This window comes from Ictalurus furcatus, chromosome 1 (assembly GCF_023375685.1).
Source record: "Ictalurus furcatus strain D&B chromosome 1, Billie_1.0, whole genome shotgun sequence".
NCBI classification, from domain to species: Eukaryota; Metazoa; Chordata; class Actinopteri; order Siluriformes; family Ictaluridae; genus Ictalurus; species Ictalurus furcatus.
In genome coordinates, this window is record NC_071255.1 from 26,926,906 (window position 1) to 27,071,084 (window position 144,179).

Here is a 144,179-nt window from a genome sequence, read left to right on the forward strand (position 1 = left end):
GCACTGGGTTCCACTCCTGTCAGCCCAGAACAGGAATCTGAGGCTACAGTGGGCACAGGCTCACCCAAACTGTACAGTAGAAAAAATGGAAAAAGGGCAATGTATATATCCATCCATCCATCCATCTTCTATACCGCTTATCCTTTCTTCAAGGTCACGGGGAAAAATGGAGCCTATCCCAGGAAGCATCGGGCACAAGGCATGGTACACCCTCGACAGGGTGCCAATCCATACACACACTTTGGACACGCCAATCAGCCTACCATGCATGTCTTTGGACTGGGGGAGGAAACTGGAGTACCCGGAGGAAACCCCCGCAGCACGGGGAGAACATGCAAACTCCACACACAGGGCCACGGTGGGAATCGAACCCCCGACCCTCGAGGTGTGAGGCGAACGTGCTAAACGCTAAGCCTCACAATGTATATATATGATATATAAACATTTTCCCTATACTATATATGCAGGTTGTCTGAATATAATACGTTATCAATACAGGTATAGTTAAACATGCTGCTGTGATACCTAATCAAATCAACTCCAGTTTCACTTTTAAAAAAAGTTCTTCTTGTTTTGCCTTTTTAGGTCTTCAGTCATGTGTGAGTACTCTAGAATGCATTGTTTATATTTGCTAATTCTTTGTCTTTATGATAATTTTGATGGACATTTTACTGATTCAATTAATTATATGATGTTCTCTGTATACAACCCCTGGCAAAAGGTATGTTTCACAAAGCCAGAATGTTCAGATATTAAACAAAAATTGTTTTGTGTCATCTCTGTGATTTGTTTATTTGCTACAAAGTAAAAAAAAAAAAATGCCAGGTGAACATCCTCCAAGTGTGGTGATTCCATAATTTTTTGCCAGGGGTTGTAATGTCATGTCAACATTTCAAACTGAAAGATTTCAAACAAAATTTAAAAATACCACTGCACCAGTGAATTTTGAATGTCACATCCCCTGTTGTGCCACTCCACCCATGCTAGAGCATACACATTCATTTCTTCTGACTATGAAAATAGCATCTGGGTACAAGTGGGAAAGAGCCGGCTTATACCCATACAAATGAGCAATTAACTCATTTTAGCAGCAAATAACGTTTGCACCAGCATGAAAATAGACCTGGTAAAATGAAAACAAGGCCACCAATACACAAAAAACAACCAAATAGGCAGTGTTACAACAGCTTATAGGAATGATTACATGCTTAAAAGAGAATGCATTTCAGATTGATCAAACAAGAAGCTGACAAAAGTCTGCAAACATGGAATCTTGGCCTTTCTAAGAGGAACCATGTAGAGGAATAGAGCTTTGTACTGGCTCTCTAGGAACTTCTTACTACAGATTGTTCCGTAAGCCAAGTAATGGCACATCAGGGACATCCAACCTGCCTCTGCTCATTTATCACCGCTAGCCTGAAGTCAACAAGTCAAACTCTGAGGATCTACATCAGTAATCTGTGACTGACCAAGCACAGAGATGTAGATGTCTAAATTACTCAAAATAACACCACACACAGCCCTTTAATATGTGCATAATAACCCAGTGGGAAAAGATGCTATTTTATTAATGTGGACTTTGTTGATTAATGAGTAATGAACATAGTTAATATGAAAAGGCAAAAAGGGGTCTGTATTTTAAGCACATTAAATATAAAATACATTAAGAGGATTAGCTTGGTATAGTGGACATTACAATGTACAAATCTATTGCTAGGTGAACTTTATTTTAGCGCCCATACAGCATTAACAACAGGTTTAGCAGCTGTTAGTTATTTTAAAAAATGCTATATTGATTTTGCTAATTAGATCTGTTGCTTTTGCTAAAATGACTCGTCCTCTAGCATGCGTTTTCCATGTCTGCATAAGGAAATATATACAGGATAAAATATGCCTTAGCATTAATTCCAAGACAGATACCTCATGAGTGTGCAGGGTTTGTGTCATTTACATTTATAGCAGTTGGCAAGCGTCCTCACCCAAAGACGATTGGCAGACGTGCTTTATAATTTCCTTCATAAACATGTCCTCATGCTAGTACAAGTAGGTCAGGGTTTAAGGAATACAATTAATCTGTACTATATTTTATTGCACACCTATATTTAACAAAGTTGTGTTTATTTTTTATTTTTTATAAACCTATGTTGTGTTTTCAATTGTTTGATATCCATGAGAGCAGAGTATTTTTGTGAATTTTTTTAACAAAAGATCACAAGCTTAAACAATAAAGACAATTTTTCACAGTGTTTGCTCATATTTAATAAGGGTGCCAATATTAGTGGAGGGCACTGTGTATACAGTATAAGATTGGGGTACTGAGGTCTTACGGTGATTTCATTCCATGTTGTTGTGGTGGCATAGTAGTGCTGTCATTAACTCTAACATGAATGCTCCCTATTCCATGTTCTTGCTGTGGCCATGGATCACAACTGAGTTTAATGACAGAAAATGCTTTATCTTTTAGCTAAGTGTTCTTATTATTTCCTTGGGATTTTAGAAATTGAGTATTTCTGTGCAAAGAATCTGTCGACAGAGACAAAACAACAACAACAAAACAAATCCCTAATTAAAAATAATAAATATAACGAATCCCTAATTTCTAATTTTGGTAGAGTGGTTATATCAGTTTTATTATAATATAATTGGAAATATTCAAAAATTCTAATGTGAAATATACAAATATATCACACTGAGTTTAAATTCTCATCTGAAACACACAGAGGCTAGATAAATGAGCTTTTCTATACAACATCTGGTCGACAAACAGATGGCTGAAAAGATACCTGGAGATCCAGCTAATGATAACAGACAGCTTGGATCACACAATGGCTCAGTGGAGCAATTTCTTCTCTCTCTGATTTCCTAAACTATCAGAGTAAACACAACAAGACTGGGAAGTGAGACACTGATTAGATATGTTTTGGAATATTCTCAGTTTAGTAGAGACCTATTTTCACATAGATATATAAAGTTACGTATAAATATTTGCATACCTCTCGGAGAAAATGAAGACGAAGACATTTTAAACAAGCTCTCAAGCCAATTGAAAACCTATAGGAGATTCTGGTGCTCTCTACCACCATCATCAAAATCCTTTAGAAGAATGGTGCTCATCCCTTCAGGCACACTGAAGCTGTTCTGGTGACTAATAATGCCCCAAAACCTTCCTAAGGCCCTTCATGATGGTTATTCCTTTATTTTGTCACCCAACTGTAATTGTTATACTGCACACTTTTCTATTCAAATCAGCACTGTTTTTTTTTGTTGAATTTGCCTTGTATGTTTTCTATGGTTTTCTTTTTATAGACAAGATATACCTGGATTTCATTTTAACTTCAGTGTATTCATGAAGGTAAAAAAAAAATTATTCCTGCAGGGTTAGATTGGAAAAATTTGCAATCAGTATACACAAAACTAGATTTTCTTTCAACGTGTATTGATAAATATTGAGAAATATAGACTGCAAAATGATCTGCTATTTCTGTATGCACCAGCAAGTGTAGTTGTGTTTTGATGGTAGAGTGTTCTACAGAAGACCAATATACTGACTTCGCTTTCCACAAGCGTGGTCCATCATTCCTGAGGCAGCAGGGCGACATGCAGAGACACTAGTACAATTGCTCCCTTCTGGGAATATAGTGGCCATTTTTCTTAATTTGTGGTGATGAATCTAATGCCACAGTGCAGTGGTCATTGAGATCCTTTCCCAACAGTGGTGGAAAACTTCAAATACAAAGGCCAACATTACATAAATTTGTCTTCTGTTAGATCCAAATATGGTCATTTGAAGAACATAGTGTACCATGTCTTTTGGGTACTCCCCAGCATTTTTCCATTACAGCTCAGATTTGGAGAGGAAGACAGAGAGAGAGAGAGAGAGAGAGAGAGAGAGAGAGAGAGAGAGAGATAGAGAGAGATAGAGAGAGACTAGGCAAGAGAATATCCCTCAAAACCACCTGGGGTTGATCTCCTGGGCAGGGCTGATAGATTGCTTTTGTACTGGAGGAATTATAGCATAGTTTTATTCCTCACAATGTATCACTTCTATGATTCACAATCCAGCAAAGAGCAGATGTGGAAAGTGGTGCTTAAAGGCATGCATGACATCAGATATATCTTTTTATAGTCTTGACAGAAAACTGTTAGTGGCTTTAAAGATAAAATCAAGCAACGGCAACAGTTAGTAATGTTCCAACACTCAGGTTTTGCGAAAAAAAAAAACATATACACTGAATAGACCGTCATGTCTTTCTGAATGGATAAAGCAACACGTGGAATTACTCAGGTCAAAGTGAGCTATTAATGTACTGTATTTCTTTAAATACCAAGTGTCAGGTAAATCACATAATGGAGGTTAGGCCGGATGCAATTGCAGTTAAGAGCTTTAATGAAGATTATAATATCTAGAGGGCAAGGCAAAAGACATAAACAAAGACAGGGAGTGGTCAAGCGATAAGGCAGAAATCAAGGTCAAAGTAAACAAAGTCCAAAACCAGGCTAACAAATACTAGATTAAGGCTTAATAGATCAACTGAGCATAATACTTTGCAAAGACATTGTCTATGAGAGTCTCTTTTATGTGTGCTGTGATTGAGAGTGTAATTGGGAACAGGTGTCTCTGATTAGTCCTCAGGAGAAGGTGACGTGTCTGTGTGTAGTTTTGGGAGGTGTACTCAATGGCCATGTTTTTAGTTTGCGGTGCATTCTGGGAAATGGAGTCATGAGTTTGCCATGACATGGCACCAAGCAGTCATGATTATATCAGGTTCTTTCCTGTTTCTTTCAAACTTTCCAGATTTTCTATATTCAGTTTTCTGTTGTTTTTTTTAAAAGTCACTAACACTATCATGAAAAGGAAAACCATGAAATGTGCCATCAGAGATGCTAGAGAAGATGCATTACTGCACAAAACAAACAAACAAACAAACAAACGTCTAAAAGAATATGGACAGAACCTTGGAGTCTTGACTCTTTTATATTATGTTCATAAAAGAATAACCATACTCTTTCCAGAATGCTTTTTGTAATTTTAAATGTAATACTTTTCCAGACCTCAGCATAAGCTGTGTTGTACGGTACCAGTGTCACAACATTATAACAACTCATACGAGACATTTAATTTGAGTAACAGTAACAGCTGAAACCTGTCCCTCTCTCACTGACTAACCAAACAGTGTAGTATCAGGGAATAGATTCGCTGCTGCTAACACACCTGCGTCTTCAGCCCCTGAAGTTGCATACGTATTTACCCGCATGCAGTGAAACCCCTTATGTAACTGTTGTTGTTGTTTTGTTTTGTTTTTTAATATAAAATACATGGTTACAGTGTAAAAAAAATTAGATTGCTAATGAAAATTTGCATATCTGGAAAACATTATTTTGGTCCAGAAAATTACATTATTATATTATGCCCCCTTGTAGAGCAATAGAGACTGGCTCTTTTTCAAAACTTTAAATTTTAAGTGATTTTAATTTAAAGCACAGATTCAAAATTCTGTGGGTCATATTATAACCTTTATTAGGCAAGTAGTGCTGTGCCATATCGTATTGTCCATGATATACCAGTACAATTCCTCCCAGTGATCAGAATTTGTCATTCCACGATATTGATGATATAGTTGATGACGTGTTTACGAGCTGCAATGTGGGCATCTCACACGTACAACGAGAACAAGCATGTTGAAAGCCAGAGTTCCAACCCTAGATGAGGAATAACAATTAATCCCCCAAAAAGGAGCTTACGATGCAATGCACGGCTCTCAAGACATGGCTCTCAAGACTTTTTGCCTGTATGCAAAAAAGATAGTCTTGAATGTTACTATTTTCATATCGAAATTTATATCATTACTGCAAAAAATGCCATGAAATATTGTGATATAATTTTAAATCTATATCGCCCATCCTTATAGGCCAGTCCTGGCCCATGGGCCATATGTTTCTCATCCCTGGTCTATATCCTCCTCACCTCAAAGCAAACAGCAGAGAATAAGTGTAAATAAGGTGATGAAAAGTGTCTGAGAGGGTGAAACATGAATTCCCAGTGGTCCCTGACGTCAGTGGAAGAGATTTATAGGTCAGAGGATGGGCCATGCACAGCATGAATCTGAAGTATATACATCTGATGTTAAAGATGAGCAGGCAGCAGAGCGGTGAGAGAAATCTAATGAAGTGTTTACCTAAATGCATGAGAAAAGATAAAAATGATAGAGCAGGAGCAGCTAAAGTTATGCTGTTAATAACCCTGAAATGGCTATAGCAATTACAGTCCACCAAAACTATTAAGGCAGAGTGAAAACATTCCCAAGTGGCACATTATAGATAATAATAATGTAGGAAAACATGAGTGAGGTTGAGATACAGCACAAAACAAAGAGGACGTGATATCAGCCCTAACTTTCAGCACTGATTTAAATTAGGATAAGTGTATGAGTAACATGTCATCTAGAAAAGGGAAATATACACCTCTAAAGCACACCAGTGAGCAGCCGTGACCACTCTGTATGTCCAGACATTTTTTTTTTTAATCAAAATTTTTGGATTGGCAGAAACAAATAAAAAACAACCTTAATATTCCACTCCCTCCACTTATGTATATTCTAATAACAAGGCAGCTCCATATGGTCCAGTGATAAGCTTATATAGAGTTTAATGAGCAGTGAAATATGCCCCAGTGAAGAACACAATCATTAAACTAACAATTACCCTGATTGTACCTGTTCTAAACACAGAATCTCCACACTCAGCTCCCACAAGGACGATGCAGCATCTAGCTAACTTTCCCCACCAACTCAGACGGTGAATGTTATAGTCTTATGATGCATTTTATTACAGTGAGTCATTAGCCATGAACAAGTGTGTGTCCTTGAGTTGTCAAAGTGTGAACGTTTACTTTGATATGCAGTCAGCATGGATGAATAAATCAGGAAATTAAACTATCGTCTACTGAAATGGTAAAGTACAAATTTTCGCTCAACACCCTGAATAAACCACAAGGAGCTACATTACTTCATGTGACATGGAATAAAGGATATAGCATCATTCTAGTTGTAAGAGACACAATAGAGGCGATGGCAGATTCGTTTACTGGTTTATTCATCCAAGCTGACAGCTATATAAGTAAATCTTCACACCCCTTATGGCCCCTATTATAATAAATGAAGTGATATACATTCGGAGAACAAATTTGATTCTATTCTATATTATTTGTAAAGCAATTTTAACAGCATATTGTTACAAAGAAGCTAGAGTCTAGAAGCCTAATGAGCAAGCCAAAAGGACACTGCCAAGGAGATGGCATGAGATAGAAACCTATAGAGAACTTGGACTCGAAACAGAAATCTATCCTCCTTATGGAAGACACCGATTAATGAGATTTTGATATTGAGCTCCTGCTGAATTGTCATAGTGAGGAATGTCACACAGTACAGATTGTGATAAATATATATATATATATATATATCAGATACCACTGGCACTGTACATGTTTAATAATAAATGTTAAAAGGTCCCTTTTGGGGGAACTTCGAAAGGTTCTATGTACAGACAAGCAACTAATAAAAGACAAACTTGTGGCTCTGCTATGCTGTGGCATTTTGCTGGCATGATTTAGGTCCACCTGTCCCCTTAGAGAAAAGCGTGACTGAAAATCAATATAAAGTTCTTATGAGTGATTTTGGAGTGGCATTTTAGAAATGTTTTGGAAGAATGGCCTTCATTGCTCCAATACAATTCCAGAGACTTAAAGAAAATATGCCAAGGTGCATCTATGCTCTTCTGGTGGTGTTCCAGCAGCAGTTTTTATTTTAATTAGTCATTGTCTATAACAACATGTTTCCCATTAGAAAGGAGTGTCAAGAAGAAGCCCTGTAGGAAGCTAAGAACCTGTTACTATCCAAAGAAATCTTGAAGAACCAATGTTTCTTAAATAGTGCAAAAATTTATGAGTACAAGTCTCAGTATAAGCATAAGCCAGGTTTAGGATCAAATTTCACTCTTTACAACTGTACTGAGCAGAAAAGCATCTCAGAACGCAAAACACATCAGACCTTGAGGTGGATGAGCTACAAAGGCAGAAGACCACATCAGGTTCTAATCCTGTCAGCCAAGAACAAGAACTGAGGCTATCATAGGCTCAGATTCACATAAATTTGACAGATGAAGACCGGAAAAGACCAGGATTTTTTTTTCTCTTCTAATCTTCAGCTATACAGTTTGAGTGAAAATCCCAGGAAATCAGCAGTTTCTGAAATACTCAAACCAACAACCATGGTTAAAGTCACAGAGATCACACTGTTTCTTCATTCTGATGTTTGATGTGAGCATTAACTGAAGCTCTTAAACTGTATCTGCATGATTGTATGCATTGTGCTGCTGCCACACGATTGGCATGATATTGGATAACTGTATAAAAGAGCAGGTTTATTAAAGTGGATGGTGAATGTGTGTGTAGTGTGTGTATATACAGTACATATGTGTGTGTATATATGTGTGTATATACAGTATGTATGTGTATATATATATATATATATATATATATATATTTTATTGCTGTGGAAAAGTATTTGATTTTGTCTGTTTTTGTGTATATCTGATATTAAATAGTTTTAGATCTTCAAACATAATACAATATAAAACAAAGGCAACCTGATTTAACACACAATACAGTTTTTATTATTATTTTTTTTATTGAAGCAAACAATACCTATCACCCCCATGAAAAACGAATTTAGCCTCCTTTAGCAGCAATAATTGCAACCAAATGTTTCCGATAACTGGAGATCAGTCTTTCACTTACTTCTAGGAGTAGGACTTACTCCTATGCTTTGGATCATTGTCTTGCTGCATAATCCAGTTGCAATTGAGTTTCAGCTTACATACTGAAGACCGGATATTCTCCTTTAGGAATTTCTGGTAGAGAGCAGAATTCATGTTTCCCTAAATTATTGCAAGCTGCCCAGGCCCTGAAGCAGCAAAGCATCCCCACACCATCACACTACCACCACCATGCTTGACCGTAGGTATGATGTGCTTTTTATAGAATTCTGTGGATTGATGAGTCAAAAGGGGAACTGTTTGGAAGACAGCGGACCCATTACATCTGATGTAAACCAAACACAGAATTCCACAAAAAGAACATCATACCTACAGTCAAGCATGTATTTCAATCACGTTCTTCCTCATCATTTCTGGAATTTCTTTCAACTTTGGCATAGTGTGTTACAGTGAAAGACCTTTTAACCAACTACATGCTGTTGAAAAAGTTCTATTTAAGTGTTGATTTGATTGAACAGGGTTTGCAGTAATCAGGCCTGGTTGCGTCTAGTCCAGCTGAACCCCATTATGAATGCAGTTTCATAGATTTATAGGGAATTAGTAACTACGGGGGCAAATACATTTCTCACAGGACCAGTTGGTACTGGATAACTTTTTTGCTTCAATAAATAACATTACCATTTATAAACTGTTTTTCAGGCAACTCAGGTTGCCTTTGCTTTATTTTAGATTTTGTTTTAATTTCTGAAACTATTTAGTATGATATATATATATATATATATATATATATAAAAGCTTTAGTTTTAGCTAGTTGATTGATAAACTATTCTGCTTTTCTGTCAAGACTACACTCATGATAATCAAACGTCTGGCAGAGAAATGGTTAATGGATAGTGAAACATGGGGGTGATACAGTGAAGCATAAAAGCGTGCTATAATTCTTCCAGCACAAAACAATCCATCAGCTCTGCTCAAAAGATCAACCTCAGGTGGTTACAGGGATCAGCTACGGCTGCCAAAAATGATCTCTCTCACTGTTCATTTTTTTCCCCTTGAATTTTTCACCTTAAAAATGTCTAAGGCATGCATTTTACAGAATGACAGATAGAAAGAAATGTACCACTTCTATTTTCAGTAAGATATAGTTATCAGATCTCGGTTTCTGATATATATTCAATACTGACATCCTCTTAATAACTGAGCTGAATATCTGTAAGCGTCTCTTGCCAGCTCATATGAAACATCACAGATGCAGTGATTCTTGCTTTAAGACAGAATGCATCCTGTCTTCATGTGCATGACCTGTGCTGTGTCAGTCAACACAGTAAGTATTCACAGGATACAACACGTCAGCGGAATAAATCGGAAAAACATCAGCTCTAATCATGTATCGATTCAATGTTTCAGGTTAGCATCAGCTCTGATACAGATATATAGATACATGTTCACTAGGTTCTCTGCTGTAATTGTTTGATACTTTTATCAGGAAAGGGTAAAGAGATTCTGTTCCAAGATAGTTTTCATAACACTCCTGATGGAACGGCACACATCCCTCCTTTGTGGCTCACATTTCTTTAAAAAAAAAATCTATGTACAGTAATAGATGATCAGATCAGATGATCATTGTTTACAATGTTCTGATAGACTCTGATCTGACTGATAAAAAAATAAATAAATAAAAGTCCTGTGAGGTCCTTGCTTCTCTCCACCATTTAGTGAACTGTATCTGTGGCTCCTTGAGCCTTGACAAAGCCCACGAGTGCACAACACAATTACAGCAGTGCATGTTCTCATGCACTGAAGATGACCATGATCCGGCTGCTGTGGACTGAAGCGACTGGATCGCACATGAATATACAGAAATGATGGATGATAATAAAATTCCATGACCCATGCACATGGGGAAAAAAAAACACCCAGATAATTAGCTATGTCTATAAAGTCAATGAGAATGTGCTTTGCTGCTTCAGATGAAGCTACTTACGTACACCGTCCCTCTGCATTTAGTCTGCACTGGTGGAACTACAGTACACCAATACTGTGTGCAGAAGGAGAAATGATGATGTATTTATTGATAATTCAGACTCTTCTACACATTGGTTATTGTGCTTTATCTTTTATAGATCAGCCTGATATTTTCACAGCCAGCCCATGAAAGCAGTTTGTAATTCAAATCAATGGTTTTGAAAGGAAATGTGGAGGCAGTGGTCAGAGCATGGTCTCAACAACTGTAGGAATTGTGTGTGTGTGTGTGTGTGTGTGTGTGTGTGTGTGTGTGTGTGTAAGCGTATGATCGATCAGAGCTCACTATTCTGGTGTTTACGTGCACATTTACAGTGATGTATGGAACCCTAGCTTAAATCGGAGTGGCTCATTGTGGTCCTAAAAAACAGCACCACTAAGGATGGAGAATAGTGGAAATGTTAAAAATACAGATAATTGTGCTCCTGCGTCGTGACTGTGTCCATAAAAAAAGGCAACACGGGTGGAAGGGAGGACAATAAGATGAGTGTGTGAGAAATAAATGCAGTATAGGCATTTATACGGCAACGTTACTTACCGAGTGAGAAATGTGCATCGGTGTCATAGCCGAATTCAGGCGATGATCAACAAAAGTTTCTGTCCACCGAGAGAATCATTTTGCGCAGTGAGGAAAAACCGGGGAACCCGCGCGTAATTCCGCATGAACAGGGAAACTGCTCGGCTCCATGCTCTTATTACCTGCAGCAGCAAATCCATTCATTCTTCTCCTCTCCCTCTTTCCCTGTGCTTGCCTCTATCTGTCTATCCGTCCATCAGTCCGTCAGCACGGCGCTGCGCCCAGTCCGGAATGGAGAGTTCACAGCCAGGCGGGGTTGCCAGATTGGAGTCAGTGTTTCTCAGTGATTCTCACTCCAGTTACGGTCTAAAACCCGGACAGTCCTTCACTCGGCTATACACCAGCCCCAACTGCAACTTACAACTCCCATCAAGCAGCCAAAGGCTAATTTTCCCAGCGCAATGAGATTCTACACAGGGCAGTTCATAAGGAAACAGCAACACTGCTCTCATGATGGCGGGATGCTGATGTTGCGCGGATTCGCGGCTGTTGTTGCTATGATACCGCCGTATCAGGAGAGCGAGAGAGAGAGCGAGAGAGAGAGAGACTGATTAATATAGTCAGCTTTTAGAAAAGGCCAGCAGGTATTTTACACATAAAAGCACCAGGGAAGTACTTTGGGTAATGGAAGAACAAAGCCAGGGCTGGACTTAGTGAGATGGGGCCCCTGGGTTTGAGTCAATTTCGGGCTCTATCTACTCTATAAATGATTTTAAATGAAAAAGAACAACATGGATCATACATAAGCCCAGTCAAAAAACGGAATCATTTTATTTATATGACAACTGATCGAAGCTTAAATCATTTTCCAACAAACAAACAAATAAATAAATAAATGAAAGTTCAGAGTGATCATGACTTTTGTGCATTGCAATCAACGACAAAAAAAATATTATTGACATGAAAAATAGGCCTATTGAAAAACATGCAAAGACCATTAGGTAAAGTTGCAGTCATCACATAATTTCTATAACATATAAATGGCAAAGTCTATACTGAGTGTATGAATCTTTACAAAAATCTGTTGTTGATATGTGCTGACATATTTTATAGATTGGATACACAGGCAGTGTTAGGCTGACTCACACCATATATTTGACTACATCCCATTACTTGCAGTTTCTGAGTATAATTTATAACAGAAACGTAAAGAGCATTTCCTCTTGCATTATCATGACATTTAGTGTTAGCAAGAATGACTGAGTAACTGGGTGAGTTTGTGTGTGTGTGTGTGTGTGTGCACCACTTTGATACAACTTGTTCACCATTATAACAGTGACTAATACAGACAGGTTTCAACAGCAACACATTGTCATAACCACCAATAACCAGTCAGCACACATCGAGGTGACTGACGTATAATTTAGCTTACACGGGGCAGGGCCAATCAACAAACTTTAAATGAAAAATAAAATCACTGGCATATAACTGAACAAATCAAACAAAGGTAAATTGGCGGGGCCCTATACTAGGCGAGGCCCCCTAGTGGGCAGGGCCCCCTACTGAGTGAGGCCCCCTACTGGGCGGGGCCCATAGGCTGGAGCTCAGTCAAGCCCAATTGTCAGTCCAGCTCTAAACAAAGCGGGTCTATATAAATTAGTCCACATAGGTTTAATAATTAGGTTTCAGGTTTAATACTTTTAAGAAAATCCCGGTTTCCTGCTCTGTATATTTCCTACCTGACTGTTAAGACATACCAGAATGGAGGTAAGCATTACAGTTAGGTTATGTTGAGTAAGATTTAAAAATTGTAACATAGTCATGGGGCATTGTCATGCTGGAACAAGTTCAGGCACGTTTATAATGCTACAGCATACAAAGACATTCTAGATAATTCTGTACTCCCAACTTTGTGGCAAAAAGTTGGAGGAAGGCCCACGTATGGGTGCGAAGGTCAGGTGTCCACATACTTTTGGCCATATAGTGTACCTGGCATACCAATGCAACCAAATCTTCATATAATTACTGAAAACTAATTGTTTGTTCAAGTCCAGTGGGTTGAGAAAGAAAGGAGGTGTTCTGATTGTTCCAATACTGCTGCAGGTTGCATCATTTCTATCAATATGGTTATTAAAACGTTCTATAAGAGCAGGTCTGGGAAAAGCCACGCATAATTACCGTGACACGGAGCATTTCAATAGAATTACATTGCATCTCTAATCCATTTTACATGTTATTTAAACGAATTCATCAAATGCTTCATTTAAATCCTGATTGAGTGCAGTTCATGTTGATAGAGTATAATTTGCACATAATTAAATTGCAATTTGTAAAGTGGCTTACTGTGAAAAGGGTGAAATTATTCCTTTTTGTGTTATACCATCATATACTTGTTAAAAAAACCCCCACTATATTACTGTTGTATCATTACATGTTGCAGTTGTGATAAACAAGTACCTTTTAAAAATGGTTAAAGAAAATATTCGTTCATTTTCAGTGAACTCTTTATCCTGGTGAGGGTCACAATGGATCCGGATCATGTCCCAGAATACCGGGCATGATGCCAGTCCACTGCAGGGCACCATGCGCCCACACACACACCTAGGAACAATTTAGCACAGCCACTCGTCCTACCTGCATACTTTTGGGGGCAAATGGGAGGAAACTGGAGAACTTGGAGGAAACTCACACAGACACAGGAAAACTGTGAAATTTCACACAGGCAGTAACCCAAGCCCAGAACTGGGGGACTCTGCAGCACCTTGCCACCCAAAGCATAGTTTTGGCGGAAATGATTACATTGATTGGATAGTGTACTGTATTCTGTGAATCATCATACACAACATTTGATTATGTATCTTTTCATATTAAAGCTTTCTGTGAAGGGCAATTTTGGTCAAATGATTACCAAATGATATTGACCAGCCCTATTCAAACACACAGTGAAGCTCTCTGTATGCAGGATTCTTTAAATGCATCATAGATTCAATCCTGAGCTCAGTGGACTGTCAGTGTAGAGGTTTCCTCCCACCTCCCATAAACATGCCAGTAGGTGGTTTGGCTAAGATAAATTGCCCCTAGGTTTAATTGAGTATGTGATTGAGTGTGCATGGTGTCCTGACACCACTTTAATAGGAACACCTGTACACATGCCAGTTCATGCAATTATCCAGTCAGCCAATCATGTGGCAGCAGCACAATGCATCAAATGATGCAGATATAAATCAAGAGCTTCACTTAATGTTCACATCAAACATCAGAATGGGGAAAAAATGTGAGATTCTCAGGATCTGCTCATACGATAAAGTTACAAATTTCCATGCTGTGACTTTGTGCTACTCTGCAAAACGAATACATCTTAGGGACTTTAGCTTGGAGGTTTGGCAAACAGAAACGTTTTTATTTTAATTACATTTAAAAAAAAAAAAATTGTCAAATACCGAAATAAACTAGTTTATACACTTGTTTCAAACTTAGTCAGTAATGTGCAGAATCTGAAAGTAAGTTGTTGGTTTTTTTTTTTAAAAAAAACAAAACCCTTTCAGCCTGAGTTTTTATACATTTTTATGAAATTTTTATACAAGATTTATACAGTGCATCCGGAAAGTATTCACAGCGCTTCACTTTTCCCACATTTTGTTATGTTACAGCCTTATTCCAAAATGGATTAAATTCATTATTTTCCTCAAAATTCTACAAACAATACCCCATAATGACAACGTGAAAGAAGTTTGTTTGAAATCTTTGCAAATTTATTAAAAATAAAAAAACAAAAAAGCACATGTACATATGTATTCACAGCCTTTGCTTAATACTTTGTTGAAGCACCTTTGGCACCAATTACAGCCTCAAGACTTTTTGAGTATGATGCTACAAGCTTGGCACACCTATTTTTGGGCAGTTTCTCCCATTCTTCTTCGCAGGACCTCTCAAGGTCCATCAGGTTGGATGGGGAGTGTCAGTGCACAGCCATTTTCAGATCTCTCCAGAGATGTTCAATCAGGTTCAAGTCTGGGCTCTGGCTGGGCCACTCAAGGACATTCACAGAGTTGTCCTGTAGCCACTCCTTTGTTATCTTGGCTGTGTGCTTAGGGTCGTTGTCCTGTTGGAAGATGAACCTTCGCCCCACTCTGAGGTCCAGAGCGCTCTGGAGCAGGTTTTCATCAAGGATGTCTCTGTACATTGCTGCATTCATCTTTCCCTCGATCCTGACTAGTCTCCCAGTTCCTGCCGCCGAAAAACATCCCCACAGCATGATGCTGCCACCACCATGCTTCACTGTAGGGATGGTATTGGCCAGGTGATGACTGGTGCCTGGTTTCCTCCAGACATGACGCTTGCCATTCAGACCAAAGAGCTCAATCTTTGTCTTGGTCTTTGGTCTGAGAGTCCTTCAGGTGCCTTTTGGCAAACTCTAGGTGGGCTGTCATGTGCCTTTTACTGAGGAGTGGCTTCCATCTGGCCACTCTACCATTCAGGCCTGATTGATGGAGTGCTGCAGAGATGGTTATTCTTCTGGAAGTTTCTCCTCTCTCTACAGAGACACCCTGGAGCTCTGTCAGAGTGACCATCGGGTTTTTGGTCACCTCCCTGACTAAGGCCCTTCTCCCCAATCGTTCAGTTTGGCCGGGCGGCCAGCTCTAGGAAGAGTCCTGGTGGTATCAAACTTCTTCCATTTACAGATGATGGAGGCCACTGTGCTCATTGGGACCTTCAATGCTGCAGAAGTGTTTCTGTACCCTTTCCCAGATCTGTGCCTCGATATAATCCTGTCTCTGAGGTCTACAGACAATTCCTTGGACTTCATGGCTTGGTTTGTGCTCTGACATACATTGTTAACTGTGGGATCTTATATAGACAGGTGTGTCCCTTTCCAAATTATGTCCAATCAACTGAATTTACCACAGGTGGACTCCAATCAAGTTGTAGAAACATCTCAAGGATGATCAGAGGAAACAGGATGCACCTGAGCTCAATTTTGAGTGTCATGGCAAAGGCTGTGAATATTATCTACATGTGCTTTTTTTGTTTTTTATTTTTAAGAAATTTGCAAAGATTTCAAACAAACTTCTTTCACGTTGTCATTGTGGGGTATTGTTTGTAGAATTTTGAGGAAAATAATGAATTTAATCCATTTTGGAATAAGGCTGCAACATAACAAAATGTGGGAAAAGTGAAGCGCTGTGAATACTTTCCGGATGCATTGTACATGTGGAAAGTCTGAGGAAATTATTACAATTATTACAAAACTGTTGTTGTACAACTAGTCAGGCGCTTGGATTTGTATCTATTTTGAGTTGATTAGTACACTCACCCATGCTCAGTATGAGTTTAATTTGCAGAGACTGGAGGATCATTAATCAAGAGCCATGCCAATCTAAGCTCTATTTGTGCGGTAGTGACTGGACCACGATGACCACTGCTTGAGGAGATATTTACATCATTAAATTGTATAGTACTCATATATCCCTAACATTTTGTATAAAAAAGATATTCCAATGATTTTATACCATTGATTCAAATATAACAGCTATTCTGTTTGAGTTTTAATTACCATTTAAGGAAGCATAAATATCTCATAACTTTAGGGATTTATCTTTTGCTCTAAGAGCATATTTCACATCAATATTTTCATGTAATCCTCCTTTCTTTAATGCACTCTTTGACATTGCTTTAGTCATATCTGAAGTTGCATCTGATTAAAACAAAAGCATAAGGCTGGCTTTTATGAGTTGAATATGTGTGCGCTTTTATTAAATAAATGCTTCCTGGCTTTTGACGTGCAGTTTTGCTGCTGCTGCCCAGTTTGCTGGAAGATACAGCACACTGCTGGAGCAGATACACTACTCATCGCTCTCATCCTTCCTGCTCTGCCTCCCCAATAGTCAGCATTCAAATGAATCTCATCAGCTTGAGTGTAGTCTCTGTGGGGCAATGGCTGATGAATGCATCCACTCTCTCACTGCAGCAAAGGGATTTATTAAACCTAAACGACCACTTGTGTGTTCCCTGACACCTACATGCAATCACATAGTGTACACAACAGACACAGTGCATAAGCTCTGATTAAAACATCAAGGGGATGCTTAGAGCCCCTGGGACAAACAGGCTCAGATTAGTGGTCCAGGTTTAATCAACATGCAACACGAAAGAAGTGCTGCTATTTTATTGGTTGCTGCATTTTCTGGGGAAATTGGTATTCTTGAATTTTTCACTGGAAAACTTATGAAATTCATCTCACTTTATCTGGGTTGAGGTTGTGCTGGATGCAGAGCCTAAAACTGGGCGTCGGGTGGGAATACAAACCGTCTATTGCAGCACGCCATGCATACACACATTCACACACTCATTCACACCTAGGGGGCAGTTTAGCTGAGCCAATCCACCTACCGGCATGCTTTCCCCCCCTTCATGCTCAAGTGTTAATGTTTCTATGAAACCAAAGCTAGAAATAACCAAGCTAGAAATAATAAGTATAACATTAAGGTCTGAGTATAAGCTGTTAAGCATTTTTAGATTGAATATAAATGAAATTGCAACCTAGAGATGTTAATATGACAATGACCTCTTCTTTTTCTACTAGCTTATACTGTAGTTCTCTCTTTCTGATTGGCCAATGAAACTGATTACACAAAAGACCCTGTCCATATAAAGCCTGTGCAGTTCTACAGTAACTCCAGGTGGTGTTATCACATGCAGGGAGGCTCTTATACATTTATGCATCTGTTGTACATTTGAAGAACCTGAGAGAATAAAGGAAAGAAAGAACTGAAAAAGAAACAAACTCTGACACTTGCAGTATTTAAAAATAAAATAAAATAAATTGTTGCTGTGAGAGGCAGGAAGATATTTTAATCATGTGCTATTAGCCAACATTGTGCCATATCTGTTTCAGCTTTAATGCATTGTTGTGTTCTGAGAAAAGGCTTCACTGTATTCAGAAATCTAATTACACACTTGCAGAGCTGCTTTCCCGTAACATGAAATATCTCACTTTGACTTTTTTACTATTGTTGGAGGGGTCAAATGTCTCCTATGGGAATCAGGAACCATTGAAAGTAATTTTTTGGCACAGCACTGAATCCTGTTCAGCATTGAATTTAAATTTCCATCATTTCCTCCACATCCCAAATGTCCTCGATCAACTGATACATTGTGGTGTAAAAAAGTATGCTCTCCTATGCTGCCCATGATAGCTATCACCTGAAATAATTGGTGGAATTCTGGTGGTTGATTGAATCTAGGCAGTTTTAGACAGTACAATCTCTCGCAAAGCATAAGGAAAGAGCATACTCAGACTCCATAATTCATGAGATTTGACAGCGGTTCGGATCTCATCATTATACAGTGTTTTAACGAGCGCACACTTATGGAGTAACCCTAATCAAACTGAATGTTATATATTTGCCCAGACATTATAAAAGCAGTCCTTATGGCCTACTATGATTTATAAGTGTTTGTTTATATTTATATTATATATATATATATTATATATATATTATATATATATATATATATAATATTATATAATTTATATATATATTTATATATATATATATTTATATATATATATATATATATATATATATATATATATATATATATATATATATATATATATATATATATATATATATATATATATATATATTATATATATAATATATATATATATAATATATATATATAATATATATATATAATATATATAATATATATTATATATATATATTATATATATATTTATTTATAAATATATATATATATATATATAAATATATATATATTTATATTTTAAAGAGTATATAAGAGTATATTTAAAGAGTGTTGAGTTACAGTTGGATGGAGATTATATATTTTTATATATATATATATAAAAATATATATAAATGTATAAATAAATGTATATATAAATGTATATATATATATATATATATATAAATGTATATATATATATATATATATATATATATATATATATAAATATATAAATAATCTCCATCCAACTGTAACTCAACACTCTTTAAACACTGCCAAAAAATAAACTCCCACCACCCTGGAATTCACAACCTTCCCTTCTCTTAGTGTTTGTGAAATACTCCGAGCTTGCTCTCTGCTTGGCTTTTAAAGAGAATCAGCACTGCTGGGTGCCTGAAATGACTCACAGTCAAGAGATACAAGATGGCAACCGTATAGAGGATATGGCAAAAACCACTCACCACTTACTGATGTTCCCCTTCCCCCTGAGAACATCATGACTTTCAGTAATTACTACTCAACTGAAAAAAAAAAAAAAAAAAAGCTTGCTTAAGGAGTAAAAGTTCTATCCAAGCTCAGAGATCACAGCAGAAACCATCTGCTTGCCTAAAGCTTGTAATCTGTAAACAAATGTAAGATTCTGCAGTGGCGAACATGTACATAGAGATAAAGTACTGGAGCGAGACAACAGGACATTTGTAATTTATTTGGGTTGTGCGCTTGTGAATGTATTGTGTTGTAGAAAGAGGAAATTCATTGTAAGAAATGGGATTAAGAAATATGTACAGTACATTTCAAAGTTTAATCAGATGCAATTAGTTAATGGAGGCTGGAGGTTGAACCAGCTTACTGTAGCATTGCACCAGTAGTCTTGGGAAAATATCGTATAGGAACAAAATACCTGGTGTTCTGCAGCTGAGCTGGCCCAAAGTAAATAGAAGAAGACATGAAAAACATGACAAAGACAGAAAATTGAATTACACTGCTTAACACTTGAACTGAACTCGGCGAGATGCAATTTATTACCTTAAATTTCCACTTACTTCAGAAATGGATAGTGAATGTGAAGATTTGTTTTTGTTTTTCTACAAGTGTGCATTAGAATAGGCTTTTAGTTATCAGAAAATCTCCCTGATTTGATCTTTCATACAAGTTTATAAAAGGCTTGAAGAAGTCATCTGATAAGTGGTATGACCTAAAATTAAAGCTGATAAGCTTAGCAAGCTTACTTTTTTTTTTTTTTTTTTTTAAATGAGAGCATGAATGTACTTATTACAAAAATGACACTCAAAGTATTGTAGCTATTTTAAATTAAAACTCAATAGCAATTTAGATTTGAACACTCATCCAAAAGGTTTGGGATAACCACTCAAAGGCATCTGGGATAATGCACAATACATCACAAAAATAAACATTTTCAAATCTTAAAAAAAAAAACCCTTTTGGCATTTTTTTTAAATTCATAATATACAATATATTAACTTTCCTTCAACGTTGCACAATTGTCCTTGCACAATAAATAAAGATCATGAAATCAGCAGGAAGAGAGAAAATTAGATCATCTATACAAAATAGATACTAAAATAAGCACAAAGGGCATGTCCCAGGTTTTAAATCACTAGACATGATCACTGAAACCTACATATCAATGGCTGTTAGTGGGTTGTATTAAATAGCACCTTCACCAAGAAAACCCCTGTTGCCAAAATTGGCTATGTTGTTTCTTATTTGTGTGGTTGATTGTCAGTTCGTTTTACGTCAGGGGAAAGCTACTGGAGGAGCGAGAGAGCGAGAGAGAGAGCGAGAGAGAGAGCGAGAGAGAGAGCGAGAGAGAGAGCGAGAGAGAGAGAGAGCGAGAGAGAGAGAGAGAGCGAGAGAGAGAGAGAGAGAGAGAGAGAGAGAGCGAGAGAGAGAGAGAGAGAGCGAGAGAGAGAGAGAGAGAGAGCGAGAGAGATGGGTAAGGCCTAAGAGGAAAAGTGTACTGGAACATGGCTTATTTTAACATTACTTTTTGCCACGGGGAAAACATTTAAAGGCAGGTTTGAAAGTCAGCAAACAGAGGACAGACACTAGAACCTGAAAGTCAGAGGTTTGAGGAAATCAAACCTGAAGAGACAGTCTTTATAGATACCTCTAAGTCTAAGAAAAGGACAGGAAGTTGGGAGGTTGGAATGCATCGATACAGTACACATTTAGATTCACAAAAGCTTGTAAGAGGATGGAGTGGGTCAGATTTGCTGGGCTTCATGTATTGGTATCGCTGCTTGCCGATTGGTTGTCTTCAGCGTGCTTGAACATTAGGATGGAATTGTAGATTTTCAGAGCAGGGCCAAGCTTAACACTCATGATCTTCACGATGTCCCGCTGGGTGAGGAGGAGGAACGCCTTGCCGTCGATTTGCTAGAAAAGGGACAAGCAGCAGAATAGGTTATTTTGTCTGTTAAAATACCAAAACTTTTAGAGACAGAGCAAGTATCTCCTTTGTCTTTCATTATACCAAGTGTTCTCCTTACAAAAACATAACACTGCTTCCTTGTTTATTTTACAACAAAATGCACATTGCCTCAGTGCACTGCATGAATAATCAGCATCTCTTGATTATATAATATAAATACGTTTGATCACCGTAGACGAAAAGTCTGTATTGCAAAGGAGATCGTTATAGTTACTTTTAATTTGCACATCCGCCCCTGCATACTAAGTTCCAGCTCTGATCCAAATTATGTACATCTCTCTAATTGAACACAGCCTGGACTATTAGTAGCCATAAAAAGAACCTATTCCCTGCTCCGTCCCCAAGAGATTTACACTCAGTGTGCAGTGGCAAAAAGCTAGCTTCTGTTTATTCCACTCACGCAAGATTTCCTGACTTCCTGAACATAGAGTTCCCTAGCAGATGATATTATACTATATTGTATAATATCATCTGCTAGGGAACTCTATGTTCAGGAACTATACAAGTCTATACTCTATACAAGAAAAAAACCGAAACCCCCCCCCCCCCCTGCAATACTAACAAATTCATAAGATTAATTTGGAAGTGGAAGTAGTGAATCAAACACTTGTGATGTGGAATGCGGGCTACCTTGAGAGAGAGAGTCAAAGCCTAAGTCACGTCACTTTCACTTACCTCCTCTCTAAACTGCTTGGCTTGTTCCTCACAGCCTGGGAGAGAGTGGATGAAGTCAGCAACCTAGACACAAATCCACCCAGACACATTGTGCAGTCAGATTTTCAGTACCACAGCATATTGTGCATTAAGTATCAGAAGCATTTCACAAGCACAACTTGAAGAAAAGAAGTACACAACTGAGTGGCGGTGCTTGAAACTTTTCCTACTTTTCTTTCCCAGAGTATAGCTTTAGACAAAACACGCAGTTGAGCAACTTTCCTCAGCAAAGCGGAATATATAGTCAGCAATGTTCGAACATCCGGATGTTGGGGGGGGGGGGGGGGGGGGGTTTAGAAGCAACGGAGGAATAAGCAATTAGTGCGACAGAAAGCCAGTGGCAAGAGAGAGAAAAATAGAGAGACGTGCACGGAGGGTGAAAGACGGGATTAAAACGGAAAAAGCTGAAGCGCAGTATTGACAAAATTTCACACCTTGAAATATGTACACTGAACAGAGTACTAACAAATTTGATATCTAAAAAGTTTAGAAAATTCAAAATACATAATTCAAAAATGTCCAGGAGGTTGTTTTAAAGCCAGATCAATGCGATTCTCATCTTGCCCCAGTTCCCCCTCAGGCTCCATCTGTACACCTTAACATCTCAAACTGTATTATTCCAGCAGGGCCAACAACCTGTGTAAACCACTTGTGGTGCTAATTGGCTAGGGAAAAGCACAAATTAAAACTAGTGTTCAAAGACGTTAGCAGTATAGAAGCCTTACTGCAGAGCTCGTAATGAGACTATAGGGGCAAATAGAGCCTCCGTGAAGAGCAGAACGGGCCACGGAGCACCACTGGCACAGTGCCTGGTCTTCACTCTTTGCCTCAGTACAACGGAGATATTCATGTCAGGAGTATTGACCGTACACCGCTTCATTATAACGGACATGGAGCTCATCACTTTAAATCACAAGAAGAGATTATTGTATGGACATACCAGCCATAGATCTGGAGAAAGACTCACTACTTTGGACAGTAAATTTAAGGTTATTTTAATAGAAGAAGTGCAATTAAACTCTGCTCATTATTAATCACAAGGCACATTATGATGTAGCTCTAGCAGCACAGGTTGGATTAGTTTTGATAATGAAGATGTACGTGTAGCCAGCTAATGAAGCCTGATGGGGTTTTTGAGCCTGTCGGCGAAAATCTCTATTCATGGGCTTTCATTAATATTCAAACAAGGACTGGGAGAATAAGGAGGAGTGGTGAAAGTTATTGTACTTGCCATACGAAAACAGCATGTTACTAGGGAGATAAAACAGAAACGCTTCTCAAAAGATATTTAACATTCATCAGAACTGATATACAGGCTTACTTTTTCCAAGATCCCTGCCCAATAGTTTCCTAGGAGTAACTTTCAAAGAATTACACGTTTTATATTTCATAAGATTTCAGCAACACTTACAAGATTGGATGCCAGATGCATTAGTTACCTCAGCTGCTGCCAAATAACCTTAAAGTGTTTTCATACAGTACAATTTAGCCTGATGTGCTAAAAGCAAACAGCAGCATCAAAGTGTAAATACACTTGTAGTGAACTCGTAGTGAACTTTTGCTGGGCTACTAACACAGAAATGCTGATCAAGGCATACACCTCCAGCTGCAAAGCCACAGGAAAGATGAAGCTGTACATCCCAACAGGAATTGACGGATGTTGCACATATCTAAACATGGATACAGCTGTATGGCCCTCGGCACAACAGATAAACACACTTCTCTGGTTGCTTTTAAGTGTGCAAAAGTTGTACTCATCATTAATTAGGCTACATTGTCCCTTAATGGCAAGCAATTCAGTAGAACTATTCCAAGTTTAAACTGCTTTGTATTACATTGTTTGCAAAACCTGACCTGCAAAAGTACATCTATTACACCTCATTAATCAAGCTGGATATGAACAAATTGTTTGCAGGAGCAAGAAGCGCCGTATTCATGACAATCCAACTAGGCCGGAAAAACCTATAAGATATCCTACAAGAGCTCCTGACTTTGTATAAACGTACATATATAAATAAATACATAAAAACAGGAAACAAGCTGGCAAACTAGACGACGATTGTAGACTGAGAATCCAAGTCATAAGTCACAGTGAATGTAGATATTTGAATTTGACCTTTTCGATTTAATGTAATTTAGACAGGAGTCAGTTTTCTATACAAAAATATGAAGCGCCATTTTTGACAATTTTCAGATGTCTCAAAACATTCTCCATTTACCTTGACAGAAAGTCGAGGTGCCTAAAGATGCATCTGTGCATCTTTAGGCACCGTGAGCATGAGTCATAACATTACTTGGAGAATTAAACACACCTGGGGGCACGTGTTTGCCTCGCACCTCCAGGGTTGGGGGATTGATTTCTGCCTATAGCCGTGTGTGGCTGGAGTTTGCATGTTCTCCCTGTGCTTTGGGGGTTTCCTCCAGGTAGTCCGTTTTCCTCCCCAGTCCAAAGACGTGCATTGTAGGCTGACCGACATCTATAAATTGTCCGTAGTGTATGAATGTGTGTATGATTGTACCCTGTGATGGGTTGGCAACCCATCCAGGGTGTCCCCAGGCCTGTGCCCCGAGCTTCCTGGAATAGGCTCCAGGTTCCCACACAACCATTTGTAGGATAAGCGGTACAGAAAATGGATGGATAGATGGCTCATCCACTGTATTTATGATGAAAAATCTCTTTTGGTGCATATTCTAGTGCACTCTGGAGCCCCTACACAAAATACATAAAGGTTGGCAGGTCCGAGACAGTCTTTAGGTGGCTGTGGCTCCAGTGGTGGAGCGGGTTGTCCACGAATTGTTGGCGGTTTGATTCACGGCCCACATGACTCCACATGCTGAAGTGTCCTTGGGAAAGACACCGAGCCCCAAGTTGCTCCAAATGGCAAGCTAGCACCTTGCATGGCAGCTCTGCAACCATTGGTATGCGAGTGTGTGTGTTAGAATGGGTGAATGAGAAACGGGTTAAAGTGCTTTGTAGAACCGCTAAGATTAAAAAGAATGCGTTATATAAAGCCTCTGATATACTTTGTTTTTTCACGCGTATGCTAGTGTATGTGCACAGTCGTACGCATAGCCTTTCAAAGTATATTCCATTTGACACGTACGCATACACAGGTGTTCAACACATGAGCATTACGACAACTTGCACTACCCCTGGCCTAGAGTCAGAACAGAGCAGTAAAGCAGGTCTTTTATTGTGAAGGACGACAATGAAGAAGAATCACAGCATGAAGAACAATCTCTTGCCAAGATTAGCACCCATATACAAATCCTTATACTCTTTAAGGCTAGAATTACACAAATGCAGGTACTTTCTAACCTGCACTCGTTTCTCCGTTTTTCTTCATCTACCTTGACAATCAACGGCCCTGGGTCACGGCTGCCAGCTTGTGGAACAACTAAATACTGCAAAAGAATTACAAGCGCACGTGTGACCTGCGTGTACAAAGTATGCGCGGTAGAGAAAAATCGGGCTGCTCACGTACACTACTTTTGACTTAAGTGCAGACCATTTACTTCAATCTATTTATTTTATATATCTATTTTTTGGTATTTTTCCATCTCATCCTCATAATTCTTTCCCACGGTTAGAGTCCCTGCTCTAAGTGGTCCGTGTGTGTGTGTGTGTGTGTGTGTGTGTGTGTGTGTGTGTGTATATGTATATGTGTATGGAGGACCTGATATTACTGAGGACCTGATTTGTTTGCACAGCTTTTGTTTCAACACACAGTGCATGTTTACCACCGTGACCTGCTCACTGACTTGGGAAAGTCAGTGCACAATATCCAGTTACTATCACAAAGAACCTTCATCCTCTCCTTGGCTGTGGTTGTGTTAACAGTTGAAATGGACCGATATATGAAACAGATTTAAAGCTTGGGATTTGTGTAATGTTTGTGCTACATGCGCATCAGAATCTCTTCGAGGTTAAAGCATTTTTTGTATGTGCAGCTGAAGAAGCAACCAACGCTCAAGAAACCAATCATCAGTGTTGGCTAAATATGGACTTGTAGTGGTTTCCCCAAGCAGATGGTGTGCATGGCATTTTTTTTTTTTTTTTAACAACGCCTACAAACCAAGAGCAGAATGTGTCCAAACAGAAGATTACTACATGGAGCTGAAAAAAGAGACAAAAAACCCCCCCAAGACTTATGTATGTGAAAAGGGGGCTTGTGACACTAATCAGTGTATAATGCTCAAAGGCAACCTGAAAGGGAATAAAAGGGAGTGTGCTAAAAACAGTGATACATTTAGTGTCGCAGTCTCATCACATTATTGTTGTTGTTTGTTGTTCAGATGCTTCTGGTTCTGGAATGTTGTGGCTTTAAGCCAGTTTTATAACTTGCAATTACAAGTAGTACAAGAAGTCCTGAGACTCCTATTTGTGAGATGATAATACGGCAAGGCAACCACTAAGCGGTGTAGGAGTTGTACATATTTTACACCTACGGTACATTTAATGGCTTGGCAGATGATTTTATTCAACTGAATTAGAAATTGAGACAGGATACGTCGTGTCGAATGTACAGCTGAGTAGTAGATGGCTAAAGAACATTCCAGGGTTTTAAAAATTCCTTAAAACACCACAGCTTCGTTGAACTCTCAAATCTGATTGGTCAGAGGGTGTTGATTAATGTTCTATAACAGCAGCTCTGACGATAGCGCCGACTGTCATTCAAATCACAGGTTTTAAAAGCATGAACAGAAACGACTGAACATTGGCTTTTATCGTTTTTACAGCAACAGCTGATTCAAAGGGACTTGTATGACGGACATTCACCATAATTTAAGACTAATAAACATATTTTTGCATTCTGTAAGGAGAAGTCCAGGTAACATCTATGGAAGGACTAATAATGGCCACACCCACACCCACACCCACACCCACACCCCCACACACACACACACACACACCCCCACACACACACACACACACACCCCCACACACACACACACACCCCCACACACACACACACACCCCCACACACACACACACACACACACACACACACACACACACTTCAACTTCACCCGGGCTTTGATTACCTTGCTATAACAGCATGCATGGTCATGTTTTATTCCTTACATATTTATCTACAACACCTGAAGCATGTTTGTGAGTAACACAGATAAGACGTTATGGAACAGAAAACCTGTTGCCTCAAAACTCAGTGAGAAGTCAAGTCTAAATGCCCTGGCAAATTTCTGTTCTTTGACATTTAATGGGGAAATGGGCTGACATTCTTGTCTTGTTGCCTCTTACATTAATACCTATTAAAACGGCAGTTACTTCTAAGGAAATAGTGAAAAAATATATATATATATAATGTGTTTTAAAAGTAAGGTGCTAAAATGGTTTTCCTACCTCCTCCACCGTCCAGTGGGCAACACGGCTAGCCTGCACCCCGGCCACGCCGGGAAGGAGTTTACAGTGCTGCTCCCAGCACAGCGGCAAGTCACGACCTGGCTGTGCAGACATGGCTGACAGGAAGACCGACTGATGCAGGGCCTGCTGGAGACTGTCCACGTTTTTCTCTGTACACACACAAACACAAACAAAGCATGCATCAGCTGTGTGCCTACATCTGCTGAGCATATGCTGAACAAAACATTGGAGCTGAAAGTGATTTATAGCTTTATTAATGCCAGTCAAATGCATGTTGCTGTGCTCATCAGACTGCATCTTGTGCTGCTTAAATGAAAGACAGAAAACCAACACCAGCGATTTCCTTCAGATGCTAGAAAGGATGCTAAATGAGTCCTGAAAATGAACAGGTTGCAACGGGATGATTGCGGGGATGCAGAATCCTCATGTCATCTAATTTAGTGCATGACTTATGGGCAAAAAAGGGGAAAATAAACCGATACTTGTAAGGAATTGGATAAACAGTTTATCTGAATTCTTTCTGTAATAGTCAGCTGTGCTAGAGACATATTGATCAAATTATCAAATATAATTAGATTGTTGATTTTGATGGGTCAGTTTAGACAGGATCTAAGCATGTGGTGACTTGTTGAAGTGACTTGAACCTCACCCAAATACAAGTTATATTGCCTGTCTAAACGGATGCATGGCTGAGTAATTCAGTGCTTGATAAATATCAGCTAAAGAATTTATGAACAGAAAGCAAGAGGAATTACTCTTCCAAATTTGACAGCAAGGCGTGTTCATTCCTTCAACAAATCTAAAATGCAAACAGTCTGTTTGCAGCAGGATAATAATCACTGCCGTCACCGAAAGATTGCACGTCTCACAAACGAGTTATTATATTCAAATCAACACTACACACATGAAGATAGAGAGATGAATAAACGTAAAACTGTATATAACCAAGTCAAATTTGTCACATTAAATTTAATTAGCATGCAGTTACACCCATTTGCCCCCCCCCAAAAACCATGTTTAGGGAAGACCTACTTCCTGTCACAGCACGAGTGTACCGCTTATTAAACTTCAGAGATTTAGCTCTAAAATTACACTTGACAAGCACTTAAATCACTTAAAATGACCGGTTTTGTTTAGACAAAACATTTAAAATCTCAACTGAATTAAAACCTATACAGTACGATCAATCAGTTATGGAAAAGAACATGATGTTTATTTTTCTATAACAAATAGAAAGATTGTAAAGGGAATATATTGGAGGTCATGTATGACTACTGTGGATCTAAATGACTGTTTCTTTCTCAGTTGTTAACAGTATTGCATTCTCTATATACAGCTTAGTATGGAAGGGTTTTGTTTTATTTCAACTCCTGCAGGAAAAACCCCCCAAAAACAAACAGGATTAACCAATGCCAGTAAAGAGAGTACCAATCAGAAACCCCGAACAAAACACCACACAGAACAGTGATACAAATATGCAACAGCAGTCACAAGATTATTTTATATATTCATTAAACACAACCACAGGTAGGTGTACAAATAAGTGAACAAGAACAAGCTGACAGGAAGTGCCATAATCGCTGTAGCTCCAAATCAGCCTTAAGCAGTCTAGTCATGAGGTAAAAATAAGGCCATGGACAGGAAACTGTCTCGGCTATCTGAATACAGCGGTCTCCCCTGAGAGGCCCACCCAAACTCACCGAGGATTCAAATTTTGAGATGGACGTATAAGTGTGACCTTCAAAAACACCAGCTTGAAGTAAAGGAAGCTGTGTACCAGTGCACTGTATAGGTCACATTTATTTATTTTTTTTGTTTCTGATGTTTAGAGAATGTCGCTCAGTGGAGGACACACCATACAGATAATTGACAGGGTATTTTAAGGTATTTTTACCTCAGTCATCAGACCAAGCGTCATTGATCAGACTTTTAGCAGTATTTCAGTGCTGAATATGTACTGCTGTATGTATGAAGGAAATGTAATTACTAATTACAAATCTCTCTCTCCATAACATTTATATGACTTGTGTTTCAAAGTGGTTAAAATGTTTATATATAAATATTAACAGGCAACTACTTATATATTATATATTACTGAGACTTGGGAGATTTTGACAAGTCAGAGGAGATGTAAAGAAGTGGTATGAATAAAATTTGCATAACAGGCTGGATTTTTGGCAAGAAAAGCCTAAGAAATATTACACAGCGAGCTTTACCCACTAATGCAAATAATACAAATGCATCATAAAACCAAGCTCTTGGTGATGCACACACACGACATATGCTACCATTTCAGAGCCAACTTGCCATCACACTTCATCGTCTGTGGCTAGAGCGAACACACACACACACACACACACACAGAGAGAGAGAGAGAGGATCTTCTACTGTCTTATTTATTAAATGAAGTTACTTAATGCTATACCAGCACCTAAATTCAACCCTAATCTTAACCTTGGTAATTAAAAAGAAACCTCATTGATTGCAGATTTTTTGTTTTTCATTTTTTTTTTATAAACTCCGCGGTGTTTTGTTTGCCCACTAGTTACTCCCCAAATTTGTCACCTGCACATTCCCCCCACCAGGCAGCTGTCCCCTATCATACAACACTCGGAGGAACGTGCGATCTACCCTCTTCTGCAAACATGAACTCACAGACACCGGTTATTGGCCAGTGTCACTGTGATTGACATGGGAGAAACAGTATGCCATCCCTCCCACCCAGACAGCATGGCTAGTTTTACTCCCTCGGCTCCCGGCTACAGATGGCAGTGGAAAAGCTGAGGTTTAAAAAAAAGGTTTTCCTCATGTGGACCAGCAAACTGTCCCCCACAATGTCAAAACTGTCAGATATTTCTATCCTTGTGGGGACATTTTTGCGAGAGGTGCTGATAGTCTCTGGGTGATTTTCCCCTCAGCAAGAGAGAAGAGAGATCCCAAGTGGCTACATTCCAACAGAAATCAGATTGCAAAAGAAAGAGGATGATGGGGGGGGCTGGAGGAAGAGGCGAAGAGAAGTGCGTTCTGCATATGACAATACAAATGAGTGGACTATAACCGTACAAACAACGTTGATGCAAGAGTGATTAAATGCTTTCACATGCTTTAATAGAAAGCAGGTGCATCGTGAATAAATAGACCATGATATTAAACAATTAAAGTATTACATTTTATATGATTAAACAATTAATCTACAAATATGTTTGTAACTTGTATAACAGAATAATATACATTTTATTTTCTGCCGAATCAGGGGTTAATTTAGAGCTCCGTTTAAACTGACCAGTGTTTCCCAATTCAATCCAACACCAATTTATTCTGATCTCATATAGTAAATGTTTACACCATGGAAAAAAGTACAGATCAAGGTCAATAAATTCAACAAGTATTAGTCTCCAAAATGTCTCCAGACTGAATAAACCAAAGATTACTCTGTTCACACACACACCCCGAACAGAATAAACAGAATATTTCATATACACAGACTTTCACTGCGGTCACAACACGACAATATTTTGTTTGCTTTTTCCAGCAGATTCTTGCAAAACACAATGCAATGGCTCCAAGAAGAGATGCAAACATTTCCCCCACCCCTTGAATGTCAAAAGAGTGCCCATTTCCTCACTTCCTGCTGTTAGAAGACAACTAATGGCTCTGCACTCACACCCAAGCAAACACTAAAACCACAGATACTGCAAATGAGGCTTCATGCAAAACTGAGGCATGTCCTCACTCTGCTTACACCAACTATAACGTTAGATCCACAATGGCTCCTATTAAAGGTGTAATGGCTCTTGAAATTACCTGTGCCACTGTTATGGAGTTTATTGTGCAGTATTTGAACTGATTTATGAGAGAATTAAACTCATTAGTAACAGCTACTAAAGTTTATGCAGTATTTATGTTTCGTAACTGCTATTATTTTTTTATATAAGTGCTAATGAGCAAAAGTGGGCAGCACAGTGGTGCAGCAGGTTGTGTTACCACCTCACAGCTCCAGTGTCCTTCGGTTGATCCTGTCCTCAGACTACTGCCTCTGTGGAGGTTTGCATGGGTTCTCTGGTTTAGTCCCACCTCTGAAAAACATGCTGGTAGGTGGACTGGTTACTCGAAATCGCCCCTAGGCATGAATTAGTGTGTAAATTTGTGTGTGTGGTGACCTGTGATGAACTGGTGCCCAATCTAGGGTGTGTTCTCACTGAACACTCAAGTATTCCTCAAGATAGGCTCTGGGTCTTCGGATCTACAAACCCTGACCGCGATCAACACGAACGTGGTAAATCATAAAATGGGATTAAATGCGGGATTTTTTTTTCTCCATTTATTCCCATGCTTTGATGGATATTCTCTGCACAGTTTTACAATATTGTCACAATGCAATGGCTGTCTGGCTAAGGACTGCACTACAATAATTCGGAGCCACTCAAAACCAAATATCCTGGCTGGGTTCAAGCAAAGTCCAGTGTTGTTGGGAGTCTGAGAAGGATAGCAGAGTTGTGAAGACCTCAGTCAATACCGCATTCTCCCTCAGCTGAGGTTTCTACACAATACTCACTGCATTTTTTCAATAAATACCTGTGCATGTTTTTTAGATCCCTATAAGGCCACATGTTCCTGAGTTCATGTGGGAGCCCTCGGTCTACAGTGGTGCTTAAAAGTTTGTAGACTTTTCTATATTTCTGCATAAATATGGCCTAAAACATCATTAGGATTCTCACACAAGTCCTAAAAGATGATAAAAGACAACACAATTAAACAAATGAGACAAAACTATTATACTTGGTCACTTGTTTATTGAGGAAAATGATCCAATTTTACATATCTGTGAGTGGCAAAAGTATGTGAACCTCTAGGATTAGCAGTTAATTTGAAGGTGAAATTAGAGTCAGGTGACTTCAATCAATAAGATGACAATCAGGTGTGAGTGAGTTCTGTTTTATTTAATGAACAGGGATCTATCGAAGTCTGATCTTCACAACACATGCTTGTGGGTGCATCATAGCATGAACAAAGGAGATTTCTGAGGACCTCAGAAAAAGAGTTGTTGATGCTCATCAAGCTGGAAAAGGTTACAAAACCATCAATAAAGAGTTTGGACTCCACCAAACCACAGTCAGATAGATTGTGTAGAAATGGAGGAAATTTAAGACCACTGTTACCCTCCTCAGGAGTGGTCGACCAACAAAGATCACTCCAAGAGCAAGACGTGTAATAGTCCACGAAGTCACAACGGAACCCAGGGTAACTTCTGAGCAACTATAGGCCTCTGTCACATTGGCTAATGTTAATTTTCATGAGTCCACCATCAGGAAAACACTGAACAACAAATGGTGTACATGACAGGGTTGCAAGGAGAAAGCCACTGCTCTCCAAAAAGAACATTGCTGCCTGTCTGCAGTTTGCTAAAGATCACGTGGACAAGCCAGAAGGCTGTTGGAAAAATATTTTGTGGATAGATGAGACCAAAATAGAACTTATTGGTTTAAATGAGAAGCGTTATGTTTGGAGAAAGGAAAACGCTGCATTCCAGCATAAGAACCTTATTCCATCTGTGAAATATGTTGGTGATAGTATCATGGTTTGGGCCTGTTTTGCTGCATATGGGATGGAACAATGAATTCTGAATTATACCAGCCAATTCTACAGGAAAATATCAGGACATCTGTCCATGAACTGAACCTCAGGAGAAAGTGAGTCATGCAGCAAGACAACGACCCTAAGCATGCAAGTCGTTCTACCAAAGAATGGTTAAAGAAGAATAAAGTTAATATTTTGGAATGGCCAAGTCAAAGTCCTGACCTTAATCCAATAGAAATGTTGTGGCAGGACCTGAAGCAAGCAGTTCATGTGAGGAAACCCACCAACATCCCAGAGTTGAAGCTCTTCTGTACCGAGGAACGGGCTAAAATTCCTCCAAGCCGATGTGTAGGACCGATCAACAATTACCGGAAACATTATTATTGTTGCACAAGGGGGTCACACACCAGATACTGAAAGCAAAGGTTCACATACTTTTCCCACTCACAGATATGTAGTACTGGATCATTTTCCTCAATAAATAAATAACCAAGTATAATATTTTTGTCTCAATTGTTTAATGGGGTACTCTTTATCTACATAAATCTGATTTTTCTGAATTTTATATATCTGCATAAATCAGATTTATGCAAATATATAAAATTCTGAAGGGTTCACAAACTTTCAAGCACCACTATGTCCACATTTCCATTACGCCCTTCGCGAACGTAACACAGAGTCCACCGTACAGGTCTCAGTACTATTTACTCAAGTCTCTGCTATTCAGGATTTAGAAGCCCCTTTTGACACTACTTTAAAATAGACTGACAGAGAGAGCAAGGATGAGGGAGCGGAAGACAAAGAGGAAAGTAAAGAGAGTGATAGAGCGAGAATACAGGAAGAAAGGGAGATAGTTTGCTGCCATATTCCCAGTGCATGTTATGTATTGCATTGATTTTGACCTAAAAAGAACTGAACTGAAAGAACACATTCTCCGATACATGTTACTTCACTTAGCAAAAAGAGAGAGAGGATGATGGGGCGTTTGCTCACTCCACTCACCACACCACTGCTCTTTTCAGCATGGAGAACCATATAAAAAGACAAATACATTACATAACACCATTAACTTTGGATGATGGGTTAAGCTTTTTTCTTTTCCCCTTTCTAAGTTTTTCTCTGGCCTGGAGATTACCTCCACACCCAGCCCAAACAGAGCTGCTCTGCTCCCAAGTTTCTATAAAAAGACCAAGCGGATACATTTTTAAATGAAGACAGTTTAAATGTAGCTTAAAGATATCCGATGCTACTAAACATAACTTCTGCCATAGAAGTGTGTGTAAATGTGAAACGAAGTGACAAAGACAAATAACTCAAGCATGTGTATAATCCTGAATGATTAACTTGTATGGAAAAAGCCATTACAAATAACATAATGACTACAGTCATAAGCCGATTTATCTCTGATAAACTTGCACCAGCTAGGAAAACATTTGTGTTGCACAAATCAATTCAAAGCAAACAATTTATATTCAGTACATACAGAAACCTTAAGACGAGGTTTAAAATGAGCTTAATGCCGGTCAATAAATCCATGCTCCACATAATTTCTTTACTTTTCTACACCAATTAAACCCGAATAAAAAAAGTTTTTCCCCCTTCACCCTTTAGCAAAGAGCTCTTTTTCTGTAAGCAAGTTCTTGAGGTTCGGTTCTGCAAATCTGCAGTGACTAGCCAAAGACGGCAGTGAGGCGATCAGGTCAGCTAAGGGGTTGTACCCAGTATCACACCACCTCCAGCAGTTTTAGCTGCACCTCTTCATTAGTGCGAATGGAAGAAGCACTAACAAGGCTGCTGACAGGAGACTCAAAGCGAGAGTGGCACATGGTTGGCTGTGAGACAGGCTGGGTTAGTGACACGAACGTCCCTCAGCAATAAGCTAACAGCCAGAAAAAGCGTGACTCATCAGGAAGCGCTCTCCAGAGGGAGACCGTGCATGTGTGAGGGTGTGTGTATGTCTGCAGTGGGTCCAGGCTCTGACTGTGTGTCAGTACACAGGCAATGTGTGTTTGCACGCTAGTGGATCTGTCTGTCAGAGGATTAGAGACTCCTACAGAGAGTGTTCTCACCGAGACGTGATGTGTGGGAAAGCACGTTTAAAAAGTATATACAGACCATTTCAGTTCAAGGATCTATAATTAACGCAGGGGCTGCATACATGACTGGCCAGGTGACCCCTGAATATTATACATGCACACATTGTAAGGTTTGAGGACTCTCCAGTAGCGGTGATCATCAGACCAGAGATCAGTCCTTGTGCATATATTCTTATAAACATGCTGAAGGACTGAGGCGGATCTCAAATAATGTCATTCTCCATAAAAGTACTAAATAGAGAATAACATTATGGCGTTTTCACTGTGTAATTACAGCACAGTCTTTTTTTAATCCATTTACTGTCTGCTACAGCAGAGTCATGCTGTTAAAGAAAATCAATCAATAACTTCTGACCCATTAACAGCACTGTAGTATAATCTAAAATAAAATAGAACCATGCATCAATGGCTTTATCATAATATATAGCTGACAGTTTAAGGGTCATGATGTTTAGGTGCTGCTTTTGGCATGGACTATCCTGATCATATTGAAACCATCAGATTTAGAGCAGGTCAGACCTGTTCATTTCATATCTAGCTGTTTGTCCCTGACCAGAAGTACAACATTTACGCTGTTGATCAAAGAGGTCAAAAGAAAGAAGGAAGAAAAAAAAAAAAAAAAAGCAGCATAGATTGTCATGCTTATCCTGTCACAGAAACCATTGCCATGGTAATAGTCACAAAGATCAACATCACTTAAGCACCTGTTTATAATTTGTTGCGTCACATGCTCAGTGTAGGTCCATCTGGCAAACAGAACAGAATCAGACAATACGTCAAGTCAGATTAAAGTCAACCTATTACTGCACAAGAGAGGGCCGTGACTAATAAGCCCTATCGCATAGAGCACCCAAAACATACCCGATTTGTTGTGTGTTACGCTACAATGTTTGCAACTGTCCTTTTGTCACTGGATAGAAGAGACTTACTAGAGCCAAGAGAAGACAGTAAAGAGGTTTGAACGTTAAGGTTGAGCCTGCAGCATATATAAACAGTTAGAACCTGACGCCAATGGTGTTGATGGGGATGCCTCCAGCACCATGAAGTCTAGTCCTTCTTTTTACCAACTGTATGCCTGAAATACCATTAAAATACGCTTGCAAAACAGGAAGGTAGCTATTAACGGAAAACCATTTCAGATATTTGCCCTTGCTCCGACCTTGAAGCTGTTTGGATCCATTCCAAAGTCTAATTAATTCAGCTGCTGGTTATAATGATAATTCCACATAAATCCTCCAAATATTCAACTACTTATCCTTGAGATCATGGCATTGATAATCATGGATGACACGTGGCTGGATGGATGGATGAATGGACAACCAGAAAATATGAAGTGTAGGATCATGATAGTTCTTCCCTTCTCCTTCAACACTTCTGAAGAAAAGGGTCACACTTTGGACTGAAGACCAAATTGCTGCTATTCAAAAAAATCCTAAGCAATAATAATAATAATAATAATAATAATAATAATAATAATAATAATTTCAAAAAAAAAAAAAAAAAAAAAAAAAAAAAGTCTATTGATTAAAATTAATTATTCAAGCCAAACAAATTTGAGGCTAGAAACTGCACTGGATGACTAATGGAACAACAGAAACAATTCCCTTGCCTACTTGATGCACACAGCACAGATGTTTATCCAGATTTCTCTCTCTCTCACACTGTCTGTGCACCCCTCCCCCTCTAAGGATCTTACCAGAAGGCCAGGCAGAATTGCAGCGTGCTCTTCTGCAGTGAGCCTTGGAGGCTTCCCAAGTGAGTGAACAATGAAAATACTGTCTAAGCAGTAACCCTAATCCTCAAGGGCATTTAATAAACTGGCCCCCAAAACCTCAACACTGATGGGTCACATTTAAGTGCAATCCAATACTACAGTGTGTAAACAGTAGGCAGTCAATATATTTAAAGACTATATAAAGCACATTTACTCCAAAGGGACAAAACTGGATTCATTTAAAAAGAATATTGTAGACAAACCGTGCTGTTATATGAAAATAATGTACATTGTGGGTGTGTGTGATGCAGCACGACACGCAAGCGGAGTACCGCTAGCCCCCGAAAGAGCATTATTTTCATACAACAGCAAGGCCTGAAACGTGTTATTCTGCTTTTATCACACTGATTTGCCAATGATTACAATGTTTACTGGCCATGCATTTTAAGGGTTTATTGTTAGATTCAATGCTGTGGAACATCCAAGAGACAAGTTAGTTCTCTCTCTCTCTCACATAAATGCAGCTTTCATTTTACAGATAAAACAGAAAGCATAAACTCCTCTGGCCTGAAAACTCTCCTGTGCTGATAAACTTCACAAAAGTACTGTGACTGTTACAAAGTGCTTACAACCAGAGACTTCTTTATACATATGGGTGTGAAGGTCAGGAGTCCACATACTATACACATGGCCACAGTGTATATGACCTACAGAATAAGAAAAATTTATTTAGTTATATTGTGTCTCTTAAAACTGCCACCTACCACTCACCCCCCGCCCCCCCTTTTTTACCTTATGCTCTCTGCGAGCCCCCTTTCCCTCTCGCTCCCATTCTCTCCCCCTCGCTCTGACCACAAGCCGTTTATAATTTGAACAAGGTGTGGTAATCGCTCAGAATGTAATAGTTATTAAAATGAATTTTAATGCAATTTAATATAAATGGGTGGCATTCAACAGACCTGGGTGCAGTACCAAAGTTTCATCTGTGTGTGGAAAACTAGAGTGTGATAAATTAGACATGCAGTTTGGACAATGATAAACTGTTAGCTATGAGCTTCTCTTGCTTCACTTGTTAGCAATCAAATGTGTAGCTCGGTCAAAAAAAACCAAACCAAAAACAACAAAATAAAAGATCAGTTCGGGCTGATTGAGTACATAGGGATAAGTTTAAATTTCTCATTACACTATTCCTTTAAGCAAGCATTTGTCAATTTGTTTACCTAAATAAAACAAACTGCTGATTAAAATGTATATGTACACTTCAGTTTTATTGAAAGAGGTGTGTAAAAAAAAAAAAAAAAAAAAAAAAAAAAAATTTATATATATATATATATATATATATATATATATATATATATATATATATATATATATATATATATATATATATATATATATATATATATTTTTTAATTATTGCAGCAGCTTGTGGCAGGTTACATGCTCCAGTAGACTGTAGCAGCTTAACCCCATCAGCAGGCCACTTTTCCAGTCTGCTGGATTCATCACTCAAACCATTAACCTATTATAATGCAGTACACTACTGAAGCAGCATATAGCTGTGAAAGTGGTCAATACTAAAGGTCAGCTGAGTTTCTGAGGTCATACCACATTATATAATCTCTCTCTCATACGCAAGTATATATCTACTTCCATTTCATTAACTTGAGAATTTCACTGCTATTATTTTTACATATGAAAACACTTTAATACGAGTAGAAAGGACGTGAAAAGGTTACATAATATAAGGTTTCTTATTATACAATACGAAATGGTCTGAGCTTAGTGTGGGTGAAGGAGAGCAATACTGAGAGAGAGAGAGAGAGAGAGAGAGAGAGAGAGAGAGAGAGAGAGAGAGAGAGAGAGAGAGAGAGAGAGACTTAAAGCCAAATCAACAGAAATAAAAAAATTAAAGCAATTTCAAAAACTCCCAATTAAAAACGTTTCACCGATATGTACTTGATTACGTTATGGTAATTATAAAGACTACTTTAAAGGGGTTTCGTCAACAATGATTTGCTTTCAGCGGGCTTGGATTTTCTCGTCACTTCTACCATAACACTTTCTTTGTCTTTCCTGATATCCTTTTGAATTATGCTAAACACGCACTTTGACACTTTGGAAATATATTACAAAGTTTTGAAGTTCATGCCCTATTAAGTTTTCTAAAGAGAATTGAGTGTAGAGTTTGTTGACCAAGTAATGAAACTAATCAAGTAATGATGAAAAAAATCCTTTCATCCGTTTCAAAAGATTCTTGGTTCATAGCAGGCATTTTACATGGACTCCAACTTGACAGCATGAGGTTACAGTTATCTTAATAAAAAGAGTCAACACCATCGTTGCTTCGTACATCAAACCCCTGACAGCCTTCATCATAGAGTTTGTGTTTGGTGAAGCAGTGCAGGGTCAGCTTACTCAATATGTATGTGAGGCATAGAGAGCAAAATCAATGAGAAATGTCAAGGATTTCAAGGTTTCAGTCTCCCAGCTGAGGCTCCAGTTCAAGTCTACTGGATTTACTATTAGACTATGACGAAAAGGAGATGACAAGGAGGGAACATTTCATGTCTCAGTCCTCAACGCAATATATAAAATGGACTCAGGTAGAACAAGAAAAATCATGAGAAAACTATTCGTCTAAACGAGCAATCGTTTTCACGTGAAATCCTCGTCCCTAGTTACTGGCTGTACATTTATTTATTTAACCATTTTAGAATTTACTCAAAGATCACTTTCTCTCAATTAACATCCCAGTATTACAAATACTTTTTCTAGTATTACAAACAAATTATCTAAAACCAACACAAGCGAGCAATGACAAACAGGATGCTCTTATCAGCACAGATTTCCAATTTTTCATCTATTCCAACAGAACACAAATCTCATTGAGAAAAGAACCCAGACAAATAGAAATCTCCGATACAAACAGGAATTCCTATTCAAAAACAACTCACTACCTGGTTAACATCTGCCCAAAATGACATGGAGCAAAAGTAACTTGGCAGTGCTTCTGAAAAATCCTGACAATCCATCCACTAATTCCCTCCAGGATGCTTTCCTCCAGTCATAAAAGATTCATTGGTATTATTCGCAAGTATTAATTTGAGTACTGCTCAGTCACAACTCAGAGCTGCATGTATGCATAACTTTTCTATGCAATTATAACAACTGCTGCTGATATATGCAGTTGGCTAGTTGTTGCTATACTGTATGTACATATGTAAACACACATGTACCAACTTGTGTCTTGGATCTTGATAATACACAGTTCATAAAATACAGGTAATTACTCATGTGGAAAGGTATGAAGGTAATTAAATATGCAACGTTCTGCTGGTTTTCCAATACGTTGTGTGTGTAATATGGTGATTTGAACCAAAAAAGGTCAGGCTTAAACTAACCTGTAATCTGCAAAAGCATAAACATTATATTAGTTCCTCTGCCACTACATTCCAGGTAATGTCAAATTACATTCTAGGCATTTCCGTGAGTTTCCATGTTACAACAAATACTGTACATTTTATAGATTGATGTTAATTCAGCTCTTTTTTTTTTTACTATGCTACTACAACGTACATTACTTACAAAGAAGTTACACTTAAAAATAAATGGAGCTGTCCTGTGAAGTCAATATATAAGCGCTGTCAAATTACAGACTGGCGTAAAGCCGAACCTTTTGTTTGGTTTACATAAGCCTTACAGCTAAACGGTAGGTAAATTGACATTTTCTGGGCAGCTACAGTGCAAATACACTGATAATGTAGGTAATAACACTTTTTGTTATCCAGAAAGAGGTACATAGAAATGTAATTACCATCAAAATGTCCTGTTAAATCCATCTAAAGATGCTTATAAAATGCTTATACATTACCAAATACAACAAATATTTGGAATGAACTCTAAACAGATACAAATAGAAGGCATACTAGTGATTTTTTTTAAAGAAAGATTGCTAGAAAGCTTCACAACAGAAGTGTGCATAGAGACTGCGCTCCCACAAGAAGCAACAACAACAAAAAAAAGTGAGCGTGAGGATTTTTTTTTTTTTTTTTTTAAATAACTTTCATGCAGGCGTAAGCAAGTGCTCAGATATGAAGACCATGTTCCTGAACATGCACACAATGCATTTATAGCTTTAATTATTTAATTAATTAATCTTTAGTAAGCGCCTGGTCAGGGTCTAAGTGGATTAAATGAGGATACTAGTTTGTTTATATATTGGGCCATATATTTTCAATATTTTTCATATAAATATTAATTGCGCAATCAGGATGAAATAAAAACGGTCCTGCACACCACCATTGAGACCACTTGTGAACCCAAGTGATGTAGCGGAGACAGAGGAAGTGTAAGAGCTAGAACGCAAAGACCACACTGACAGTCCTGGCATTTCCATCTTTCTACTAAAAACACTGCTTAAATATGAATACAGATATTTACAGAACTAAACCGATAAAAAAAAGATACAGAGATCAGCACCTCAGTAGTGCTCACACTGTAGTAGCAGCGTGTGAAGTGTGTTTCACTATACGGGTATTAATGACAATATAAAAAGGTTAACTGTAAAGTATAGAGATCAATTTAATCCAGAATAAACACTCGGAGAACAGGAAACCATAAATACATGAAGAATCACTTCCCTAATGCCTGTCTACAGTAAAAACACCATGAATGCCTTTACAATATGCCTTCAATCCATCAATAATATTGGCGGAGAGAAACAAGCTGAACTCACATGCAACGTGCAGAGCAGAAAAAGCACTGACAGTGTTCGAGCTATTCAACAAACATGTCTGACAGAGAGGGGAAGAACACGGATTAAGATAAATTTAATCCTGACACCCTTAAATTCAAACTAACCACCGAGTCGAAAACAGGGGGCTGACTGAACTCTTACACGTGAAGTCGGGAGACTAGCATGGCTTCATTGTGGATGCCCTGTGGGTGGTGCTCAGTGAGCTGTGCTGACCCCTGGGTGGAAAGGCTGATCTCAGCATGGCTACACCCTCCGTCCACTACCAGTTGGCATGGAAGCTGCTGCTATAGCAACAGACGGGACCCTGAAGTTCAGTGCCTCTGCCCCCTGGAGGACAGAAGACAGTAAACTGAGCACAGTTCACGTGAAATGGATGGGAAAATGGCAAGTTTCTGAACTATGTGAATCGCACACATAATGGGTGCATAACAGGAGAAGAGAGAAATCTCTTGGGTTGTCCGAGTGGTTCTATGGTTGAGGGTAGGACTGCAGTGTTCTGCCCTATTCCACAGTTTCCCCAAACACCATGCGTGTATAAGATATACTCAGAGAACACTAGAGAAAGAAACACAAAATGGGAGAACATGAACAAGTGAGTCAGCCAGGGAAAGGGTGGGGGGGGGATGTATAAGTGAAAATGAATGAAAAGAGGAGGACAAGGACACAGAAGAGGATGAAAGAGATTAAGAGGGTGGAAGTGAGCAGATTGTGGGCTTCAGGTGATGGTGGCTGAGAGAGTGGGTGAGAATGATGGCACTTCCATTTCACACAGTGGAGGAGACATTAGTAAATTTCCAACAGCAGCTATCCAGGACTGGAATGATATCTGACATACCATTATTCCATCTCCATGATCCATTACAGACCAAGTTTGCTTCTGTGACATAAACTACAGTGCATAAAGTCAAGACATTTCTTTGTAGTGCATTATGGAAGGGAAGTGGGTGTGAGAGATAGATAGATAGATAGATAGATAGATAGATAGATACACACACACACACTGACCAAAAGTATGTGGACATCTAAGAACTGAAAATCCCATACTAAAACCATGGACATTAATATTGAGTAATTCCACCTTTGATGCTATTAAGAGTCTCCACTCTTCTGGAAGGTCTTTCCACAACATTTTGGACCATGGCTATTGGGTTTTGTACCCATTGAGCCACAACAGCTCAAGAGGGCAGACAGTGATGTTGGGTGAGGACGCCTGCTGCACGGCAGTCATTCCAATGAATCCTAAAGATGTTCAGTGGGGTTGAGTTCAGGGCTCTGTGAAGGTCACTCAAGTTCTTCCAGACCAACCTTGACAAACCATTTCTTTCTGAACCTCATTTTGTGCACAGGGACATTGTCATGCGGGAACACGTTTGGGCCCCTAAGATCCAGTGAAAGGAATTTTTAATGCTACAGCATGCAAAGATATTTTAGACAATTGTGCACTTCCAACTTTGTGGAAACAGTTTTATAGTCAGATGTCCACATACTCTTGGCCATATAGTGTACTTCAAAACAGGAAGCAAGCCATTTGACCTTGCCATGATCTTGACCCTGTTTGGATAAATTCCAAAATCTAAATCAGTTCCTCTGCTGGCTACAAAGATGATTCACTATAAACATTTAACTGCTAGTTCTTGAGAGGTCAAGTTACAGACAGATGCACAAATGGACAGAAGCACAGACAACCTGAAAACAAAAGGAGAATAAAGTACAAGGAGGCAAGTAAAAACAACATTTTACAGCTTTAAAGATTCACCAAAAATAAATCAATAAAATCTGCTGCTTCCAGGCATCCTGTAATTGGTATATCCATGTATAAAAGAAAAAAATACCTGTAATATCTCAGAAGTGACATACACACACACACACACACACACTATATACACATACATATATACACATACATATAAGTATAAATATATAACACACATATAGCTACATTTTCAGTGCGTAATGATATTGCAAGCCCTAATACAGGACTGCACCTTTTTGGCTTTTATTTGCCATTTATTCAATCCTGGACATCACAAAAACAAGTCACAACACAACACACAGAGACTATAACATCCTGATACTTTATTTTTATCCAATCTTTTTTGAAAACAGCACATTTAAAACAACAGGCTTTCTTCCTGTTGTCATTTCATTGTGCTAAAATCAAGAAGAGGAGAAATAACATTGGAGCAGTTGAAAAATTAAGCTGGAGGATTATCGTATTGAGGACAATGTTATCTATAAAGAGGAATTAAAAAAAAAAAAATAGAAAAAGAAAGAAAGATACAGAATATAGTCATTTAGAAGCATAATTGAACCATATGACTGATTGAGACCGTCTCCAGGCACACCCATGCTGAGATGAGAAAACAAGTTAGTAGTGTGGGAATAATCCATGTATATAGCTTAATAGCTAACAACTATAATCCAATGACTAGTACAATGCTGTACTCCTGGCTTCATCCAATCAGCATCTTTATTCAGGTCAATCCTCCAGTGAGACAGAAAGACACAGAGGGGGCTAGGTTGAGCGAGAGAGAGAGAAAGAAAGAAAGAAAGAAAGAAAGAAAGAAAAAAAAAAAAATGCACTGTAACAGTCAAGGATGATTTTGGCTTAGATAGTAGTTGATGCTAGTTTGCATAGTCTCCCTCCCTCTCTCTGTCTCTCTCTCCTCCTTTGTATCAATCATGATCAATTGTCTATTTTTGTCTGTCCTTCTGGATGCTGACTGAGCCACTGATATGCTCACAGAAAGTCTCCTGCATCACACAGAGGAGAGAGCAGCAGGAAACTAAGATCCGAGAAGGAATTACGGCGGATATAACGTTAAACAGAGTGTAATGCAAGACTACAGAATGTAATCTTAAATGTAAAAATAATTATGCCAACTGATCCTGATAGTTGTATTGTATTATGGTATTGGTGGAAAAATACTGCACCCATTACACACACACACACACACACACACACACACACACACACACACACACACACAATATAAAAGAGAAGTACTAAAGACAAGCGCTTTTGTTTTAGAGCTGCTGTTTTCCCACTTGCCGGTAGCTCACTGCATTCTAATAAAACAGCATTATCTCCCAAACCACATAAAAGTGCCTCTAATCATCAATCATCATCAAAATCTAATTTGGTGGCTGTATATACAGTAGAGAGAGGAAATATTCCACAGGATGGCACAATCAACTTTTAAAATCGCCAATAAACGGCAATGAAACACTTTCATCTAAACAATAATGTTCCTCTAAAAATCCACGGTTTGGGAAGGCAGTGTGACTGATCTTAAAGGTTTAGCAACCGAAAGCTTCCATGACTCACTGGGTCTCAAAATATCTCCGCATACTCAGCAAGAAGCTCCATGTCCACAGCCTGCCAACATGAGCTCTAAGCAAAAGGAGAAAAGTAAACTGAAGGCCCCGGGGACAGGAAGAGAAAGGAAAAAAAAAAATGAAAAGCATCCAATTTATCTACTCTTCTCAAGCAGCTGAGTCATTCTAAAAGCTTCCTGCATTTCAAGTCAATTGAATTTCATGTGAAAAAAAAAAAATTCAAGGTTTTCAAAAACAATAACATTTTTGCTGTTTATCCAAGAGTGCACGTATGCAGTGTTCAGTCCGTTAGAACTGAACCCTTCGGTGCAGTTTGTTTGGGCAGGTGAGAACACAGCAATTGAGTGTGGACTAAAACAACTAGTGTTGGTCGATAGCATTTACCTCACTTGGCTGAAGCTTTTATCCAAAGCGACTCACAATTGATAGAGGATATAAATGAGCAGTTGCGGGCTAAGGGTCTTTCTCGAGTAATCAACTGCCTTAACCACTGAGCCAGCACTACCATAGAGACTACACTGAGAAAGTGATTACAATGATGAACTGATCCAACTACATGAACCAAACATGTCATGTGTTTTTGGTTACATTGTGACATTTTTCTGTGGATATGAGCTGCTAAACTGAGTTGTGAGGCACAAACTGGGCTAAAGGACAGAGTTGAAGTGCTGCAGAAATGCCATATGTTCTTGAGCCAAAAAAAAAAAAAAAAAGAAAAAAAAGAAAAATGGTGGATGCAGATAAAATATTCATTTCTATAAACTAGTACTTTAGTTTATTTACTTTTTTCTGTCACTACATTTCTGACAGGAGTGTTTCAGCCCAATGCACCCCTCAGACAACTTTTCGCTTTTTGATTGGTTTAATTACATGCAGTGAATGCAGGGCTGTTTTTCTGAGGACCTGGACATTTTGTTAGGATACATGGCATCATGGACAATCAAATATCTACAGATATTAAATGAAAACCTGAATGCCTCTGCCAGAAAGCTTAAAATGGGCCGTGGTTGGATCTTCCAGCAGGTCAATGATCCAAAACATACATCAAAATCTACACAAAAATTGTTTTCTGACCACAAAATCAAGGTACTGTCATGGCCATCCCAGTCCCTTGATTTGAAACCAATAGAAAACCTGTGGGAAAAACTGAAGAGGAGAGTCCACCGGTGTGGACCTTAAAATTTGAAGGATCTGGAGAGATTCTGTATGGAGGAATGGTCTCAGATCCCTTCCCATGTATTCTCCAACCTCATCAGGCATTATAGGAGAAGACTCAGAGCTGTTATCTTGGTAAAGGGAGGTAGCACAAAGTATTGACTAAAAGGGTGCCAATAATTGTTGCACACATTTAACAATTTTTTTTTAATATAAACCCATGCTGTGTTTGCAATTGTTTGATATCCATTAGAGCAGGAGTATTTTTGTGAATTTTATCAAAAGATAAAAAAAAAAAAAAGATTAAACAATAAAGACAAATTTTCACAGCCTTCTTGCTCATATTTACAAAGGGTGCCAATATTAATGGAGGGCACTGTAAGTGAAATGGCAAATTCACCAAAAAAAAAAGTTTTCTGCAAATTTGCAGAATTTCCACCCACCCAAAAAACAAAAAAAAACAAAAAAAAAAAACCACCCCTCTGCAAAATCCTGTACAGACTTAAAATATTCACAATAAAATCATACGTATTCAACAGGACTTTTCTTTAACATCACACTTGTTCATTTGAAATCTTGCAAGTTAATATACAAGCAAGTATAAAACCGCAGTGTAGTCTAAATTATGCTGTGCTGGTTCTTTAAGAAATTAGAGTTGTTGATTAGACCACAAAATTTGCAAGTCTAAGGCGTATAGCATCATGTCCTGCTGAATGTGAATCACTGCAGCATTTTAATTAAACCAGGATCCTGATTGAATAAGGCCTCTGAGCTGCTTATGAGATAATACATTTTCCCCTTCGGAAGTAAAAATACAGAACTTTTCCCCGTTGTTTCTAATGGACCTTTATTACTGTGCCCGCATCTGATCCCAAGACAAAGAAGAGATTGCTGTTTTCTGCACTGCTTCAATTGTCTACATACAGTGACGCCTAGACTGAACAAAGCAAACATTAAAAATAAAATCTCACCACTGCCTGGCCTTACGGAGGAGGGAGAATGTGAGGAGAGTGGTGTGTGTGTGTGTGTGTGTGTGTGTGTGTGTGTGTGTGGTCATGCAGGCTGGACGATGGTAATATATTCTGTCATTATGTCCAAGGATCTTTCACCTTGTCTTATCATCCCATACAGGGACACAGACACAGACAGACACACACAGCTAGAGAAGAGAAAGCTCAGTGCAGGGGAATATCTCACAGACCCACATACTCTCAGGAGACACAATGAGAATATGCTATTTCTGTGGCATTATGGGTTCGCACACACGTATACCCAGGCTTAAAGCTACACATGCACATACGCACGTACATGCACACGCATACGCGACAAACCCTTTATTTCCCTTTGAAATATTCACACCTGATATCACCGTCTCTATTTATACAATCAAAGCATTCCATCTCTCGCTGGTGGTCATCATAAATGCAGTGAAGGGACAATAAGTGAAATTCTGCCTGTGTAATTTCTTCTGATCTACTTCTGCTGATTATATCAACACCCCCCCCCCAATTACATTCAAGAGTCTCAGCTACAAAGAAAAAAAAACCATCAGAAAATACATCAAAACTAGGACTACGGGCAGGAAACTCAGCTGCTCATGACAGAAAACAAAACGATGCAGAATGTCACGCAGTGTTTGAAATAAACAGTCAGAGAATCACGTAATACAAATGAGAAACATGGTGCAGTTCGTAAACGTTTGGTTCTGTCAAATTATTGCGGCGGTATGCAGTCATGAATACCTCCATACTAGGGCTGCATCAATACCATTTTTAACGGACATGGGACATGTCATTTAGACCTGCTCATGTTTCCCCCGGTTTACAAAGTGGTCATGAAAAGACCACTTTTGGATTTAGGCTACTAGAATCATTCTTCAAGGTCGCAGAGTTGATTTTTAAATAAAGTGCATTAGCTAGCTACATTAGATATGGTTAAAACTCAAACACTGGGTAAGAGCTGTTAGTTTCACTCACCCAACATTGTCTGTAGACATTTTTCTTCTTACCCAGCAACTATTTGCTGCAGAGGTAACACTGTGTGCCATCAATTACCCCCTTGTGCTGAATTTGATCTTTTAGATGTTTTATCAGGTTACTTATATTTTACTAAGATGCTGTAGTTCCTCCTCTTGATTTGCAGAGAGGACAGACTGCTTTGCTTTGTCGGTCATCATTACTCATGTAATACGTCCAGTCCACTGTCATTTTCTGTCGACTGTTCATTAGCATGACAACATACACTAGGATTACGTCACGTGACTTCACATCACCTGGCACCAGATGTAGGTTTCTGAGCATTTTTTAAAAAAAATTTTTGTTGATGAAAAACAAAAATCACACAGTTGTTTTGCACTTACAAAGGTAAAAACTTGTGAATTATCGGTTGTGAAACAAAATGGAAACTACCCAAATGAATAGAGAGGATAGAGGATGCTCACACTGGCGCTCTCTCGCATCTTCAAATACATAAGAGCTCCATTACAAGTCAGATTTCTAACGACACCCCAGTGCAGCACTACACTAAAACTTGAGGTTTGATGGTCTAAAATGTTAACCCTGAAGTCAGCAATCGTGAGTGTGAGGAGGCAAGACAGATGAAAAAAAAAAAAAACAACAAAAAAAACAAGGCTGCTGGATCAGATCAAGGACAGATGATGACCTAGGTCAATACCATTACACCAGGTCAATACTTCTGAAATGATATTCGACACTGATCTAATCTTGGAAAACCAAACACCACGAACTAAATTTTTTAGCAGTCAAAGAATGAAAAGCAAAGACTGCAAATGGCACCAAAGTGATAAGAAGCTGCATTTCTGTACACCAAGGAGGTGAGAGAGAAAAGAAAAAAAAAAGAGGAAGAAAGAAAAGGAAATGGGTATATATAATAATACTTAGAAAAGCATGAACGATACACTATACTTCAGCATGGATTAGATATCAGGAGATACAGACTGCTATATTCAGGTGAGAGGGATATAAAAATAGCACATGTACAAAGTGTTCTGTAGCAACAAAATCTCAAAATTCAGACTTAGGCACATTTTAAATGCTAGTGTCAAACACCAGAGATCATTTCCTACCTGCAATCATGCTATTTAGCTCAATCTCCTCCTCCTCATCTTTGATACGCAGATATTTTGTTGACTGAGCAATCCTGAGAGAGAGAGAGAGAGAGAGAGAGAGAGAGAGAGAGAGAGAGAGAGAGAGAGAGAGAGAGAGAGAGAGAAAACACAGAAGTGATTATACAGCAAAAGAGAAAGTCACATTTTTACAGGCCAGAGAACATGTGAGCATATCTGACTACACAGTGGCAGCAGGATGAAGTGGTCTAACCCTGTTAGACAAGTTTTTCACAAGTGGTGTGCTCACTCAAATCACATACACCTCTGATAATGTGGATCAAGTCTACATTTCATAGTACACTCTCGGAAAAAGGGTACCACACTGTACCTTTCCTGGTTTTGTATCTTTAATATGAATCTTTCACCTGAAACTGTGGGCAAATAGTAAACCTTTAAAAAAGCTACACTACATGGAACGTTCTAGGTAAAAGACACGTACTAAAGATTAAAAAAAAAAGGTGCATCCTTGAGGGTACCTGCCCAGCAACAAGTACAGTTTAGTACCCTTTTAGTACCTTTTTTTCTGAACCTGTAGACCAATCAGTACACTTCATATCCAGAAGGGGGCAGTGGGAATACTCAGTGTAATCTGAACATATATGAAGTACTACTGCACTGTTCGAGAGCAATAGTGTTGTTATTACAAGTCCTGGAGAGTAACATGCTCAGAGTCTGAGTAATGTAGAGAAGAAAAAGAAAGAGAGGAACGCTAATGGTGTCCTCAAATTATATACAGGTTTAGATTCGATTTGAAACGGTTTTACACTAGGGTTACTTCACTAGACTGCCTACCACAAAAGGCTTTTTTATTTTTAAATTTTTTTTTTTGTTTGTTTTTGTTTGTTTTTTTTAAAGTTTGACTGTAATGCTTCAAATGGAGCACTTTCCACAGACCTTCAAAATCTGACTTCCCACCCATCCATCCATCCATCCTCTGTACCACCTATCCTACACAGGGTCACAAGGAGCCTGGAGTTTATCCCAGGGAACTTTGGGCACAAGGCAAGGAACACCCTGGATGGGGTGCCAACCCATCACATGGCACACACACAACAATTTGGAAACACCAATCAGAATACAACACAGGTCTTTGGACCGCAGAAGGAAACCGGAGTACCCAGAGGAAACCCCTGAAGCATTGGGAGAACATGCAAACTCTGACTTCCCATTCATTACATCCAAAATAATATGAATCCTGTGCCACGGATTCATCAGAAGCATTTTCTCCCATGGGAACTCTCTCTTGATGGAAACATTAACTGAAGCTCTTGACCTGTACCGAAATGACTTCATGCATTGCACATGACTGGCTAATAACTGCATGAAAGTGCAGACATACAGATATTCCTAACGATGTGCACAGTACTGTACGTGCATATTCTTGAGGTAAGTCACTGACATTATAAAAGGCAAATATAACCACTTAAAGTTAACCAGAACAGATTTGATGGAGATATAAAACACCAGTTAAAAGCAATCTCTGGCAATATCCTAGAGTTAGTCTAGATCTATATTCCATGCAGGCCAAGACAGCAAAAGGAAGAGAAATGCCATCCTGTTCTCATGGAGAGGTCATAGCACTGTCTCTGAATCAGCCCAAGGGAGAAAATACTCCTGAGCCAAGATAGACTCGCTGAGAATTCCTCTTGTTTATAGTTTTAGTACAAAAATAGCTCCAAAATATGTTATTAGTGAACGCAATCTAAACAGAACTTGAGCTATTAAGGGTGGGAAATAAAAGAGATGGGATTAGAGAGCATTCTTGGCAAGAAAGCTGTGAAATGAAGCGATTCACCGAACAGCTGCTGCGGAAAACTGTTGACCATCATCTTAGTCAGATTATACATTAGAAGGGTGTAATGAGATGGACAGGAGTTATTGGACTGTTATTTCCTGTAATAGCTTTCCAAAAAGGTAAGATTCTTCACTATATACTCTTGAAGTAAGACATTTAACCATTTCCTCAAATTCTCTCTCTATTGCTTCCTTTTTTTTGCCATTCTGTTTGGATGACTTGTTTCTTGTCCCCATTATGCAAGCCCATCCTTACATAATTCTCAGAGACTGTTCTACTTTACTCTTTTACTGAAGGGGTTATCCATCTCCTCTGACACCTACACAGTATTAACACAACCCTCGGAACATACAGTACAAAAGCCATTTAATATTAATCATGCAGAGAACATGAAGCGCCCTTGTGCTTGGTTCTGAAAACCATGACAGTATTCATTCATTCTCTCTGGGTCTCATGGGAAATGTGGGACTGATGCCAATTACATTAATAAATAGCTAGACGAGTAGGGGCTGTTCCGCCCACATGCCAGAGTTGCAATGAGCATCATTGGTATTTGTTGACATAACAGTGTAATGGAATATGACTGGTTTAATGCATATTGGCTATGCAGAAATTATTCATATATTAGGTATTAAAAAAAAAAAGCAATTAGACGCATGTATTGCAGCGCTGCATGTATAAGCATGGGATTGCAGGTGGCAGTCTTACGCCAGTTTTACACTGCAAGATTACAGTTGTTTTAAGATTATTACTTGGCATGTTGTATGGGATAATCCGCCCCCAAAAAAAAAAAATTTATGGCTGAATTTTATAACAGATCGTGTAACATGTCAGATTATACAATGAAGATCCTCCAATAACAGAACTGCGCTTAAAGAAAAAATGACTATGTTATGCTTATGTCATCATTTACATTTATTCATTTAACTTACAAATGAGGAAATACAAGTAAATATCAATAGTGAAATCATTCAGAAAATGGGGTCTCGTAAACAGAAACAAACACATTATAATAGTAATAATTTTATGTCTAACCTGATTAAGACAATAATCTGATTAAGAAACTAGCATGTAAACAGTGATTATTGATGACCTTAATCCGACTAATGTCATACTCGAAGTAAACAAATCGAATTAAGACGTGTGGAGTATTCCTATTTTAGTCGTGCTTCGAAGTGCATTACAGACATGTAAACACCTTAATCACACTATTAACGTCGTGTGGGAGTTTTCACCGCATTTTGTGACAGGACATGTACACACACGGCAGTGCTCAACCGTTTTACGGCAAACAAGAGAACACGGCTGTGTCCCAAACCGCATACTTACCTACTACGGTATATAGTAGGTGACATACTTATCTACTATATAGTATAAAGAAATGCATGTATGTGGTTTCGGATGCAGCCCAAAGCTACAAGCAGTCGTCTAACTGCACGTACAGCATGACAAATAACTGCACTTGAAGCTTTCGTAAAATTAAAAATTAAACACCCAAAACTGTATACGGTACCATAATGAAGACAAAATGCATGTTGATACGTGAAATTCTGGAGGGAACGTCGGACAGTGTGGTGTGGGGACGTAATGACGTGTGCTGTTAATCGACCCATGTTCTAGAACATGTAAACCGGGAACATGAAAGGAATAGTCTAAAAGCAACTCACCTTAAATCACAATATTGTCTTATTCAGAAAAAGTTCAATAATTAGATTACAGCTGTCAATGTAAACATAGTCTGTGTCTGAATGATGACTAATCCAATGAATTAGATTTTATAAATTGTCAAAATGAACATTGATTCATCTTCTGTGATGCTTTATCCTGATCAGGATTGCAATGGATCTGTAGCCTATCCTATCCTGGGAAAACTGGGCATGAAGAGGAAATACACCCTGGAAGACTGGGCCACACACAACCCCCCCCCCACCCGGAAACCCACAAGAACTTGACGAAGACATGTAATGGACATTGGTAACCTGCTGTGCCACTGTGATGCACCAGAACATTTTAAGGTAGTTCTCATAGCTCTATATTTACCAATTCCTTTCCCTACTGCATCTGTTTTCTATGTGATGTATTGTTTTTTTTTTGTGGATGACAAAAGTATTCATTCGAAAGAGACGTTATGACCACAAGCACAGTCATGTTCAGTCTTTGAAAGTGCTCAAATGGGGGGGGGTAAGGTACTGTCTTAGGTTACATAGAGTTTCATCATATCAACTCAATCTCACTATAAAACCTACTTGAATTATCTAACCTCAGACAGAAAGTCCCTGCAGGGTCTGAGATGCCCTCATTTGCAGGGATTATGTTGCTCTTGTGGAGTTGTAATGATGTTATATTGGACGTAGCTTTACCTGGTGGTCAGGCGGCTACGCTTCCCCAGCAGCGAGTATGCCTTCTGTCCCTGAGATGAAGGTTCCTCCTTGTACTCTCTCTTTATTGTGGCATGGCCAGGGGGCCGACCGCGAGGACGAGGCGCTGTGTCACAGCCTGACAGCTCTTCCCTGAGAGAGTGAGGAAAAGAAAGACAGTCAGCGCCTATTCAACAAGAAAGGCTTTTCAAAGTACAGCTGTCCAAAGTAACTAGAATACTAGAAGATCGATAAAAGTATAGAGGACTTGGGAGAGGATTTGCCCTAGAACAATTTGCATTTAGATTGGCGTGGAGGATTAAGACCTCTCCTGGCACTGGTTACACCCAGTACAGTCTTTAAAAGATAATGAGAACAGCTTGATAGATGAGGAATAAAAAGATCATAGGTCTCCTTGAGCAGAAAAGACACCGCCTATCAAAAGTTTGTGGACATACTTTACAAGTAATATTTGTTTATTAAAAATCACCTTCAAATACACACTGAAGCTGTGTAAGAAATATCTGGCATGTATGGAGGATTCCATTATTTCTGGAATAATGTCGAGCCTTTATATAAAATGGCAATACTGGCATGAATTTCTAACATTTACAGAAAAGGATATAAAAAGGTAAAAATATCATTTCTGAACTGAAGAAAACATGTCTGGAACACATTAAAACAGCACACACATCTGTCACAGCATCCGACATGACAAGCCACGTTAATACACTTACGAGTTTGTTTGAAGCATTTAATATAAAAACCTCATGTTTTGGACAACCTGGCCTGTGCACTTTCCTGCAGAAGCTCGCTCTGTGACCACTGCCGTTTTTCACATGCGGTTTTTTTATAGAAATGCGTTTCTCACCATTGTGAAGTGACGTCATGGACCCAACTAATCGATAATGAAATACGCTGTCGATTATTTTAATTAGTTATCGATTAGTTGTTGCAGCCCTGGGGCGCACGGTGACTTAGTGGTAAGCACGTTCGCCTTATACCTCCAGGGTCCAGGGTTTGATTCCCGCCGGGGCCATGTGTGTGCGGAGTTTGCATGTTCTCCCTGTGCTGCAGGGGTTTCCTCCGGGTACTCCGGTTTCCTCCCCGAGTCCAAAGACATGCATGGTAGGCTGATTGGCGTGTCTAAAGTGTCCGTAGTGTATGAAAGGGTGTGTGATTGTGTATATGATTGTGCCCTGCGAGGGACTGGCACCCTGTTCAGGGTGTACCCAGCCTTGTGCCCAATGCTTCCTGGGATAGGCTCCGGGTTCCCCCGCGACCCTGAAAAGGAGTAAGCGGTTGAAGATGGATGGATGGATGGATGGATGATGTTGCAGCCCTAGTGTAGATGTGTTTTCGGTAGAGGCTACAAAACACTTCCGTAAGTCGCTCTGGATAAAGGCATCTGCTAAATACCATAAATGCACAATGTCTGATACACAAGGTGATTATGACCAATGAGGTTACAGTCCTGAATCCTGCGGAGCTCACAAGAACAAAAACGTTAACTGAAAATCGTTCTCTCTAGATTTTTTGAACTTATTCAAGCAGCTGTGGGAGAATAAAGAGCAATGCACCCACACCCTGAGGCCATAGACAGCCACACAATGCACACACTGATGCATTACTTGGCAAGTACCGCTGTTTGCCGTGGCTTTAACGTCTTTGGTCAAATTATTACTATCAAATTACTATCATTACTATCAAATTATTACTCCTAGTCTTTGTGCATAAAGCTTCTGTTTATGACGACACGGGTTAACATTCAAAATATAATCAACTCAGCCTTTATTGGCCTTAGCAGAAGGAGAAACGTATTTAAAAAAAGATAATAATAAAAAAAAAATGAGCCAACACTAATGGTAAATGGTCCGCACTTACATAGCGCTTTTTTAACCTTCACAGTTTCAAAGCGCTTTACATTGGTTCTCATTCACACACACACACGCACACAAATGGTAGCGGAGCAGCCATGCAAGGCGCTAACTTGCCATCGGGAGCAACTTGGGGTTCAGTGTCTTGCCCAAGGACACTTCAGCATGTGGAGTCACGTGGGCCGGGAATCGAACTGCCAACCCTACGATTAGTGGACAACTCGCTCTACCACCTGATCCACAGCCGCCCACACTGTAAAACTACAGTAAGAACTCCCAGCAAAGCACTGATATTTCATACAACAAGCTCTCCGAACCTCTTGGCTTGTGTACACAGACTTGCTCTTAGCAGGTCAAAGAAAAATGAATGCAATTTCATACATAAACCGGCTCAGTGACGCTGAGTTGGCATCCCCCATGTCTGTGTGTTTGTATGACAAGCAAGAAATGCAATTTCGGCACCTCTGAGGCTTCCGCTGGGAATAAACCTGACACTCAGCCTGTCAGTGCACTGCTAGGATGAGATCTCCACGAAACTATGCAGAGCCTGAAACCTCAATGTGAATTTGGGCATGAAATAGAGTAGTTTTGAAACCTGGCCATTGCTCATTTACTCATGTGGTTTCATGCGGAATGAAAGGTTAATGAATGTGACCAGTTCTACACGCTTGGAGCAGAACGTCATCTAAGGTAATATTATACTATGTTTCTGTTTAGTCACTGAGAAAATAGACATTTGCGTCATGATTTTTACATGAATTACACTTAACATGCCCTAAAATGTGGACCATCACTCTTTAGAAAAATACATTTTGCAAAAGCTACATGCTTTTCTAAATTAGTGCGGCAGACACTATGCTATAAAAAAACCCATCATATCTCCATTCAAATTTCCTACGCACCTTTCACAACTCTTAAAAAAAAAAAAAAAAAAACACTTAATTTTTTTTTATAATATAATCAAATATTCTAATTAAAGACTAGTTAACATAAAATGCATATATAACATCGACAAAGTAAGAATGATAAAAACACAGTAGCGTAGATCATCCCAACCTGTTCTCCTCATGGCTGTCTTTATCGTTCACCTCCTCCTCCTCTTGCTCAGCACACAGCCTCTTGGTTTTCTGCACGAAGTGCACTGGGACGAAGGTGATTTGTTTTTCACCACCGAGCCGATCAGGCAGCACTACCTCCTTCTTCATGTTAATGTCCGAGTAGGGACAGCCGAAGGCACTATGGACAAGAAAAGGCAGCCATAAAAGAACAGAACAGAGTGAAACAAGATTACAAGTAAAAACGTAAAAGGTATAGGAATGTACTTTGTGCTACAGATACACTTCCAACGCTCCTAAAAATATGGATACGTTTTCAGTGGAAGCTGCATTTTACATCACGCAGGCAAAAACATGCATGTAAATTTGCTTAGAAACAAAACAAAGGCAAAATACTGTAGTGTTGCCTTTATCTAAAATACCGTTTACCCCTAAAAGTACCATCGCTATAAATCGCTTACTTATAGTATATGTGAGGAACAATTGACGACGGGCCGCTGAATTATTGGAAAATAATGCACATCCTACGTGGTAGTGCACCGGAGTCAATTATTCCACATGTACCACAGTTACCACACCTCAAGACATTGCTCAGATTTTTATTTCAAGACATTTGTCAGCTTTTTGTCCTTAAAACACGCGTGTGAAACTAATTTCTCGCTCTCTCTCAAATAACTGTATATCCATGGCTCAAGCCTCCGCTTCGCCTCAAGGCCACATTACCACCTCGGATGCACATGATTTTTCGAATAATTCAGCGGCCCATCAATCATTACTTACTTATTTCTGGAAAATCTCAATTTTCTGTCATTTTGTTTCTTGTTAAATGCGTGTGCTGTGATGGACAGTAGGCTGTAACTTTTCTGTTATTTCGGTTAACTTGGCAAAGTGACATGGACCTATAATGCGGTCAAGACCTGACCGGAACTATTTTAGCTGTGCATTTACTGAAAAATAACTGCACACCTCAGAACGTCCATCAGCCAATCAGAATCGAGAATTCAAGAGCGCTGTGGTATAAATTTAATGAACGCACAAGATATTCCATCAAGTATTTTTCCTTTGTTGCATAGGTCACATCAGTCACTCTTTAGAGAGTGTTGGTGCAGTAACTTCACTGCGAAAAGGACCATTTTTCATTTAGCCTGCACCTGGGGCACCATCTGGCTACTTCCCTCAGAGTAGTAGAGGGTCCTGTTCCCATTACAGCTTCAATACAAACAACATCAGAAGCGTATGGCACCTTCAGTAATGAAACGGAGAATGTTTAAACACACGGTTCTTCCTCTCAGGCAGAGACTCAAATACAAAACAATTTTTTGCCTTCTTTGTGAAGCAAAATCAACGTTCTGAAAACAAACACTTTGCAACCTTGGAACAATTTGCAATGAGGTACAAAAGGAAAAATGCTTCATTTGTGCCACTGCTTAAGAAAATCAACAGCACAAACTAAATAAAAATGGTAAATGTTGAGCTTTTGGTTTTGTCCAAAAAAAAAAAAAACCAAAAAAAAAACCCACACACACACACACACACACACACACACACACACACACACACACGAGGCAGCTAACCACCCTAAATATCATAATCTACGAGTTTAAGTTACTATGCACCAGCTATGTTTGAGTTTAAGCACATAAGGAACTGTTTATCCCAGCTGTAAGTAGCTGCTCAAGAAGTTTTATTTATTTATTTTATTGCATTTTGGGCCATAAATGCAACAGGCTCAAATACAACAGATATCTGATATTTGCACAGCATCTTATTTCAAATCCTCATGCACTGCATTCTCTTATCAGACACTATTCATCTGAAGAAACTATGGAAACGGAGGAAATAATGCTCCCTGTATACATTTTTATAAAAATAAATAAAATCATGATCATGGTAAATTGCCAATATCAAAGTATGACGCCAAAGACAGCACACTGATTGAAGGCTAATCAAATATGAACAGCATTTCTTTTTCCACTGCATCATTTAAATTTGCATAGAAGTATAGATCAGAATAATAAACTCACCAACAACTTTAATAGGAACACCTGTATAACTTATGCAATCATCCAATCAGTCCATTAACAGATCCAGAGCTTCAGTTAATGTTCACAACATAATTGGGGGGGGGGGGGGGAATGGGGGATGGGGGTAAGATCTCAGCGACATATGGAGTATTTCATAAACTGGCTAATCTCCTGGGTTGTTCACAAACGGTCTCTGGAGTTTCCACGGAACGGGGGGGGACAACAAAAAAATAAATAAAATCAAGCAAGTGACAGTACTGTGGGAAGAAATGCCTTGCTGGGAGAGGTCAGAGCAAAAAACAGGTTTGAGCTGACAGGAAAGCTATGGTAACTTGAATAACCTTGCTTTTTCAAACAAAGGTGAGCAGTTGTTCCTTGAGGCGGATGGACTACAGCAACCGAAGACCAGGGTCCTCTCTTGTCAGCCAATGACAAGAATATGAGGCTACAATGAGCACAGGTTCACCGAAACTGAACAACTGAGCAATCTTCAACTGTTCAATTTCGGTGAACCTGTGCCCACTGTAAAAACATTACCTTGTCTACAGACTGCTGTGTAAAAACTCATCAACTCCAATTCCATATGGACATTCTCGCGATGGTTGCTGGGACACTGGTTGCTACTATGCCGTTATGACTGCAATTACCACATACAATTTTGTACTCAAGTCTCCTTTGAACAATGGACTAGTTCAACAAAGACTTCATGTACAAACCATGAAGAACTTTCTTTTACTTTCACACTATCAGTTGTTACCCAGATGAGGACGGGTTCCCTTCTGAGTCTGGTTCCTCTCAAGGTTGATCATCTTAGGGAATTTTTCCTCATCACCGTCGCCACCGGCTTGCTCAATAAGGATAAATCCACACACTTAATCTGTATCCTGTGTTTATTTATTTTTGTAAAGCTGCTTTGAGAATGTCCATTGTAAAAAAGCACTATACAATTAAAATTTAATTGAATTAAAAATCTCAGATCAACAGTTTCTGAAATAATCAAAACAGGTCAAAGTGGCCGAGAACAGATTTCCCCCATTCTGATGTTTGATGTGAACATTAACTGAGGCTCATGAACTGTATCTGCAGGACTTTGTGCACTGTTGCTACATGAATCGGTGACTGGATAACTGTATGAATGTGCAGGTGTACAGGTTTTCCTAATAAAAGAGCCTTTAAAATCAGTACCATCACCATACAGGCTTAAGAAGAGAGTGCCATTCATCATAACATAAAAACACCACTAGCACTCAAAAGCACTTAACCACCAAAAACCCTTTAAATTTATTCATACACTCAAAATGTCTTTCCATATTATAGCAGTTAAATAATGCTCTAGTGTGAATAACAGTACATCAAAAGAACCAGAGGGGAGGGAAAGATATGACAAAGAACAGTTATTAGCGAAAGATAAGATTATGATGACTCATCATCTCAAAAATGCTCTAGAGATCCAACAATGGACTGTGCACCTCATTAACTTGTGTGTGAGACAGACACACAGAGACTTGATCTCTGAATTTCCAAATGTTAATCTTGGACAATTGGACTATTTCAAAAGCAGAAATGAGAAAGGAAGCTGGAGGGTTTTAGGAGGAGAGCAAAAATAGATTAACGTGCATGGATATGAGGAGGCTAAAATTACTGCAGTCAAACGGGTTGTGCTTCACCGAATGGTGCCCTTTTCTACAGTACAGATGGCTTCCAGACAAAAATCAATGCATACTTAAGAAGAGGTCATACGATATTTTGAAGAGGTTTAAAAGTGCTCCCTACTGCCTTGTAAAAGACTGAGCTTTGAAAGTACACTCCCCCCTCCCCGCCCCCACCCCAGGAACCAATATATTTGGCTTGCTCAACCTCTGGCTTCAATACAGCAAATGTGTTGATCCTGACTATTTGCCCTCTGGTACTGTCAGATACATCCTGATGCTCTACTCCTGCTTGGCGTTTCCTTCATCTGCGAATCACTCACTGCTGCTGAGGACGGCCCCACATGGATAGCCTAAAGACTACTGCTAGAATGCTGTGGGTAGGACCACACTGACATCCTAAAGGCTGTGGATGGTCACACTTGGATAGCCTAAAGATTGCACTTTACTTATTCTCATTAATTATTCAGTAGATAACATCACTGGTATAAGATTTACTTAATGCTAAATCCTGTAATGAAGTTTAAAATAAATAAAAAATAAAATATTACTCTGATGCTCGTACTGAAAAGCCATTCAACACATTCAGTACTGATTGACTTTATGGTACTATCTGGGGTCACCTAGAAGAGGATGGGGTCCTTTTTGAGTCTGGTTTCTCTCAAGGTTTCTTTTTTGTTTCAGGGAGTTTTTCTTCACCACTGGCTTGACTTCGATAGGGATCTAAATCCAAATCCACATTTCTGAAGCTGCTTTGTGACAGTCAGTACGTTTACATAGACAACAATAATCCGATATTAACCCGATTAAGACGATACTCTGATTAAGAAACCGGCATGTAAACAGTAATTTTTGATGACCTTCATCCAACTAAAGTCATAGTCGAAGGACACACAAATCGAATTAAGGCATATGGAGTACTCCTGTTTTAGGCGTATTATCGACATGCATTACAGACATGTACACACCTTAATCACACTATTAACGTCGTGTGGGAGTTTTCACCGCATTTTGTGACAGGACACGTACACACACGGCAGTGCTCAACCGTTTAACTGCAAATGAGAGAACACGGCTGAATCCGAAACCGTGTACTTGCCTGCTGCAGTATATAGTAGGTGAAGTACACGTATTTCTATATACACACACAATATAGTAGCCAAGTACACGTTTTGGAACACAGCCCATGGCTTCAAGCAGTCGTCTATGTGCACATATAGCATGACAATTAACTGCACTTCATAACTGCACTTAACAGCATTCATAAAATTAAAAACGAAACCCAAAACTGTATACGGTCCCACAATGAAGACGAACTGTATGGTGATATGTGAAATTCTGGAAGGAACATCGGACGGCGTGGGGACGAAATGACGTGTGAATCGCTCTATGTTCTATAACATGTAAAACGGGAACATGAAAGGAATATCCTAAAAGCGACTCATGTAAGCACCTTAATCAGAATATCGTCTTATTCAGAATAAGGTCAATAGATTAGATTACTGCTGTCCATGTAAACATAGCCAATGTCCATTGTTACAAGTGCTAAATAATTTAATAATATAATACCAATTGAAGTGAAATGGAATTGAATTTAAACTGGTGAAAATGCAGACAGGTTTTAAAAATAACTGTGTGCTGCTTCTCTGGTTAAATTGTACTGTGTTGGAAATCCCAGTCTTACTCACAACTACCATGTTGTTTTCACTTTCCGATAACGGTTCAGCTCACCCATTTCCGATTAACGGATAGGGAATGGAAATACAGACGAGACGCTGAGCAAAAACAATGTGAAGTAGCTCTTTGAGAGTATGCCACTCATAAGCAGGTCACGTTATGTTTTTTATTAAAGAATGTCAAGAAGTTTCATATTAGGTATGCACAGGAAAGACTTGGCTATTGCAATAATCTCACATTAGCACCCCTTCACATAAGCAGTCGTCAGTCTGTCCTAATCATTTAAGGCAGCTGATCAAAGAAATGAAAAACCCATCATCATGTTCTCCTGGATGCCTTTCCTAATGACGGTAAACTCTGCTGAGCATCTCAGACGTTTGAATATTGTATTCTCTTCCTACATGTGACTCTTGATGGAAAAAGTAATGCTATTGCGAAGCTTAAATGGTTAGTCTTGAGGCAATCATATGTTAATGTATGCAAATAGAATGTAAATTATTCACTAATGAAGCTCAGCTCTATTCAGTGGCTGAGAAGAACATTTTCTGCCACATGGATAATAAACGATGCATCTCTCGTACTCCCTCTAATGAGAAATGGCTCTCTGAAGGATTCCAGTCTCTCCAGCTAAAGAGGAAGAAAAGTATGCAAATTCTACTCCTGACTGATTCTGCTATGATTACACAGCTGGAAAAGGTGTACCGCAAAGCGGTTAAAGACATTCCAGGCTTTATGGAGACGTTCAGATGAAAGAGAAAAGGGGATGGATGGAGGGATGGACCAAACACAGCAAGACAGAATGAAGCTTACAACAGCAGATTACAATTCTTACTACACTTTGGTTCCCAATCAATCAAAATTTAACTTGATATTTCGCCGGGTGACAATATTGATCTCCAAGGGCTGGGAGAGAAAACTGATGAGGAGCGACAGAGGCACAGGCATGCCAATTGCAGCACAAAGCTGTATGCTTGAGAAGAAACTCCGACAAGATGGAAGACTTTGTCAGGACACATAAAAGGCTGGGGGATAGAATAAATGCTCCGCTCATCACAGGAAGAAAGCTAATGTATAAGGGTGTCACTTTTCAGTCATGCTAGTTTCTTAGGGAATTTGGATGTAGCTGGACCTTCACAAGCTTTAGCTGAATACTCCTGTTCTAGGCAGATCAATGCAGGCAGGTTTTTAGCTGAAGATGCAAGCTGGAGAGACCCTCAGGAGAGGACCCCCCCCCCACCTGGTTCCTAGAGGATCCTACACTCTCCTCTAAAATGCCCTCTGCTTGGATTAAAAGTCTTGCATGATGTGACAAGGCTTCAGTGTAACACTCGCTCATGTCACGCTCAACCCAGATCGATTCGGCTTTAACAGAATGATCTGATCCCAGGTGTTACGTCAGAAATGCTTTAAGCGACTACAACTATAAGAAAAGAAGAGGAAATTTTTATATTTTATTTATTTTTTATATATATATATATATATATATATATATATATATATATATATATATATATATATATATATATATATATATATATATATATATATATATAAATAAATAAAGTATGTCATGCCATACCTGTGGTGTCCTGTGTATTTTGCACCCTTGATGTGGCCCACTCCCCTGCAGCCTGGGGTTGGACACACTCCCTGCGTCATGGAGCTCTTGAGGTCAGAAGGTCCTGCATTTGCTGTAAAAAGGCAAAATGAATGCCCAAATAAAAGTTACTGAAATACATCAACTTCCAGAAAAAGGCTTTAAATAAGAAGGAGTACAACTATTACAACAATACCCAGATAATCTACCTAAAAACATTACCAAAAATGCATAAGCCTTGTATATTGACTTTCCCCAACTCCCACTGTAATTATGGCAAAATGATTGGGAGATAGATGATGCCTTCCTCTTAATGCATGATGCATCTTCTCTGATCATAATCATCATCTTGCTATAACAATAGTTTGGAATTTCATCCAAAAATCTCATGCCCAGACACAGCACAGTAAATCAAGTCAAGTATAACACAACAGAATCAACGTAGCCAAAGGTCAGATCTAGAAGTGAAAGTTCCATCACTAGATCTATGAGTAATGCTTCTTGGGGGCATTCCCTCAAGGATTTTGTGACCGCGGAAATTAACGCAAAATTAAGGAAACTCCACAATGTTCAGAGTGGGTATACAATTTTTCAAAATTACAGCAGATTTTGGCCAAGAGGAATCATGTGATGTCACCACAATGCACATTCAGCCAAAGTCCTCTTTGATTCTCACACGTCGAACAAGAGTACAGCTAAAAAGGTCTCATTTACCAACGATTACTGCAAAAGACTTTTACTGCAAAACAATTTTATGCTATTGCATTTTCGCCAATTCAAGTAGTTTTCTGTTAAAACACCCCACAGCAAAAAAAAAAAAACAACCAAAAAACCTTTGAAATCTGCCCCAACCAGTGAGGTGAATGTGAGAAGATAAAGGTCTGCCTGTTATATACTTTAAAAAAATTATATCAAGAACAGACAAATTAGCCAACTAACCTAAAACCTCACAATCCATATATACACTATGAAATATTTATTAAATGGTTCTATGGTATTAGGGACATACTATTCTTAAGAATAAGGCTGCAAGACTCTGGACAGATCACGTCATGCGATGTTTTTGTACAGATAGTTTCGGATAACGGGCAAGCTCAGGAGTGTAAAACTCAGGTCCTGATGGACCCCTACAGAGATTTGTGTTTGCTTTATTTTAGCACACCAGCTACAGTCCATGGAGGCCTTGGTAATTAGTTCATCAGTTAAATCAGGTGTGTTAAATAAGGCAGAATGCTAAAATATATACTCAGAGTCTTACACTTCTGAGCCAGACAGATGCAGTAGTTGAATCTCTCAATGCTGAACATGAGTCGTTTTCAGTACGGACCGATCCAGTGGTACAGTCAGGGGCCATTTCATCATACATTACGTTATGAGTGTTATTCATGTATAACTGCTCTAAAAATTAAGACAGACTGTGCGTTTGAGGAAAAACACTTATAACTGACTTTTAAATGACCTTGTGCAGCACAGCATAACATGCAGCTTATAATAATTCACACTCACTCAGTGGAGGCTCCAGTGGGTGACCCGTCCTCGCACACCAGCCTACAGGATGAAGGTCTGGCAGGTCCGAGTCGACCCAGAAGTCAAACTTGGAGTGCCAGCCATCAAAATGTACCTATTACAAAGAAAAAGGAAGTTTGAACAAAGCCATAAAATATATGATAAAATAACATAAGATTATATAAAATAATGTTGGGCCGATCGTCCAATTATCGTTTATGCACAAGTCTAGGGCTCCAAGTGAGAAATAGATTTATTGGCAGCTGCACAAGGTGAATAATATTCAAGTCCAATTACGCCACAGAAATGCTGACAATTTCCTTTCAGTGTGAAAGTTAGTCACCAAGCTCATGCTGATTGTAAACTATTACATTCTGGCACTCGTAATAAGAACCATTAACATGCCTTCTGATAACAGCATATGTGAGACAGCGCCGATATATATAAATTTTTTTTATTACGTACACACACACACACGTATGTATGTATTTTATATATATATATATATATATATATATATATATATATATATATATATATATATATATATATATATATATATATATATATATATATACACACACACACACACACACACACACACACACACACACACACATATATACACACATATATACACATACATATACACATACATATACACATACATATACACATACACACACACACACATATACATACACACATACGCACACCACAAAAGACATCAAATCACAGCAGAGTCTGCATAAAGTATGCTGCATCTGGGCCATCTCGACAGGCAGCATCTGATGAGCATCTAATGCGATTTCACCACAGAGTTCAGTTAAGAGACGTTAGGTTTCAGTTGCATCAACAGTGAAATCCTAGCAAACATCATTAAGTGCAGATCAAACTTCGCCCATGATCCGACACTTCTGTCACTTTAAAATGTGTGCACAAAACGGTCCATTAATTAAGTCTTATGTCCCAACTGTTTCAGGTTTAGTCAGCCTGATTAACCAAAAGAAAGGTCTCATAGAAACTGCAGAAAAATAAAATCTATTGAAGCACAACTGAAGTGATGTTATATTCAATATATAGTTAAAAATTATTCCAATTCAGGACTGCTGCAGTCTGATGCGAATTGGAGTGTGTCTGATCAAAATCAATACATTCAACAAGCTGTTCTGACCTGCATTAGAGCTACACACTCCTAATTGCTGGTACAGCTGTAATCAAAATTATTCACACCCCCCCCCCCCCCCCCTGCAAATCAGGTTTATTGTTGAACTTTACAGACTTTCAGCGGTTTGCAATGAACAAATCAAACAAAAGCAATTGAAATATTTCAACACAGCGAATGCTATAAGTGGTTTCCCCAAATTCAAGTGAAAATGCAACTTAATGATTTCTCCAGTCTCAAAGTGATTCAACGCCCTGAATAGAATCCCTCACAACAGCACCAATATGCAAAACAGGTGTTGTCTCAAGCACACCTGATGAAACTAATCAAGGGCTTCCTTAGTTGCACCAGGTGTGCTTTGAGCTGGATACCTGAACTGGTTTGGGGTTTGTTTAGTGTCATGTTTGACTGCATGGTAGAAATATGGCCAAATCAAAAGAATGGTCCAAAAAGTTAAGAGAAGAGATCATCGCCCTTCACAAACAAGAAACAGGACACAAAAAGATAGCGAAGGCACTGAATGCTCCACAGACACCGTTGGAAGCATAGTTCACAAGTTCAAAGTTAAGGGAACGGTGGTTACACTACCTGGACGGGGCAGAAAAAGGAAGCCATCAATGGCTGCAACCAGATTTCTGAGAAGGCAGGTTGTGAAAAACCCTCGAGTGACTGTAAAAGACCTGCAGCAAGACTTGGTGGCAACAGGCACTGGGGTTTCAGTGAGCACAGTAAGGCATGTACTAAATGCAGAAGGTTTCCATGCCAGAACTCCAAGACATACACTGAAACTTTTCCTCAGAATCATATAAATAAGCCACAGAAGTTTTGGGATTCTGTTCTGTGGAGCAATGGATCAGTGGTAGGCTTGCTGCAATAGTCTGTGTTACCTTTCATTTGATAAATGTCCCTTGCCTAGACATGTTGGATGTGAAGCTGGTGTCTGTGCTGTTCTCCAGCTCACCTTGACTCTGTAGTCTTCAGTATCAACAATGGAGGCCACGCGGATCAGCATGGGGTTTCTCCTGTCCACCACTTCTACCTTCATGTTGTTCTGAAATCCATGAGGCGTTCTCTGCAGGCAGACAGTGTTGATCAGAACCTTCACTTGGCTTTATGACAGGCTGACAAACAACACCTGCAGTCGCAGAATGCACAACTACAAGCTACGGTGAAAGAGGAGTGAGCCTGCTTTAATTAAAATCCCATTCGAAATGTGTAAAGCCTTGAGGAGTCCCTTTTTCAGTCAGGATATTGCAGCTGGAATTTATGAATAATTATGAAACCCGTTAATCCTGACGCGCAGCTAATTAATGCTATGCCTACACCTAAATCTAATCCCAACCTTAAATTTCAGTAACCAAAAAGAAACTGTTTGTTGTTTTGTTTTTTTAGCTGTTTTTATTAAAAACCTGCAACACACACACACAAATGTATCTACATGAGCAAAAATGGAAATAGAAGCACACACACAGATCTGAGCTATGTATTCACACACAGGCTTGGTATTTTTTTTATTTTTACACACACACACACACACACACACACACACACACACACACACACACACGAAATGTTGTCTCGCACTGATGCGATTATCATTCTTTGCTCACCATACAAAAGGCTTGGCTCGGAACTGCAGGAGCACCATTGTCTTCTAAATACTCCTCCCATACGAAATGCTCTGGATTCGGGTGTCCTTGAACAAAAGCAAACACAATCTGATTAGAAAAAAAAAAAAAAGGCATCACACATGCTGCCAGGCTCATTGACTTAGTAAGTAATGTGGCTGAGGCACGTGGCTGAATAAGTTGTTAATGGTTTGGACTAATGGTGAACATTAACGCCTTCCAAGAACAAGAGTGCTATTTATCAATAGTGAAACAGAAGACTAAGCATATCACTCACTGCCCGATACAGGAAATGGCTCATACTGCATCATCTGTAAGATCTGGCTTTATTGGTTATATTGGTTTGCTTCCAATAAGTCAGGAGTTCACGCCTTATTTTGCTGTAAACTTTTTAACAGACATGGACTCCTTTAACTGTAAAATAAACTCCACAAACCCCTTCAGTACAGATTCATTTCATGTATATATGAACCAAGTATTCAAATAATCAGGCTCATTATTTAATGTAGCTACAGAGCCTTTTCATTCCAGAACTTTATGTCCAAGTGGACAGTATTTATAGGCTAATAGTTTTGAGTTATCAAGGCTTGGATTAAACCTATTCAATACAAGTGACCGCTCAATTAACTCAGTAGTAAATATAATACATTTTTTTTTAATAGTGTTCGAAATCACAACCCTTTAAATCAAACAAACAACCACCCCAAACAAACCACCTGAGAATGTTCAATACTTTAAGGTAACACTTGATTAAGGAACAAGTACGCACAGTGTCACAGACTATGCTTACATGCACATCAAATGCCATTTATGGTCTAGATTCGGGTTGCAGCCATATTCCGAATACGATGTTTATATGCCTATACAGGGACCAGAATATTCGTGTATACATGGCTGTTGTAAGTATGCCAATCTACATTCACACTTTTGCTTTCCTTTGAGATTCGAGATGCTGCCATTGCTACCCTAAATTTCTAGTGGACTGAGCATGCGCATATCTCCTTTCAGTAGCGTTTCTGAATAAGGTGTTTACATGCAACAAATTTCCGATTAAAACAGGCATATTCCAGGAGTGGGAATCAGAATATTGCCTGATTCGGATCAAGACAATCTGATTGCGGCGTTTACATGAACCAATACTAATTGGAAAATGGTCAAATTCTGATTAATATTGGAATATCGATGTGCATGTAAACAGTCAGTGATGAGAAGCTCCATGCTACATACACCATACGGCCAAAATATGTAGACATCTGACCATCACGCCCATATGTGGGCTTTCCCTTCAACAGTTGCCACAAAGTTGGAAGCACATAATAGTCTAGAAAATCTTGTGCTGCCGCATTAACATTTCACTTTACTGTACCTAAAGGGCACAAAACCTGTTCCAGCATGACAATGCCCCTGTGTACAGAGTGAAGTCCATTAAGACATGGTTTGCCAAGGCTGGTGTGGAAGAACTTGAGTGACCTGCACAGAGCCCTGACCTCAACTCAACTGAACACCTTTGGGATGGATTGGAACACTGACTGCTTGCCAGGCCTCCTCACCCAACATCAGTGCCTGACCTCACTAATGCTCTTGTGGCTAAATGGGCAGAAATCCATACAGCCACGCCAGAAAAATATCGATTATTATAATAGCAATGGGGGAACAATTCTGCAATGGGATGTTCAACAAGCACATGTGTGACATGGGGACAGTATCACAGGGACAGACGCCAGACTGTCCCTGCAGTCCCTGTGACACTGTCCTCATGTGCCTTAATAACAACCCATTATACACACACGTACACCATGTCTCATCCTATAAATTATAGAGAGGCACCAATGTGCATCCGATGATCGGGGCTGATTATCTCCTGTCAATCAAAAGAGGGCGAGAAAACCCATCGATTTCGTGCTGTGTTTAAAGATATGTCTTGTGTGGAATGACGACAAAACTGCAGTTTGTAAGCTCTGTAATCCCTGCACTGCTAAAATTTTACACCGGAAGTGAGCAACAGTGAAGCGGGAGGTTCAGAGTCGAGTCCAATTTGCATTTTTTGCCGCGCCGCAGTCAGTACACCGTTGAAAGATTTCAATGAAGATGAGCTGACAAAAGTGTGTGTGTTATATATATATATATAACAGAAAAATATATTTGTTGAGTTGTATATTTCCTATCTGGTTAATGTTTATATATAAAAAGCTACATACACATTATTATTATTATTATTATTATTATTATCAGTTTATATATTATATACTGGTAAATAGCGTGAAAAACTTAAGTTATAATATTAAACAAACAACAACAACAACAACTTACATTTATATAGCGCTTTTCTAGATACTCAAAGCACTTTACATAGTGTTGGGGGTGGGTGGTCTCCTCAACCACCACTAGTGTGTAGCAGCCGGATGATGCGACAGCAGCCATAGCACGCCAGAACCACACTACACACCAGCAATAAGTGGAGAGGAGAGCGATGTAGCCAATTCAGAGACGGAGATTATTAGGGGGCCATGATAGAGAAGGGCTAATGGGGGAATTTCACCAGGACACCGGGGTTATACCCCTACTCTTTTACGATAAGTGTCCTGGGATTTTTAACGACCGCAGAGAGTCAGGACCTCGGTTTAACATCTCATCCGAAATACAGATTTATGTAAATATACAAGTGATTTGGGAACAGAACACTTAACTAAAAATCATAATAAAGCGAAGACTGAAAGAAATAGTACTTTAGGGCAATAAAAGGTGTTAAATATAATTGTATGGACCCATACATAGTGTAGAATTCTGAAACATCAAAATAAATCAATAAAAAATATCTGCAAGGATGCAATCATTTATATATCAATCAAAAAATAAAAAATAAATAAAAAGTTGCAACTCCGTAGTACTTCATTAGGTTTTATCGAATTTTAAATGAGGCAAGAACACAGTGCTGCAACACGACTAAGGGCTGAAATATAACTACATACAGTTTAGATAATGAACATAAACTGCACAATATAGCATAATACTGTGAACAAATCGTTTACGTGCATGTCAAGCAAGTGCATGTACACATATCTGGTGTAAAAAGCCACACTGATGGCAGTGTATGTGCTGCAGCGCCACTGCTTGATCCTTGTACTGTGACTTGTGAAAAATGTGCTTTACTGACTGCCACATGCTCAGCATTTCACTGCTCTTACCACACTGTTAGTATTATTACCATGCCTGCGAGAATCCCATAACATTCATCCGCACTTCTGCTTTTAGAACAGTTTTCGAAGACTGTCAATATTAACTCTACCCCCACTGTTTAAAATCTTCAGCTTGCTTCACAACCGAAAAGTGTCAAGTATTTCTCCAAAAAGGGGACTTCTAATTAATAAAAATAAAAAAATAAAAACATTCCAAAAGATTAAATGTCTAGCCCCATTCCATAAATGACAGAATACCAGTAACTATTAAATTAAAGCACGAACTGGAACAGAATTCATTATTTTTCATAAGCACACAGTGCCGACTGCATACACCCTTTGTTTTGTTGCCTAGTGAACAAGTGAATTGAAGCTGGCGAAGGAGAGCTCCATCATAGTCGTGTACCGCTTACACGGTCCATATCCGTCTCAGATTGTGCAGGTCAAGTGTGAAGATATGATCCTGTTTGCATTCATCCGGGTTTAACCCCAAGCTGAGCCTGCTTCTCAGGACAGGAATGGCCGTGCTAGCTGCTATCACCATGAGCCAGGTTTACAGTATAGACTGCTCCATCTGTCTCTGTGACAGCTGTGTGACTCTCTCCAAAAAGGTCTCCATTGCTCAATTACATGGTCCTGTGCTCACACAGCAGTCTGACATACGATAAAGCTAAACTAAAAGTAAAAGATAACCGAGGCAGAGCAGGTTTCACCCCCAACACGTCGCCGGTGTATGGCTCGATATATAATGAATGTGCTGGAGGATTAATGTTGTAGCCTGTGCTATTTGTGGAAAGATGATGACAGCTGCAGTTTGGGTGAAAACTTGGGAGCAGCTTTAGCTTAGCACAACTCAGCAGACCAGAAGAAAAGAATGAGGGTTGACAGGGAGGGACACACACAGACAGAGACAGACAGACGAGTGAACCAGACACAATGAATATTATATACATTTCTATTAAAGTCTTGTATCTGAACATCTGGCTGACTGAGTCATATGTAGTATATAAATCTGAACTATAAGCTTCTGATGGGATGCATTACATTTTCTAAAATTATCTAAAAATTTAAAACAAAATCAAGAGGTAATGTTGACTGTTAAGAGTTTGACTGCACATATACATATTTTATATTAATATCAATATATTATCTATATTTATATATATTTATTCAATAAAAAGTTCAATCTGACCAAAAATTTAGGACATGACTATACTCTTTTCGTCCCATCAAACACTTATCAAAAGGTGGGCTTTTATTGAATTAAGAGAGTATAACCCCTCTGTCTCATCAAGCCAAACTACGGACAGACAACACCACCGCCACACTAAAAGTGGGCATTTTAATGAAAATTTCATGATTCCCTCAAACTTTGGCAATATATTTAAAATCTATTAAAAGGTGTGTACTATTGATTAAGGCAGTAATAGTTTTTCATAGGTGAGAAAGCTATTATGTAGTTTAGTGATTATTCAGTCCCTCCAGGAGCTTGCAATTTTTCAAAGTTACCGCAGATTTGGGCCAAGACACATCATGTGACATCACCACAACGCGCATTCAACCAAAGCCCTCTTCGATGTACGTCTGTTGAACAAGTACAGCTAAAAGGTCTCATTTACCAATGAACATCACTGTGAAAGACCATGCAAAACAATTTTTTTGCAGTTTTGCCAATTCGAGTAGATTTCTGCAAGCAAACAAACAAAAAAAAAAAACCCCACACACAGCACAATAATCCCTGCCATTTGCATCACAAAGTTTGAAAAAAGGCACAGCAAAATCAAGCGTCTCAGTCTGTGACAATCACAAAGAAAAACTCTGAAATCCTGTATGGACTGATTAACGGAATTACTCTACTTAAAATAAGGAAAAAAAAGGGAAGGACTAATTACACACTCATGAAATTAAACCAAATTAATTTGTCTTCCAAAAGAAAATGAAATTATTACAAAAATGGAACTAACCAAATTACTAACTAAAGCCACAAGAGCAAGCTCACTAAAGCGAGCGGGCAAACTGAGGACATCTCTCTAATATAGATGGATAATTCCTTGAATCGTTTACATTTCATATACAGACATGGATGAGGAGTTGTCTTGCCAATATAGACCCCACCCCAACAGAATTTAGAGAGCAAGACAGACAAAAGAAAGCCTAGGACACAGGTATGGCTTGGTACCTACCCTGAGGTGCTGTGAGAGGTCGTCCATGGTCCTGGCACCAGCCCACAGGGTGGATATGGGGGCTACTGGCATCACACCTGAGCAAACGCAAACCAAAAAGTAAAGTCCCCATGCTTCATTTCACTCATCTAATTACAACATTGATGCTGTAAGAAAATTCTGTTCTTTTTAGACATGTATGTTAGTATATTTTTAAGCTTTACTGACAGAACACCAGTTTATTGCTGGATGCTTGCAGCTCCAACATGACAAGTCTAAAAGCAAGGAATGAAATTATGCAGAATCCTGCAAGAGGAAATAAAGTGGACTATGGAGAGTATGAACGGTCTCTGCTCCGTGCATGTGTGTGTTCTGCAGTGCGTCATGAGATGTTTGCTTCGATTTGAGAAGGCTCAGAGCTTCTCCTGCTGGAAGCAAGTAGTATAACAAAGGAGAGGAGAGAACACTTCTCTTTCAACACATCAAATAATATTAGTAACCCTTTATACACTTCCTTCTAACATGCATTTCATTACCCAATTCAGGCAGCCATGTTAAATTACAGAAAACTAACATGTGAATAACTGATTCTCACTGCTCAAGCTGACCTTATAGTCAATTTCAATCAATTAATCTTCATCATAACTATTATACCCATAAATATTCTCACTTAGCTCTTAAAAAAAAACAAAAAAAACCCAAAAAAACAAAAACGAACAGTTATTACATTCACGTAACTAATCAGTACACTTCACTCAAAACACATTAAATATTTTTGAATGAATTCCTGCAGGCATCATGCTTTCCTTCAGTGATTCAAAAGCAAGTCAGATACACTTCATATATAAATGCAGAATATGAGCCATGACATGCCTCCAGAATTAAATTACACCACACTTACATACCTCACAACCCTGTGCCTTCATTATACATTTAAGCCAAAGGCTTAATAATAACCAAGGACAAATCTGAATCCTTCATTTTTAGGTCTGTTTTTTTTTTTTTTTTTTTTGAACACTCAGTACAGTATAGACTTTTGTCATTTTCACCATGAGTTTCTTCCATCAGCGTCTCTTACCAGTAATCGTATGTGTCATCCCAGTTGTCAAAATGAACCAGGAAGCGGTTGTCTACGATGTCGGCCACAGAGGCCACACACACCAGGCAGGGGTTCTTCCTGTCCACTGCCTCCAGTTTCATGCCCACTTCAAATTTCGAGGTGGTGTTAGTCTGTTAAAAAGATGTTCAATTTATTTAGAGGGCCAACCTTATGACTAATGTAAAAAAAACAAAGCTAGACATTTAAAATGGATTTTTTAAAAATAACTTTTTCTTCAGCACACAGATCATTACATTATTGTACACCAAGGCATTTCAGTTATTTGTAATTAATCATAATGCCCACTAAGAGTTTCACAGCTGACCCCCCCCGTTCTTAATAACTAACTGATGTTGACCAATTCTGACCACACAGATATTAACTATTTAATACCAGCGTCATTGAGCGTCAATGATTACCAATACAAATAAAACCTTGGTATTCCCATTGCAGCCGTTTCTTTCTGGAATACAAAATAACAGGTTCTTTCAGCCTGTAAGAGGCACTGTTCACTGCTAACAGACACTTTCTCCTTCTGCTGTCTGTATGCGAGATGTCGGCTGAATCCGCCCAAGGCAGTGCACTTACACTGGTTTGGGATTTGAACAGATTCTTTGGTGCAGCCTGAGCGTTGCAAGACTCCAAGTATTTTTCCCAGTTAAACTCATTCATCTTATAACCTGAGAGACAAAGAGACAGACAACGAGAGTGAACAGTGATGTAAAAGTTAAGCGAGAAAGGCAGGAGATAGACATTATTCAGCACACAAAAATATGAAGTATGAAGATTGTCTAATAAATATATGATGTGACTCATTAGTCCTGAACTATGTTAACAAACCGTAATTAAATTAACAATGTAGGAGGTGTAACCCAAGCACCATTTCTCTCTCTTTATATTGCACGTCTTTTATAAAAACAGACTGTCTAAATGAATCTCCATCCTTTAAATCCAAGTGGCACAGGTGGACTTCTGACAGCTTGCCATCTGCCAAGTGGAAACATGGCTGATATGTTCACCAGAGATCACAGCTTGTGAACCCCGCATACCTTTTGGAGGGTGTAGTTTGCGACCTGCGGATTCACACCATCCGGCTGGCCGGATATCAGGGGAATCAGCATTAACCCAAAAGTCATAGCACTCGGAGTAATCGTCAATGTGCAGACGCAGACGGTAGCCGATCACCTAGAGGACACAAGTGACAATCAATTGGTTGTTTATTTATTTATAAAAGGTGCTTTTAGAACTGTCCTTTGGCAGTTTACGAACCTCAGCCACGGAGAGCACACAGAACATGGAAGGATGCAAGGGGTCGATTCCCTCTAGCCTCATTCCTATTTTAAAGCCATTCTTGCTGCAAGGAAATGACTGGCACTGCAAGAAAAAAAAGGCACAAAAATACAAATAAATAAATAATTTTTAAAAAAGCACTGTGACTTCAGAATGGTCTACACGTATTACACCTAACTAGCAGGTGTAGTTAGAAATCGTAGCTCATCTTTTTGGAAAATTAGCAAAAATGCAAATTTTGGGTTTAATAATTTTCCAGCCTTTCAACACTGCTTGGATTATGACCACAGCCCTGCTGATGGTTGTACATTTTCCAACCAATGATCCACAACACAAAAATATCTGCTCAGAGGTGGTCCTATGGTGGTTCCTGTTGACGAACCGAGAGGGTAGAGGAAAGGTGAAAAATTTGTAGAATCTGACAGAATTCAGTCAGTAAGTGCACCCGTACGTTCAACCCATCTGATCTAACTGGAAGAGCATGCAGGAAATAACTAGCATTACCAGGCATTTCTTTCACCTCGATCGTTTCGCTGTTTGTGATTACTGAGAAGGAGCGTCCCATCGCCCAGGTTGCTATGGCTACTTGCTCGCATTTCTAAGGAGAACAGATGTCTTGTCAAATCCCTTCACGGAGAACGTGGCCGTGATGACGGGCGTGACGGATGCTGTAGGCGTGCTCCATGAGGCTGATGGGTAGCAACAGACTTCTGGTCATCCAGATGTAGATCTCAAACAATTTCTGCCCTCACGCTATACGATTGGCATAATGACATGATTGACATGATTTACGATCTACCACATATATAACGAGTGTGTGATTACTACAAACAATTTTGGCACCTTTCCCTTTAGTGAGAAAAAAACTGAAAAATTCACTTCTATCCATGTTTCTCTTTGCAGTGCAGAAATCTGGTTGTAGATCACTAATAAGCACGTCAGAGGTGAAAGCGGCTAGGAGAAACGCCCTGAAATGAAGACATGAAGAATCCTTGAGAGGAACCAGACTCGAAAGGAGAACCCATCCTCTTCTGATTAGTGAGATATTAAATCATTACTCTTAAGTGTAATAAGACAGTAGTAAGTGTTCATAAATGGTCTATATGAATCTTATAATGGAAGTCAACAGCTGTACACTTATTTTGAAAGAGCAGAAATGTAAAAATTCTTGCATGTGGTAATTAATTATACAATAAAGAGGTGGAACATTCGTTCCCCGATTGTGCTACAGCAAAAAATATCAGAATGAGCACTTCGAAGATAATGGATTTGAACGGTTTTAAATAATAAACTTACTTAATAAACAAAACAAAACAAAACAAAAAAAAACCCCCACACCCACACACGGGTAAAACATTTTTACCCTGAACAATAACTTGCATAACTGAAAAAATAAATAAATAAAGAATTAAATATTGTTTAACTCCAAACAGCACATCCAACTGATTTTTTTCCAACATGAACTACAAGTATGATTTCTTTTCTACTGGAATCAAAACATTTGTTTACTGATGATCTGCAGTGAAATGAAGTGAGCAAACACTGCTGCATCTAAATGAATCTTCCAAATTGACTAAATGAACAAATCAATAAACAATACTTTGAGTGAAAAACAAAACAAAAACCATCTGCTCATCATCTAGACAGAACCAAATGGTGGTGGAAGCAACGTTTATTTCACAGAGCAACATAATATCTTCCTCAGACTCACATTTAGACCAGCGTTATAGATCTGTTAACAGCTTTTCTCATCAATATGTTCCCTTACACAAATGCTGCCTTTAGGCTTAGAATTCTACAAGTCCCAGCTTTGTAGCAGCTGGTGTGTGCAGCTCAGGAAAACATTTCAGTGTGAAGCGCATACCCCACACCACTTACTCACTGAGCACCTGACCTGCAGAAAGCTCACTCCCATAAAGACACTGCTGGAGGCACAAACACTCCAACACAAATCATTAGACGAACTATTACACAGCTGTAATAAGAGCTCAACACAAAAAGATGCTCAACGAGTAAACAGAACAAAACGATGTCTGAAGTAAACAGGTCCAATTCGGTTAGATGCTTTAGTCAGCACATAGTTCCCCACTGCTTGTCAGGAAAATCTATAATTATGCTCCACATACAGAAACAAGAGTGGAAGTACTTATGCTGAACTTTTTTGCTACTTCCCTTAGAACAACAGAATACTTCACACAAAAAGAAACCCTTAGCACCAAGGAAAGGTTCCAAGTTTGTCTTTTTAAAATTGGGCCCAGTGGGACACCCAGCAAGGAAGGGCATGCTCACTACATGTGCCAGTTTCTCCAGCTTCAAGTTAACCAGAGAGAGCTCAACTGAGAACCAGCACTTCTACTTCAAAAGTAACCCTATTCCAGGGCTGACAAGTTTCAGCAATACGGCATAAATGAGCACCAACATTGAGCACCATTCATATTTGCAGATAAAATCGGCCAAAGTTACAGTTCTGATAACCCAGTGCCTTTGTTGGTTCTGAACTGTGTATGCAGCAGATGCTCTTGCACAGGCACTAGTCTGGCTATTTTGGAATAAACATAACAGAAGCCAGACTGCTTCATCGATCTCTGCCACAAATAACACAAACTTGGTTATGTGGCTTATTATAAGTTGGTCTTACACTATGACAGACCTGCATGTGTTCTCATGCATGTTAAGTAGCAAATGATTAAGCTGTCCGGAGGTAGTTAGAGCAGAGTCGAATTATTATTTTTTTAAAAAAAAGTAGAAATAAAATACACACACACACACACACACACACACACACACACACACACACACATTATATATATATATATATATATATATATATATATATATATAAAAACACGAAAATCCTGTAAAAGTTAAAGTTCCAAGTTCAGACACAAAAGAAATCTGGAGAGAGTAAAGTGAGTGAAGGTGGGGGGGGGGGGGTGTCAATAAATAAAATATATTTAGGAGTGATGGAGATTTAAATGCCTCCCCCAAGCCATTTGTTGATTATCTAATAACGGGCCTCATTTATCAAGCTGGATACAACCTGATCTATTTGTGTATTATTCATATGAGCGTTTACACAAGAAAGTTTGTTTTCATGAAAATCCTGTAAATTTGTTATAAAATATTTGTACTCCTACATATGCTCCTGAGCATGTGTAAATTTGCACATAAGAGGACTAACTAACGCAAACCTTGACTTGGTCGACTTCAAATCATAACATTTGCATAAAGATTATACGGTTACGTTTAAATAGCTTAAAAAATAAAAATACATTTATACCATTTAGTAGACACTTTTATCCAGAGTGACTTGCAGAAGTGCCTTGGTATCTATCAAAAACACATCCACATGCTAGGTCACTAGGTCATGGACCAAGAATAACATTGAGAACATTTGGTGAAAATCAGTTATTAAATTATGACAAACGAAATGGTGCTGTAAAAATGGAGGATGGGCCAGTCTATCTTTACATAGCCATAAACATACAAATGCCTCAGCTAATGGCAGATTTAGTATTTTCTTGTTTGATATTAAATATTTTTTATTGTTAATAAAAATTAAAAAAAAAAAAAAAAAAAAAAGTAATTTTCCATATGGCTACATCTGTGTGTGCATCAAAACCACCTCTAGTGTTTATTGCCAAAAAGTTTTATTTCAGTTTCATATGACCCTTGAACCCGATCCCATTTGAAGTTCCAGTAGTGTCTAGCACACTGAAGACGCTCGTGTTTGTTTTTGGATAAGAATACAGGCTTTTTTCTTGAAACCCTTCCAAACAACTTGTGGTGATTTAGGTGACTTCAGATTGTAGTTTCGGAGATTTTCTGACCCCAAGACACAACTAACTTCTGCAATTCTCCAGCTGTGATCCTGGGAGATTTTCTTGGCCACTCAAACCATCCCCTTCACAGTGTGTTGAGACAATATAGACACACGTCCAATTCCAGGTTGATTCATAACATTTCCAGTTGACTGGAACTTCTTAATTATTGCCCTGATGTGGAAATGGGCATTTTCAATGCTTGTGCTATTTTCTTACAGCCACTTCCCATTTTGCGAAACTCAACAACCTTTTGCCACACATCACAGCTATATTCCTTGGTCTAACCTATTGTTATGAATGACTAAGGGAATTTGGCCTGTTACGCCTCATATTTATACCCCTGTGAAACAGGAAGTCATGGTTGAACAATTTCCGGGTGTACTAAAATTTTTTAAATATCAATGGGAATATACCACAAATACTTCTCACATATGAAATAGGGGTGCCAATTATTGTGCCACACATATTTAACAAAGATTTTAATAAGCCTGTGTATTGTTTGCAATTGTTTGATATCCATGAGACCAGAGTATTTTTGTGATTTTTTTTTTTTAAACAAAAGATCAAAAGGTTAAACAATAAGGACAATTTTTCACAGCCTTATTTGCTCAAATTTACCACAGGTGCGAATATTTATGGGGTGAACTGTAGCTAGAATTAGTGGGATAGGTTACAACCACATGTGCAGCTTTGGGGAAAACCCCTATATTCACAGCATGGCAGGTCATTTTAAATATAACACAGTAGGGCATCAGTGATTAACAGGTACATAGGAACAGAATCATGTACAGTAAATAAGGAACTAGCACTTGCTGAAAGTAAGAGGTTTTGCTCTTTTATATAATAAATACACACACTGACGTGGTCAGTAAAGTTTTGCATAAGTTCATAATACCAATAGTAGTAGGTTATTTATATTCTCAGAGTCAAGAATACATGGATTGTGTCTCAAATTCCAAACAACTGTACTGAACAGTTTGTCAGATCATCACTGGTGTCATTAGAATTTAGGCATACTAATTAGTATGTAGTATATTATTTGGAACACAGCGTTGAGGCAGCTGTTAATGGTTAAGGCTCTGGATTACTGATCAGAAGGTTAGGGGTTCAAGCCCGAGCACTGTCAAACTACCATTGCTGGGCACTTGATCATAGCCCTTAACCCTCTCTGCTCCGAGGGCACTGTATCATGGGTCACCCTGCTCTCTGACCCCAACTTCCCAACAAGCTGGGATATGTGAAAAATACATATTATTCTGGTGTAATCTATGTGACAAAGGCTTCTTCTTTTTGAGAATAAAAAGCTTCACAGTAAGGAAACAGTACAATGTTCGGAAATCTTCTACCACAAGAAACATGCAAAAGCATTTTTCTACCAAAGAGGGTGAAATTCAAGAAAAATGTAACAGCTTTGAACACAACAAAAAGCTTTTTCATTAATACACCTTCCATGTTTTCACAACGACCAGCTCTTGTTATTCCAGTATCAGAAATTCAAATAAGTGGTATGCACTAATATAGCGCTTTTATCCAAAGTGCTTTACACTGCGTCTCATTCACACACACACACACACACACACACACACCCCAGTGGTAGCAGAGCTGCCATGCAAGGCACCAACTTGCCATCGGGAGCAACTTGGGGTTCAGTGTCTTGCCCAAGGACACTTCATTATGTGGAGTCATGTGGGCCGGGAATCGAACCGCCAACCCTACGATTAGTGGACAACCCACTCTACCACCTGAGATACAGCCGCCCATATATTATATATATATATATAAAAAATTATATATACTCAATATATCTGCCAGATATATTGTGCCAGATATATTGTGAGTAACTCTGTGGCCTGTGTCTGTTTTTATTATAGTTGTCACAATACATTCCCTGAAGTGTGAATTATGTGGCTTAATGCCAATCTCTGAATGACTGGCCTATTAAAAAGTACCCTGCCTTGTTATTAATAGGAAAACAAAAATGTCCGCAAACAGTACAACCACATTATATTTAAAGGTTAGTTCTAGCTGTCGTCCATGATAAGGCTGAAAAGAGAGAAAATGCACACCGTATAAATATTCACACAATATAAGAAGCTCACAGCTCCCATTGTTGACTGCTGTTATTTTTAGTCCTGCGCAAAACCTGAAGCAAAAAGTGCTTATTTAGACTTAAATCAGCAGTGTCAGGATAACCGTATAGAGGACTCTGATATAAGCAGTTTGAATTTAAACAATAAATGCAGAATTAATTCTTACCTCAGTAAAGAGTCTTGGGGGGGCTGCGATGGCTCTTTCCTCATCCAAGTACTGATCCCATGACCAGGGCCTTTTCTTGCTGTTAACTGCACACACAGTCGTAAACATAAAACTCACACTGCATAAAATGTGGTACAGTTACTGGTTCAAACTGAGTGGAAAACTAACAACTTCTCTAAAGAACTCATTAAAAAAAAAAATTAAATTTTACCAACTGAAGTGGACAGTTTATTTTTCATCCTTGTCGTGTCTTCTTTCGGACGTTCCTACAAAAACAAACAAAAATTAATATTTTGGTGATACTTTGTATATCAGAGCAAAACACTGAGCATGGCTCAGGTGAAGGGCAGGTTGTTAGTACTCACTCTGAGACAGTATTCCTCAGACACACTTCTAGGATTCAAACTCGGTTTCCTTTTCTTTCGGTCCTCTCCCTGCATCATTAGAGAACGATAGACTCTGGAATGACATGCAAACAATACCAGTAAATAAAAGAACAGCTGGGCGGGGGGGGGGGCTGTTCTGAACAAAAACAAAATAAAAAACCCTCACTAGCAGTGTGCCGGATGATTCATATTTCTGCTCTTAATAAGCACTCTTGCCATAGTGTTACCAAGACAGAAAATGTATAGGTTTGAACAATAAATGCTTAAGGATATAGTTTATCATTTTATTTATAGTTTGTAGTCGGATTGGGCATCGTGAATAAAAGTGCTGGAAAGGTATTACATACCACTGTGTATTGTCACAGATTTGTATTAAAACCAGAAGAGCTTTGAAGTGATTCGGGGAATCCAAAAGGCGTCCTGAATTTGGATTACTCAGCTAGCTCACACTACCTCTGTCATCATCATGTATGCATGTGTTCTGAGGATGCTTACAATACAAAAATACTAGTTTTCATTCTTGTACACCTTAAGACAGTGGTCACCAACCCTCTTCCATGAGAGCTACCTTCCTGCAGGCTTCACCTCCAACCAAAATCCAACATACTTGTTTTAGTTGATCAAGAACTTCTTAATGCAATGATTAGATGGACAGGTGTATGGAATTAAATTAATGCTAAAAAAAAAAAAAAAAAAAAAAAAAAAAAAAAAAAAAAAAAAAAAAAAAAGTATTGAATGTAACTTTTCAAGAAACGAACAAAAATACAGAGTGAGAAAGAAGAAACACTCTGAAACTGATACGTGAACTCCATGGCGAAAAATTAACAAGGTCTTCGAATAAACAGCACTCTAACAGTTTTCTAAGCTTCATTTTCACTAATCATGGTCTATGAATGCACTGCCACAGTTCGTTTAAACTTTCAACATTTACATTCGCCATTCTAGCACAAATCTCACGTGCGGGCGGTGCTTAACAGCGATTAACTCTCATTGGCTAGTGAGATCTGGAACGACAGTTTGAGAGTCCAGCTGAAGAGGAGGATGACATTGATAATGATGACGCTCTGTGACACTTCTGAGAGCTAAATCGCTCAAAATAAATAAAGAAATAAATCAAATTTATCTGATGAGACTACCCAAACCTCAAATAGTAATTAAACTAATATACTGACTAGGTAAGTAAGTAATTTCTGACAGAAAAGTACAAACACTATAACTATAGAGAGATCCAGAACGTTCTTCAAACTTCGCACCACTGAAGTCTCTACTTCCTGGCCAGGGAGCTGTCGATCCAAATCTCACTAGCCAATAAGAGTAAATCGCTGTTAAACCCGCCCACATGTGAGATTTGTGTCAGAACAGTAGATGTAAACGAGCACTGTTGAAGCGCATTCATAAACCATGATTAGTGAAAGGGAAAACTTAGAAAACAACTGTTAAAGAATGCTGTTTATTTGAAGACCAGGCTTCATTTTTTGCCACCGAGTTCACTGTTTTCGGTTTCAGAGTGTTGTCCTTCCCTCATTGTATATTGTTCGTTTCTTGAAAAGTTACATTCAATAATTTTGGCTGGAGTTAAAGTCACACCTACACAGCCTATAGTGGATGTTCATAACTGAATTAATTTTCTGCTCACAAACAAGTCATGCACACAAAAGGTAATCATTCGCTTGCAAGACCTGTATTACAGCTTAGTATTAAAAATGGATTTGCATAATGAAACAATGAGTAAAAAAAACAAAACCTTTTAGCTGCATATAAATCAGATTCAGTCATAAAAAAATAAATAAAAGAAACCTCATTTTGTCTTTTATGTTCATTAATAGCCACACCAGGTATGGCACTGTTCCAAAATCAACACCACCCTTAAATGACTCACCGGTTGGTGTTTGCACTCACCTAATCCACCCTATCAGGGAATCGGCGCTCCGACTCCCATTCCAATCACATTCTACGTCCTGATGCAGAATCGCTCCAAAATCTGCCATTAAAGCAAAAGAAACCATGTTCTCTTAAATTGTTCCAAACACTGGGGCTTTCAGATCAATCCTATAGGAACATCCTTCAACCTGACCGTTTAGTTTAACATGCAAGTGACAGTAATTTGCTTGCTGCTGCACCGAGTCAGTATCTATCAGAGGAGTGAGGTGGATCATTAGACCTACAGCACTCAATTAATGCAGTTACAAAAAAAGACATCCAAACCCTGAGTGTACTTTCCCCTGGGTATCGCTGATCATAAGGAGTCAGTGACTATAGCACACAAAAGACATTCAGTTACAACACCAACATACTGAATTTCTCCATGTACAAGTATAAGCACCAGGCCAACTGAGATCAGTTAGATGATAAAATTATTATTATTTTTTTTTTTTTTTGAAGTCAGCTGATATCAAGGCTCTGTGGGTTGACTGGCATTTGCACAGATCATGCAATAAAGCAGTGATAATGTGTTATGAAATGTTACATCGAAAGACATGTTACACTGAACAAGTCATACGGTTAAGTCTAAAGAATTTCCAAGTCATTGTTATGGAAACAGCTTTATGATCTGTAAAAAATAAATAAAAAGGCTAATGTTTCCTGAGATTTGGTGTTTTAAAAAAAAAATAAAAAAAAAATTTGGATTATGTGCTTCAAAAATTCACAAGTCTGGACATGTTTGTAAAATTAATTTATTTTACATAATTTGTTTAATCTTCCTTTTTGCCACTGACTGAAAGTAAACATTTACAATAAAAAAAAAACGAATATTTTCTAGGGCACACGGTGGCGCAGTGGTTAGACACCTCCAGGGTCAGGGGTTCGATTCCCACTTTGGCCCTGTGTGTGTGGAGTTTGCATGTTCTCCCCGTGCTGTGGGGGTTTCCTCCAGGTACTCCGGTTTCCTCCCCCAGTCCAAAGACATGCATGGTAGGCCGACTGGCATGTCCAAAGTGTCCATAGTGTATGAATGTGGAATATTTTCTATTAATGTGTCAGGACTAGAATAAACATGGACACACAGTAGCGATTACATACGAGTTGGATCATAAGTGAGAGACGATGGGGCAGAGACAAAGAGACACATTGTGAAAGAGGAAGAACATGGCTATTAAAAAAAAAAAAAAAAAAAAAAAAAAAACTCATCACCCAAAACAGTCACATTCACTGTGTACTGCTCCTCAACATGCAAGAAGTGTTACACACACACACACACACACACACACGTATGTATATACACCGACGTAAATGCTAATTTGCTTTGAAATTTTATTTAAGAACCATTGTTGTTCTACAAGAAAAATATAAAATGCTAATTTTTAAAAATGATATTTACCCAAGACATCCTTGGCTACAGAGGTGTTGAAATTCAATGAAAAAATCCTAAAAACTTTAACCAAGTTTCTGAATAAATTCTCTCATGTAGTTAGTACTTGTAAATATACAGTACTGTGCAAAAGTTCTCAACACCCTATTTTTTAGTACAAACATTTTCTACATTATCAAGTCAGTACACACAAAAAAAATTTAGATTCCCAAACATTAGTTTTGTAGCACAAATTTAAATGTTACAGAAAAAATGTTTGGATGTCAGTAAAGAAAGCAGCATATTATGTAAGAGACACTTTTTAGAACCAAAAAAACACCACACACACACACACACACACGATTTTGATGCAAAAATAAGACGCAAGTGCGACCATCAAAGTCTCCAGAAGAACCGTGTCTGGTTCTGCAATATGCTTATTTTTTTGGTCACACCAAATATTGACACTTTTTTTTTTTTTTTTTTTTTTTTTAAAAACGTAGAAACATTTAACTGAATTATTTTGAAGGCATCTTTGCTCTACAGCATTTCTTGGCATGTGTCTAAAGCCTTTGCCCAGTACTGTATTTTCTGAAACCGTTCAAGCGTGAATAAGAGATCTATGCCGGTTCTTGTTTTGGCACAGAGCCTCAAACCATTCCACTTTTCAACCTCAAATATGAGCTCTCAAATGGCAGAAAGAACCGGTTCAGTTCTAGCACCAACATTCAGCTGGTCTGGGGGGGGGGGGGGGGAATTAATAGAACTGGTGACATCAGGGAAAGTCCATCACTTATATCAGCATCCTGAACACGGTCTGTACATTACAGGATTTTTTGAAGTTTGTGATTGTTGCGGCCAAAGATGCTCGATTTCGCTGCGGCTTTTTTTCAATACTTGAGTTTGTGGGGTTTTTTTTTGCGTAAAACTACTTGAATTGGCGAAACTGTTCTGCACGGCCTTTCACAGTGATGTCTGTTGGTAAATGAGACCTTTTAGCTGTACTCAAGTTTGGCACACGTGACTCGAAGAGCGCTTTGGCCGAATGTGCGTTGGGATGACGTCACATGACGCGTCTTGGCCCAAATCTGCGATAATTTTGAAAAAATTGCAAGCTCCTCCGAATATCACAGAGTTTACTTGAAATTCATTTCTGCGAATGCAAAATCCTGAAGGGACTGTGAACAGGAGCATCACTGTTAATGCTAGCAAGACATCCTTACAACAACTACACTCAGAACTAGACTTAGAAAATATTTTAGCACTGTATAGATGCTGAAGGATCCGATTGGGGGATGCTAAAACATTCTCAAGCCCCATGTAAAACCCGATGTCAACATTCTCCAGTGTATAAGCCATCATTTAATGAGCTCGTTCATTTAAATTCAGCTAACTACAGAAGGAGTAGCACCGAGACGAAAAACAAAAAAAAAAAAACTTTAGACAGGATCTGATTTGAAGACCATGCTGAACATGCTGTATTCTTTTCCAAAGCTGATACTCTGATCGTTTGTCAAACAGATAATTGGAAAGCTTAAATCTGACCCACTTAATTGGCATGTGGCTCAAGTTCCTACAAATATCGCACACATCAGGTTCTAAGGTTTTAACACACAGGCAGCTTAGCAAGAGATAAACACTGCCTTTATCTTTAACTGGTAGTTCAAGCACCCTATAAAAAGCACCATTAGGGGAATTTTTCAGACGCATTTAGATGTTGATCATGTTACAGAATGATTGTTAAACACTCGTTTGAGCAGTGGAGGAAAATAAAACACCAGACCGTTTAAGAGTTTATTGGCTTCTTTATTAAGCCTTGGTTAGAAATGGAAGACACAGAAGTAGACTCGTGAATCGGTGTGGCATTGGAGCAAAGGAATAGTCACCACAGGTAGGAAATGATTTTTGCTAGTCAAAAGATGTTGGCAAATCCTAAATTAAAACAAGATGAAAGATTTCTCAGTCAAATTACTGACCCATGTGGCCTGTGCATGCACGTCTGTTAAGGATCCTAACCCACTTTAATGCTGGAAAGAATGTGAAATGAAACATTCAACATATTACAGGCTTAAATGACTGAAATCCTAAAACAGCCATTCAAACGGTCAGTTTTGTTTTCTGTATAATGGATATATACCAAGGTTTATTATTTCCAATCTAAATGAAGTCCTGAGAGAATAAGCACCAAGTACCAAAGGGGAGCACCTCATACACTATGCTTCAGTGCAGCACTGTGATTGAACAGAAATGTCCATAAATTGCATCAGCCATAAACCAGCATGGATGATGGGAGGAAAATAAGTAGTAGTTGTGTACAGCCAACATAGAGCATGGTGAACACAGCGAGGAGCAAATAAATGTCTACAAGAGATTAAGGCAAAAATAATACAGGGCACTGCGGTTATTTAAAAAAAAAAAAAAAAAAAAAGGATTATTATAATAAATAAAATCAATAAAAAACAACAATCATAATAAATATTCAACAGTTGATTGGTGATATTCCTTCAAGTATATTATACAGGAAGTTTTTTTTTAATTATACATTTATTTACATAAATGAGGCTTTGTCTAATTAAATGTGTACATTTGCATACAAAACTACAAGCACAGTGTTTGGATGTTAGAATAAAAAAGCATATTTCAATGTGAAGAAACTTTCAGAAACTTGCTGTTAAATGAATACGTCACAGCCTGGTTATAAGAGCTGTTTTGTAGTGGGTTTTTCTGTGTAAAAATCTAACATTAATCTACAGTAACAGTGACCAACAATAGCAACAAACCCCTCTATAATAATTTTCTAAGATTCTTCTAATTAGGGATAGAAATGAACTGGTAATTATTTGAATGAATGCAGGTCATCTAGAAACTGGGATTTCTGTTTCTGACTAGGGAGTGATTTTGAAGAAAAGGACCACAGAAACCCTTAATGTGACTCTAGTAAGTGTGGTTTGAGGTTTATAATAAATCGTATAGGTATGGACAGACAGACAGATATAGAGAGACAAATAGATCGATCATAGCTAGATATACAGAGAGATATATACAGATAGAGAGAGATAGATACACACACAGATAGTGAGAGATAGATATATACAGATAGATACAGACATATATAGAGATACAGATATATAGAGACAGACAGATTTTAGAGATACAGGGCATGATGTAATTGTGAAATGGTCAGAGCTTAAAGCCTTTTTCAAAAGGTGGTCACAAGTGGCCAAAAACAATGAAAAAGATTGTTTTGGAGTTTGAAAATTATCTGTTGAGATTTTATTTTTATTACTACAGTTTCAAATTTACAGAGCTGAAAAAAGTCTCAAAAAATATGAAAAAGCTGTAGTGCCTTAAATAAAACCCAAAAGAAAATCCACAAGAGAAACCGAGACTGAGCAAGGCACAGAGACTGAGCGAGGCACAGAGAGAGCGAGGCAGCTGACAAAATGCCAACTTGATCACAGCACTAGAGAGAAGAATATATAACCGCTGTATGGTTAGAATCTCACATGTATAAATGACTAATAAAGTTTCACATTTAGGCTGCTTGGTGCAATTCAGGATCATATTTTGAGCCTCGAACATCTGAGAACGTTTATAGACTACAGCACCATTTACTCCACAGTCATGAAATAACAGGGATGACTTCTCAGCATATTACTCACGATGACGAGAAGAAAAACAACAGACGCACAGTGGACAAAAACACAGCAGACACCACACCCTGAATACCAGCAACTAGCAACACACCACAAACAAGATGTCAGAAGAACCAAATGTCCTTAATACGGACACAATGTTCAATCGGGCCAAAAGGTAACAGTACATGCTGCTTCCCAGAGTTCCCAAAACATGCTGATTAAATAACTACCACCAGGAAGGTATGGATAAACTAATAAAAAGGAGAGGTGATTACAATGGTATTATTTATTTAAAAAAGTCTTTTCTCAAGAAACATGAGGTTAAGGACGTGGACTCATTCATTTAGATGGTTCAAGCTTTCTAAAGGATTCTGGCTTGTAAAAAAAAAAAAAAAAAAAAAAAAAACCAAGGTTCTTCTTGGGATCTGTTTGAAAATAGAAAACATTTGCTGGAGGGTTCTACACAGAAACGTTAAGCGACAAACCAAAGAACGTTTTAGGGGATTTAAATTTTTACAAAGACAAAATCTTCCTTGCCTTCCTGTCCTGTGTGTAAATGATTACCCCGAAAATATCCCGATCATATGTAAACAACCACATTGGCAAAGTTTAACAATATTATATTCATTAAAAAAGAGAATCCTCAAAGGAAATGAACACACCCCGTTACCAAACTCACATCTCAACTGCTAAGAGACTAATTCAAAGCAGGAACTTTATTCACTGTTGATATTTTTACTTTTAAGATACCTTTTCCCCACAACGGGCCTTCCGCCAATTGAAGCCTAAAACAATGGACATGAAAAAGGTCAGTCTTAATCCTTTTATTATCTATTATGCTAACAAATCTGATCCTGAATCTCTCCGTCCAGCTCAATGAAACAGCAGGAGCTGACAAAAACCAAACACTATAAATTATATATAAATACACTGCAGGAAATACACAGAAATAAATGCAGCAAAATGGCAGAGGTTTGTTACGTAAATGTATGTCATTCTCCTAAAAATGACATTAATACAAAAAGCAAGCAACAAGCAAACAAGTGACAAGATCCTAATCTTGTTTTGTATAAAGTCTGTAAGAAATTCAATTTATTCCTGACCTCAATACAAATCAGGCAGGGGGGCACAGGTTAATTATACAATAAAGCTTTGAATTCATTTCAGAACTAGATAGTTCAGTTTTAATCTCAAGGACATTTCAAGGACCTGCACAGAAACATTATGGTCCACTGCTGTGTTCCTGCACGTGTGGAAGTTACTCATTTTTTTTAGCTACATAATGTGCGACATACTTGACTGCACCTTTACTAAAGATTAATACAAAACGGTCCAGTCTCCATCAATCATCATCAGTCTGACACGTTCATCAAAATGTTTATGGACACCGGAGAACTGTAGCGCACGATCCAAACCAGTTTCAATGCCCAAGACGGTATTACTGTTTATCGTAATAACCTGCATCTAGTGAACACCTCTCTTGTTACAAGGAAATTGCATGCTTGAATATTTTTTTTTTAAGCTAGTTTTCATAATGCATCTTCATACGAATAAGCTCACAATGAGCATGTACCTAATATATTCTTCCTCTCTTCCTGAGAGTTAAATTGTAATCAAATATAGAAAGATGTATATTCAAGGAGAAGTGCTGCTGAGACGGAATATCGTTAGAACATTAAGATAAAGGGTATGCACGTGACGTCACGGTAGCTTGTATTATATTTTCGTCTGCATCCATTGCAAATTGCGCCGCTTTTACTTCTTTTTTGGCCAAAGCTTCCCGTGAAGTTTATCTTGGGTTGTTTCACAAAGCGTATAGTGCAAGTGCAGATATCGGATATGGGTAACTTTTAAAAGATGATGTAAGCAGGTCATCAATTAAAAACAAAAACAAACAAAAAACACCCCCCCCCGGATATCGTCAATAAATCAGAATCGGGCATCAAGACCTGCAGTGTAAATGCAGCCTTAGAGACTCAATGAAAAACACAATACACGAGTAGGGCACAAACATCTGCAACTCACGTGCTGTGTTACACCACTGTGCGGTAGGTACATGTATTGTATACGAATGGCATGGCAAAGATTTCAAAATTGATATAATTAAGGCAAGGCACTACAGTGAAACGGGTGCCCCCTCTTCAAATAATAGATATCACAATCTTCAGTCCTTACCAGTTGATTTCTGATGTTCTTACAAGTATTTTCTGTATTGGAACTTTCAAAAAACATTTTAAAAATCATAAATTTAATTAAACGTGCATACTTTATAAAAACAATTTAAAAAAATAAATAAATAAAAACCTTCTGATGATGTAAAGAATTAATACTTATTTCACTCTGAGAAAGACTTTTGCAGAAATGTTTGTTGGAATATAATTTCTTTAATGTTTAAGAAAATACCATGCACCGTTAGTAAAAATTGATTGGGAAGGAGATTTTTGGTTCTGAATGAGAAAACTAGTTTAAAAATACTATGTGGTTTATTGCGTTTCCATATTAGTAAGTGGGGTTTTAAAGGAAATTGCCAGAGCATCATCAAAACACAAACTGACATTATACTGTATAATCAGGAAACAGGCTTTTCAAGGAAATGACATTGGATTGGAATTTAAGCTTTCTTCAATGTTGCAAAGTATCATAACACAGCGCACAAGTAATTTATCCAAAAATCATGATAGATGTGGCCCAATTTGTCATTTCAACATGTAATGTCTTGCAAATGAAAAGAGAAGTTTCTGAAAAAAAAAACTAAAATGTAAAATCACATCCTCAGACAATTCTTTAATCCATTTCAATATCCAGTGGCAGTTTACCAGCATTACAAACTTATAGCTAAGGTGTATTTTTTTTTTTTTCTTCCAGCAACAGTACACACGGGAAAACACCTCACGTGCACAGTCACGTTTTTAAACTTCAATTCTAGATGAAAAGCTTTTGCTTCACAAATCTAAGTCTTTTTTTTTTTTTTTTTTTTTAAATCTCACCTCCTCCTTTTCACACAAATTATATATACACACAAAAAAATGAATGCAGCTTTCCAATAATATTTTGGTAGAGAAAAGCAAATTAAGCCCAATATCACAAGTTATAATTCAAGGTGTTTGTTCAAGGTCAAATTAATAACTAATAACAAAAGCCAAGTAAACAAACAAACAAACAAACAAACAAACTCATGCTAAGGAATAAATTCACATTTACCTTCAACTTGAACTAAGGCGTTAAACAGGAAGTACTAAAGGGGCAGCCACAGAGCTGGAAACAACTCGCAACTTCCCGACACCAAAGTGAAAACAAACATCAGCCCAAATCATATGGCATTATGGTGTTCTACATAACCAACCAGTCTACACTTGTACAAAATCCAGCAAAGTCATACTGAGGGGAAACTCCAAAAATAAAACATCAAGTCACAGTTGTGTTCAGGGAATGATGCTCCGCAGGAAAACTGAACAAACAGCCAAGAGCCAAATGATCACAAACAGGATCAACACACCACAATGAAGCAGAAATCCTATCAATCATTACTTTGCTTGTTTAAATGAGTGTTCTTGATTTCTAAAACTATCATATCTGTACTTTCAATCAAAAATAAAACTTTACAAATTCTTCGGAAAAACTTTAGAAACGTTCTGCTCAAGAAACTCAATCAACAGGTGCATCAGAAATGATCGACGGTCTATCCTACTCTGTTCAATAGAAAAACAGCGTCTGTGTCAATTCAAGCAAGACTTTACAAGCACAAACATCCATTTTGCTCATGCCAATCATTATATTCATAGTTTGACTTAAACTGTAGCAAGAGTAATTAAAAAAATATATATATTAAACCTGCTTAGTTTTTGTTCACTCGTGACCGTCACATTACCTGAAACTTAGCCACTTTGAAAGAACGCTTAAGCTCCGCCCACACGGCACAATCACATCATACTTTGCTGTTAATGATCTACACCTCAAGCTGTGTGTCACTACAATGTGCTTTTAAAAACTTATGTAGATTGGAAACACTATTTTTAAAACCTCTGGGGGTTTTTTTTCTTTCTATATTCCAAAACAAAATTGCCTTTTTCTAGAAAACCTACATTTGGGGGAAATCCTCTATAAACATCCCTTTAAACTGGGTTAGTAAAGAACATTTCATGACTAACCCTATTTAAAAAGGGATACTACAGAGGATTTCCCCTAAAATCTTAAACTGTTGGATTTTCTACTGGAAAAAATAAAAATAAATATTTTTTTAAAAAATAAATAAATCAGGATTTCATTTTTATATACTTTTTTTTTTTTTTTTTTTTTTTTTAAATTGTACACAACTGCACATGGTTTTCCCGATTACACAATAAAGGTCCTTCCCTTGAGAATGTCCTCACAATGAATGCAAACAATATCAATTACAAAACAAAAAAAAAACTGATTCTTGGTTTTATTCAATTTAAAAGTATGCAAATTCATACATACTTATGGAAGAAAAGAAAAGAAAAAGATTATACACAAGAATCAGAAAATCAAGTAGCAAAGATTTACTCTGGATATCTATTGTTTATAAAAATAATAATAATATATTTTTTAAAAAGACCCTATTCTCCTCCATTATCTCGCTTTAATCTGCTACCCCTCATTCATTTGATCTCTCGGTACTAAACCAACTCTTTCACACAGACATATAGGCCATGATGTACACAATCAAACACTACTGACACTGTAGTCCATGAAGCCCATTTTCTAAACAAACCAGTCCTCTATTAAAGCCACGACAGAGCTCTTAAAGAACTGAATCATTACTGTTGGGTAAAGTGTTTATTATTAGCCCACAAACAACGCCGCCATTAAAGTTTCAACCCGCAAACAAATAACGCTAGGGTATCATTTATTAAAAACAACTAAACACTCCACCCAGCGGGAAAACACCCAGAATTGAACAGTGTGTCAAATAAATACAGAGAAGAATAATAAAACTAGCCTAAAAATGTGTTTACAGCTCACTTAAAAAAAAAAAAGGTAAAGAGCCTTCTCGCACGAGGAAGAGAAAACATCAGGAAGAGTTGTAACTGTAGCAAACTAAATTGCGGCGTGTTACAATATGAAAAGGAAACATTTCCGAGAAGAGGAGTTTAAAAAAAAAAATAATAAAAAAAAAAAAATAAAGAAAAAAAAAGATATAGTTGTTTCACTTAGCCACACAGCTAGCTGCGCGCTGGAGACTATAATAAACAGTCTAGATATTGTGTATGAATATATAAATGTTTAAGAGCGGGAGGGGGGATGTGGGCTGTCAGTTTGCGCTCGTGCCTGAGGGAAGGGGGGATTCTCGTTTTGTTACATTCTCTCGCTTTAAATAGGAGAGAAAGCAGGGCAGATTAGCGAGCACAGCCATCTCTCAGCGCATTTAAATACGATAGGGAAACACACACACACACACACACACACACACACACACACACACACACACGAGTTCACATCCGATCGTCTCTCATACCTAAAATACGACGTCCTGCTGAAGTGTGACACTCGTTTTCGCTAGAAAACTTACGCGCACTAACTCGGGGTTTAATGAAATGGTTTTAATTCCTTACCCCACACGCCAGTCGGTATACGCGCGTCAACGCTGTGACAGTCAAAAACAGGGCTCTCCTCCTGCACGCACTGCGCATGCGCCAACACAGCCCTCTACTGGAGGCTTGCACTTAATATCAATCCGCGACTCTTATTAGATATGAAGGGGACAGGTGTGGGGGGTTCATCACAGAGATGATTGTTTGTTTGTTTGTGTTTATTTGACAGTATACATTGTCACTAAGCAGCTATGTATAAACCTGGATGTACATTTATATTTACACTCCTGGGCAAAAATAAATCAATGATGATTAAAAAAAAATAGGCCAAGCCTAAAATGGCAAAAATATGAAACTTTGAATGGACTTAACATTAAAATAGTTAAGGTTCTCGTTCCAGAACCTTCAGACTGACTGTCCCTCAGTGGTGGAATGCACTTCCGATCTCAATCTGGACCGCAGATCTTCCATGAACACCTAACTAACCCCTTTAAAAAAAAAAAAAAAAAACACCTTACTCTGTGCACTTTGCTTTTCTAGAACTTAATTAAAGATCTTGTATGGTAGCATAGCTTGTACTGTTCTCCACTTGATATATCGCTTTGCTTGTATTTCCTCATTTGTAAATCGCTTTGGAAAAAAGTGTCTGCTAAATAAATAAATGTATATGTAAATGTAAATGTTAACAACAAATTATTGGTGAGGAAGTAAGCAATAATTAAACAAACAAATAAAGTAACTTAGAAATTGGATTACTAACCTTGTGGACAATTTTTTCTTTTTCTTTTCTTTTTTTTCCCTTGATTTATTTTTTTTCTTTTCTTTTTTTAAACTTTATATTAATTTTGTACAGTTAGTTTGAATTTTACATCAAATATGTTAATTATTATCATGCTTTCACCTTTGCATACAAGTTAGACTATATAGCCTACTGTAAGTGAATTTCCATGTTTCTAGCTTTCCCCCCAAACTGTTCACTGCAGCTAAACAAGCAAATGGTGACACAGAAGGTCTCAGGAGAGCATTTGTTTAATTTTTGCTAATTTTCTGACAAATAATTTGTTGTTAAGACCATTAAAAGCTTCATTTTTTTTTTACCCAGGAGTGTAGATCCCTGCACTTTGATGAAAAAATAGTAATAATAATAACTAAAGGTTCCAGAGTGTAATTTTGCATGTTGCTGAGCTGGTACATTCAGGCATACTGTACATCTTTAGTACATTTTACTTTAATTGGTTTTGAATCAATCCCTAAGGTTCAATTGCTGTATGTACCTTTTAAAGGTATACTATATTCATAATTATACAGACAGTGGAATTCTGATCAGAAGGTCATGAGTTCAGATCCAAACATTGCTGAGCTGCAACTGCTGCGCCCTTGAGCATGGCCCATAACCCTCAACTACCCGGTTTTATAAATTTAGATAAATTTAAATTGTTCTGGTGGTGTTTTTTGGTGTAAAAGCCATAAATGTAACCATTTCCAGCTGAAAGGTACATATTAAAGGTATAAAAAGGTACCCTTAATGGTACCCTGGCAACAACAAGGAAGAATTCAGTTTAGTACCTTGAAAAGATAATGAGCAAGACAGAGGTGACAAATCCCAGCGATTACACAAGTATGAAACCTTAAAATGAACCAGACTCAGTCTCTTCTGGGTGATACCTTATAGTGGGATTATTAATCATTTCTCTTCCATTATTGTATACTATTAGGTCAAACAGTGTGAAGTCTGTTGAAAGGATTCAGTGAGTTTGAGCATTACAATCATAATGATTACAGTAATAGATCTTAGGTACAAGTCTACAGTGCCTAGGTAAAATTATCCATTGAAGAAAGGGTGAGAATTGGGCATAAGCTGTTTTTTGTCTTTAAGGTATCCATGTGGAACCATCACAGCAATCTTTACGATGTCCATGTGAGACAATCACAGCAATCTTTACGATATCGATGTGAGACCATCACAGCAATCTTTACGATGTCCATGTGAGACCATCACAGCAATCTTTACGATGTCCATGTGAGACCATCACAGCAATCTTTACCATATCCATGTGAGACCATCACAACAATCTTTAAGGTATCTATGTGAGACCATCACAGTAACCTTAAGGTATCCATGTGGGACTGTCACAGCGATCTTTAAGGTATCCATGTGGGACAATCACAGCAATCTTAAGGTATCCATGTGGGACTGTCACAGCAATCTTAAGGTATCCACGTGGGACTGTCACAGCAATCTTAAGGTATCCATGTGGGACTGTCACAGAAATCTTAAGGTATCCATGTGGGACTGTCACAGCAATCTTAAGGTATCCATGTGGGACAATCACAGCAATCTTAAGGTATCCATGTGGGACTGTCACAGCAATCTTAAGGTATCCATGTGGGACCATCACAGAAATCTTAAGGTATCCATGTGGGACCATCACAGCAATCTTAAAGTAGCCATGTGGGACAATCACAGCAATCTTAAGGTATCCATGTGGGACTGTCACAGCAATCTTAAGGTATCCATGTGGGACTGTCACAGCAATCTTAAGGTATCCATGTGGGACAATCACAGCAATCTTAAGGTATCCATGTGGGACAGTCACAGCAATCTTAAGGTATCCATGTGGGACTGTCACAGCAATCTTAAGGTATCCATGTGGGACTGTCACAGCAATCTTAAAGTATCCATGTGGGACCATCACAGCAATCTTAAGGTATCCATGTGGGACCATCACAGCAATCTTAAAGTATCCATGTGGGACAATCACAGCAATCTTAAGGTATCCATGTGAGACCATCACAGCAATCTTAAGGTATCCATGTGGGACAATCACAGCAATCTTAAGGTATCCATGTGAGACCATAACCGCAATCTTAAGGTATCCATGTGGGACCGTCACAGCAATCTTAAGGTATCCATGTGAGACCATCACAGCAATCTTAAGGTATCCATGTGGGACTGTCACAGCAATCTTAAGGTATCCATGTGGGACAATCACAGCAATCTTAAGGTATCCATGTGGGACAATCACAGCAATCTTTAAGGTATCCATGTGGGACAATCACAGCAATCTTAAAGTATCCACGTGGGACCGTCACAGCAATCTTTAAGGTGTCCATTTGGGACTGTCACAGCAATCTTAATGTATCCATGTGGGACTGTCACAGCAGACTTTAAGATATCCATGTGGGACTGTCACAGCAATCTTAAGGTATCCATGTGGGACAATCACAGCAATCTTAAGGTATCCATGTGGGACTGTCACAGCAGTCTTAAGGTATCCATGCCGGACTGTCACAGAAATTTTAAGGTATCCATGCCGGACTGTCACAGAAATCTTAAGGTATCCATGTGGGACTGTCACAGTAATCTTAAGGAATCTATGTGGGACTGTCACAACAATCTTTAAGGTATCCATTTGGGACTGTCACAGCAATCTTTAAGGTATCCATGTGAGACTGCATAATATGTTGTTTTCCTTGCTTTTAAAAGTATTTTAAAAATTTATTTCCTTTTATTTTTTACTTTATCTTAATTTTACATCAAACATGTTAATTATCATGATTTTACCTTTGCATACAAAGGTGTTGCATACAAAAAATGTCCCCACCCCCCAAACAGTTCACTGCAGCTAAAGTAAACAAGCAAATGTTGGCACAGGAGGTCTCAGGAGTGCATTTGTTTAATTCTTGCTAATTTTCTTACCAATGATTTGTTGTTAAGACCATCAAAGCTTTATATTTGGCCATTCTGGGCATTTCTTAGGTACAAGTATCCAGGTAAGATTATCCATATGAGACCATCCACAGCATAATTTGTTTTAATTTTTCCTTGCTTTTTTATATATATAAATAAATATGTCATTTATTACAAATCATATGCTGAAAGAATTCTAAAGGCCATTGTACCTGTTCTAATTACCTCTGTATTGCTCTGATAAATGGTTATTCGGTTAAGCACTACTAATGCATCCAAATATGCTTCATCCCTGTTTAGCTTGATTAATGGTCCAAATGCTTTAAAATCTAAATATGTAAATTACCTGATGCTATAACAATTGTTTATTTCATGTAGCCCTATAAAATAACCATATGAACATTCAGAAAATGGTGCTTTGATTGAATTGAATTGAATTTTATTTAATTTTATTTTGCCAGTGTGAGCAATATGTGCATTGTGAGCTGGGTGTTCTGTAGCCTCTCTTATCTCATATACTGCTGCTGAGCCATAATACAAAAGATATAGAATAGCATGTATCAGTAGACCTCTCAATCAGATTAGGTTAGGCAGATTTCATTTTCGACAGAGAGAAATGCAGAGACGAGATCAGGTTCCACTGCCTGTAAGGCACTGAAGCAGAAACACTAGCACTGTTCTATCAGACTGTAGCCCAATCAAATCATATAGATTACATTTAAGAGTAAGATCAGTCTATAATTCACAAAACTTCATATTGATAGAATTATACAACACTTTACTATACTTTAAAACTTCTAGATAGAACACAGTCCTCACTTTTCAAATTTAGAAATATGCTTCTTAAATATTTTCGGTAAGGACCTTATAAATATCCTTAAACCATGAGGTTAGACTGACAGAGATTGTGAGCGGACTACATAAAAACATCAACAATGCGATATTGATTGCTACAGAATTAAAGGGAGCGGTTAATTTAGGAGACTTAATCAAGACAGATGGTGGGTGATTTTTTTTTTTATAGGATGAAGGCTAGGGAATCAGATGGAATTATGTCTTTGAAAGCACCAATGGGAAAACTGTACAGTACCGAAAAAACAGCACAGTAGTTTTAATTCCAAAATATTATGCAAGTGAGGATGCCAGGTAACCGATATTCCATCTCTGTGGAATAAGCTGTGAACATTTTGCTTAAGGGAAATTTGCTTAAGGCTATACTGTTTGGCAGTGGCCCACACCTAAGATAAGTTACGAAAATCTTTTTCATAGGGATTCCTTTCCAGTTTTAACCTTGACTAATAAACTAAGCACACAATATCTGACTGCATTCAAATATACTACCTACACAGCAAAATCATTAGTGTTCACTTTCCAGGGACAGTGTAAATTAAAGTGTTGGTGTTATTTTAATGTTTTATGTCATTGAAATAGCACTGCCAATGTTCTCTATAACATGGTGACAGTGTTAAATTTGAGTGTTCTTTTCAAATTAACCAAAACTGGTGTAAATCAAAACCATGTCTCCATGTATTAGCTCAGGGTTTATATGTTTTAACAGATCCGCCATTTTCTCTTACATGAAGACGACGAAAGCTCAGGTAAACTGGTTACCATACAGTCCTGCTACATGAAAGACTGAACAAGAATGGAATATTAATAGTTAAAACAAGAAAAAAATACACACAAAATACACGCTGAAATATGGCCGGAAAAGTGTTTGCCTAATAGATGAAGCCATGGCAGTATCCACCTTTTACGTTGATTTGTAACCCGCCATTGAACTAAAGAAGTTTAGTGTATGTTGGGTAATGTCATGGGCATTAGCTGAACTTTTAATCATCTGGGGCTGAGCCCAGATTCTTTTCCGTCAAAAAAAAACTTTTTAAAACATTGCTACTTTTAAATAGACTGTTTGCATTTTCCCCCTTGCTTGTAAGGGCTAATTGCTTAGAAAATGTGAAAATTGGACAAAAAGTCATATTTATCATAAGACCTGCTTATGATTGGAGTGTTTTTGAAGCTACAGCCACAGACCTGGATGAGCTCACCCATACTGTAACATCACATGTCAGTTTCTGTGAGGATATGTGCATCCCTACTAAGACGTTCTGATTATACAATAACGAAACCATGGTTTACAGCTAAACCCAGAAAGCTTCATGCCAAAGAGGATGCTTACAGGAATGGGGATAAAGTCTCGTGCAACAAGGCCAGGAACACACTAACAAAGGAGATCAGAGTGGCTAAAAGGAGCTACTCGGATAAGCTGGGAAACCAGTTTTTGGCCAACGACTCTGCATCTGTGGGGAAACACTTGAGAAACATCACCCCACTCTATTCAGAATCAGCATTTGGCTGACAAACTGAATGTGTTTTACACCAGGTTTGAAAAGCCCGGTCTCACACCCCTCCCCCACTAAGATCTGAACTTCATGCAGCCATCAACACCTCCTGCAGCCCCCCCCCCACCCCCCCTGCACTTCTGGTCTGTGGGGAAGATGTGGGCATATTTTTTCAAAAACAGAAGACTAGGAAAGCTTCAGGCCCAGATGGGGTTTCACCTGCCTGTCTGAAAGCCTGTGCTGGCCTGGCTGCCTGGTGCGGTCACAACAACCTTAAGCTTAACAGGCTCAAAACAGTGGAGATGACAGTAGACTTCAGAAGGTGCCTCCCTGCACTCCCCCGACTCACCATCATGAACAGCACTGTCTCAGCAGTGGAGTCCTTCAGGTTCCTGGGCACTACTATCTCTCAGGACCTGAAGTGGAACGCTTACATAGACTCCATTTTGAAAAAAGGCCCAGCAGAGGTTGTACTTCCGTCGCCAGCTAAGGAAGCTCCACCTGCCACAGGAGCTGCTGATACAGTTTTACTCAGCTGTCACTGAGTCTGTCCTGTGTACTATAAATGTCTATAAATGTCTGGTTTGGTTCAGCTGCTAAATCTGACAGAAGGAAACTACAATGTACAGTCAGGACCGCTGAGAAAATTATTGGTGCCCCCCTGCCCAACCTCCAAGAACTTTACCCCTCCAGAGTGAGACAAAGGGCTAAGAACACCTCTTTGGACCGCTCGCACCCAGCCCACTTTCTCTTTGAACTATTGCCCTCTGGTCTGCTCTACAGAGCACTGAGCAGCAGGACAGCCAGACACAAGAGCAGCTTTTTCCCTCAGGCAATCTCCCGCCTGAACAATTAAAACTGCCAACACAGTCTCTTCATTGTGCATTTAATGCAACAATAATTGAATCCTTTTCAATAATTATTATATTACATACCTCTGTGCATTTATTCATACAGCACTTTCATTGTACAAAATGTATATAACATACACAGCACATTCCATACTTCCATTTGCACATAACTGTACATCTGTAACTGGCATACCTGTACATACATAATCCTGTCTATATTTGCTATGTCTTTAGTACTGTATTATATTTAATTTGATTGCTTTATTTATTATTTTTTATTTATATATATATATATATATATATATATATATATATATATATATATATATATATATATATATTGTGTGATGTTCCATTTTTTTCTGCACTGGAATCTCCTGTAGCCAAGACCAATTCCTTGTGTGTGAAAACATACTTGGCAATAAAGCTCATTCTGATTCTAAAATTGTGACTAAAATCTCAGACAAATCTTGTTTTCAATCTTTATCTTGTCATAGAGGAGGATCCCACCGGTCAATATATGCATAACATATGCACTTGGAATAGTGACTCCAATTTGAAGGATAAGTGCTCACCAACTGGTTATGTGAGTATATAGTGAACTGACACACTGGTCACCTTTTTTAAAGGAGCATGATTACCATATTTGCTTTGAATGCATTATACTGAGATGATTTGTGTAAAATGTCTGTTTTACAGGAACAATACTATGATCAACTTAGTGGCCAGGGTTACCTTGCCTACAGACTAAAAACCGTTCAGCGAAACTCAGGAAGTAACTCAAAGAGGACATGAAAATCAGTTTACAAAGATGGCCCCAAGACCCTGTGTGAGACATCTTCAGCAGCTGAGCAGATATAAGGTGATCAGTCCAGAGAAGCTCTATCTGTAACGATGCATTCGACAGACCAGTCAATTGTTAAGGAGAGAATGAAGGCGACAGTCAAGTACAGACAGAATATGATACAAGATCCAGACAAGTCTTCACACATCCTCGATTACTTTCCCAGATTCTTGGATACACCAGGCTTGGTAAGAAATGATGAAATGATCTTGATGTTCTAATTGTGTTTTGTAATTGTAATTGACATGATTTCTCTTGGTACTAGATTGACCAAGACTTCACAATGCTCTTTGAAGAGGAAATCTCGGGCAAGTTCATAGCAAAATGGCTAACATATTCTACAAGCCTAGGATAACTGCTGACTGCAGAAACCTCTGCCCTGGTGCACATGTGGAGGACCTCCTGTCTGCTCAAGAAGAGTCTGATTATTGTTAGTCTAGGGTTTGTGTGTGTTTGTGTGTTTTTACTGTATACTCATGGGTTGGGGTGTCAAAATTCCAGCCAACTAGGCTGGGACAGCGACGCGGCAGTTATTCTCCTGCTTGTTCATCTCTTACCTCCAACCATCAAAGGAAGGGAGACTGGGAAATTCGGTGCCACTGAAGCTGCTGATCATGTGGTCAAGTTCATGAAGGTATATCCTGGAAATCCACAGTTAGTCTAGTCTAGAGGGGCATATAATACGTCAGTCAGAATACTGAAGTATAATAGGTTTAAGTTTTGCCACACATCATTAGAGTTGGGTGATATAGCTATTAAATTATATCTATATTTAATATTTTCCACGGTATTCAGTATATAACTATATTCATGTATTTAGTTTGAAATTTACTAAATAGGGTGAATTTTTCTCAAGAAAACCATAATGTAGGCCACACTGTTGCCAAGTACATTTGAAAGTAAAACTACAACACAGAAAAATCTAATCAAGACATGTTTTGACAAAATTAACACAGGGAACAAATACATTCAAGCACTTTTATTTAAAGACAAAATACAAAAGTCAAATGCAGAATCTGTCACTTGTAAAATAATTAAAGTACATTTAAATTTCTCAACTACTGTATTAGCTTTCTACAATTAAGTATTGCCGCAGGTAACGTTTTCCTTGTTTTAGCCAAAGTATATCAACTTTATATATACACACACACAGTGCCCTCCACTAATATTGGCACCCTTCGTAAATATGAGCAAAGAAGGCTGTGAAAAATTGTCTTCATTGTTGAACCTTTTGATGTTTTGTTACAAAAATTCACGAAAATACTCTGCTCTCATTTATATCAAACTAAAGACATTAAAGATGTTCATATCTCCAAAATCCTACATTATTTGGACACAAACATGCTCTTCAGATCCAACAATATTTTGAAAATGCTAATCCGCTCAGATACAAAAAAAAGGTTATGCAAACTTGGCTGTGTTTACTTCATTTTAAGAAATTTGCAAGGACCTTGGCCTCAATGCCATTCAATATTGGTGTCTCATGCGCAATACTCCTTTGATTTTTGGAGATCTAATTGACTGGGACAGAGGTTATTGGAATTTGACACTACTTTTAATTCAGATTGTGAACATTGTATTCTCACCAAATGTAACACAGGGTATGATATATTTTTGGAAACATTTAATTTTTGACCATAATAAACTTTTTAAATCTGTTTGCAGAAAGATGTCTGATTCTGAAGCATCACCTGATAATTAGTTTTTCAAATATTATCTTTCATGTAGCGTGTTATAGAGCTGTTTGTGAATGTAAAGTTTCAAAAATCAAAGCACACGACAAGCAGGGTTATTGACTCCCAAAAGAAGGAACCGATTCTGAACAGCTGAAACGAGTTGTTAGTAATTCCAGACTTACTTCCTGTACTAACCTACGTAATTTGGTAACAAAAAAATGAACCAATGGTCTTCATCGGCTGCTTGCGAACAGATGTAGCTGAAAGTCTTTATTTTAGTGGGCGTTTCCTTTTCTACACCTGCTGACAATGGTAGACCAATCACAACAAACTGGGACATCTGACCAATCAGAGCAGAGTATGCTCTCTGAAAGGAAGAGTTTAAATGGTAAATGGCGCACTTATATAGCACTTTTATCCAAAGCGTTTTACACTGTGTCTCATTCACCCATTAACACACACACACCAATGGTAGCAGAGCTGCCACGCAAGGCGCTAACTTGCCATTGGGAGCAACTTGGGGTTCAGTGTCTTGCCCAAGGACACTTCAGCATGTGGAGACATGTGGACCGGGAATTGAACCGCCAACCCTACGATTAGTGGATAACCCTCTCCTGCCACCTGAACCACAGTCGCCCCAGTTTAGAATGAATCCTTTAGAACAGATAATTTAACGAGTCGTTTGTGACACGGGGGGAAAAAAGTTAACGCTGCAATTTAAATGATGGGCACATTAAAGTGTTTTTTTGACCTTGGATGCATGTAAATCTATTGTATGTGACCTTTAAAACAAAATTATGCACGTTTCAAAACTATAATTGGTGTTCTTTAAAAATATAACAAAAACTCTGGTCAAAAACCATCAGAATCAGTTGACTTTTCATTGGGAATATTTAGATTTTAAAAGATTTTAGTTTGGTGCTGTTAATGCAGTTTGGAGGGCAGTGAGGTTTTAACTGAAACTCTGAATGTGTCACTACATCATGGGTGAAACACTATGGAACTGAATAGCAAGTTGAAATGTATGTTTGTTCTGTTGTTGAAAATGTAATGCCGGTTTTTAATAAGATATTCAATATTATTTTGAAGTATGAGCAAGCATTCCTTTTGACTAGTAAGTTTACTACAATGTATTTTGATGAGCATGGAAATGCGTTCTGTATTGGGGAGGTAGATGATGTTTTTACTGCCATTTGTGTAGCTGATTTGATATATTATAGACCATATGACAGGCAGTTTTCATATGGCAATGATGAGAGAAATTCCATTGTGCCGTATTGTAGTTTTGTTTCAGAGTGCAATGAAGTAACTGTAAGTTTGACAAGTCTTAAATGTGCAGGTTTGAAATGTTGAATGTGTTATGGAAATGTGTTATGGAAATATAATGTACCTGAATAAAGTGTTTTTTTGCAGCATTTTCTGCCATTTGTGGTTGGGAGCAGCTCCAGAGTATTAACAAGCAAGTGCAATTATTAATCAGTATTTCAACACTCCGTGTTGTTGTATTCACACTACATAGGGGTTGGTGTAAAAAAATAATTATAATAAAGTTACTTTATACCACTGAACTTTCACACTAACACCAGTGTAGTGTGAAAACAACCATGTTAAGTATGGTTAATGTCTAACAATATAGAGTGTTGAATTAACACAAAATTAGTGTTAATGTTACACTTTTGAAAGTGTTAAATTTACACATATAGACACTTTGCTGGTGTTACATTTGACACTTGTAGGCATTAATTTAACACTGGGCATTCTGCTGTGTAGGATTATAAAAGATACTGTATGGGACAGAGCTTTTATTTATTTAAAAAAAAATTATTATAAAGCCTATATTATGAAATAAACCTCATCAGTTTTATTCATATATATATCTATCTATCTATATATATATATATATATATATATATATATATATATATATATATATATATATATATATATATATATGTCCACTCTTTTTATGTTTATTAAAATGGCAAATCAGTCATGGTTTGAGTATTTTGATGAGTCATGGAGTATTTTCATCATGCATGTTGCTCTGCAAAGCAGTCATCTACCGGTACAGTGATCTGTAGGTACAACACACTTTAACTAAACAAACAGAAACAAAAAAATCCAAAACCACAACAGAACATAACATAACATAAAACATAACATAACAAAACAGAACATAAAAAAGAACATAACAGTAATGTCAAAACTACAACAGTAAAATCAGATACACAACTGTGAATAAAAAGATAAAAACACAACAGCAGAGAAACACAACAGGAAAACCAAAACCAGGACAGTAAGTTTGGAAACAATATAGTAATGTCAAACACAACACCAAATTCTGAATCACAACAATACACAAAAACGGCCAATTTTGGGAGAACAACAACAGGAAAAGCAACACTACAACAGCACATAAAAAACACAAACATCAAATTTGGAAACAACAATAAAACAAAAACAAACCCCCCCAGCAAATTCAGAAAAGCACAACAGGGAAACCAAAACCCCAACAATACCTTAAAACACACGCACACACACACACACACACACACACCAGCAATGTCAAAATCACAACTTTGAAGAAAAACAACAACAACAACAACAACAACAAATAAACAAACAAAAAAACACACAAAAAATCCCTCCCCCCAAAAAAAAAATCCAACCCCCCACCCCACACACACACACACACACACACACACACAACAGCACAACAGTAAAGCCAAAACCACAACAGCAAATTTTGAAAACAACAACAAAACTGATAACACAACAGCAAATTCGGTAGAAAAAACAAACAAACAAACAAACAAACAAAACCCCAGTAAATTTGTAAAACCACAACAGCAAATCTAGAAAAAAACAGCAAAACGAAAACCACAAAACATTTAAAAAAACACACACACACAAAAATAAACACACACAACTGCAAATTCAGAAAAACAAAACAGTAAGCAAACAAACAAACATGCAAAACAGCAAATCTGGAAACAAAATGTGACTGAAAACAGAAAGGATAGTTAATTATTGAACATCACATGCTCGTTTCTGAAAGGATGCAGTGTATGACTATCACAAGGAAACAATGTCAGTTTTCAATCTGTCATCTAATTAGTGCAGCAAAAACAGTTTAACATGAAGTTGCGTGTGTTGTTTTAGCCAGGAATAATACTTTCTTCTGAACATCCTGGTCTCCATGAGGTGAGTTTTCAGTGTTCCATTACTCATAGTAATGCCATGCACAGTTGACAGCATACAGTAGCTAAAACATCATAGGAAGGCCCTTGATAACAGTAAGCATTAATGATAATAAAAGCATTAACACATTCATTTCGACTCATGTTTCCTGTTTACTGTGTGAACCTCCTGCGTCTCTGTTTATTGCTGTCTGTCAGACTGAGACGCAACAAGCACATGATGATCAATAAGTCCGTATCTTTTCCATTTTGAGTTCACGTGTTTCTGATTTTGCTGTTGTGTGTTCTTATTTACGATTGTGTTTTTGATTTGCTGTTGTTCTTTTGATTTTGTTGTCAGGTTTTCTGACTTACTTTTTTTCTGATTTTTAAACTTACAGTTTTCCACTTACAGGCCACAACACATAGTCGCTCACCCACCTGTAACAGAGCCATGAGAACACTTTAGCAGTCCTGACACTGACCTCACTTTCCACAGAAGTTTGCTCAAACAGCACAGCGGAGAATATTCACTTCATTTATGCACTGCAATTCAGTGATAGCATTTTAAAAAAAAGACTACATTTGAACAATAATAATAGTCACGGTTTCAGTTTCAGTATGGCTTCATTTTAAAGCTCTATTTATTTTATTACACTCTTTTTCTATGAAATGCTGTACTGAAGGATTTACATGGGCTTTTGAGTCTCTGGCTCTCATTTCCATACAGTCACATTTCTGTGTGCACTTTTGACAGTCAAATATCCTGTCTCAGTATATGATGTAAGTAATTGCCTTCGTGTTGTCAGCCTGTATTACGTAGTGCAAGGTAGATGAAGATCCTCCCAGCTCCTACCAACACACACACACACACACACACACACACACACACACACACACACACAGGGGTACCGCTAGGGTTTCTGGGCGCCTGGCTAATTTGTAGTCCGGGCCCCAAGCTCCCACCACCCAATTATCTTATCTTATTGCTACGTGTAAAAACAATTATTATCAATAAGCATAACAATTATTACATATTCAATAAGAGACTATAAAGAACTCAATTAGAACAGTTATTATATTCACTGACATTATTCATTTATAACTATATACAAATAACTATATATACAGTACAAATAATTAACATCATTGTTCTCTCTATCTCTCTCTCATACACAGACACTATAGAAACTCTGTCTGGATGTCTTTATAAGCTGTCGACTTGTAATTTCTTATTCCCCAAGTACCAAGAATAATGAACTTTACTATTATTATTATTATCCATCCATCTTCAACGGCTTACTCCTTTTCAGGGTTGCGGGGAACCTGGAGCCTATCCCAGGAAGCATCAGGCACAAGGCAGGGTACACCCTGGACAGGGTGCCAGTCCATTACAGGGCACAATCACATACACACTCACACACCCATTCATACACTACAGACACTTTAGACACACCAATCAGCCTACCATGCATGTCTTTGGACTGGGGGAGGAAACCGGAGCACCCAGAGGAAACCCCCACAGCACAGGGAGAAATTACCATGCAAACTCCGCACACACATGGCCCCGGCAGGGATCAAACCCCGGCCCCTGGGGGTGTGAGGCGAACGTGCTAACCACTAAGCCACCGTGCGCTTTTCTTCTTCTTCTTCTTCTTCTTCTTCATTGAGTGAATAAGTTTCACACATGAGCAGCTCCAGAAAGAAATGTATAAATGAGCTAAAATAGTGACAGGATCATTGAATCAGTGAGTTGAACTTGAGAATCAAATCGGTTCTATTCGTGAATGGCCCAGCAGGTCTTGGGCCTCCATCCAGTGGGATTGTCTCAGTACAGCCCTAGCAGGACCTAACAAAGGGAATCCTTACACGATGCCTAAATCATCTCAACTGGCTTCTTTAGATTCAGTGGAGCAGAGGCTCTACTTTGTGGCCCTCTAAGATTGTCAAGCTCCTCACCCTATCACAGAGAGTAAGCCCAACAACCTTGCAAAGGAATCTAATTTCTTCTAGTTACTTCTATACATGCCTGTAGATGACTTACTCGCCATGATAGGGTGAGGAACTTAACAATACAAGAGAGCCTCAGAGTAGAGATCATTCAAATCAAGACTTACTCACAACTCCTGACCACAGGTGAGGATAGAATCCTTCATCCAAAGAATGACCTCCTGCTTCAGCATCACAGATCGACACAGACTGTAATACTGCTGTTTGGCAATCTTACATTCTCTTTTTCCACCAATCATGATTAAGAGCCCAAGGGACATAAACTCCTCCACCAGGGGCAACATATCTCACATCACCTGAAGGGTAAATCCCACTCTTTTCTGGGAGAGGACCATGGCCTCAGTGTAAGAGGTGCTGATTCTAACCCCAACCTCTTCACACTCAGCAGTGAAATGCTCAAGTATGCATCCCACTTTAGATGATGACAAGAGAATAACATCATCCTCAAATAACAGGGATGTTACCAATAGCCAGCCATACTGAACATCTCCCTAACCTTGGCTGTGGCTTGGTGTAAATGAAAACCAGACAAGACACACTCTTGATGGAAACTGTCATCCACTGCTTTCAACTTAAAGCCAAGATATCAGGCACAACTCTCACTGTACTTATAGACCGGATCACATAGCAGTGGCAACCCAGATACCCCATACTCCTGCGGTACCTGCCACAGCAAATGCCAAGGCACATGATCTTTCTCCAAATTCACATAACACATATAGACTGGATTCACACACTCCCATGACCCGTCACAAAGCTGTGAAGAGTAAAGAGCTTGTCTACAGTTCCATGGACTGGGTGGAATGTCATGATTACTAACTATCAGATGGAATCGTCTTTCCAGAAACTGGTCAAAGACTTGTCCAACAGTGCTGTGGAATATTTTATTTCCCTATAATTGGAGCACACCCCCTGGTTCTTTTTTTTTAAATAAAAAATTGGGACGACCATTCCAGTGAGTCAGTCCAAAGGCATTAACCCAGATCGTCATACAATATCCATACAACACCACCCTTGTCCTGGGCATTCAACATCTCTGGCCAAATCTCAACCACCTGAGTGTCCAAAACATAACAAACATGAGTGATGATACAATCATAAAATCAATCATTGACATTTAGCAACCTTGTGCTCAGACATAGTGCTCAATATTGACAATCCAAGGCTTGCACAGACATTTGATAATATTTCACAACCCAGGTTTAGATCCAGGAGATTATTTCTCCCAAAATACCTCACTAGATATCTCTGCCATTCCCAATATGAACACGAAGCCCTCCAGTGGCACTTGGAGTAGAGGTACCCTCTCAAAGAGACCCCCCCCCCCCATCAAAATATTTGCTACCAGAGCCCTTACTGAGTATGAATGTAAGGCCAACTATATCTAGTCCATTTCTTTCCATCTCATGCAATAACGCAGGCTATTTCCATGCCAGCAAAGTGGCATTCCGTGCTAACAAAACCATTTTCCACTGCAAAGGTCTAGTGCTTCTAAGACTAACCATCACATACCTACCACCCTACTGGTACTGCACTTTACCCCCACTCTTCAGCTTGCAGGTGCTGAGTCCACAAGTTGGCTTCACACTGCCATTTTAGGTAATGTAGGTGGCCCAATCACCAGGCCTGGCTCCAGGGGTGGGTACCGGTAACCCTAATCTGGGCAGGGTACATTTAGTGTTTTTTGTAACTTTCATGGGGTCTTTGAGGTCACTCTTTGTCTGTCCTCTCTCCTCAGATCTGTTCCTCAAAGGTGGTGGAAAATTAAGCTCCAGGTGAGGTGGTCCTGAGATTCACAGAAATGCACAAGCCCCATCAGTATGAAAATGTCTCAACCCACAAAGGGAATTACTAATAAAAACAACATTATGACTACTACTACTACTACTACCACTACCACCATCACCACTACTACTACTACTACTACTACTACTACCACCACTACTACCACTACTACTATTACTACTACTACTACTACTAATAATAATAATAAAAAAATAATAAAGCAACAAAAACAACAACAATAATAATAATAACAATTATTATTATTTTATTATTATTATTATTAGTAGTAGTAGTAGTAGTAGTAATTGTTGTAGTAAGAGTAGTGGAATTGTTAGCAGTACACAGTATATACTGTATAAGATCCATTAATAATATGACTATATAAAACTCAGCAGGAAAGAAGAACAAACAAACATAAAGTGTCCATCCACTTAGAGATAAAAGTGTGCAGGACATTCTCTCAATACACTCTTAACTAATGCACCTGCACTAGAGGCAAATGGGAGTTAGTCACACATATGGCTCACAAGGTGGCGCTCTAATCCACAGTCTAGTGGAATCAGAGCTATTTCTGATCAAGGAGATAATGTTGCTACAGATGAAGAAACATATCTATTTGCAGACTTATGAGCAAATGTCTTTATCAATGCAAAATTATGTCAATAATATCCCATTCTAAAGTTAATCCATATAATCCCTTATGTGCACTGTCCCCAAGAAATAAATAATTCATTAGAATCTCATCAGGCATAAATGATGCAAAGGTTTCAGATAACTAAGAGCTTCATTCACAGGAGATTCGGGCAGACATTAGCTATATAAATGTGTGTGTGTGTATGTGTGTGTGTATATATATATATATATATATATATATATATATATATATATATATTCATACATACACACACACACACAACAAATGAATGAAATTCTAATAACCTCCAAGCTGAGCAACAAAGATTGTAAGATGGCAATGTTTGACTGCAACAATTGCAATGTGCAAAAACAAAAAACTAAAAGGAATACAGTTAAATAGCTGAAAGTAAAAAGGGGGTTCAGAATTTTTTTTGCAGTGCAATAGGTAACGGATACAAGAATGAGCAGAATAAGGTAGATTCAGCAGAAAATGTCAAATAAAAAGTATAGACCACAAATCATGTAATTTTATGGTTTGTCTATGCATAACATTAGTGTAAGGAAACACTTAGTGTAAGATGCTTTATAATATTTTAATATTCACAATATTCTTTGAGGTAAAAGCATCACACAAAAAAGAATCCAAATTTCTAAGCATTCTTTAATTTAATGACTACTAAATATGTCACCAAAAGTATGACACTAAATAATAAACTTTTTAAAAAATAACTTATAATAATGTGTACAATAAACAGTACAAAACCAAGTATTTCCATTGGGATCTTTATCTTTCTAATAAAAGTTGGCGTAGACTGATACATATAGTGAGAAATCTTTAGTACAAAAAGAACAAGCTATATAAAGGGAAATATGGCAATTTAAAAATATATAACGTTATATCCCATATAATAAGGAAGCATTCAAACATCACAGCCCTTGCTGAATACCAGGGTGATATTATAATTTAATTTTATTTAAATTATTTTAAATTCAATTATATTAAATTTAATTTGTCTGTAGCTTTTTATTATTTTATTTAACGATTTCTCAATATCAGCAGACAAAACATTTAGGTACATTATTATACTTTGCAGTCTAAGAGCTGGTTACTTAATGCCAAACCAAGAATGTATGCTATGATGTTTCTAAATATAACAATGAGGCATCAAAATGAAAAAAAGGAGCGTATTATGTATTTTACTTTATAGTGTTTTGTCAAAATGCATGTTTCATGCTTATTTATTACCACTCAACAAGTGCTTTAGTCATCAGAGCAGTCATCACGTTGCTGAGAACATCCTATAAAGCATTTCTCCATGTTAGGCAATGGCAAAGAATAATAATATTACAAAATTGGATGAGGTAGGAAATACTGCGAAGGAAGGTTGTCAGTAAAATGTAACCTTTTCCAAGAAAGAGGATGTCTTGCCTGAGGCTGGAAAAAAAAAAAAAAACCTGTCAACTAGAGCATGGTGATGAAAGAAGCACTGAAATTCTTAACTTGGTATAATATCACTTTTTTGATTTGGGCATAAGCCCCATGTTCGACAAAAGCACCTTTGCTTCTCAAAGCCCCATATTGATTCAAAGTCCCTGGCTGGGCAAAAGCTTGTGGTTTGGCACAAGACCCTGTTTAAAAAACAACAACTCAATATTGGACAAAATCTCTTTTGCTGGTCGAAGCCTCACGTTGGGCAGAAGTCTCTGGATGTTCAAAAGCTTCCAGTTAAACACAACTCTCATTTTTTTGGACAAAAGTCTCATGTAGGGTAGAAAGGTCCTGTATGGGCAATTTTGAATTTATGATGATTTAATATGATGAATTAACTTTATATGGTCTTCACTTCTAACAGGCTCCTTCTGACCTTGTAAACCAGAGAAACTATGTTTCCAGCCTAAGTATCCATCATTTGTAATGGCTAAGGAGATTGCTGGCTTTTGGCCAACAGTGAGCCCAGTCAGGGTTTTCTATTTAATTAAAAAAAATTTTTTTTAAATAAAATAAGTATTCAAATAGAGTACGATGACTTAAATACAGTATCTGCTTATACTGCAAAAATTCCCACTCATGCTGGAATCTTCTCATGGTCAATGTGGTCTATTAAATGTGTATTGCATGCATCAGTATGAGTGTTTAATATGAGGAATGTTACTAGTAGCTTCTATTTTACTAGCAATTTACAAAACACATACATAATAATATGCCTTCCACTGAAGTGTAAGCTGCTGTGAAGAAAACAGTAATACTGTAAAGTCTGGCTGTCAGCTAAATACGAGGTTTTCCCGTCTTACAGTATAGTGTACTTAACTCATGCAGTCAGATTAAAAATCTCTCTGTTCTTTTTTAATAGTCAGTATGGAAGATGATAATATCTGATGATTTGCATATGTGAAAGCTGTAGGATTGAAATGATGTGCTGTTTAATAGTTTTATAAAGTCGAGTGTGCTGTGTATAAAGATGAAACTGGGCTGTGAGTCATTCATTCCCTCACCACCCTCTAATCTGCTGACAAACCAAAACCACTGCTCTCTTTCTCTCTCTCTCTCTCTCACACACACACACACACACACACACACACACACACACACACACACACATTCTACTCAGAATACCAAACTGCAAAGGAAATACAGTGATGCTGAATTGTGCAGTTCATGGTTATACTGTAGCAAAATGACAAGGCCTGTTTCTGACCTCAAATTTCTGCATTTCAATTATTTATACATCAAAGCTTTACTCTTATAGTTTTCAATACAATCGAATACAGTGTTGGTTCTTAAAATGCAAGGTAATAAGAAGCTCTAATAAAAGTTTAATAAAAGTTCACCTGTGCATTTTGAGCATAGTCTGAACTTGCAAGCTTTTTTAACCAAGAATGTGTGCTTTAGGGCATGTAAATCCTCTCATGAGCTCTAAGAAAGTGTTCTCATTTTAACAATGGCCTTGGCAGTATTTACATCCTGCTGTATTAACGGATTAAACAAGGCTTTTGTAGGCAATGTGATCCTAGAATATTTCACTCAGAGAGTGAAGGTCTGAGATATGTTAGAAGCACTGTACTGGAGGGTCAGAAATGTAATACACTTCCATAGTTCTTTGATAACGTGTTGACACACTGAGGAATATTTATGAGAACTGTTTTTATATCCATCACATTGTGTGCTTGGTTTGCAAATGCCTGTGCCTGGTATGGTTACAATGTTTAGAGAATTGTTGTAAGCAGTCTGACACGTTGTATGTAGTGTGTAAAAGATCTGAGTGTTTTTGTCACTGCATTAAACTGAGTGCATAGCATGGCACCCCACATACAGCTGGATAAACCCTGCGGAAAAACCCACTAGAAACCATCATAGACATTCTAATGGTTTCATTACTGTTATTGGTCCTTAATGGTATCCACTAGACATAACATGGCACCAATAGAAGGCAACAATTAACAGTAGAAAACCACAGGGACCATTACAGTTTCCATTATAACCAATACAATTCTCGTTATAACCATTAAAACCATTACAAATTCTATGAGGGTTTATATAGTTGTTTTTTTTTCGTTCGTTTTTTTTTTATTTTTATTTTTTAGCAGGGAAGTACCTAATAGCCATAACTGGGAAATTAAGTAAAAGTTAGACTCTAGAATAAATTTAGTCCTTTAAACAACCGCCTTAATACTAAAGGTATTTATAAAAGTGTGGAATGGAAGTGTGGATCTAACAACAGAAACTAGAAGATCAAAATAAAATAAATAAAATGTGGCAGGAATTTACTAGTGTTAAGAGAATATCTCCAGTTCAAGTCAAGTCAAGTGTTTTTATTGTCATTTCAACCATATACAGCTGGTACAGTACACAGTGAAACGAAACAACGTTCCTCCAGGACCACGGTGCTACATAAATCAACACACTAACCACATGAGACGACACAGAACTAAATAAGACCTTATCCACCTTCCCTCTTCCAAACAGTAATGTGTTTTACCAGCAATAAAAATCAATTTACAATAAAGACAAACACAATATGCACCTGTGAAAGCAAAACCAATTTTGAAGATTTTTTCTCCTCTCTCTGTTGTATATATCAGGATGGACTCTGATGGTCAATTTATTTTCATACTGTTGTCACTTTATATGAATGCTTAGATGCACGAAAGGCATGTGAGTATAGACTATTAAATTACCAGCCAGCTATTACATAATAAATAACATTTTTCTGAACCCTGCATCATGACACAGACATAACCACATGATAAATATACTAGGCAAAAAGAGAAACGTCCTCTCACATTCAACTGCTTTTTATTTCCAGCAAATTTCTTAACGTGTAAATATTGTCTTTAACATAAAAACATTCAACAACTGAGACATAAACTGAGCAAGTTTCAAAGACATTTGACGAACATAAATGGAACACTGAGTCCCTGAACGGGGGGTGGGGGGGATCAATATTAAAAGTAACAGTCAGTATCTGGTGGACTCCAGCTGCTTTAAGTACTACAGTGCATCTCATCCTCATGGACTGCACTAGATTTGTCAATTCTTGCTGTGAGATGTTACTCCACTCTTCCACCAAGGCATTTGCAAGTTCTCAATCACATGATTACATGTAATTTTCACTGCAAGGACGATCAGCTGTCCTTCCTGACGCAAACAGTCATAGCAACTCATGACAGCATACGACATCTTCCATGAATGTCTTATGACAGACAATTCAAGTAGATTGTTACAACATGGTGTGTACTCATACAGTCCAAGCTAGTTATAACCATAATAGCACTAGTTAGCATAGTTCAGTGAAGACTGTGCTTGTAGGTGTCTGAATAATTTCCTGAATAAAGCAATGTGTGCTTGTGTGAAGTTGCTGTTTTCTGCTGACAGACGTTTGAGCGTAACAACCTGTCTTATTAACTCTGCACACTTTAAGCAAACCACTGCAATCTCCCATGCTAGCTACAGTAGATAGCATGAGCTAGCATTACAAATTAAGTACTGTAAAAATAATGATTCAGTTTTAACTGTCACATAATGATTTTTTATGTGTGGATTCCAACAATACGTGTCCACTCCCTGGTACTCTGGAGCTCGGAAAAGAAAAGAAAAACTATACAAAACACCACAGTCTGTTAAGGTCAACAGCTCTTGTGCATTTTATATAACAATCTGTGCTTTCTGTTTACACTGGCAGCGACACAGCAAAGCTGCTAGAAGTAATTCATTTTCAAGGAGAGCCGGAGACACATCCAGCAACAGGACATGAAGTGATCGTTAAAAATATCATCCATGTGTTTTGGTTTCAGATACTCGTTCTTGATCATAACTCCAGAACCAGTGACATTAAACATGCTGCTATGGGCTTAAAGTCAACTGCATGATTTTGCATATGACCTTTAGCTAGCTAGCTAGTTTTTGTGTGGCTATATTGCCAAGTCAGGAGACCCTGGTGAAGAGTGCTGTGAGAAGAAACACATTTGCTCCATCAAAGTCAACTAAGTCTGTCAATTAAGGTAAGCCTCTAGCATTATCATTTTTATACAAGAGCTTAGGATATAGTTGTAAATTTCTTAAGCAGACATCTATGATTCCAACACTACATTCTTTATAATGTTTGCTTGCTAATTTTATTAATCTTCCTATAACAACCTTTATCCAACAATGCTGTACAGTATAACTAATGCTATCTGATCAAATGTAGCCAGTGTAGAGGTTTTATTTATTTATTAAACTCTCAACATAAATCATTGACTTTTATAATTATTTTTGAAAACAGATGATAGAGAGGCTAGATCAACACTGTATCAGCATAATTTCAAACAAAATCTTGTTGTGATATAAATATGAAGGGATCACGGTGGCAAATTTAACAACTTTATTACCTTAGTTCACCTTCAAATCTCATCCTATCCACCAGCCAGTACAACAAGCTGATTGCGAATTTTTACGATATTTTAGACGTATAGAAAATATAGAATATAAGATGGTAGAAAATAAAATCCTGTAAAACCTTATTAAACCAAAGCAAAAATTGCAACACAGTTTGCAAAGCTACCTTTGCGGTGTAGTTTAAGAAATGAAACTGATGATTGGGTGGACAAAAGTCAGCTGAATTATTTTTCTGAAATTATAGGCTTGTTGTAAAGGGATAATATTGCAATAAGCAATTTTCTTTGACAATTTATTAGACTAAAAATTGCAGTTTGCTTTTAAAAATATAACAGTTACTGTTGCTAGAAATATTTATACTTGAGTAAAGTAGAAATACTTACTTGGGTCACTCTAATTTTTTTGTATGCACCACTGAAAACATGGCTGCATTCTCCGCAGGTAATGGTGAGGACAAATGCTGACGTGTGAAAATCCCAGTCACGTCTGTGTTTTAAAAAAAAAAACATTCCTGGCTTTTACACCAGCACTGTCCATTACCTAATCCATTCAGAATTCCCCAGTGTGAAAGAAGCACCCACTCTCAGCTCATATACAAATAATCATGTGACATAAGAAACCATTATCTCAATGTCTCATTATTTCAAAGAGCTAGACAGATAGAGTATCATATGGAAATGAATTCAGTAATGAGGTCAGATCAGATCAACTGTTATTTATTTCATGTATCATAAAATCTTTCGTAGCCGATCCATGCAAATTCCAATCTTTAATCGAACATTTGAATGATCAGCGTCGGAAGGCACAGTGGCTTTGTGGTCAGCACATGGGCTGGTGGTTCGTTTCCCGCCTCGGTCTTGTGTGCGTGGAGTTTACATGTTCTTCCCGTGCTTCGGGGGTTTCCTCCGGGGATTCCGGTTTCCTCCCCAGTCCAAAGACTAGCAATGTTGGCTGATTGGCATTTCCAAATTGTCTGTAGTGTGTGATTGTGTGTGCGATTGTGCCCTCCTATAGGTTGGGACCCCGTCCAGGGTGTCTCCCGCCTTGTGCCCCGAGTCCAAAATCCTGTGTAGGATAAACAGTATGGAAAATAGATGGATGCATGGATGATCAGCATTGTTCAAGGTTAAAGAACAATATTTATTAGTGAATGAAAAAGGCTTGGATAATCACATTTTATTGAGTATCTTTTCTGGTCTGCATGAGTGAGGAAAGCAGAAATAATATTTTCTGAGCAATAATGAATGATAAGGAATTTCAGTGATTTATTAGCTAAATCTGTGCCAAAAGCGCAGTTCATTAATAATGCAAATGATCTCCCTAATGGTACTGACTCCAAGACATGAGCTTTTTTCACTGTTTATATCATACATGCCTCTCAGAGGGGGAAAAAGCCTCTGATAGTATTATGAAGACAATCTGATTTTGTCTATAACGTAAAAGAAACTAAATAATAAATTAGTAAAGAAAGATATTTTCTTTGTAAATTAAAGTGAAAACACTGAAATGTCTGACTTGTAAAGCATCAGATTATTAAGAGAAAATGAGAAGCAATATTATTATCTCGCTTCATAGATAATAATTCATAGTCCCAACCTAGCGTGAAGCATAACCATCCCTCTGGCCACCCAATTTTTTATGTTAACGATATTTGGATTATTTGGAGGCATTAGATTGGATTTCTTCATTCATCATTTCATAATGATCTTGAATTTGTAACACTAGTGTACTTCATAAGATGTAAACTAAAGTTATGTTAGATGTGACTTTTATTGAAGCTTTTTGTATGTGTACCTTTTATGTCAGATTGGAATCCTACCCAGGCCATAAACAGATATGGGTTATCATCTGTCATTTTCACTTTCTGTGGTTGCGGATTAGTATTTTTCCCCACCCTAGATTGGCACCCCAAATATTCATTAGGTCTAACCTGGCCACCCCATTGTAAAAGATCTGGCTATGCTCCTGCTCTAATCTACACTAAATAACCCCATTATTACTGGTATACAGTCACTTTGTGAAATGCATTTCATACTCTGTAATGTTGTCAGTATTTATGGACACTCAGGACTGTCCCATGTTTATATCCCCACTGTTATGCAACCACTGTTTTTTTTCCTAATGTAGGGCTGGTGTGAAAGGGAAGTGAAGGGTTTGTCAGAATGACCTCTAAAGGAAACAGGCTGTTGTGGCTTATGGCATTGAGCCTGAATAGAGAGAATGGCTGTAATGCTGCACTGCTAGGCGATACTGTTCCTGGGTCACCTCACAGCTCAACCAGCTAGAGTTTCCCACAGTTCTCTGTTTCCAGTGCTACCTTTCTGTAGTGTCATCAGAACCACGCTCATGAACACTGATCCTTGATCAAGTAATCAGATCAATCTAAATGTTTTCTATATTTATTAGTGAATAGGGCTGATTTTTTATTATAATTTGACCGTTTGGGCATTAATGGAGTTGATCTGATTTGACAAATATAAACAATTTGGAGTGTTTGCCTAGAATTGGTGAATCTTTGCTGATATTTGGCTATTTATTGGAGCCAAAGAGCATTTTATTCCTGAACTTTACACCAATATGTAATTTGTATTTAAATATTATTTATAGGCCTTTGTGTCCTTGAGATATTGATGTTTGGATTAAACCCGTTCAATTCAAATGTATTGATATATACAAATAAATATAAGAAATGTAATAACTTTGATAAGGGTGGATGTGATGTCCACCACTTTAACCAAATTTTTAAAATCACAAATTTTCTGGCTATGCTTCAGACCCTTGGGGGTCCCTGGATCCTACTATTGATCTAATTAATACATATTTAATTTATTTTAAACCCTGGATTGTATAAATGAGTCAAATTTTCAGAAGGCGTTGCATATTATTAAATCTCAGCGGCTGTGGTGTTCTTGAAACCGGATTAATTATCTGATATTTATCAAACAATTTACATGGCTGGTTCAGCAAATTAAAATGTATGAGAGAAGAGAGCAACCACAGATTTATATGCATTCGTGGTTGGATACTTTGTTAATTGACGCATTTAACACTTATTACCAATATTAAATAAATAGAAATATCTTTCATTATGGTTTAAAAATAAAAAACTTTTTGAAATGTGTTTAGAAATTCCACATAATGTATAATGACCAGGTATTGAATGCAACATTAGAAAATGGAAGGTGTGCTCTGACCATAAATCTCTTAATACTGTTTATGGTTGCCCATCTTCATGTTATGATCTGATCTCACAAACAGTTCTACTTCTTCTTAGTTTACTTAAATGATAACTATGAAGTTGCTGTCCCAGCGAATAATGGGCAGGCACAAACAAGATTGCAACACAATCCTAGTCCAGACTGGCATGAGGGGCTGTCCAGATGGATCTGAAATGTGTTGACAGATGCTGGAACCAGACACCAGCTCGGGGGCCACTACAAACATGCCCCCACTGTATTTCCTTCTGTAGCTATCACTTATTTAGGTTTGTGAAGAAACTGGCCTGTTCTAATAAAGATGAATCCATGGACCATGGCAGGTGTTTGATATAAATCAATTCCATAGTCTTGAATAAAACATGAGTATAGCTCACAATACAGAATTAATTGACTCCTAGGGCACTATAGAGTGCACAAGGTGGCTTAGTGGTTAGCAAGTTCGCCTCACACCGACAGGGTTGGGGGTTCGATTTTCACCGCTGCCCTGTGTGTGTGGAGTTTGCACGTTCTCCCTGTGCTGCGGGGGTTTCCTCCGGGTAATCCGGTTTCCTCCCCAGTCCAACGACATGCATGGTAGGCTGATTGCCATGTCCAAAGTGTCCATAGTGTATGAATGAGTATGTGAATGTTTATGTGATTGTGCCCTGCGATGGATTGGCACCCTGTCCAGGATGTACCCCACCTTGTGCCTGATGCTCCCTGGGCTAGGCTCCAGGTTCCCCATGACCCTGAAGGATAAGCAGTATAGAAGATGGATGGATTGCACTATAGGATTTATCTGACTACTGAATGTAGCAATGAAATTAATTAGCAGTTTTAAATCTTTTTAGGCATTTTTTTTGTAATACTAACCACTGGTAATACCATTTTATATTAAAATACCTATGTCTAGTAAGGTTAAAGTACTGCTATCACAGAAGGGTTGCGATAAAATATAAAGTTAAAACACTGCAGCAATCCTCCATCATCTATTTATTAACAATGCCATTTCAGCAGGATATCTTTCTGATTCTGCATTAAGCTAATTTTAGGCTTTACTGTAGTCATTAATTAACATGTACGTTCATGACTCCAATATCAGAAAGACACTGAGCAAAATGGTATCTATGGAAGAGTCGTGAGGTGAAAATAACTTGTAACAAACTTTAAAGTCGGGCAAGGAGGAGGCGGGAACCGGCTGAACATAAACAAAGTTTAATAATAAACCAAATTCAAAGAGAACAGAAAACACACAAATGTAAATCAAAACAAACATGCATCTCTCTCCCTCTCTGGCGCTTCCAGTCGCTCCTTTATCTCTCTCTCTCCCTCCCACTGATTACCAAATCAGTGCCAGTTGTGCATCCTCAAAGCCTGGCTTCTCCGTGCTCCTCGTCACACCACTGCTAACCCAGAAGAACATTAACGCTCATCTGAATTTTGCCAAAACACACCTTGAGGAGCCTCAAACCATTTGGGAGAATGTTCTGTGGATTGATGAGTCAAAAGTGGAACTGTTTGGAAGACGGAGGTCCCGTTACATCTGGCATAAATCAAACACAGAATTCCACAAAAAGAACATCACACCTACGGTCAAGCATGGTGGAGGAAGTGTGATGGTGTGGGGATGCTTTGCTGCTTCAGGGCCTGGGCAACTTGCGGTAATTGAGGGAAAAATGAATTCTGCTCTCTACCAGAAAATCCTAAAGGAGAACGTCCGGTCTTCAGTATGTAAGCTGAAACTCAAGCACAACTGGATTATGCAGCAAGACAATGATCTAAAGCATAGGAGTAAGTCCTAGTCCTAGAAGTAAGTGAAAGATGGATCTCCAGTTATTGGAAGAATTTGGTTGCAGTTATTGCTGCTAAAGGTGGCACGAACAGATTTTAAGGGGGCATTTATTTGTTTTTTTTTTTACATTGGTAATAGGTATTGGATTACTTTTTTTGCTTCAATAAAAAAAATAAATCAATAAAAACATTTTTTTTGTACATCTGCTATAATAAGATCTACTTTGCAAGCCTCTTTGTTGTACTTGACAGTACATTAATGCTACTAGATATGAACTGTGTTTCTTGTCATCAAATGTCATTTATGACATTTCTCAAATAGCTGCACGTACACTTGAAGAACTCCAGCTATCTACTTTTTTCATCACATTTCATCCATCTCTGTAGGGAGTAGATAATACATATCCTGCATGACTTTTAGACAAGTCATAGATACAGTAAGGCATTTACAGAATGGTACAGAATGGTACCTCAATAACTTAAACAAAACAAAAAAAAACCCTCTATAGTAAATTTGTAGATGAGCTTTTTTTTCTGTTTTGACAACCTGTTTCATCATATATGGTGTACGCTGACACTCGTTTATACACCAGGACCTGTCAACAAAAGTCTTCATTGTCCTTGACCAAACAAACCTTGATTCTTGGCCACATAAATCAAATACTTCAATTACACTGATTACTCAACCTGAGAAATCACCGTTTCCCCCAGAGAAGCGCACAATCAGTCATAGTTATATTATTAATATTACATAACTGTAGTGGTTCTACTCTATTTGTAAATGATGCATTGCCCTTTCACACTCTTATACTCATGTAAGGGTCTTGAGTGCATGAGTATGCACAGGAGAATTGGATATCTGGAACAGGACATCCTCACACTGTGTTAGAGTTGGAATATGTCTCTCTGTTCACCACAGCTGCCCACCTACGGCTCGGCCATACTCCTCCTGCTGAGATTTCACAAGCAGCCTTGAACAAACTATTGTTGTTATGTATCATAAACACAGGACAGTTTCTTCCCAGCCATCTTGAAGTTTCATCTTCTCCAGAGAGAGGTTGAATGAGTCAGAAAAACAACTTTCCTGATAAACCATCATGTGACCATGTGTATTTTTAATACCTGTCAGCATTTACTATTCTCTAACTCAGATTAGGTCTAGGATCTTGACATCAGCACTATTTGTGAAAGAGCTGTAGTTTTAAGCTAATAATAACTTCATAATTTTTACGTTTTGTGCTGTGTTCAAATTATGAAATATCATAAATACGTACATTTGCTTTCACAAACAAAATGTTTCAGGGTGCTGTGACTGCTGTGTAGGAAATCAAAGAAGCTTGATATCCTAACACCTTTATTCATGTCCGATTACTCACAGATGCTGCACGTGTATGAACATTTGACCAGACAGATCTATGTATGCATTTATTTATTTATTTTTGCTAATAGTGCATCAGACTATTCAATTCTTCGGTGTGTAATAATCGTTGTCATAACATTTGGGTATACAATCTTTTTTTATCTCAGTATATTTTTATGACCTGATTATTTGTAGGTACAGACAAGATGTAATGCTCCAGTCAGACCAGAAAGTGTTTACACACTAAAGAAAAGATCATTTGCAAGTCAAACAATCAGACTTAGTCATCGTTGCGCTAAAGACTTCAAGATATCTTCAGTCAGGCTGTGTCAAGTTGTGTGGAGATCCACTGGGTATAAGACCTGAGACACACAATGTAGGTCAGAATGCACAAGAGACACGTGTTTGTTCTCACTCATGCAGGCCTGTGTGACGTGATATGTGAGCCATTACACAGGAGAACAGGCTAAGACTCTGGCCATATAAACACTCCTTAAAACAAACAAATAAACAAACAAAAAAACACTTTTTTGATGAAGGAGAGGGAATTTAATGTTTATGCCAATAGGCATATTTCTGAACAGAAAATTTATCTCTGAACTGAATTTTAGTCATTATTATTACTAGCTTTCCTGTTGTGTTGGGAACACTCAGTAAAGAACAGGTGAGATGTTTGCCATTAAGTAGCTCTGACTGTTAGTTATACAAACCTATACATCTAAAAAGAATAGCTGTATAAAGCAGCAAATGACACTTACAGGAGAAACTGATGTACTGCTGAATTACTAAGCAATGACGCTTTATGGTTCGCATTACACTGTATTTGCACAGGCTCTGTGATGTTGAGAAACACCAATACTGTGTCACAACTCGTGAACTTTGAGCTATAAAAGAAGAAAGTCAAATTCTGAAGTAGGGAATAACTCACTGGTGGACAGTTCTTAACACAGTGAACTCAAACTTGTTTGAGGACAATGTTAGTGCTGGGGGTTGGGGGGGCTTTCTGAATTGCTAGACGATGTGATTAACAGGCAAGCAGAGATGCCTCTTTGTTGGTCCAAATCATTTGTTTTTGTTTTTCTCCTATGCATTTTCAAAGCCTGTGGCTCCATAAAGAGAATTTTCCCCTTCTCTAAACAGACTTTATTGACATCTGTTAGTATGTAAGGAGAAACTTGACATGTATTACAAAAAGTGCTATGATTTAAAAGTTATAGGACTTCATGAGATGTCTTTAGCAATTCTGGTGCTAATTTGTTGGTTGGTGCGGTATTTTTGATATTGCTGAGAAGTTAAGTTTTTGGCTGCCGCACTGTCATCACGAGGGGACGTAGTCGGCACAGACACGATGCTCTTTAAGAGGAGGGAAAAAAAATCAGTGCTCTCAAAGTGGTCTCACTCACCATTTATCAGTGACATTCAATGTCTAGCATAGAACTATTGAAGAAAGCAAGCACGCACTGAACTCCATAATTTAATGAAACTGTTTTCATGTCACAGTTGCGTTGAGGTAGGACAGAGACTCGGCTCAGCTAGTTAGCTTTCTGCAAGATGACCAGCACGATGGCACTGGCAGCGATATTAGCATGAAAGTTGAAGCTTTGGAAATCGGTGTTTGAGCAGCATGTACAGATGAGAAGGTGAGAGAGCTGGACAGAATTACAGACTCTAAAGTGCTGTGCATCAGACAAATTCAAGTCACTCCACTATCAGGGGATAGTCAGATAGCATTATAGGTAATGTAAGAACCTGTTAGCCAAAGTGAAAATAGACCAAAATATCAATAACGGAAGTTTAAATTAGATTAAAAAAGTCCACTCAGGATTTCATTACAGAATATCTCTTCTGAAGTGTATTGAGGATCATATGTTAATTACAAAGATTAACATGCAGGGTGGATTTTTCCTTTCACAGCTGGGCCAGGAATTCAAAATGAATACCCAAATGAATTCCTGTCTACTCACTCCCGGCTGAAACACAACAAAAAAACTATAGAAATCATCACAGAAATTCTAATGGTTTCCACTACAAATACTATTACAAACCAATACCATTACTGATCCTTAATTTACATTTATGTCATTTGGCAGACGCTCTTATCCAGAGCGACTTATATTTATCTAATTTATACATCTGAGCAGTTGAGGGTTAAGGGCCTTGCTCAAGGTCCCAACAGTGGTAGCTTGGTAGTGCTGGGCCTTGAACTACTGACCTTCTGATCAGTATGCAGAGCCTTTAACCTCCAAGCCTCCACTGGTATCCACTAGACATACTGGTAACATTCCACCAATCGAAGGCAACAAATTACCATTACAGTTTCCATTATAACCATTAAAACCATTACAAAGTCTATGAGGGTTATATTGTCGTTGTTTTTTCATCAAGGCAGGCCTAAGGACTATCCAAAAACAATACAAGTTTGACATATAATTTACTTTAACATTTAAATGATGTGCACATGCATATTAACGACATAAAAAAAACAACAACAATCATACCCTTGTATTAAGATATTATCATATGCCTGGAATAATGGGCTACTTGACATGGCGACCGTTAAGCCGTTAAACGCACGCGCCTGTTTTGAAACACTGCCTCAGAGAATGCCTCTTATTCAAAGCAGACAATAAGATTGTAATTTATGCAAGCTCTCCGCTCTCTGATTGGCCGCGACACTGCAGCGCCTCTCCGCTTCCTGCCAAGGGGCGTCTGATTACAACGTGAGCACGCGCAGGAGGGCTGTAATAAACACCATTATTTACTTTTGTGGAGTAGTCCGGAGTGGCGTTCACTCCGGTATGAAAGTGTGAGTTACAGATCTCTCGGCTCTGCGGTGGACTGAGCGGTTCAGCCGGATACTAACCTATCCATGGATCTAAAAGAATCGGGCAGCGTTGTTTTAACCGCCTACCATTCATTCACTGCCTCAAGGATACATTTGGTGGATGAGAGCTATGAGCCGTACACATCCACACAGTCTTCTGCTAGCAGGTAAAAGAAACACCGCACAGTCACGTTAGATGCATTGATAACTTCTATTATTTATCCAGGTCATGCACAGGTCACACAAGATACATTTATATGCTTGCACCAGTGTCAGAGCTGTCTTTTGCAAACAATGGCAAATTGTAGGCAAAACACACACACAGCCCAGTTAGGACATTTAAATGGCTGATGGTTGATTGTTTTCAGATCGTTGCTATTTAAAAAAACATTCCTTAGTGTACACGTGATTTAATTGTTGCCTGTGTTGGTTTTGGTTCGTCTTTAGCCTAGTGGATATGAATTAAATATTCATTTGGAATTGTCAGAGTTGTCCCTGCTGAAGAAACAATAGAAACCATCATAGAATTTGTAATGGTTTTAATTGTTATAATGGGAATCGTATTGCTTTTAATTGAAATTGTAATGCTCCCTGTGGGTCTCTACTGGTCATTTGCCTTCTATTGGTGGCATCTCATGGATACCATTAAGGATTAAGTAATGGTTTTAATGGTTAACTAATGGGTTGTAATGGTATTTGTAGTGGAAACTATTAGAATGTGATGGTTTCTATTGTTTTGTTTTTTTCTTCCAGCAGGTGTTAAAGGTGCGGTCAGTAAAGTCAAAATATTTAATATTTGATACATTTGCATACTGATATCTGTTCAGGATCTGTCTTTATAGACCCAGGCTCTGTAAAAAAACAACAACAATTAGATCGATCTATCTATCACTTATATACGTGTGTGTGTGTGTATGTATGTGTATGTGTATATATATATATATATATATATATATATATATATATATATATATATATATAAGTGATAGATAGATAGCTATAATAAGAGAGAGAGAGAATTGATGTGGATAAACATTCAAACTCACCACTTTAGAAAGCTCTCACACCTTCACTAATGCAGTGCTCAGAGAGTGTTTACTTTCTCATCAGGAAGTAGAAGAAGAATGCACAACATTTTTTAAAAAATCATTAGATATGTTTTGGCAGGATAATTTGCATAGTCAGTCTAGGTTACGGAAACCCCCCAAAATGATAAAACTCATTGATGTTATCCAATTATACACTATCGCTTCGTGTTGACTAAGCTGTTTGTAACTGAATATTTCCCATTCTGTACACTCTAAAAATAAAAAATAGTACTACACTGTACGGTGTGGCGGTCCCCTAACGATACATCTTTTGTACGTTTCATGTGTATTTTTCACGAAGAAATGTCGACATAATGTGTAATTGAAGGTACATTTTAAGGAGGACTGTAATTAGTTTCTAGAGTAAAACATTAAAGCAACACTATATGCACCATTCTAGATCAAAGAGACTAAAGGTACAAAAGGGATGACGAAGAAAGGTACAGTCCAGTCTGCTTTTTGTGAGCGTGTACAAGCTCTGTAGAATGAGTCTAGGGCTATGTGATATCATTTACCTGTTATCACAGTATTGAATTTTTAAATTCTTGCACAAGCATGCAACATGACTTTTTGCCCTTTAACCGATGTATAATCATCATGACCAATATCAGATGCATCAGATGAGTGTGTGTTTTATTGAACCGCAACATTTCCATGACTCATTCTATGACATATTTAAAACAAACAAAAAAACAATGTAAATAGACCTATTTTCAACCAGGCCACAACATATTAATACACAACCGCAGACATTTAAAATAATGGTATGTGTCATTTTAATCACAATATAGTACAGACATAATCTATATGCGGTTCCCTCCAAACGTATTGAAACGACAAGGCCAATCCATTAGTTTTTGCATATATATGGAAAACCTTTTGGGTTTCTGATCAAAAGATATTTGAATATGTGGTGACAGAGCAGAATTTCAGTTGTCATTTCCTGATATTTATATCTGGATGGGATTAACAACTTAGAACGTGCCAACTTTGGTATCAGCCCACCCGATTTTTTGGTTGAGCAGAAGTATAGGAACGTATAGGAAAGTATGTTCAGGTAATTAACACTTAATATTTGGTTGCATATCCCTTGCTTGCAATAATTGTGTTTTGGGTCATTGTCTTGCTGCATTTTGAAGTTCTTCCCAATTATATTTGATGCATTTTTCTGTGTATTGCAAAAACAATGTTTCTATAAATTTCTGAATTCATTCTGCTGCTACTATCATGAACTACTGTCATCAATAAAGATTAGTGAGCCTGTTCCAGAAGCAGCCATGCGAGCCCAAGCCATGACACTACCTCCACCATGTTTCACAGATGAGCTTGTATGTTTTGGATCATGAGCAGATCCTTTCTTTCACCACACTTTAGTCTTTCCAATTCTTCGGTAGAGGTTAATCTTGGTTTCAGAGCTTTTGTGACTCATCTCTGAATTTCTTCATCTTGTGCTATGGCCTCTGCATTTCTGCTCTCAAAGTCTTCTTCGATTTTTTGGATTGTGATACCTTCACCCCTGCCCTGTGAAGGCTGTTGGTGATGTCACTGACTGTTGTTTTGTGGTTTTTCTTTTTTCTTCAGAGATCTCACAATGTTTCTGTCATCAGCTGCTGTTGTTTTTCTTTTGCTGACCTGTTCATTATCTGGTTATTAGTACACCAATGTCCCCCCCCCCCCCCCCAGGACATTGCAAATTGTTGTAATGGCTATGGACAATGCTTGTGTAGTGGCTCTGATCGATTGTCCCTTTTGTCAGCTTCACAATGACTTACTTTTCTCCCATAGACAACTCTCTGATCTTCATGTTGGTGTATCTTTTTTAACAACAAATGCAGTGTTCACACACGAAACCCAGGGCTCAAACCAAACTGTTTAGAGCTATTAATTATTTAAACAATCAGTCTGACAGGACACACCTGGGTCACAACAAAACACCTGTCAGTCACATGTTCCAATATTTCTGATCATTTGAAAAATAAGTGGGTTTAAACAAAAAGTGCCATGTTCTAAATTGTTTAACTCATCTAGATTTAAATTCCATGAAATGAAAGTTGAAATTCTAATATAATTTTTTTAAAATCTCAAACCCAAATGTCTTCAGTGTATAGCAAAAACAACAGAGTTGGCCTTGCTGTTCCAGTACTTTCAGAGGGGACTGTATATTCTGCTATAGTTTGACAGGTATTTGGTAGGATATTTTGGTGATTGTAATAGTCCTAGAATAAATTTCATGCTGTCTGTATTCCTATGTTGATGGTAATCCATTGCCAGGCAGTAAAGTTAAATATTTAAAAAAAAAAAAAAAAAAAGGTTGTTTTTTCTTTCTTTCTTTTTTCCTCTCATGACTGATTTTTTTTCTAAATCTTAACATAATTGAGGTTGTTGGCTGATTCCACCAATTACTTAAATAAATTTTCTAGATGACTGCCATAGCTCAGAAGTGACTCACTTATCTGTCAGAACGTACAGCTCTCTGTTTCCAGACAGCACATCTCTTGGAAATGTGGTGGTTGAATTATTTCACGTGTCCAAAACATAATGCCCTCATTGTACTGAAACACCGCTTCCTAGTCCGTGCCATATTCGCAAAATCAGGGCAGGTGTTTCGAAAACAGTACCAAAAAATCACACACGGATAGCTCTGTATTTCCCTGTATTTATTTGTTGATGAAAACAAAAACATTGTGTCCTATCAACAGTTGAAAAAAAAAATAGTAGTCAGAAATGCCAGTCTGTCTACAACCCTGATTCCAAAAAAGTTGGGATGCTGTGTAAAATGTAAATAAAAACAGAATGCAATGATTTGCAAATCTCATGAACCCGTATGTTATTCATAATAGAACATAGAAAACAATATTGAATGTTTAAACTGAGGAAATGTACCATTTTAAGGCAAAAATAAGGTCATTTTGAATTTGATGAGATCTTCATAGTCTTCGCAATTTTATATTGAAGAACATTATTCTGAAATTGTTCCACAAATTGTAGACTCAGTTTTTAGCAGATTGGTGAACCTCTGCCCGTCTTTACTTCTGAAAGACTCTGCTTCTCTAAGATACTCTTTTATACCCAATCATGTTACTGACTCGTTGCCTATTAACCTCCAGCTGTTTCCTTTTAGTAACACTTACTTTTCCAGCCTTTTGTTGCCCCGTCCCAACTTTTTTCTTTTAGACATGTTGCGGCCATCACATTCAAAATGACCTTATTTTTTCCCTTACAATGGTACATTTCCTCAGTTTAAACATTTGATATATTTTCTATGTTCTACTGTGAATAACGTGGGTTTATGAGATTTGCAAATCATTGCCTTCTGTTTATATTTACATTTTACACCGCGTCCAAACGTTTTTGGAATTGGGTTAAAGCATAGCGACTAATCCAGGACTGTAACTAACAAATATAGTTAATGCATCATCTAGAAATAATGGTTAAATCATGTTTATTGATCTAATATTATTTGAAGCAATGTTTAGGATAATGAAATGACGACATAAGTATTACAGTTGCACTGGGTGGAAGCTATCAGTAAAGCATATGTTCTTTTAGCACTTTTATGCAATGGGTTTGAATGTTCAATACTTATCATGGGTCAGGGCAAAAGGATAACTTCAGTGAAGATCTCATCTCTCCTTACACACACACATAAACTCTCTGTATTATTGGAGCCCATGAATAAAGGCCTGAATGTATGTGTTCGTGTCTGTCCTTGTTGTGCACCATGCTGTGCACATCTCCATACCCTGATAGGCCTTGTCCTCTTTGTATCTCATCAGGGAATGATGTAAGTGCAAAGTTGCAAGTGGTGACAGGGTACACTGTCTTTTCTTCCTTGCTGGCTTTTTTTTTTTTTTCTCCCTGTGTCCTAATTTCTCTCTTTCTCACCACATTGTGCTCTCATCTGTGCCACATCACTAACAGCTTACGTTTACATCACATCACAGACAGATTGTAATTGTCTTTTTCAACCCTGAATAGATTTAAACTTCCTTAAACAAAATGGTGAACTGTATTTTTGGCCAAAACAGTTCTCATTCAAAATTTCCAAAATTCTACATTATAGTAGCATTTTAATGTTAGTTTCATAAATATTCTGTTTACATTCGTCACATGATTCCTCACATGCTTTAGTTCCTTGGGTCATTAAAGATTTCCTTCTTTCTTTCTTGATTTGTTGCTTGGTTTTAGGATTGCTTGCTTTCTTATTACTTGCCTTTTTATTTGATTTCTTGCTTGTTTGCGTTCTTTCTGGCTTTCTTTCTTGCTTGCTTATTTGTCTTTGTTGCTTGCTTGCTTAATTCTCGCTTTTGTGTCTTTTTTACTTGCTTTTTTGTTTGCTTGATCTGTCTTATTCTAAAATTATTACTAGTCTTACAATGGATATAAAAAGTCAACTTACGCAAAGGCTTTTGTGATGTAAAAAAATGGACTCAAGATAATTCATATTGGAACATTTTCCACCTTATTGTTTTATTGCAACATCAGGTAAAAATAATTCATTTATTAATTTTAAAAAATATATAAATATCCACTGTATTTTCAGCCTAACCAGCTGACACAGGTAAATCAAACATAGGCTTGTCTTAAAATATTTACATTACACAGTACATGGTCGGTTTACCTGTGAGGTAGGTAAAGTTTTGACAGGAGAGCTTCTGAAACCTGCTTTTTATATATTATCATATATTGAATATTATTCTACCTTGTTCCTAGTTTTCACAGGTGTACTCCTGAATGTATGTTATGTGCTTTAAAGTGCACCTGTTATGGTTTTTCCAAATATTACCTTTCATGTAGTGTGTTTATAGAGCTGTTTGTGAATGTAAAAAGTTTGCAAAGTTTGCAAAGTAAAAGATGGAACCGGTTCTGAACAGCTGAAACGAGTTGTTAGAAAGTCCAGATTTACTTCCTGTACAAACCTACGTCAAAAAAGCCCCACCTCCGGTCTTCATCGGCTGCTCGCAAACAGACGGAGCTGAAACTCGTTATGGTAGTGGGTGTTTCCTTTTTGAAACATGCTGACCATGGTAGACCAATCACAACAGACTGGGACATCTGACCAATCAGAGCAGAGTATACTCTCTGGATGGCGGAGTTTAGAATGAATCCTTTAGAACGGATCATTTAACGAGTCATTTGTGACACTGGGTAATGCTGCAATGTAAATGATGAGCACATTAAAGTGTTTTTTGACCTTGGATGCATGTAAATCTATTGTATGAGCCCCTTAAAACAAAATTAGGCACGTTTCAAAACCATAATACACATGCTTTAATTCTATTAGGATGAATTTCTTGCTGTCTGATTTTTTTTTCCTGTGTTGATGGTGATCTAGCAGCAGAATCAACTTCTGTTATTTTTTCCCCTATACAGTAGAGTATATAGACTTAATTAATTCAGCTGCATTTTTTTTATTTACCTTTTCCTTCATAAACTTATCTTTTGTGTAGACTATGATCCGTGACTTTTGTTGGTGACTTTAGTTTATTAATCAGTATAGAATTAATTAAACTTCTCCAAAAGGCTGCTCCAGATTGTTCACAGTCCAGAAGTGACCTACTGTCTCTAAATAAACATCCATTAACACTAAGCCCTTATCTCAGAATGTGTAAAGCATACAGAGGGTGACTCTTGCAAGCTTGTAATTGTGTTGACTTTAACTTTTTAGAGGTGGCATTAGTCTGAATGTTTGGGTCACGAGCACGAATATTTTCAAAGCTATGCTCTATCGATTGTTGTCTCGCACACAAAGGCAACCGCTGGTGCTCGGACTCTCAGATGAAAGTGGCTTTTGTAATGTGTCACAGAAAGTAATACACTCCATGTACAGTGTGGTCATTTGTACTGTTTACTTCTACATGTTTCCATCCACTCGAGGTCAGCCATGGGCTTCCATACCTGAGCATAGACTCGTAACTTCATTAATGGAGATCAAGTACCTTGGATTTGTAGTTTAACAGTCAGACACTCGATGATCTTGACTAGCTAGGTCAAATGTGTTAGGGTTGGAACGAAGATATGCAGGGTACCAGATGCTGGGAGGGTTGGGCAGCCATGCCCTGTGTTATTAACTCAGAATAACTAAACATAATGACATAGTGTTGAAATAATAGGATATTAAGTGAATATATCTTCATAATAGCTTGAAATAAGGAGTTATTAATAAGATATTACATTGACATAAGGACATCGTAGGCTCAGATGTTGTTTAATGGAAGACCCGTGTGTTTGTTTTCTTATTGAATTTTTCACACTGCACCATTTGTGAATGTAGCCTATTAATAGGCTGAATTTATTAATTTAGGGAGTCGGCCATTTTAAGGGCTGTCTCAATCGCAAAATATTCCCAGTGCACTGGAACGTTCGCACCCTAAAACCCCCACAATGCACCATTAAAAACCAGGGAGCGTCGACACGCACTACTTTCCCATACTCTGGAAATGACGTCATGTTTTCTGAAGCCTCTCTGCTCGAAAAAAAAAAAGTCTCTCAGATGAATTCTCAGCCAACTTCATCTACAAATGTAAGTCGCTTCTTATTACAGCTCTCAAATGATTACTTACATTAGCGATTTTTAGATTTATTTGATGTTTTATATATACGGTTTGTTTGAGTCTAATGACTTTTAAGTGTTTAATGGTTTGCCTACGATCCTTAACAAATTTATATGACGTATAATCTCAGAAAGATCTTGAGAAATGCCAGTGGATGCAAGTTTTTTTCCCAACGCGAATACGTAGTCATGCCACCGGAAATTGAGTCATCAGTGTCCCAGTGTGTAGTGAGCCAGGGTCCTTACCTGTGCCCGAACTCGAGTACGCGATATACTGTTTCACGAGCTAGGGAGCTGATTGAGACGCACCCAATGTCTTTGATGTGACACTGTGCTATATAAGTGTTACTCAGAGAGGCTCATAAAGCAGATAAGGACAGGAATCTGTGGATAAGGACAGGACATTATAACTTTCTGATTACCTCTATGCAAATTCCGTTTAGTTTTCGGACACGTGAATGAAAAGCCTACATAGTACCTAAGTCACTCCAACTTAAATTTTCAAATCAAGCCACTAAATTCTCACCGGCACTGGTTTATACAATATGTGAAAGCAGTAGAAGCTTCACATTCGCTCGTGAGCTGTGTTGGTTTTGGCAAAAAGCCCATCACCCACAAGTACAATAAATCGCCAAACCTTCATGCTGGTTTTACACACAGAGATTGTTATCTGGTGTGAGTTAAATACAATAGGAAATAGCTCCAGAATGGCTGCTTTTCATAATGCTGTTCTGCCACATTCCTGAGTGCATGCAGGTAGAAAGTAAGTGTACTGGCTGAAACTTGGTCAGACGTCTTCTGTACAGCCATGAGAAAAGGAGGTCAGTATTTACAGCATGCTCGTGCGGAGAACGAGCCTCCTCCTCGTCCTATGCACAGGTAATCATAATTAATCACCAGTCTCCCCAAGTGTGTCCGTGAACTCGTACAAAGCGCAGTGCTAGAAGAATTCTGCTTACCGAGTCCTTTTTTTTCTCTCTCTCTCTCTTTTTTTTTTTTTTTTACAATGGAGTGACTTAGATAAGGAATTGTTCTGAATCCAAGTTCAGATCTTGACAGTTTAACTTTTTATTAGGTGTTGCTAAAATCAAGTTGTTCTGATAAGGAAAATATCATTGGGCCATTATTCAGAGTTTGAAGTTTTTATGATTTTTACGTGGGATTTACAGTTTGCTTTGTGGGCCAGTAAGTGCTGTGTTAATTTATGTAAATGGGTGCAATCTGAGATCTAACATTCACATGATAACTCTGACTGAAGGTTGTTCAGTGTGATTAAAAACCTTTCGTTTTTGGTCTTCTTTCTGTTAAAATATTGAAAATCCACTAATTACTCGCTCCGAATGTTTGCACAAACGCTCATATTCTAGTTTCACTTGAGTTACATTAATGTCTGGATTTATACACAGCAGAACTGAATATGAAGAATTCGAATATGAAGAATATTCTGCTGAATATGAAGAATTGGGCACAAAGGTTAAGAGTGTTATTTTGCAGCTATATTGTATAACTCGAAGCACGACAAGGGGTTACATAGCAATTTGACTGATGTTGCTTTTTTTTAAACTTTGGAATGTGCATTGTTTTAGACTAGAAAATGAATCATTAACACAGGATTTGATAACTTTTTCAAGAACTAAGCATGCAGTAAATTGTGCTTTTCTTTGTGTGAAATGGTCATTTTTTATTTATTTTTGGAACTAAGTTAGCTGTATTGAGAATATACAGAATTTGCATGGTAAATGTGTGGAGTTGAGTTGGAATGTATCTCTTTATGGAAGTGTGTGTGTGAACAAGAGAGAGAGAAAGATATAGAGGAGGAACAGTTTTAAAAATGTCGGGTACTTTTGCTTTCGTGTTAATGTGATGTGATGTGATATGTGATGTAAAAATGCTTTATCTAATGAACCACATTCTCAGGAATTCTCACAGGAATTCTCGTTCTGTCTATGAATCACATTGTGTATTTTGTTACCGTATTATTTTCGGTTTATCTTGTGATGCAGTACGTACTGTTCTGATTAAATTAAACATTATCATGGTTGGAAGGAATGTGAAGCAAATATCTGGGACTTTTATGGCTTTTAACATTTATTAGACACAGATTAAAAGGGAAATCTAGACAGTAGAGGTAGCCAATATGGTACTATATATATATATATATATATATATATATATATATATATATATAATATATATATATATATATATATATATATATAATATATATATATATCACAATGGTTGAAGAATACAATCCACACTATTTAGATTAGCTAACAAAGCGCCTGCAGATAAGTAGTGCTGCACCCAAAGCATGTCAAAACTATTTGAAGTCTGGGAAAACAACTTGTATCGCACAAGCAAGAGTGCTGTTGTGTTGAATATCAGCACAGCTGTGATTCGGCTGTAGGCACGAGACTGCAGGTAATCACAGCGGTGCTGATATTACACCAGTACAACAACTAGTGCAACAGCACTCTTGCTCATGTGATGTTGCTTTTGTTCAAGAGTTCTATAAACAAGAAATTAATATCAATTAACTGACTTTTCAGGCACATTATGGCCAAACATTTTGTTTATTTTTGCTCCGTCAATGGAAATAGTTCCCAAAGAAATCACAGCCGGATAGAGCGTTGCATGTTGCCATGCCAACGCGCACACTGACTGACAGCCCGTAGTAATTGTAGTAACAGTGTCGACATAACGAACTATTGCTAGAATTGTAATTTAACGTGGCGTACACAGACAAGTGGAGTGATACAAACAGTGAAAAGTACCAGTGTAGTCAAATTAGTGGACCAGAATGAACTGTTTTCAGTATACAGTACAGTATGAAGACAATACAGTGAAGAAGAAGAAGTGTGTTCATCTCTAATCAGCTCCATGTCATTGCGAATAACAGTGGCAGCAGTCTGTAGACACACAGTCAACTCCAGAATTATTGGCGCCCGTAGATAAGATGGTAAAAAAGGTATTTGGGGTTAATTAGCTTAATCTTACACTGATGATAAGAGAGCAATCTAACTTTATCTGATTAAGCACAGAGGCCGAATTCTCCTAGTCATTCAACATAAGAAAGATAAGAGAATACACAAGGCAATGACTGTTTTAAAACAAAAAAGCCATACACACCTGAAAATGCACGTATGTACTGTTAGGGCAATAATTAAGAAGTTTAAAACACTGTGAGCTGTAATCAACCGTTCTGAGAAGAAGATACAAGTGTATTTTGCCCAAGTGCACAGTGAAGAGGGTTATTAGTGAGGCAAAACATCGTCTGAAGATCACCATTTGTAGAAGATGGTAGGATTTTGGAGTCAGCAAGACTTTCTTGATGTCTCTGCCAAGAAGCTACAGCTGGGTCATGGTTGGATCTTTCAGAAGGACATATGGAAATTCACACAAAAATTATTCACTGACAGAATGAAGCTTTTGACAGGGCCATGTCAAACCCCTGACATAAACCCCCTTATATACCTGTGAGGTGAGCCGAAGAGGAGAAGATCCTGTAGGATCTACAGGGATTCTGTATAGAGTAGTTTCTCAGATCCCTTGCTCTGTATTCTCCAACCACATCTATTATTATTGGAGGAGTCTCAGTGTTGTGATGTTGGCACAAAGAACGAAATGTGGGTCGAAATAATTGTGACATGCATTTGTGTGGAAAAATATTTTTGCTAAGCGTTTTTAATTTTCTTAGAATACATGTACTGCAATTAAAGGTTACATTTTGGTCGTATTTTCAGTGTGAGATCACACTTATTCACATTATGAATATTCTTCAATATTAAGACACCATATAAGACTTTTATTTTTTTTTCATTACCTTTTTTTTTTTTTTTCAGCAAGAGTGCCAGTAATTCCAGAGATTACTCTAAGGACCGATAATCTCAGAAAAGTGTATTTTGATGCAATCTATGATGACGTTAATGGCATATTGTTGTATTGCTCAGTCCTAGTGGGTAAAAGGTTATTTTTTTTAATGGACTGTCTCAGTGGACATTGTGAAGAAACAAAGCACCTTGGAAGACAGAACTTCACCAAGGGAAATTTTGTGAAATGTATATTTAAACATACCCCACTTGCAACCAAACGTCACCATACCTTCATGGGAAATTCTCAAGCACTATGTGGTGTAAGTGGTACATTTGCATATTAAAGTCTTTTTATATACCCATAACCAAAACAGGAAGTACCAGAAACAGTGTATTTCCTCTCCATAATGTTAATAAAGAACTGACTATAGCAACTGTAAGTTGACACACTGTGGAGTGTCTTGCATGGGTTGTTTCAGATACCAGGAAAGTCCTTTTATCATTGACATTAAGTACCACTGAAGGAATTCATGACCATAAATATAATGTCCAGTAGGCATTGGTTATCTGTTTTATGAAAGGACAAATGAATGATGCTTTTTTTTTTTTTTTAAAGGTATAAACATGTACATATCTCATAAATAAAATGGAGTTGACAATAAAGCGTTTCATAGTTACAAGCTGGTTAACAAAGACCTGTTTATGGTGGCTTTGACTTCAGCTCATAGGATCAGAGTTTAAAGCTTACTCAGGTTAAAAACCCATTAGTCACCAGCTGACTACTATTGCTCATGTCAGCCACAAGGATTCAGATGTGTTCGTGACCAGGCTGAGCACTGAGGCCTTAAAGCCGAAACAACTTGTCTAGTCATTACTGTCTAATTACTGTATGCGGAATTCTTCATAACAACGTCAGAGATATTAATAATCCTGAGGCCCAGTGCTGTATTGATCGGTATTGTAGGGCATCCTGTCTTTTAAATCATTTTTGAGCAACCATTTGTGTTCTCACAGTGCCTGCCTAATGCTCCAGCCCTAATGAGCAAAGGCCAGTTTATAGGATAACAGGCATGGTAGCTATTTTTATTCAGCGTGGCCTGTCATTAGAGGTATCCCCATGCTAGTGCTATAAATGCCACACGTCTCCCTTTGCAGAAGCCGTGTGGGGTACTTTGGCTGTTTACTGATTTGCATTGGCAAATATTGTGGACTCTCTTGTTTGGATTGTGGATTTAAAGCTGCTTTCTCTTTGGCGAGCTGTTATTTCTTAATATCTGAGTCTAACCAGTATAATTGTTCAATAGGTGATGCACATATAAAGAAATAAAACTTTATTTTCTATTTGCCGAATAAGCTTTTAGAGGATTAAACCAGTCTAAAAGTGCTTGGAAATATTCATGACCAGTTCTCTATGACCATCTATAATGCTCAAACGAGTCTTAAATTGTTGTTTTTAAATGCAGTGTGAAGGTTTTGCTGAGAATAAAGTTTTAAATAAACGGTTAAGATTATACACTCATCTTAAGTCACAATCCCTCTAAATGTCATAAACGCAGTTATACTATTACGACTATTTACTGCCTGCATAATAAAATCATATGTAAATGTGTGTTTTGGTCATCGTTAAGGCTGACTGTTGATGCCCTCCATTGCACACGGTGTGGAATCTGGAGCAGTCTTGTTTATGTTCTTTAAGGCATCCTTATGAAACATGTGTTTCTTATTTTAGCTGAAGTCTAGTCAGGGTGGTTGACATACCTTTCTGATGAAATCATCGTGAACTCCTGATTTCATTCATGCTTCTGCAAATAGTCGAGAAGCTTTTTGTATAGCAAATCGACATGTCCGCATTTGACCATTTTGCAGAGACGTGCCACGGTCAGCAGTTTGGTAGTGTGCTTTGATTTTATCATCACTGTAGTGGATGCCCATTTTAATCAATATGGAAGATGGAAAATGTTTTAGTCGATTAAATAAATGGCCAGAGAGGCCATATGGACATTGATGAAGCACTTGGAAATTGTTTTTCCAGTCACAGCCGAGTGTTTGAAACCTCCTTTCTTTGACTTGCATGAAAAGTTTTGCGTACATGTTGGCCTTGGAGGCACTGGTCCTGTGTTTACATTCTTGAAGGAGTTAGGTCATGATTTTTGAGGGATCTTCAGCTTTGTTCTCTGGTTTAATCATCCTCACAGAAGGGTACTCTATTAAGTATTAAAGATGCTTGCCATGAAGGGGTTGAATCATTTTGAGACTGGAGAATTCATTATAAGTCGTGTTTTCAGTTGAATTTGGGGAAACCACTTGAAGCATTCGTCGTGTTGAACTATTTCAGTTGCTTTTGTTTGATTTGTTCATTGCAAACAGCTGAAAGTCTGTACATTTAGACAATAAACCTGATTTGCAAGGGGGGTCGAATAATTTTGATTGCAACTGTATGCAAAACACCTTGTGCAACGCAAACGTCCCTATATTTCCTAAGATCCCTATATTTAGTACTTTTGAATGGAACATTGTTCTACATTTGTTTGTCAGGTATTTCTATAAAAGGTTTGTTTTGAAATGAAAGTGAGCGGTGATATGAATGGTTTTGGTGATTTGCCCACATATGGAACTGGTTTTCCAAAATTACACCCATTTCCCTGCTCCAGTTCACAGGACACCTCCTCACATCTAAACTCTCCTCACTTTCTAGTCTCACTAGAAAGGGTTTAAGAGGGCTCTTGGCATAAACAGTGAAGGCGACAGGCATTTAACTCTTTCCTTCTAAAGGGAAGTGGTGGTACTGTAAAGATTAAAGCAGGGAGTGGTGTCTAGCAAAGAGAGAGAGAGAGAGAGAGAGAGAGAACAGGATAGGATGGAGTACAGGGAAAGGGAGGGGTGGACCAAAGCGGGAGAGAAAGACAGAGGGGGCAGGGAAGGAAGAAATGGTGTGTGCTGGAAAGTTGTTCGCCTCCCATGGAGTGGGATGGATAGATGGAGAGAGGTATGTGGGAGGGGAGATGAGTTTAGGTTACACACAGGGTTCCTGCTGTCACAGGAGGAAATCCTGAGATCGGGTCAGTTGAGCCTCATCGTATCTGTTTCTGTTCCTCTCTCTCTTTTTGCTCTCTTTCTCTCCCTCTTTGTGATTTAAGTGGCTTTGTTTTTTGATCTACATCTCGGATCAGAGCAGACTACTCCACTCTAATGCCCTTCCCTGACCTCCACGGCTGGATGAGACACTGAAAGGTAATCTGCTTTTTCCGCTTGGACATTAGTTGGAGTCTGGTTTCAAGTGTTTTCGAGTATTGATTCTTTTAAGCTTAAAATATCAGTTGCTGTAGCATACAGGTTGGATGATTTTCATAAGCAGCTTGCTGTAGTCTATGTTTATTTTCATATTAGTCATTTGTTTGCTGAGGTGGTTGTCTTTCAGTTTTTCTGCCTTTGTCAGGATTTGTGCCAAGTCAAATTTTTTATAAGTCAGGAAGTCAGTCTTATGTTCTGTTTGGCATGTTCAACTAGTGCACTCAGTACTCAGACCTGAATTGTAGTAGTTGTAGTGCAGAACTTTAAATACAATATTTAACTTATTTTGCCATTATTATTATAAAAGCTGTATTGGATAGCACTTTTGGTTGAATTTTTGTAATCAAACTCTAAGCATTATGATTGTTTAAAACCTGCAACTCTCAATCCAATGGTGATTCCTCGTGTAATGTCATCCCTTTAGTGTACTGAGATGAGTAACTCCTACCAGTATGTGTTTAGATTTAAGGCACTTATGCCAAGATTTTGGTTGCATGCTCTGAATATAGGATACACACCCACCCATGTTATTTATATACACTTCCACTTTTCTTCTAGGGGGTGTTATGTTAATGGTCAATCACTGATGAGTTTGAGTGTTAGCAGGATAAAGTTTTGTTATGGAAAATTATTTTTATATATCTATAATATGGACTTTAAGCTGTTAACTCCAGACTGTTACTAAGGTAACTGTTTTAGAATTGCAGTCATATTGTTATTTTTAAATTAATACTTTATTCATTTTTAATGTAACATATACTGTATGAAATGATCCCAGTCAAATCTTGGCCAAATTCTATATCAGACTGTGATGAGGTGCGTTCTCCAAATACGAGTATATAGTGAAAATTCTCTTACGATAGCCCTTAGATTAAAGACAATTACTACATTCTGCTTATGTCATGAGTTAGCGATTCGGGCTTGTGCATAAAACGTGGTCGCATAAACAAACATTCATCAAAGTGAGCTTGATTTAGTAAGGATATATTTCTGTCCAATAGCATGGTAATTTGTTTCTTCATTGTCCTGCTATATTTGTAGCTGTCCTGTCGGTCCTATTGGTGGCTTTCACATGTGCGTTGTCACAGTAGTCACACTCTGAGATTTGGATCTGAAGTTTCTGACACTACCACAACTTTGCCGTCGACTGTCTTTGGTCGCAGTGGCACTGAATCAGTCCTCGGAGAGCATGTCACGTAATACGTACTAAGCTTGCGGATCTGAACTCATGACCAAAGTCTAGTAGCAAAATCAGACCAATAATTGTCCAGTGTAAAGCTGGTTTAAACAGATGAGGTGAGTCATGACTCTCTTTCACGATATGACTTAGATATGCATCTGAATTTCTTCTCATTGATTGCCTCCTGATAGCAGGTCAGCCAAAGATTTCAGTCATACCAAAACACATTACCATTGTGCGGAGGAACTTTTCTTGAACTCATTAGTGAACTCATTAGTGGATATAATGCGTGTGCTTTTAAAAGCACAGACGGAAAGCATGATTGATTGTATAGGAAATGATTTGTTTATTGTACATTATAGTGAACACATCTTGATGTTTACCTAAGTGAGCACATTTGCAGCTGAACGAAGCAGGTTGGCTTGTAAGAACATAGAGTCCTAGGACAAAATTATGAAAGGAGGAACTCGTATCTCGGATGTAATGAACACAGATGAACGCTCCTGGACACACTTATAGACATGTATATGTGTGACATATATATATATATTTTTTTTTCCAATAAAGACATGGACAGTATTGCTCAGCCAACAACGTTCTACAGTCCCCGATGTGTAACAATCGACACAAACAAACTTCTGTACTGGTCGTAGGAATTTTTTATAAAGTTGTAATCAGTGCTGCAGAGTCACAGTGATCGTGACTGGGGCTGTAAACCCATTTTTAAACCAGCATGGCATACTTGTGTGACTGAGACTCCAAAGCATGTTGATGTTGAAGTAGTAAAACCTGTCAGAAGCTGAGAGCAGAGGTCTCTCAGGGAATTTGGAGGCTATTAGAATGGAGTTCTCTTAACACAGAAGGCATCTTGCATGATTGTGATCAATAACATCCTCTAAGTGAAGCCTGCTTCCTGGCAGAGAAACGGAGAGAGCGAATGAGAGACACAGCGATATCAGTTCATAGTCAGCTAGTTTATCCTTATCAATATTTCAGTAGGAAAGTTCAGACCTAAATTGAATTAGATTGCTTCGCAGGGCTTTTTTTGAGACTGTGGCGTTAACTTTGTTCTCTAGAACTACTGAAATCTGAAGATCATTCTGCTTTACAGCAGTCTTCCTTGCTTTGATTATTGCTTTTGTTTGATGAAGCTTACCAGGAGAGCTTTAATCTAGAGGATTCCATAGTGATCAGGTTGGGTTAGTCTGTCATCCTTCTACCCCCATTTCTCCTCCAGCTGCTGGCAGAGATAAAGTGTGAAGGTCTGTGTGGTGTCACTAGCTCTTTCATCTCTGAATTCTTCAAGGACTCAAAGTGTCCTGAAATTAGAGGGTTATAATTGCAAAATGGACAACCGCATGTGAAACAACAAGGCGAGAGTTTGCCTTTTGATCTCGGCTATATGTTGATGGTTATAATGTCTAATTCTGTAAAGATATGGTAATAAAACCACTGGGTCTATATATTCTGGTTCTTTTTAGCATAACTGCTGTGTAATGTTCCTGCATTTACACCTACTGAATCACAACATGACATGTAGTCTAATTTGTTGCATATTAAGATGGTTTGTTTACTTGAGTAATAGATTTGAGTATTTGGACTCCTTTTGTTTACATTTCATTAGGAAAGCACAGCATCGGGGGTTAGTAAAGATGACTTCGGCAGGAGCGATGCCCCCCTCTCCTCCTGATCGCTCCGTATCCCGAGACTCACAGGATTCCATGGAGGATTACTGGAGTGAAATGAGGAACATCGAGGAGAACTGCCAAGGAGGCCAGGAGGAGATGATGGAGAAGGG

The 144,179-nt window shown here is 38.1% G+C and overlaps 3 protein-coding genes across 6 annotated transcripts in view; 1 reads left to right on the forward strand and 2 right to left on the reverse strand.

Annotated features, from left to right (window-relative positions):
* tmem200ca (transmembrane protein 200C, genome duplicate a) overlaps window positions 1-11,825 on the reverse strand; it is a 17,406-nt gene extending 5,581 nt beyond the window's left edge. Inside the window, exons 1-2 of one of the 2 annotated variants that reach the window (XM_053634983.1) lie at window positions 11,333-11,825; window positions 10,757-10,810 (exon numbers count right to left, since the gene is read on the reverse strand). The gene's annotated coding sequence lies outside the window, so the exon portion shown is untranslated. The remainder of the gene's footprint in view (window positions 1-10,756; window positions 10,811-11,332) is intronic. The other variant, XM_053634990.1, reaches the window with a different exon arrangement.
* Window positions 11,826-19,755: 7,930 nt separating this feature from the next.
* Window positions 19,756-94,996, reverse strand: LOC128613861 (lethal(3)malignant brain tumor-like protein 4). Its single transcript, XM_053634999.1, has 20 exons — window positions 94,415-94,996; window positions 83,814-83,895; window positions 81,894-81,987; window positions 81,740-81,794; window positions 81,529-81,614; window positions 75,428-75,532; window positions 75,208-75,343; window positions 74,747-74,838; window positions 74,138-74,289; window positions 73,081-73,157; window positions 67,704-67,789; window positions 67,055-67,165; window positions 64,929-65,043; window positions 63,405-63,516; window positions 56,477-56,656; window positions 53,547-53,696; window positions 49,350-49,423; window positions 27,604-27,773; window positions 22,200-22,262; window positions 19,756-21,469 (listed from the first exon to the last, which is right to left on the reverse strand). Exons 3-20 carry the CDS (start codon window positions 81,969-81,971, stop codon window positions 21,314-21,316), a joined length of 1,998 nt encoding a protein of 665 aa, XP_053490974.1. The 5' UTR covers window positions 81,972-81,987; window positions 83,814-83,895; window positions 94,415-94,996; the 3' UTR covers window positions 19,756-21,313.
* A 31,376-nt stretch (window positions 94,997-126,372) lies between these two features.
* The window catches only part of arhgap28 (Rho GTPase activating protein 28), a 36,806-nt gene continuing 18,999 nt past the window's right edge, over window positions 126,373-144,179 (forward strand). Inside the window, exons 1-2 of one of the 3 annotated variants that reach the window (XM_053635026.1) lie at window positions 126,373-126,621; window positions 144,006-144,179. The exon at window positions 144,006-144,179 is cut by the window's right edge and continues 11 nt beyond it. In XM_053635026.1, the coding sequence (XP_053491001.1) occupies window positions 126,500-126,621; window positions 144,006-144,179 (296 nt within the window). In that variant the 5' untranslated portion in view covers window positions 126,373-126,499. Of the gene's footprint in view, window positions 126,622-134,283; window positions 134,975-139,420; window positions 141,142-144,005 lie in introns of those variants that run through there. The other 2 variants (XM_053635035.1, XM_053635042.1) reach the window with 2 other exon arrangements.

What these genes read in the sequence shown, in the direction of transcription:
- LOC128613861 (XM_053634999.1), bottom strand. Translation starts at nt 81,971, where the DNA reads ATGATGCAGGGAGAGGACCGAAAGAAAAGGAAACCGAGTTTGAATCCT. An exon ending in GTGTGCTCTCCGTGGCTGAG is followed by an intron (nt 75,344 to 75,427) that starts GTTCGTAAACTG and finishes TGTGTCCTCTAG; the next exon opens with GTGATCGGCTACCGTCTGCG. An exon ending in GCTAAATAGCATGATTGCAG is followed by an intron (nt 27,774 to 49,349) that starts GTAGGAAATGAT and finishes GTGTGTGTACAG; the next exon opens with AGAAAAACGTGGACAGTCTC.